The sequence below is a fragment of the Hyla sarda genome, chromosome 9 (assembly GCF_029499605.1).
Source record: "Hyla sarda isolate aHylSar1 chromosome 9, aHylSar1.hap1, whole genome shotgun sequence".
Classification (NCBI taxonomy): Eukaryota; Metazoa; Chordata; class Amphibia; order Anura; family Hylidae; genus Hyla; species Hyla sarda.
The window spans coordinates 154,590,403-154,734,581 of record NC_079197.1 but is presented as its reverse complement, the minus strand read 5'-3'; the positions used below and the strand labels follow the sequence as shown (position 1 = coordinate 154,734,581).

Here is a 144,179-nt window from a genome sequence, read left to right as displayed (position 1 = left end):
AAACCAAAAAAGGGAGGAAAAAAAGCAAATTGGACATAATGTCACCAAAGTCCAAAAATGGGCTGGACAAAATTATTGGCACCCTTTCAAAATTGTGGATAAATAAGATTGTTTCAAGCATGTGATGCTCCTTTAAACTCACCTGGGGCAAGTAACAGGTGTGGGCAATATAAAAATCACACCTGAAAGCAGATAAAAAGGAGAGAAGTTCACATAGTCTTTGCAGTGTGTGTCTGTGTGTGCCACACTAAGCATGGACAACAGAAAGAGGAGAAGAGAACTGTCTGAGGACTTTTTTTTGTGGGAAAAAAAATTGTGGGAAAAAATCAACAATCTCAAGATTACAAGTCTATCTCCAGAAATCTAGATTTGCCTTTGCGTAACATTATGGCACTGTAGCTAATCTCCCTGGGCGTGGACAGAAGAGAAAATTTGATGAAAGGTGTCAATGCAGGATAGTCGGGATGGTGGATAAGCAGCCCCAAACAAATTCCAAAGATATTCAAGCTGTCCTGCAGGCTCCGGTAGCATCAGTGTCAGCGCGAACTATCTGTCAACATTTAAATGAAATGAAACGCTATGGCAGGAGACCCAGGAGGACCCCACTATGGAGGAGACCCAGGAGGACCCCACTATGGAGGAGACCCAGGAGGACCCCACTGCTGACACAGAGACATAAAAAAGCAAGGCTACATTTTGCCAAAATGAACTTGAGTAAGCCAAAATCTTTCTGGGAAAACATCTTGCAGACAGATGAGACCAAGATAGAGCTTTTTGGTAAAGCACATTATTCTACTGTTTACTGAAAACGGAATGAGGCCTACAAAGAAAAGAACACAGTACCTACAGTGAAATATGGTGAAGGTTCAATGATGTTTTGGGATTGTTTTGCTGCCTCTGGCACTGGGGGCCTTGAATGTGTACAAGGCATCATGAAATCTGGGGATTACTAACGGATTTTGGGTCACATTGTACAGCCCAGTGTCAGAAAGCTGGGTTTGCGTCCGAGATCTTGGGAACTTCCAGCAGGACAATGACCCCAAACATACGTCAAAAAGCAGCTAGAAATGGATGGCAACAAAGTGGAGGAGAGTTCTGAAGTGGCAGCAATGAGTCCAGATCTAAATCTTATTAAAAGGATCTTAAAATTGCTGTTGGGAAAAGGCGCCTTCCCATAAGAGAGACCTGGAACAGTTTGCAAAGGAAGAGTGGTCTCGCATTCCGGCTGAGAGGTGTAAGAAGCTTATTGATAGTTATAGGAAGTGACAAATTTCAGTTATTTTTTCCAAAGGGTGTGCAACCAAATATTAAGTTAAGGGTGCCAATAATTTTGTCCAAAACCCCCCCCCCAAAAAAAAAAAAAGAATATTCATCATTACGTATATATATATATATATAATGTACAAACAAGAAAGTTGCAACAGCACTCTAGGTCAAAAAATGGAGGCTCTCAGCGCACTTTTATTATATATATTATATATATATATATCAATATGCGAAGTACTTTTCATTGGCGTACTTTATTTTATCATATATCATGTATTACAGAGCCAGAAAAAAGTATGTTGCAATTGTGCAATTTTGTGGGGCAATAATCGACATGCTAACTTTATTCTGTGGGTCAATACAATTCCAATGATATCAAACTTAGATAATTTTTATTACGTTGTATGGTAAAACAAAAAAATTTAAAACTTGAAAAAGAAAAAAAAAAGTTTATTCATTGCCATGTTCTCACCCCTATAACTTTTTTTTTCCACCTACAGAGCTGTGTTGGGTTTATTTTTTGCGCCATGTAGTACCTGTAGTTTTTAACTGTGCCACTTTTGCATATATATATGACTTTTTGATCACTTTTTATTACGTTTTTATTACATTTTTTCTGTGTTGTTTCATGTGATCAAAAATCTGCAATTTTAGCATTTGAAATTTTTTGGTGCTTACGCCGTTCACCTTGCATGATCACAAATATCATAATTTAACATTTCAGACATTTACGCACACGGCAATGCCAAATATGTTTTTTTTTTTAAACAGTGTTTTATTTGAAAAATGGGGAAAAAAATTTGGGGATTTTTTTTTCTATTTTTAAAAACATTTTTTTATCATTCTTTTCCCCCCTTCCTCTCCTCCTCTCCTCCTTCCTTAGGGCCTATTATAAGCCATTAGTAGATAGCTTACATAGATCAATGCAGGCCTCATATTCCCCTCCTCACCTGGCCCATGATGTACCAGTATGTCATGGATTGGGAGGGAATTACCGTATTTTTCGCCCTATAGGACGCACCGGCATATAAGACGCACCCAATTTTAAAGGTGCAAAATCTAGAAAAAAAAGATTCTGAACCCAACAGTGATCTTCAACCTGTGGACCTCCAGATGTTGCAAAACTACAACTCCCAGCATGCCCGGACAGCCGTTGGCTGTCCGGGCATGCTGGGAGTTGTAGTTTAGCAACATCTGGAGGTCCGCAGGTTGAAGACCGCCTCTCCGGACCCGTCACCGCTCATCACCGCTGCCCTGGATGTCGCCCTCCATCGCTGTCATCGTGTCCCCGACGCTCCAGACATCATCTTCCCCGGGATCCACGCTCTCCGTCGCCGTCATCACGTCGCTACGCACGCCGCTCCTATTGGATGACGGGGCGACGACGTGATGATGTCGAAGGAGAGCGCCGGCCATGCAGGGGATCCCGGCCCGGAGCAGACACCAAGGAGGCAGGTAAGGTCCCTCCCAGTGTCCTGTAAGCGGTTCGGGACGCCGCGATTTCACCGCGGAGGTCCCGAACAGCACGACTGAGCAGCTGGGTTAGTGTCACTTTCGCTTCAGACGCGGCGGTCACCTTTGATCGCCGCGTCTGAAGGGTTAATACAGGGCATCACCGCTATCAGTGATATCCTGTATTAGCCGCGGGTCCCAGCCGTTGATGGCCGCCGGGACCGACCCGATAGGGGTGTATTCGCCGTATAAGACGCACCGACTTTTCTCCCCCAGTTTTGGGGAAGAAAAAGTGCGTCTTATACGGCAAAAAATACGGTAATAAGAAAAAATTGGAAAAAATAATATTAACAAAAAAGTGGGGTGTAGGACGGGCAAACAGAAGACACTAGAATGACAGAAAAATTCTGTTGTTTCTGTTTCATAAAGTAAATTATTTATTTCTATTGTTTTCATTTTTCGAACGCTAAACTATTCATTTTGCCCATAGCAACCAATCAGATCGCTTTTTTTTTTTCATTTTTCAGAGGTCTTTCCAAAAATGAAAGAAGCGATCTGATTGGTTGCTATGGGCAATTCAGCAACTTTTTCCTCCGGACAGGTTATGATAAATCTCCTCCAAAGGGCTAAGCTGATTGGTCAAAGAAGATACATGTGACATAACCCGGCCCATCTGGAAAACTAATGGATTAACAAAAATATTCTAATGTATTCGTTATTAGGGTACGTTCCCACACAGCGTATTTTGCTGCGTATTTGCTGCGTATTTGGTGCTGCGTATTTTCCTACCCATTGACTTCAACAGAGAAAATAAAATACGCAGCAGCAAATACGCAGCAAATACGCAGCAAATACGCTGTGTGGGAATGTACCCTTAGACAGTTTTAGTTTCCATCACTTTAGGCTTCTGCATCATTCAGATCGTTGCCATTTCATTCTTCTTACCCATTTTGTCTATTCAGATTATCTGTTTTGGCCGAATATATGATTTTTTTTTTTACGTACTTTCGAATGGATCCGAATGTACGAAAACTCAGAAAATTTACGAAAAATCAGTTTGTTTCGAAACGCACATGTCCAGCAAACAGAATTGTACTAAAGGGCATACGTGTAACACGCCGCACATCTGTCAGGACAAAGTATACTTCTTAGGGTATGTTCACACTGAGCAAATCAAGAGTAATTCTCGCTGAAAAATTTACGGGCGGAAATTATAATTTTTTTTGTGTGAAATTTGCACGCAATTGTGCACGCAATTGCGCGCGGAATTGCGCACGGAAATGGGGGAGAAAGAAGTGAAGGGTTTTTCAGCCATTTCTGCGCGAATCCCACGCGAATTCCGTGCAAATTGAGCACAAATTCCGCACGAATTCTGTGCGAAAACGATGTCGGGCGGATTTTTTTTTTGTACCATTGACTTCTATTGGATTCTGCTTGCGGATTCTGCTTGAAGAATGAACATGCTCATTCTTCAAGCGGAATGGAATTCAGCGTTGTAATTGTGCTAGCAGAATTTCCGCAGTGTGAACAGGACAGCAGAAAAAACATTAAAGTCAATGGGCAGAGGAGATGTGCATTAATTTGGAGCGGAGAATTAAAGTGGAATTACTCGAGTAAATTCCTCTTGAATTCCTCCGCGTGAACGGGGCCTTATAGTTATTTTGGGCATGAGAAATAAAAATCACATCTGCGCATCCCATTTCCTGCATCACTTTTTCAAAAATACATGAATTCTTTTGCCGTTTGTCTTTCAACTCATGCACTGTCATATTTCAACCAGTAGATGTCAGTATAAACTGAAAATAAAAATGTAGTAAGCGAATGGTAAGCTGTAGATAGACCAAACATTGTGGTTAGATTTATAAGTGTCTCTTCTCTTCAAGAGCCAGAACTCTTATTTTGCTATCAACATAAGAAGAGCTGTATGAGGGCTTGTCTTTTTTGCATGACCAATTTGACTTTTTAACCCCTTAAAGGGTTTTTCCAAAAATAGAAAACCAGAGCTAATTTCTTCTAAAGACAGCACCACCCTTGTCTTCAGTTTGCGTGTGGCATTACAACTTGTCTCTATTCGCTTCAATGGAACTGAGCTGCAATACCATACACAACATGAAGACAGGGGTGGGGCTGTTTTTTGGAAGAAATTAGCTTTGGTTTTCTATTCCTGGGCAACCCCTTTAAGGACCAGGCATATTTTCACTTTTGCACTTTCATTTTTTCCTCCTTACCTTTTAATAGCCATAACTCTTAAATGTTTTTCATTTCCACACCCATATGATTTTTTTTTTTTTTTTTTTTGAGGGACCAATTATGCTTTGTAATGACTTCTATCATTTATCCAAAACATATACTCCGAAACTGCAAAAAACAAAACAATATATATATATCTGAGGTTAAGGGAAAAAAATTCAATTTTGGAAACTTGCGGGGGCTTCTTATTTTTTCTGTTCATCATGCGGTCAAACTGACATGTTACCTTGATTGTTAATGTTGGCACAGTTATAACAATATGCAATTTGTATTAGTTTCCTTCGTGTTTTACTACTTTAAAAAACATTCTGAACTTTTTAGAAAATAAAGTTTTTTAAATTGCCATTTTTTAACCCCTATAACTTTGGTACAGTGGGTACAGTGGGCCGGATCTCCTGACTGCGGTGCTATTGAAGCCAAGAGGTCTGTTCGCACTGCATTGATCTATGAAATCTGCAATAGCGCCATGACTTCGAGATCCAAACTACTGTAGCACAAACGATACTTGTAACTTGCATGTAAATTTCCACTTTGACAGCGGCATACAAAGGGTTTAAAGTGGTAATAGCACCCGCAGCTATCACCGCATGTCGGCTATTAGCAGCAGCCCCCAGCTACGGAAAACAACTGGGGGTCACCATGTATGGAGCTGAGGTGAGTCAGATGCCCACTCCATACACCCTTATCGGCATGATGGATTACAACTGTCATGGGTTACTAAAGGGGTTAACCCCTTAAGGACTCAGCGTTTTTCAATTTTTGCACTTTAGTTTTTTCCTCCTTACCTTTAAAAAATCATAACCCTATCTATTTTGCACCTAAAAATCCATATGATGGCTTATTTTTTTGCACAACCAATTCTACTTTGTAAAGACATCAGTCATTCTATGCAAAAAGTTACGGCGAAACAGGAAAAAAATTCATTGTGCAACAAAATTGAAGAAAAAAAGCCATTTTGTAACTTTTGGGGGCTTCCGTTTCTACGCAGTACATTTTTCAGCAAAAATGACACCTTATATTTATTCCGTAGGTCTATACAATTAAAATGATCCCCTACTTATATAGGTTTGATTTTGTCGTACTTCTGGAAAAAATCATAACTACATGCAGGAAAATGAATACGTTTAAAATTGTCATCTTCTGACCCCTATAACTTTTTTATTTTTCCACATATGGGGCGGTATTAGAGCTCATTTTTGGCGCCGTGATCTGAAGTTTTTATTGGTACCATTTTTGTATTAATCAAACTTTTTTTTATCGCTTTTTATTCTTTTTTTCATGATATAAAAGTGACCAAAAATACGCTATTTTGGACTTTGGAATTTTTTTGTGCTTACGCCATTGACTGTGCGGTTTAATTAATCATATATTTTTATAATTCAGACATTTCCGCATTAAACAATACCACATTTATTTATTTTTAGTTTTATTTACACAGTTTTTTTTTAAGGGAAGAGGGGGGGGGTGATTGAAACTTTTATTAGGGAAGGGGTTAAATGATCTTTATTCACTTTTTTTTCACTTTTTTTTTTGCAATGTTATAGCTCCCATAGGGACCTATAAGACTGCACACACTGATCTTTTACATTGTTCAATGGTTTCTCATAAGAAACCATTGATCAATGATTCTGCAGCTTGACTGCTCATGCCTGGATCTCAGGCACTGAGCAGTCATTCGGCGATCGGACACCAGGAGGCAAGGAGACAGCTGTCTTACAGCTGTTTGGGATGCCGCGATTTTGCCACGGCGATCCCGAACAGCCCCCTGAGCTGACCGGCAATGTTTTACTTTCACTTTAGACACAGCTGTGGCCCCGCGTTATAGAACGGGAGCGGCCCTGAGTCCTTAAGGAGTTAATGGTATCTTTCATTTTACCTAAATGTCTATCTTTCATTTGACCTAAATTTGTAAAGCTTTTTATATAATGTAGATAATAACATTATATATATATATATATATATATATATATATATATATATATATATATAATATACATTCCTTAAACAATTTGTATATTTGTGTCCCTGCAGCTATTGTTTGGTGAGGAGACCATATGCAGGAAGACAAGTAGGGCTCTGTGGACTGAGGACAACCAGGTCTCTGTACACCGAGGACAAGCAGGGCTCTGTACACCGAGGACAACCAGGGCTCTGTACACCGAGGACAAGCAGGGCTCTGTGCACCGAGGACAAGCAGGGCTCTGTGCACCGAGGACAAGCAGGGCTCTGTACACTGAGGACAAGCAGGGCTCTGTACACTGAGGACAAGCAGGGCTCTGTGCTCAGAGGACAAGCAGGGCTCTGTGAACCGAGGACAAGCAGGGCTCTGTACATTGAGGACAAGCAGGGCTCTGTACATTGAGGACAAGCAGGGCTCTGTACATTGAGGACAAGCAGGGCTCTGTGCACAGAGGACATGCAGGGCTCTGTACACAGAGGACAAGCAGGGTTCTGTACATTGAAGCTCTGTGACATGCTCCCGGCTCATACATCAAGATGATTGACAAGCCAGGAGACTGCACAGAGCCCTGGACTCCTCATAGAGACACACAGGCAATAGCCCAAAAATATACATATCTTTAATTAATGCATATTACAAATACACATATAATAGTAATATCTACACTATGTCAAAAGTTTTTGTTAACATCAGGTACACTTTACAATAACTTGTGGGAGGTGAAATTGAAAAAAATCTAAATAATTCTATAACTTTATTTATTTTTTTCATAGTATTATAATTGACACATTTGGAGAGATTTATCAAAAGGGCTCTGTACACTGAGGAAGTTTGGAAGTTTTCACTTGGCAGAGGAAAACTTGACCAGTTGCCCATAGCAACCAATCAGAATGCTCATTCTCTCCATTTCAGGTAGCAGGAGACGGGCTGAGCTGCTTGGTAGAAGTACATACACAGGCAATTACTCCCTTAGTTGCCTAGTCAATCACAGCACAAAATGCAGTCCTTACTTATATGACATAGTGCTGGTGAAAGTGCACTAAATAGGCTCACTCTCTAGTTTGGGGTGATTTATACAGAACTGTGCTATAGATGGCATGTAGAGGGTAGAAGAGATTACTGATGTTTGAAAGGTGCCACAAATGCAAAAACAGTAGCAATAAAGAGGCTCAACTTGCAGGCACTCAGCCTAAGGTTTCTCAGGCTCTCACAATCTCCTGCATGTAGCACATGCCCCCCCCCCCCAATTCCTGTGTTTTGTCCTCGGTCTCTCTGTTACTAGATACAGAAATACTGTGACAACAGGCAGTGGACAGATGATTGCAGAGAAGGGAGACATCTATTAGTCAGATTTTTTTTTTCCGGGGTAAAGAGTCTTTTTTGGGGGTAAATAAAAATATGATTTACTTATATGTTTGTAATCACACAGGCTATTGAATTGTGAACAACAAGTGCATTACCAGTATCTACCTTAAAAGCTTAGATTTTGTTCAGTCTGAACGTTTTCTTTCACTTTTATTGCCTTGAACTTATGTGATGTTTTTATAGGAAATTATATAATCTCCTGGACACCATCTGAATTAATGACTATGGATTTTCCCAAAAACAGTAATTCCAGAAGAGTAGACTAGAGATGAGTGAATTTTTAAAAAATACGATTTGGCCGATTCGGCGCATTTTGCAAAAAAAAATTTGTTTCGGACCGAATTTATTTACGCCAAATCGCCATTAAAAACGGCTCTTTCTGGGCTACAGAGAGCCTCAATAGGGGTGTAGAACACTTTGCCTTGTTGTAACACTCATAGGGAATGTGCTGTGAAATAATACTGTTATTCAGTATGACATGCAGATTATAGGTGTCGCTATTAGAATCACTGTCGCAGAGCAGCACAATAACAGAGCCTGGAGGTGGCATCAGTATGAGAAGACCAAATAGCAGTAGAATAACATAGCCCGGAGGTGGCGGCAGCATGAGGAGACCATATAATGGTTGAATGACACAGCCTGGAGGTGGCGGAAGCATGAGGAGACCATATAGTGGCTGAATGACACAGCCTGGAGGTGGAGGAAGCATGAGAAGACCATATTGTGGCTGAATCACACAGCGTGGAGGTGGGGACAGCATGAGGAGACCATATAGTGGCTGAATCACACAGCCTGGAGGTGGCGGAAGCAAGAGTAGAACATATAGAGGCAGAATAAGACAGCATGGAGCTGGCATCAGCTTGAGGAGAACATATGATGGCAGAATGAGACAGCCTGGAGGTGGCATCAGCATGAGGAGAACATATGGTGGCAGAATGACACAGCCTTGAGCTGGCATCAGCTTGAGGAGAACATATGGTGGCAGAATGAGATAGCCTGAAGCACCACCTTTTTTTTTATTTAACAAAAGGAAAGGTGTGCAGAAAACACCATGTGTTACCTACACCACCAAGTATTGATGTGATGCAAAGACCTCTAAAAGGTGGAAAGGAACAACGTATGGTCCATTGTAACCAGTGGGGGTAAAAACTTCCCCTGTAAGGCCCTACTCTCGCACTATTAATTCACTTCTTGGCAAGTGTTACTCATCCTAAAAAAAGGGCGGCCCCACACAGCAACCTCTCCCTATTTCCACCTGCAAACACTGCCATTTCCCAGGATGTTTAGTTGGAAATAGGAAGAGGTTCCTGTGTGGGGCCACTTTTTTTTAGGACGAGAAACACTTGCTTCCAAAAGGTAGAAGGGAACAACGTATTGTCCATTGTAGCAGGTGGGGGTACAAACTTCCCCTCAAAGACCCTACTCTCGCCCTATTAATTCCCTTCTTGGCAAGTGTTACTTGCCCTAAAAAGGGCGGCCCCACACAGGAACCTCTCCCTATTTCCAACTAAAAGCCCAGGGAAATGGCAGTGTTTTTAGGTGGAAATAGAGAGAGTTTCTTGTGTGGGGCCGACCTTTTTAGGGTGAGTAACACTTGCCAAGAAGAGAATTAATAGTGCAAGAGTTCTCTGAAAGGTGCAGAGTCCACCACTTGAAAGGCACCAGCACTTGGACAGGAGCACATTCAGCTTCTGAGACCTTGGATGAGTGGGCGCATACTGTTGTCTCTTGGACATGGCTTCGCCGATGGATTGCTGGCAATAGAAGTAGGAGGAGCAGGAGCATCTGGAGCGACAGAAGATAGGCATGACAGACAGCTCCCTTCGCCTGAGGTGGTTGACCTTGGCTGGCTTAAACAGGGAGCGGCGTGCCAGGCTGGACCACCTCATCGCGTAATGCAGCAGGCTGGACCACCGCATTGGAGCCACGGTTCTCCGCTTTATGGTAACGCTGCATATGTTGACACAGGGCTGTGATGCCAACATTGGGACCCTGGCCACGCTTCACCTTCTGCTGACACATCTTTCATGTGGCCAGGTTAACATCCTCCGGATGGTTAATGAAAAACTGCTGCACCACCGAGCAGCTGATTTTCCTCTCAACAGTACGCACTGATTGACTGCTACTGCCGCCAACTCCAGGAACCCCTGTTCCACTACCTCCCGGGATGGTAGGCTGCCGCAAAGCAGGTGGTCTACCCCGGGCAGGTTTGGCTCCAGACTTCCCACTTCTGCCACCATGCTGACTGCCAATCATGCTACCACCTTGCTGGCTCAGCTGCTGCCTCAAGGGCAACCTGCAACTCTCTTCTTCTGATGATGATGATGAAACCCCTTCTGCACCCGGCTCCCAATTGTGATCGGCTTCATAATCATCGAGTTATGTCTGCACATCACAGATGTCTTCCTCAGGTTCCTCAACAGTGTCTGCTTCAGGAGCCTGAACGCTCCCAACACCACCTCCCACGTCACTCTCCTCATCACTACTTGCCTGCCTAGCGGAGGAAGCGGCGGATGTCTCCTCCACTTCTCGGCTGGGCAGTAGCTGCTGACTGTCCTAAATAGTGGAGCTGAACCCACAGCATAAGATACTTCTGTGGGGAGGGAACAGCATAGGACAGAGGTAATGGGAGGACAGGGACTGCTCCTGGGCCAAGCCAAATGAGGGTTGTGTCTGAGGAACCCACCAAATGTTGACTGGGGGTGTTGGATGTCACTTGTGATGAAGTGCATTACCGAGTTAACCAATTGATGATGGCAGATGGGTTGCTGGTCGAGACACGACCGGTAGCTGATACAGGGAACTCAGGCCTCTCGCTGCGACTACTGCTGCCACTTGTCCCTAGTCTGCTGCGTCCTCTGCCTAATGAAATTTGGCCTCTGCCACTCCTCTGTGCACGTCCTGGCACTTCTCTGCCTGACATACTTATACACCCGCTGAGTGCGTATATGTTACAGGGGGGACAATACGCTCCACTACCCTTAAAACTGTATTAGACTACAGAAACAAGTGTGTAGCTTTGGCATACCTTTCACATTAACTAGGCCCAAATTAGTTTTTCAGGAAAAAAAAACAGACACCACGGAGGTGTAACTACAGTTTACACCTCCGTGGTGCAATACGCTCTGCTTAAAACTGTATAAGGCTACAAAAACAAGGGTGTAGCTTTGGCTGGCCTTTCACAGTAACTAGGCCAAAATTAGTTTTTCAGGATGGAAAAAAAAATGTGCACCACCTATGTACCAATTATACACAAACGGACAAATATGACCTGGGAAACAAATATTTAGTACATAAGTGACTAAGCGCTTTCAATTAACCCAGGTACTGGTAATGGCTGCATGTATGTGAACTCCAAACATAAATAGCAAGCACCAAAAGAGAAAAAAACGAAGTCACTTATAAAGCATACATAATTTTATTAATTCCGTAGAATGTAAATACATAAAGGTAATACAAATTGTTATATTTCAAAGAGGAATACGGCTAAAAAGGTGGTATATAGCTGTGGTGTATATAGTATATTATTTACTGGATCCACCACAATAGAATAACCAATGATACGGTAAACTGGCACACTAAATTGCACAATCCAGATAGTAGGCAGCATATAAAGAGTACAAATCTCACAGTGAGAGCAGAAATATTGCATACCAGGTAAAGTGCAGTGTGCATGTAAACAAAAATAACATTGCAGAGATACAGATCAATATAAAAGTATACCAAAGTATAACAGCAAATGGCAGAGACCGGGACAGCACCACTTAAAACGTTCGTTTCGGTACGCAACCTTCGTCTGGGAGTGACTCCTCTTTGAAATATAATTTTTTTTATTACCTTTATGTACCGTATTTTTCGCCCTATAGGACGCACCGGCGAATAAGACCCACCCAATTTATAGGTGCAAAATAAAAAAAAATAAAGATTTTGAACCCAATAGTGGTCTTCAACCTGCGGACCTCCAGATGTTGCAAAACTACAACTCCCAGCATGCCCGGACAGCCGTTGGCTGTCCGGGCATGCTGGGAGTTGTAGTTTTGCAACATCTGGAGGTCCGCAGATTGAAGACCACTGCAAAGGAGGTAATACTCACGTGTCCCCGCCGCTCTCGACCCATCACAGCTGCCCTGGATGTCACTCCATCGCTGTCGGCGTGTCCCCGTCGCTCCGGAACGTCTCTGCTGCCGGACGGGTATCCTCACTCTCCGTCGCCGCCATCACGTCGTTACGCACGCCAACGCACGTACGCGACGACGTGATGACGAGGAAGGAGAGCGCCCGCCATACAGGGATCCCTGAACGGAAAAGACACCGAGAGGGCAGGTAAGGTCCCCCCCCCCCCGGTGTCCTGAAGTGTTATTTTTGCTTCAGACGCGGTGGTCAGCTTTGATCGCTGCGTCTGAAGGGTTAATACAGGGCATCACCGCGATCGGTGATGTCCTGTATTAGCCGCGGGTCCCGGCCGTTGATGGCCGCAGGGACCGACCCGATAGGGGTGTATTCGCCGTATAAGACGCACCAACTTTTCCCCCCCCAGTTTTGGGGAAGAAAAAGTGCGTCTTATACGGCGAAAAATACGGTATTTACATTTTACGGAATTAATAAAATTATGTATGCTTTATAAGTGACTCAGTTTTTTTCTCTTTTGGTACCACCTATGTATGCACAGGTTACACTTACGCAACCTGTACTAGGCACTGTAATCGGGTGACTCTGGCTTTTCGTGCTCACCCTAACTGACCCCTGTTAGCTTTACAGTTTTTGTACACCCAACTGCAGCAGTACAGAATTGCTCTGTAGTAGAGCCCAGTACAGTATTTTAGGCACTAATAGCCGATGACAATGGCTTTTAGTACTCTGCCTAACTGGCCCCTTTGGGCTTTGAGTCACTGTGTATTACAGCCAAAAGTGTACTTTCTCTCTCTCTATGTCAGTACTTTTATTTAGTGATTTGGGCTTGTGCTGAATCACTGCTGTCAAGTGTTTTTTTCTGTGCAACGCACAAAATGCTCTATCTCTCCCTGCAATGAAACGTTCTCTCTGAAATAAAACGCTGAAGTGACTGGCCGCTGTCAGGATTCGGCAGGCTGGAGGTGGATCCTTTGTGTCAGAGAAGGATTGGCGTGGACCGTGCCGGCGGACCGGTTCTAAGTTGCTACTGGTATTTCCCAGAGCCCGCCGCAAAGCGGGATGGACTTGCAGCGGCGGTAGCAACCAGGTCGTATCCACCGGCAACGGCTCAACCTCTCTGACTGCTGAAGATAGGCGCGGTACAAGGGATTAGGCAAGAGCAAGGTCGGACGTAGCAGAAGGTCAGGGCAGGCAGCAAGGATCGTAGTCAGGGGCAACGGCAGGAGGTCTGGAACACTGGCTTGGGATACACAAGGAAAGGCTTTCACTGGCACAATGGCAACAAGATCCGGCAAGGAAGTGAAGGGGAAGTGAGGTAATATAGGGAAGTGCACAGGTGAACACACTAATTAAAACCAGGCGCCAATCAGTGGCGCACTGGCCCTTTAAATCGCCCTAGGGAGCGGGGCCGCGCGCGCCCCGGGACAGCACAGACGGGGAACAAGTCTGGTAAGCGGGCCGGGAGTCTGGTAAGCGGGCCAGCATCTGACTATGTCTTGTTCCATGCTCTGCGAGCTAAATGTCAGCACTTTGCAGGAGCTTTTCTCTTGCCGGAGACTAGATCCCCTGAGGCTTGACTAATCATTTGCAGATAGAAAAAGGAAAGAGACTGAATATTTTAGTCGACCCTCAACATCTTCCGGACATCCATATGCCAAGCAGTAGCGTTAACTACTAGGCTACTGGAATAGGCTTTTCATTTGAAGCTAAAAACAGGAGGCACACTGTAGGGTCCATCATCGGCGGATCAGCAGCGTAAAATACCCTGCTGATCCGGTCCGTGTGACCCTACCCTTACTCTGTTTTTATTATTTTTACCTCCTCATTGAGTATAATTGATTATAAAAAATAAAAATGCCCGGAAAAACATGTATTTAAAAATGTACACTGATCCCTCAACATACGATGGTAATCCGTTCCAAATGGACCATCGTTTGTTGAAACCATCGTATGTTGAGGGATCCGTGCAATGTACAGTATAGGAAGGTGGTCTACAACCTGCAGACCTCCAGATTTTGCAAAACTGCAACACCCAGCATGCCCGGACAGCCAACGGCTGTCCGGGCATGCTGGGAGTTGTAGTTTTGCAACATCTGGAGGTCTGCAGGTTGAAGACCACTGGTATTGGAGGTTATACTCACGTGTCCCCGTCGCTCCGGACCGTCACCGCTCATCACCGCTGTTCGGGATGTCGCCCTCCATCGCTGTCGCCGTGTCCCCGGGGTGTTCCCGACACTCTGCTTCCCCGACATCCTCGCTCTCCATCGCCACCATCACGTCGCTACGCATGCTGCTCCTATTGGATGATGGGACGGCATGCGCAGCAACGTGATGGCGACGATGGAGAGCGCCGACAATGCAGGGGATCCCAAAGAGGACGCGCCGGAGCCCCAAGGACAGGGCATGCTGGGAGTTGTAGTTTTGCAACATCTGGAGGTCAGCAGGTTGAAGACCACTGGTATTGGAGGTTATACTCACGTGTCCCCGCCGCTCCGGAACGTCACCGCTCGTCAACGCTGCCCTGGATGTCGCCCTCCATCGCTGTCACCGTGTCCCCGACGCTCCGGCAAGGCCTCTGCTTCCCCGGCATCCTCGCTCTCCATCGCCACCATCACGTCGCTACACACGCTGCTCCTATTGGATGACGGGACAGCGTGTGCAGCGACATGATGACGACGATGGAGAGTGCCGACGATGCAGGGGATCCCAAAGAGGACGCACTGGAGCTCTGAGGACAGGTAAGTGATCATCAGCGGACCACACGGGGCACCGTAAACGGCTATCCGGTGGCAGCTGAAGCAGTCTGCGCTGCCGGATAGCCGTTTATGCGATGGCCCCGACATACAAAAGCATCGTATGTTGATGCTGCCTTCAACATGCAATGGCCTCTGAGAGTGATCGTATGCTGAAATGATCGTATGTCGGGGCCATCGTAGGTCGGGGAGGGTCACTGTATTTTATTTCACAAACAGCTTTCTTTAGCATTATATTTTTTTAGCTTTTACATTTTTCTTTAGCCTAAGTCAGAAAGGGATCTAGCAGGAATGAGTATAAGTTCTTCTTTGATATTTCTCATTTGGCTCATAAAACTTAATAAAAAAGTGGCACAAAAACCATCAGAAAAAATAGCTGTGTGAAAACCCAACTATCATGTTCTAAATGCTTCCAAAAAGCTACAAATGTAGCGTCATCACTTCTATAATCTAGTTTTAATCTGGTGGTCTGTATGAGGTTAGTCATGAGATGTGTCACAGGATACCTGCCTCAGTAAATCATCAGAACATGTAAGGTGTTATCTATAAGACAGCAACAGTGCAAAAATATGCGCAGAAGAAAAGGAGCCTCACTTGTTCCGGCTATGGGGCAGGCGTGCACCATACAGTCCAGATGTGTGAAAATGGTTTACTGTGAGCTGGTCGCAGTGTGCTTCATCTATACTTGCCCCAAAAATGTTGCAATGCATGGTAAACCACATGTTGTTTTGCTGCACTGTTCTCAGCTGTGCTCCACCTGATCGTGGCCGCAGTCAGTGGTGTGTTTAGGTTTTGTGCTGCTCTATGACTGACTTAACTCCCCCCCCCCTCTCACGTAATATAAACTTGGTGACCACGCTTTTTCATGTCCACCATCTCTCTTAATGCACCAACCTTTCCTCTTTGCACATTAACCCCTTAAGGACTCAGGGTTTTTCCGTTTTTGCACTTTCATTTTTTCCTCCTTACCTTTTAAAAATCATAACCCTTTCAATTTTCCACCTAAAAATCCATATTATGGCTTATTTTTTGCGTCGCCAATTCTACTTTGCAGTGACATTAGTCATTTTACCCAAAAATGCACGGCGAAACGGAAAAAAAAATCATTGTGCGACAAAATCGAAAAAAAAACGCCATTTTGTAACTTTTGGGGGCTTTCGTTTCTACGCAGTGCATATTTCGGTAAAAATTACACCTTATCTTTATTCTGTAGGTCCATACGGTTAAAATGATACCCTACTTATATAGGTTTGATTTTGTCGCACTTCTGGAAAAAATCATAACTACATACAGGAAAATTTATACGTTTAAAAATGTCATCTTCCGACCCCTATAACTTTTTTATTTTTCCACGTACGGGGCGGTATGAGGACTCATTTTTTGCGCCGTGATCTGAAGTTTTTATCGGTATGATTTTTGTATTGATCGGACTTTTTGATCACTTTTTATTCATTTTTTAATGATATAAAAAGTGACCAAAATACGCTTTTTTGGACTTTGGAATTTTTTTGCGCGTACGCCATTGACCGTACAGCTTAATTAATGATATATTTTTATAGTTCGGACATTTACGCACGCGGCGATACCACATATGTTTATTTTTTATTTTTTTTACACTGTTTTATTTTTTTTATGGGAAAAGGGGGGTGATTCAAACTTTTATTAGGGAAGGGGTTAAATGACCTTTATTAACACTTTTTTTTTACATTTTTTTTGCAGTGTTATAGGTCCCATAGGGACCTATAACACTGCACACACTGATCTCTAATGCTGATCACTGGCGTGCATTAACACGCCTGTGATCAGCATTATCGGCGCTTGACTGCTCCTGCCTGGATCTCAGGCACGGAGCAGTCATTCGTCGATCGGACACCGGGGAGGCAGGTAAGAGCCCTCCCGGTGTCCGATCAGCTGTTCGGGACGCCGCGATTTCACCGCGGCGGTCCCGAACAGCCCGACTGAGCAGCCGGGTCACTTTCACTTTCACTTTAGAAGCGGCGGTCAGCTTTGACCGCCGCTTCTAAAGGGTTAATACCGCACATCGCCGCGATCGGCGATGTGTGGTATTAGCCGCGGGTCCCGGCCGTTGATTAGCGCTGGGACCGACGCGATATGATGCGGGATCGCGGCGCGATCCCGCTTCATATCGCGGGAGCCGGCGCAGGACGTAAATATACGTCCTGCGTCGTTAAGGGGTTAAATGTGGATACAGAGTGCCTATTTGCATATTTTGTGGAGGGGTCGTCTAAAATTGGTGGCAGCCACCAAAAATTTTAGAAGGATAAAAAAAATTCTCGCATCATTTCTTGGTGAAAAATTCACAAATTTGATGAAAAATTAGAAAATGTTGCATTTTTTTTTTACTTTGAAACTCTCTGCTTATAAGGAAAATGGATATCCCAAATAAATGTTATATTGATTCACATATACAATATGTCTACTTTATGTTTCCATCATAAAGTTGACATGTTTTTACTTTTGGAAGACACCAGAGGGCTTCAAAGTTCAGCAGCAATTTTCCAATTTTTCACAAAATTTTCAAAATCTGAATTTTTCAAGGACCAGTTCAGTTTTGAAGTGGATTTGAAGGATCTTCATATTAGAAATATCCCACAAATGACCCCATTATAAAAACTGCACCCCTCAAAGTATTCAAAATGGCATTCAGTAAGTGAGTTAACCCTTTAGGTGTTTCACAGGAATAGCAGCAAATTGAAGGAGAAAATTCAAAATCTTTTTTTCATTTTTTACACTCACATGTTCTTGTAGACCCAGTTTTTGAATTTTTACAAGGGGTAAAAGGAGAAAAATCTTCCTAAAATTTGTAACCCAATTTCTCTCGAGTAAGGAAATACCACATATGTGTATGTCAAGTGTTCGGCGGGCGCAGTAGAGGGCTCAGAAGGGAAGGAGAAACAATGGGATTTTGGAAAGTGAGTTTTTCTGAAATGGTTTTTGGAGGGCATGTCACATTTAGGAAGCCCCTATGGTGCCAGAACAGCAAAAAAACTCCCACATGAGATACTATTTTGGAAACTACACCCCTCAGGGAATGTAACAAAGGGTACAGTGAGCCTTAACACCCCACAGATTTTTGACGACTTTTCGTTAAAGTTGGACGTGTAAATAAAAAAAAATTTCCACTAAAATGCTGGTTTTACCCAAAATTGTACATTTCTACAAGGGGTAATAGGAGGAAATGCCCCTCAAAATTTGTAACTCCATTTCTTCTGAGTATGGAAATACCCCATGTGTGGACGTCAAGTGCTCTGCTGGTGAACTACAATGCTCAGAAGAGGAGGAGTTCCATTGAGATTATGGAGAGAGAATTTGGTTGGAATAGAAGTCGGGGGCCTTGTGCATTTACAAAGCCCCTTGTTGTGCCAGAACAGTGGACCCCCCCACATTTGACCCCATTTTGGAAACTACACCCCTCACGGAATTTAATAAGGGGTGCAGTGAGTATTTACACCCCACTGGCACTTGACAGATCGTTGGAACAGTGGGCTGTGCAAATGAAAAATTACATTTTTCATTTTCACAGACCACTGTCCTAAAAATCTGTCAGACACCTGTGGGGGGTAAATGCCGGGGAAGCAGCACCACCAGTACCTTGGTCTTGAGTGACCCATGCGCATATAGTTGTTGTGGCTCTCTCACAACAACACCAGGTGAGCAGTGTTCCTTTGAGTGTATTTTATTCAACGACCCTGCCCCCAATACCTGTAACGATACCGCCCTATGGGAAGCTCTGCCTCTCTTTTATTCTAGATATATTTACAAGCCCATGGAGACCTCAGAGCTAAGATGCATAAGGACCTCTGTAGCGGTGATACACACCACAGGGTTCCACAGGGGTCCTAGTGCGTTCGGTTTCCATCCTCCCCACTGAACTCTTGCGGCACACCTGTTGGCAATCACTGGTGTATACGTTTCTTGAACTTTCCAAACATACATGTAGTGTTATTGCTTTCCAATTAGTGTTTAGCACACTCGGGGATAGGGTTAGGGTTACAGTTAATAAAAACCCTGTTAACCTAATAGCTAATTGAGAGATAGACAGAGTCAAGTCAAGAGAAGATGGATGGAGATAGGTTGAGACTAGAGAAATCTAGGGTGGAATTAATCATTATTGTTTGTGGTAGACGTGTTTTACAGTCAACAATTTTTAGCTGTGAAAGTGCTGATGTGCGTCAAATTTATGAAATGGCGCACAGCATATCATACATTTGTCCGAGCAATAGACAGCTAGAGGAAAAACCTAAGCTCAGTCAATTTTCCTTTCAGTTTGAAATTAGCTGTGTTAAAGGGGTACTCTGCCCCTAGACATCTTATCCCCTAGCCAAAGGATAGGGGATAAGATGTTAGATCACTTCGGTCCCGCTGCTGGGGACCCCGGGGATCGCTGCTGCAGCACCCCGCTATCATTACTGCGCAGAGCGAGATCGCTCTGCACGTAATGACGGGCAATACAGGGGCCAGAGCATCGTTACATCACGGCTCCGCCCCTCGTCAATAAAAGTCTATGGGAAGGGGCGTGGGGGCGTGGCGAACTCGCTCTGTGCAGTAATGATGGCGGAGTGCCGCAGCGGCGATCCCCGGGGTCCCCAGCAGCGGGACCGCGGCGATCTAACATCTTATCCCCTATCCTTTGGATAGGGGATAAGATGCCAGCGGCGGAGTACCCCTTTAAGGGGTGTGTTGGTATTGCTGACCCTCTGCTGACCCCCTATAACTTTCCTCGATCTCAAGTGCTGAACACACAAATGAATAGAATAGAAAACTTTATTATCTATATTAAAAATAGAAGTACAATGTACATATGAAGCCCATATGAAAACAGTTACTGCATAATTAGATACCGTATGACATTTTTTTTGTGTGTGACGTGTGAAGATATGTATGTATTAGAATAATGTTTGTGGTTGACGTATATTCTCAAGGCTGATGTGATAAACAAATATCAAAAGTGCTAATAATAATTAAAAGGTTGGGGGAAGATAGAAAATAACAAAAGAAATAGATAAAAATAGAAAACAAGAAAAGAAATAGAAGAAACAAAAAAGAGAAAACAAAAAAGGAAAAGACAGAGAAAAAGAAAAAGAAAAAACATAAATCAATAATAGGCCGTAATTAAAACCAATAAAAACAATTAAAACCAACAGAAATAACCAAAGCCAGCCAGATCAGTATGCATAAAACTGCATTCAAACCACCAGATGTAGTAAATTATAAGGGCGCATACAGTAACTGTTGTTTCAATTAATTCCAAACGGGACCACCGTTTTCAGATAAAATATCCACCTGGTTTCTTTTTGCGTCAAAAACCTTTTTCCATCCAACACCAATGGTCCCATTGGGTTATGGGTTCAATAATAAATCTTTTTCCAATCCCCCCCTCTGAGTCCAACATTTACCCTGTCAATCCCTCTTACCTTCAATAGACTGCCATCACTGGAGTGAAGTGAGTTTTCAACTTCATCAGGTCCGTTTCATGGGCCGCTGCCTTGATCCCAAGTACATGTTCTTGAACTCTCCTTGTAGCTCTCTAGAAGTAAATCCCACATAAATCAAATTGCAGGGGCACAAGGCATAATAGATAACACCAAGGGCACAGCAATTTATAGTGTGGGTGATCTTGTTCCTTTTCCCTCCACTAAAGTCGTGAGCAATTTCAACATTGGCGCACGCAACACATCCCCCACAGAGCTTACACTCCTATTTTGGGCCCTTAGATCCAAAGATGTGCTTGTTGGTTATTGCCCTTGTGATGGCTGTATACTAAGAGATTCTTCAGATTTTTAGCTCGTCAGTAGTGATGCTCGCGAATATTCGCAATGCGAATTTAGCACTATATATTCGTAATTACGAATATTCGTTTTTTTTTTTTTTTTTTTCACAGTACACATCACAGTGATCATCCCTCTCTGCTTCCAGCTTGCGTGGTGTAAAGAAGGCTCTAATACTACTGTGTGTGCGAATTTTCGCATATACGAAAATTAACATATGCTAATATTCGCATATGCGAATTTTCGCTTATGCTAATTTTGTATATGCAAATTTTCGTATATGTTAAGTTTTCGCAATCGCGAATTTTCGCTTATGCGAAAATAAAACGAGAATATTACGAATATGCGAATATTCGCGAATATATGACGAATATTCGTCCAAATATTCGCGAATATTCACGAATTCGAAAATGGCCTATGCCGCTCAACACTACTCGTCAGTAGTAATAGATGTCCTAGTGGGAAGGTATTGTGTCAGTACAGGGTCAATCTGTAAAACGGGCCAGTATTTCTGTACAGCCCTTTGCATCTGTCACCACTGAGTGTTGTAAGTGGAAATAAATCTCACCTGATTCTTCTGGGGTTTTGATTGGGTAAGCAAGTTGGTCCTTGGGGTTTCTTTGGCTGGAAGATATCCTCTATTGATGGCTGAGTTCTTGTAGTGTTGAGCGGCATAGACCATATTCGAATTTGCGATATTTCGCGAATATATGGACGAATATTCGGCATATATTCGCTAAATTTGCATATTCGTAATATTCGCGTTTTATTTTCGCGTATGCGAAAATTAGCATAAACCTAAATTAGCATTAGCGAAAATTGGTATATGCCAAAATTCGCACGCCAGTCTCACACAGTAGTATTAGAGCCTTCTTTACACCACACAAGCTGGAAGCAGAGAGGGATGATCACTGTGATGTGTACTGTGAAAAAAAAAAAATAAATAAATAAAAAAAAAAATACGAATATTCATAATTACGAATATATAGTGCTATATTCGCAAATACAGTGGTCCCTCAAGTTACAATATTAATTGGTTCCAGGATGACCATTGTATGTTGAAACCATTGTATGTTGAGACCATAACTCTATGGAAACCTGGTAATTGGTTCTGAAGCCCCAAAATTTCATCCAAAAATAGGAAAAAAAGTGAAGATTAAACAAAAATAAGTAGATAAATAATATAGATAAAGCAAATCCCTACATATAAAAGTAAGAAAGATCTGCTGGGAGCTGTAAATCACTGTCTATTTCCGTGTTTCCCAACCAGAGTGTTTCCCAACCAGCTGTTGCAAAACTATAACTCCCAGCATGCCTGGACAGCCGAAGGCTGTCCGGGCATGCTGGGAGTTGTAGTTTTGAAAAAGCTGGAGGCACCCTCTTTGGGAAACACTGGTCTATGTAGAGGAAAGAAGCTTCTTCAGGGTCCTGTACAGTATATACAGTGTCCTAAAATAAAAGTAAAATGGAGCCGCCCTCACCTGATGTCCAAAGGAGCAGCTAACCCTGGCACAGGTAAAGAGTAAAGAACATGTAATACCTCCCTGTACTGTAGGGGGAGCTACCAGACACCAGTCAGGGCATGCACTTTAGGAATACAGGGGTTTTACCAGTGAAATGTCCATTCTGATTGGTCGGTTCTTCCAGCCCTTGACACATTTTGCAGATTCCATAGCATTGTATGTTGAGTCTGGTTTCAAGTTACAATGGTCCAGAAAAGACCATTGTATGTTGAAACTATTGTATGTTGAGGCCATTGTAAGTTGAGGGATCACTGTATGCGATATTCGCGAATAAAATTTGCATTGCGAATATTCGCGAGCAACACTAAGTTCTTGTAGCCCCTTTCTTTAAAGGATTGTTTCAAGTCAATGGCCTGTTTTTCAAAATAAGACGGAGTAAATTCTTTTCATCCTCAGGCACTGACCTACAGGTATGTTAGCAATAAGAGGTTTGGGATGAGAGGAAGTAGCATGCAACAGAGAGTTTGTAGAGGTCTTCTTGCGGTATACATCAGATTTTATGTATCCATCATTGTCAACATTTAATAGGACATCAAGAAAATCCATGTTGCGTCGCCCACTTTTATATGCCAACTTAATGTTGTGACCATTATTGTTTAGAATCGTCATGAATGATGTCAATTCTTCTGCAGTGCCATGCCAAATTGGATATTGTGGTGTCCCGGTACCGTATTTTATACGTTACCTGTATAGAGGTCCCCATAGTCAGTCCCTAGGACGTCGGGGTCCCTCTTTTATAGTTTAACCCTTGTCACCTCATACTTAGTCGATGACTATATAGTAGTTCTATTTAATATTAATATAAGTATAAGAATATATATGTATATATTTAGTTATCTACCTGTTCGGAGCGTAGCAGGACTTGCGGGTCACGTGATCAGGTTGAAACTCTATGGTTTTGCTACAGGACCTTTGGAGGTTGCCGTGACGTATTCACCCACAATGCACTGTTACGGTGAGTGACAGTCGTTACGGACCAATGCAAAACAGCCGGCCCCTGCCCATATAAGGGACCTGCGCCATCTTGATCCATCTCTTGGGTTGCTGACTCTGGAAGAGGTAGGACCTCCACAGCTTACAAGACAATTTACTAGGCCAAAGCCTTGCAGCCTCGGCCTCTAACATAGCGGATAGACTAAGCATTTCCCCGCTACTCACCGCAAGATCACTGGACCTAATTACTCCCCTAAATCCAGCGGATCTCTGCTATACAATCCTTCAGAAGCTAAATTGGGTGTTACGCCGAGCGCTCCGGGTCCCCGCTCCTCCCCGGAGCGCTCGCAGCATCCTCTCATTCGCAGCGCCCCGGTCAGACCTGCTGACCGGGTGCGCTGCGATATTACTCCCAGCCGGGATGCTATTCGCGACGCGGGACGCGCCCGCTCGCGATGCGCATCCCGGCTCCCCTACCTGACCCGTTCCCCGTCTGTGTTGTCCCGGTGCGCGCGGCCCCGCTCCTTAGGGCGCGCGCGCGCCGGGTCTCTGCGATTTAAAGGGCCACTGCGCCACTGATTGGCGCAGCAGTCCTAATCAGTATCCTCACCTGTGCACTCCCTACTTATACCTCACTTCCCCTGCACTCCCTCGCCGGATCTTGTTGCCATTGTGCCAGTGAAAGCGTTCCTTGTGTATCCCTAGCCAGTGTTCCAGACCTCCTGCCGTTGCCCCTGACTACGATCCTTGCTGCCTGCCCTGACCTTCTGCTACGTCCGACCTTGCTCTTGTCTACTCCCTTGTACCGTGCTTATCTCAGCAGTCAGAGAGGTTGAGCCATTGCCGGTGGATACGACCTGGTTGCTACCGCCGCTGCAAGACCATCCCGCTTTGCGGCGGGCTCTGGTGAATACCAGTAGCAACTTAGAACCGGTCCACCGACACGGTCCACGCCAATCCATCTCTGGCACAGAGGATCCACCTCCAGCCAGCCGAATCGTGACAGTGGGCTTATCTGATCCCAACCGACTGTCAATCGCTGCTAAAGCTGTATGTAAAGAGACTTTGTATTCTGGACTGTTACTATTATTACATGAACAGAAATTCCTCAGTAAAAGTTCCTGCAAGTTTTCAGTTAACAGCGGTTGTGGACAATCCTTTATTTCTGCATCACCTATTGCTCTTGGGAAGGGTGGCAATAGGCCTATCAAGAAACACAGCGACTGGGGTCAAGGTTCTTTCATAAAGATTGATTACCTTTCGAGTGGAGGTTGAATTCATACTCCTTGTATCCATGAGATCATTACTCCATTTTTGATACGTTTTGTTGCGCTGTTTCCTCCTATTTGGCACTTGTCTTGAATTATGCATAGACATTTGTGATGATACACTTGATTCTGCCCCAAGAAAGGTAGTTGATGAAATTGATGGCTGTCTCAGTCATCCCTCAGGTGCTGCTTGTTTTCATTTGTGCATTTTATTGCCTGCAAAGTCACTGGAATCCCTAATAAACTTCTTCAATTTTACTGCTTTGATTTGTTTCTTTCAAACCTTCAAAGGATCTTCCAAATCCTGTTTGTAGATCCGAAAATCCTCACTACTCAGAGTTCTTGAGATCACTTCCACTTTCTTATCAATTTGTACCGTCAGCTCACTCAGTCTGAGTATTGTATCCCGTTATTTTTTTTATTTTTTTTGTAATATATTTTTTATTGAACAGTTTTCAGTAAATAAAAAATATATTCATAAAATCAAAAGAAAAAATATAAGAAAAAAGGCAAATGACAATGCTTAACAGTCCCTTCATATAACTAGAACATGTAGGCAACAAAAGCATTGAGGTAACAGGCTCAACATAGACACTCCTGGATGTCACTAATGTCCCTGATTCTCTGAGGGAACATCTCCGCACACCTCCCACCCCCAGCCTGGCCCACAAAGTACAAAATGCAGGTATAGTGAAGTCCCACTCTGGAGCTGCCAACTTTGACTTCCAAGGGATCTAATAGGAAAACATGGAACCAAAACGTGCAAACGATTAGTCCTCCCAGAGTACCCTTCAGAGACTCAATGTTATACCACGTAGTGTGTTTGAAAGCACGAACAATGTCAGCAATCCCCTGAGAGTCGAAGTGAGCCACAATGAAAGAACGCCATTTCTGAAAGAATCTTTTTGTGCCTGTGTTTCTGTGCCATTTGGTGTCCAGTCTATCTACCCCCAGAAAAAAACTTCAATTGAGATACCAGCATTGGCAAATCTGGAGTCACTGCATCCAAGCATTCGCAAAGACACATCTCAACGCCACCAGAAGTAAAATATGTATGAATTTATGAATTTCGAAATTCTCCCCCCCCCCCCACACCTCAGTCTCATCCTCAGGTTGGCGCAATTGGTGAAACAGTAAGGATTGGGGTGTAAACAGCAGGAGCGTCTTCCAGTGATCTTGAATATAGGTTCGCACCAACCACCAGTAGGGATGTATTCCATTATTGTCCTTATGAACATTTGAGAGCAAGCATTACAAGCATCCTCCCATTTTTTTTTTTATAAATACCTCATTATCCAGGCTGAAAGATGGAAAAGTCTGTATTCTCAAACTTCTTGGTATCAGTTGTTTCTGCACATAGTTTTCCAATGATGTCTGTTCCATCAAGTCTTCATCTGGCGATGTAATAAATTCTTAAAGAGTAACTATTATATCACAGAAAAAAAAAAAAGTTATATGTTACTTAGTACCTTATCCTGATCATGTACATATAACTTTTATGTGTCTCGCTTCTGTATTTCTTTTAAAACCAGCTTATATCTGATTACACAAAATTTTCATCTTCTCACAGGCAGGAGGCATGACCCTTTCTTGCCCTTACTGTACATGACTAAACTTCCTTCCTCACTGTGTGTCTCTGAGCTGTCAGCTGTCCTCGTCATGTAATCTCCATAATACTGGGCTGGCACACTGTAACAAACCCCCTCCCCATCTCCTTACTACTGGGGTACATGCTGCTGTGTAAGGCTGAACATGCAGTCACACTTCTGCTCCTTCTCCTCTATGCTATGGACGGAGCTCTGCACTGAACTCTTCTCCTTCTCTCACTCGATGCTGCTGAGAGCTGGGGAGGTATGCGGGGGTGTGGCCTCCTCTCAGCCAATCACAGCAGCACACACACTGCCTGCACTCCTCTGCTCTCTGTGTTCTGAGATCTTCACACAGGGAGCGCACACAGACTTGTAAAGCCTCCCTCTCACTTCCTGTTTTCCGATTGAGACGCTGATGTTGCTAACGTCGGAAAGACCATAGTAACAGGTGTGGGACATTTTATGAGGCCCTCTAGTGGCCACTTTTATAGGAGTAGTTTTCTAAGGGAAACTGTGGAAAAAAATTATGAAATAGTATTAAAGATATACTTATATTCTATAGCTCCATGGTTTTTTACAATATAGTTTTGGTGATAGTGGCCATTTAAGGGAATTCTTCGGTTCCTTAATGTTGCACTGGTCCAGTTCCAAACTTGCTGTTGCTGGTCCAGAAAAAAGAACATTGGCCTGTTCCAGCCAAGAAGCCTCTCTGGCATGAAAATCCATTCTGTCCATAAATGGAAAAATTCTGTCTGTAAAGATACAGGAAATAACAAGATAAACCGATGGTAGGGCCGCTAACGTGTAGTAAGGAACAAATAGTGTCCAATGCGTATCCCAAATATATATCCTATCTCAAGAACTGAACACACAAATGAATAAAATAGACAACTTTATTGATAATCAAATATATCCATTAAAATATTATTATGGTATTAAAAGATCCAGCAGCAGAAATATGGTTTACAGTTCCAAAATCCAAAATGATTACATCATTATAAAGATACACAGGAATAAAATATATCAAATATCCCAAATTGTGGTCCACTTAAAGTGGTCGAACACATGCAACCGTATGCAGCATATATAAAACCGCACGGTCAATGGCGTACGCGCAAAAAACTTCCAAAGTCCAAAATAGCGTATTTTTGGTCACTTTTTATATAATGAAAAAATGAATAAAAAGCCATCAATACAAAAATGGTACCAATAAAAACATCAGATCATGGCGCAAAAAATGAGCCCTCATATCGGCCCGTACGCAGAAAAATAAAAAAGTTATAGAAAAAAGTTTCTATTACGTAGAAATTTTCCTGCATGTATTTATGATTTTTTTTTCAGAAGTATGACAAAATCAAACCTATATAAGTAGGGTATCATTTTAACCGTATGGACCTACAGAATAAAGATAAGGTGCGTTTACCAAAAAATGCACTGCGTAGAAACGGAAGCCCCAAAAAGTTTAAAAATTGCATTTTTTCTTCAATTTTGTCACACAATGATTTTTTTTTCCGTTTCGCCGTGGATTTTTGGGTAAAATAACTAATGACACTGCAAAGTAGAATTGGTGATGCAAAAAATAAGCCATCATATGCAGAGTGTTTGTTTATCGGGGCTGGTCAGCTGACCTTGTTGGTTAACCTGTGTGTTCCCTATTTAAGCCTGCAATCTGCTTTCAGGCCTTGCCTGTGAAAGAGCTCGCTCAAGTAACTAGCGTTTATTATCTGTATTCCTGATCTCCCGCTATTTGTGACTTTCTGGCTTGGCTTCCTGACACTTCTCTGTATTTGCGACTTTGCAACTTTGACAACTCCTGGTATTGACTCCTCTAGAGAACATTGACTCATTGTATGTGTGTAGTATTATTTTTGTTAGTCTGTGTGCTTCCTTACTGTATCCCGACCTGTGTCTGGCTTGTAGTTTACTTTGTTGACAGTGACTTCCATCACATATTCAGGGAGGGACTGTCACCGTGGTTGTGGATCCACTATTCAGGGTGGATAGGCAAGTAGGCAGGGATAGAGGGAGTGGGTGAGATCAGTACTTTACTCCTTCCCTGCCCATATCTGACACTTATTTTCCATTGTTTATATAGGTGGAGGCTATGGATTCTTCAAGCAATATAATTCCTCTATTTTCTCCTGAACCTTGGTATTCATATAAAATGTTTAGATTTTTTTTTTGTACTTGCCAACAATTTTATTATTTATAATCGCTAATGCAGATACTTTTAACACTATTATTTACACATTGGTGCAATCACAGTTCTTGTGGAATAATGCAACCTTTTAATTATTATTAGATCGTTTGATATTTGTTTATCACATTAGCCTTGACAATATATGTCACACATTATAACATTATACTAATACATACATTACCTCACATGTCAAACACAAAAAAATGTCATATCTTATTATGCAGTAACTGTTTTCATATGGGTTTTATATGTACATTGTACTTTTTTTTATTGATATATATCAGGGGTCCTCAACTGGCGAACCGCGGTCCAAAATCCGGACCCCAGAGGCCAGTAGTCCGGATGCCTTCCTGCATGACAGCGTCAGTCCACTCACCGTGAAGTGCCCGGGAGGCTGCAGCAATCAGGATGGGGAAGGTATGCTGCACTTCAAAATAGTTTTTGTGCACAGCAATCTACTATTAAAGAGGTCGGGCTGTCAGTGTGTCAGCCCGACCTTCCTGAAGTGCAGGGAGCTGAAACGATCCTTGTCACATAAATCACTAAACACAGAGCCCAATGTGACCCTGTGCTTAGTGCTGACGACCATATACAGGAGGCTTCCTTCCTGCATTCGGCTGATCACTGTTAGATTCCAGGAGAGCAGTCACCTGGAGAACAGGAGCAGGAGGGAGAACATGACTTGTACACATGTGAAGCAATTAGCAGTCGGCAATGAAAGTCTGTACCTTTTATATAGGAGTCTGGTCACACTGCTTAATTACTATCCTCCGCTGTTCTGTGTGGTGCTCACTCCTTACGGAACATAGATAAATCCATAGCGAGCAGAAAGACACTGGTAGATGGCACTCACAGGTAAAAACTTGCGGTTCCTTTATTGGGACAAGCTGGATACAAAGCAACGTGTAGTCAAGCGGCCGGTTTCGCACTGCACAGAGCGCTTAGACGTGACCTCAGAGAGGTCACGTCTAAGTGCTCTGTGCAGCGCGAAACCGGCCGCTTGACTACACGTTGCTTTGTATCCAGCTTGTCCCAATAAAGGAACCGCAAGTTTTTACCTGTGAGTGCCGTCTACCAGTGTCTTTCTGCTCGCTATAGAACATGACTTGTGTCCCCCCCCCAGCAATCCTCTGTACTGAAATCACTGCTAATAGTGCATTACATATTGTTACGCCTAGCGCTCCGGGTCCCCGCTCCTCCCCGGAGCGCTCACGGCGTCTTTCTCCCTGCAGCGCCCCGGTCAGTCCCGCTGACCGGGAGCGCTGCACTGTCATGGCCGTTGGGGATGCGATTCGCACAGCGGGACGCGCCCGCTCGCGAATCGCATCCCAGGTCACTTACCCGTCCCGGTCCCCTGCTGTCATGTGCTGGCGCGCGCGGCTCCGCTCTCTAGGGCGCGCGCGCGCCAGCTCTCTGAGACTTAAAGGGCCAGTGCACCAATGATTGGTGCCTGGCCCAATTAGCTTAATTGGCTTCCATCTGCTCCCTGCCTTTATCTGACCTCCTCCCATGCACTCCCTTGCCGGATCTTGTTGCCTTGTGCCAGTGAAAGCGTTTAGTGTGTCCAAAGCCTGTGTACCTGAACTTCTGCTATCCATCCTGACTACGAACCTTGCCGCCTGCCCCCGACCTTCTGCTACGTCTGACCTTGCCTCTGCCTAGTCCTTCTGTCCCACGCCTTCTCAGCAGTCAGCGAGGTAGAGCCGTTGCTAGTGGATACGACCTGGTTGCTACTGCCGCAGCAAGACCATCCCGCTTTGCGGCGGGCTCTGGTGAAAACCAGTAGCCTCTTAGAACCGGTCCACTAGCACGGTCCACGCCAATCCCTCGCTGACACAGAGGATCCACTACCTGGAAGCCGAATCGTGACACATATATATAACCTGTCATCTGCATACAGAGGGTTGCTGGGATAAGGCAGATCCCAGATTGCTTCTGCCCCAGGTTAATAAATGTGAAAGTGAGTGAATAAATCAGTTAAAAATAAAACTATATGAAAAAAGTAAATAAAGCAGTGAATGAATACCCCAAAATGAAAAGAAAAAAATGAAGTCAATTATTTCCTCTTTAGGCTAGATTCCCACAGCATTTTGTGTTTATGTTAGACTGGCTTCCATTTTATTATGTTTAACTCGTCCAGGACCAATGGCGTACCTGTACGCCCTGGTCCCGTTTACAGGGTTTAAACCTTTCTTATGAGCGGATAATGGTTTAAACCCGGTGTTTCCCGGTTGCCACGGGCAGCCAGGACCCATGGCTAATGCCCGGCATTAACCCTTTAGACGCAGCGATCAAAGTTGATTGCGGCATCTAAAGTGCTGGGTGAATGGTGCCAGTTTGCCCAGTGGAGCTGATCGAGACATCCGTGGTGAAATCGCGGGTCCCGATCAGCTGACTGGATGATGGGAGGGTCCTGACCTGCCTCCTCCTTGTCCGTTTGGCGATCAGCTGCTCCAAGCCTCAGATGCAGGCTAGAGCAGTAGAGCTCCGAGAACACTGATCAATGCTATGAAGCCCCCAAAAGTTATAAAAATTGCCTTTTTTTTTTTTTTTGGATAGGGGATAAGATTTATTAGGGCTTGAGTACCCCTTTAACCAGATTCCCCAGAACTCAATCTGAACCATAATCTGTGGGAGGTGCTGGAAAAACAAGTCTCATCCATCGACTGAACGTTCAGCAACTGAATGCCTTAGTGCCAAATACAGAGGACACCTTAAAGGGGTACTCCACTGCTAGACATCTTATCCCTTGTCCAAATGAAAGGGGATAAGATGTCTGATCGCAGGGGGCTGCTGCTGGGGCCCCCTGTGATCTCCCGCAGGACCCAGTGTTCTAAACAAATGCCGGGTTCCTGCGGCAAAGGTCGTGGCATAACAGCCACATCCCTCGTGACGTCAAACAGCGCCCCCTCCATTCATGTCTATGGGAGGGGGCGTGTCCCATAGACAGGAATAACGGGAGCATGGTGTGACATCACAAGGGGGCGTGGCCGTGACATCACAATCACGGCCTCCGGCTCTCAGCGTTCTGAGTAAAATGTTCAGAACACTGGAGCACCGGAGTACCCCTTTAAGAGGTCTTGTCCATGCCTCAATGGGCTAGAGCTGTCTTGGCCTCAAAATAGGGGGGGGGGGGGTGCACACAATAACAGGCTGTTTTCATGTTATGGCTCAGCGATGTATAAAAGCAAAGTATTACATTTTTTTTAAAGTTAATCATTAGTATTTTGTAACTGGGTTACTTCCTGGAGAGTGTTTATTTAAGAGGTGTAAGCACTTCGCTAGTATGTGTACGTCACGAGGATGACCACACAACGGAATCGCAAGATTTCTATGAAATGCTCCACTGTGGTTTCATATGTTTTATATAAAAATAAAAATAAAATATCCATTCAATACTACCAGAAAAAGGCATACTTTATTTCTTTATATTTATTCTTTGTTATCATTGTTATTATTATTAGCGTACTTGTTATTGTTATTAGTAGTAGTATTATTATAAGTATTATTTTGGCTCATTGGCTGAAACAGGAAACTGAATGATCAGTTAAATGAAACTGATTCAATAGTCAAGTTATAGTTTTAAAATATTTTTTAGTATCTCTGTTGTTTTTTTAAGTTTTGTATTAAATTCCCTTAAATAATTTTAAATTAAAAACTAAATAAATAAATAATCAGTTAAGTGTTTGTTTAAGTGAAAATAAAGGCAACTAAACCCCATGAAAACCTTACAAAAATGTATAAAGCACATTGGGGGAGATTTATCAAATCCTGTCCAGAGAAAAAGATGCTGAGTTGCCCATAGCAACCAATCAGATCGCTTCTTTAATTTTTGAAAAGGCCTCTGAAAAATGAAAGAAGCAATCTGATTGGTTACTTTGGGCAACTCAGCAACTTTTTCTCTGGACAGGATTTGATTAATCTCCCCCATCATGTGTGAACATACCCTATAATGGATGGCAAAAATCTCACAAAAATTTCCTTTCCTAACAAGCTGTTGCAAAACCACAATTCCCAGCAGTTGGCTGTCCGGGCATTCTGGGAGTTGTACTTTTGCAACAGCTGGAGGCACCCTGGTTGTAAAATACTGCTTTGTAGGGGATATTTATCATTGTTGTCTTTGGAAAGCGAGTTTATGTGGGACACATTTATCCTACCATAACTAAGTAGGCTTAGTAGTCATGTGACCTAAGGTCCTGAAGTACTATACATATATATGTAAATTATACAAATTATATACACCAAACACATTAAATTAAAGAAGGAAGAGGTGACCAGGGGTTATCCCACTAGGAGGATCCTACCGGTACGCTGGATCTCTGACTTTGGGGACTTACCACACAAGGTACGGTACAACGTACGGTACCGGGACACCACACATTTTTGTAAGCCAGGCTTTGACTTGTGCCTTTTTGGGGCAGTTTGGGACTTTTCTTTTTTTTTTCCATAATAAAATTTTTATTCAAGTTTTCAAGTTTTCAACATTGCGTTTCAGAAGAGCCATTGAAAAACAAAAATCAAGCAATATCAAAGCGGTGTCGTCAGATCAAGCAAGTTCTCACTTTGGGGGAGTCCCCTGACTGGGTCGGAAAGGCAAGGTACACATAATTCTACTGGAATCTAACTGGTAACGTGTAGTAAAAGTCGACACCCTGTAAGGGGAGTCAACATTCTATGGCGTAAAGGGCGCCAGCGTTAGACAGTGGTGCAGAGCAACGGTATGTGACTAATTCCATATGGGATTACAATATAGAGCGAAAGGGGAAGAAAAAAAGAGAAGGAGGTAAAGAAAGAAGGGTAAGAGGGGAAATGAAGAGAAGGGATACCGGAACAGAGGTAGAAAGAGAAGTTGTGGCTTTTTTATGTCTACGTGGGACATTTGTACTTCATATTTTCGTGACCACTGCAAAATGAAAACTGAAATTTGCTTAGGTAAGGCTGTTTGCTACTTTATGTGTACCCAGAAAAGTTGCAAAAAAGTGCATAGGCGCACGTGCAACATTTTGTGCACCCGGTGTCAGCAAAAAAAAAAAGCTTTAAATGCAATGATAAATACCCCCCTATATGTTTTATCACTTTTGTCTTTAATGATTTAATGGTGTTTGTTGGTAGTGTATTTAGTTTAATGCGTTCAAATTACAGATGGTAGTGAATGGGGCCTTAGAAATCTTTGTATATGCTGCAGAATCAGACCTATTGGGATGTATGAAACTGGACTAACATTTGTAGCAAATCTGCCTCATGTAAACACTCCCTTATTGTCAAGGTTGACTCCAGTTTTTGGGAGATCTTGGGTAACAGACCACTCTCTGGCTGAGGCTACATTAATCCCAGTTGATATCAAATGTGACACATTTAAATGGGTCCTCTGGTGCTCCATCGTTCTGATCACAAGTAAGAGGCCTTGATCGTGTTGTGACGGCCACACTCCCTCAAGCCGTCATGCCGCGCCCCCTCCATTTATGTCTACGGGGGCGGCGGGTCCAGAAGTGGGATCTTTGGACAAGGGATAAGATGTCTAGCAGTGAAGTACCTCTTTAATAGGATTTCACATTCATAGTTTTAGAACAAAGCAATAACTATATTGGATGCTGTACAAAGATCAACATACATATAATAACTAGATAATGCTGCACATAGCCTTTATGAGTAGTATAGATCAACCAGATAAAGTGTCATGCTGTGTCCAGATAGTACATAGCCAAATTGCAGTGTGTAAAAAAAAAAAAAAAAAGCCTGCATATCAGAGGAAAGTAAAAAAACTTATCAGATCTAGACGTATATTTTTCTAAAAAGTCTCAGTTTGTCAGCAGTTCCTGCAAGAGGAAGGCATTGATGCTATGGACTGGCCCGCCCATTCCCTAGACCTGAATCCGATTGAGCACATCTGGGACATCATGTCTCGCTCCATCCACCAACATTGCTGTCATGCACCTGTATGCGGGGCAGTCACTAAACTGGATGTGGATCTTCTACCTGTGTGGCTGATGACTCGGACCTTATCGGGGAGCGGAGTCTAAGGTGCTGCTGGTCTTCACCAGAGCCCGCCGCAAAGCAGGATGGATTTGCTGCGGCAGGCGACACCCAGGACGCTACCCCGACACGGCTTGACCACACAGGTAACTGGGCAAGGGGGGGTACTCGAGGATGAGACAGAGGCGTAGTCAACGTAGCAGAAGGTCTAGACAGGCGGCAAAGGTTCGGAGTCAAAAAATGTAGCAGGAAGGTCAGGAAATATGGGTAGGCAAAACAGGCAATGGGAACACTTTCTCTTAGGTAATAAGCACTGAAGATCCGGCAGAGGGGTGTGGGACATGCAAATAACTTATAACATGGTGACATGTGAATTCACTAATTATGGGCGCACTGGCCCTTTAAATCTTTTGAGAAGATCCGGATCCAGGATGTTATCTTGTGGCTCCCAAGACCTCTCTTCAGGACCGAATCCCTCCCAATCTACAAGAAAGAAACGTTTACCTCTGATGAACTTGGAGCCCAGAATTTCCTTGACAGAATATACATCAGTGGTACCAGAGATGGGAGTGGGATAAATGTCCTTTTAGTGAAGCGGTTATAGATGACTGGTTTCAGGAGGAAGATGTGGAAAGAATTTGGGATCTGGAGGGAGGAAGGCAGATGTAGCAAATAAGCCACTTGATTAAGTCTCGTGACATTGAAAGGCCCCAAATAGCGTGGTCCCAGTTTGTAGCAAGGTACTCTGAAGCGGATATATTTAGATGACAGCCATACCTTGTCCCTGGGTGAAAATTCAGGAGGAGGACGCCTTTTCTTGTCCGCTTGAGATTTCATATGGGTCATGGCACGAAGGAGGGAGTGACGAGTCTTCTTCAAAATGTCGGTGAAGTTCTGCACTAGTTCATCAGCCATAGGGATACCGGAGGGAGAAGGTAAAGGTAGAGGAGGACGAGGATGAAGTACATAGACTACATAGAAGGGTGAAGTTCCTGTGGATTCGGTATCCCTAAGGTTGTACAAAAACTCAGCCCAGGGTAGAAGATCAAACCAGTGGTCATGGCGGGCGGAGACAAAGTGGCGGAGATAATCCCCCAAACTCTGATTGATCTCAATTTGACCATTAGACTGGGGGTGATAGGCAGAGGAGAGATCCAAATTAACTTGAAGTTGTGGGCAGAGTGCCCTCCAAAATTTGGAGATGAACTGGACTCCCCGGTCAGAGACAATATGTGTTGACAATCCATGGAGACGGAAGATATGGGAAAGAACAGTTTGGCTGGTTGAGGTGCGGATTGTAACCCAGGCAAAGGCACAAAATGAGCCATCTTAGAAAATGGGTCCACAACAACCCAGATGACTGTATTGCCGCTAGAAGAAGGAAGGTCCGTAATAAAGTCCATTGCAATGTTAGACCAGGGAAGATCAGGAACAGGCAAAGGATATAATAGACCGGCAGGCTTGGTGCGTGGAGTTTTGTCCCGGGCACAAACAGAGCAAGAACAAACAAAGTCCATGACATCCCGTTTCAGAGTGGGCCACCAATACTGTCGAGAAATTAGTTGCAAGGATTTACGGATACCAGCATGACCTGCCAACAGAGAACAATGACCGCATTTCAAGATCCAGAGTCTCAAATGAGGAGAAACATAAGTCTTCCCAGGGGGACAGATGCTGAAGACTTGCCGATGCTGCGGAAATAAGATGATCCGGAGGGACAATATGTTGCAGATGGGGTTCCAGGTCTTGTACCTCAGAAGATCTAGATAGAGCATCAGCCCAAAGATTCTTCTCTGCTGGATGAAAATGAATAAAAAAGTTAAATCTTGAGAAAAACAGGGACCAGCGAGCCTGATGAGGATTGAGACGATGGGCTGACTGAAGATAAAGCAAGTTCTTGTGATCCGTATAGATGGTTATGGGATTCACAGAGCCCTCTAAGAGATGACGCCATTCTTTCAAGGCCAACTTAATAGCCAGGAGCTCGCGATCTCCGCTGGAGAGAAGGTCTTCAAGAAGAATCTGCAAGTCACAGTCTTACCCTTGAAAGATCTTTGTGTCAAGACTGCTTCTGCACCGACAGAAGACGCATCCACCTCTAAGGTAAATGGCGTGTCTGGATCAGGTCTTGACAACACCGGAGCAGATGCAAAGGCAGACTTTAACTTTTTGAAGACTTCTTCAGCCTCTGGAGTCCAGACCTTAGGATTGTCAGCTTTTTTTGATTAGAGATACGATGGGGGCAACCAGGGTTGAGTAGTGGGGAATAAACTGTCGATAATAATTGGCAAAGCCAAGGAAGCACTGAATCGCTTTCAGTCCAGTTGGTGGAGGCCACTCCAGTACAGCATATAACTTGCTAGGATCCATTTGTAGTCCTTGACTGGTAACATTATATCCCAGAAACGGAAGTCTGGTCTTTCCAAAGGTACACTTTTCTAGTTTTGCGTAGAGTTGGTTGTCTCAGAGACGCTGCAAAACTTTTCAGAGATGGAGACGATGAGTGTGGAGATTGGGTGAATAGATGAGGATGTCATCCAAATAGACAACGACACAGAAGTAGAGAAGGTCCCGAAAAATGTAATTGACAAGCTCCTGGAAGACTGCATGAGCATTACATAGTCCGAACGTCATAGCAAGATATTCGAAATGTCCATCTCGAGAATTGAACATGGTCTCCCACTCGTTCCCTTCTCTTATACGAATTAAGTTGTAGGCACCTCGAAGATCCAATTTGGAGAAAATCCTGAAACCTCGCAGACGGTCAAACAACTCTGAGATTAAAGGAAGGGGACAACGGATTTTAACTAATTTTATTCAGTCCCCGGTAGTCGATGCAAGGACGCAATGACCCATCTTTCTTTTCCACGAAGAAGAATCCAGCTCCGGCAGGGGAAGAGGACTTCCTGATTAATCCTTTCTGTAGGTTCTCCTGGACATAGGTGGACATGGTCTGGGTTTCTGGAACAGACAAGGGATAGATACGGCCCCTGGGAGGTGTGGTGCCAGGCAGCAAGTGAATAGGACAATCGTATGGACGAAGTGGAGGCAAAACTTCAGCTTGCTTTTAGCTGAAGACGTTAGCAAAATCCTGGAGAAATGCAGGGAAACCGGGTAGAGGTCTAGACGAAGGGTCCAACTTGGTCACACGTATATAAATGCAGCGATTGTTGCAGTGCGGCCCCAGCAAAGGACTTCACCGGTTTTCAAATCCAGCTGTGGGGCATGGAGCTGGACCAAGGTAGACCAAGCAAGAGTGGTGTACAGTGTGGGAGTACGTAGAAGGACAAGTTCTCCCTATGGGAGACTCTGACCTGCATCAACAGGGGTTCTGTGCGGTATAGCACGGTACAGTCCAGTTTTTCTCCATTGACCGTAGAGATGAACAGACGTTTCAGGAGGCGGAAAACTGGCAGTTGATACTTATGCACTAGAGAGGCATCAATAAAGTTTCCCACAGAGCCAGAGTCCAGGAAGGCCTGAGATGTTCTCTTTGGAGGGAAGAAGAAGCTGAACCATCAAATTTAAGCGTGGAGAGGAGGAATTCACACCTAGGGAGGCCTCTCCAACAAACCCTAGGTGTGAGTGTTTCCCTGTGGCAGAGGACTCAGAGGACAGTCCTTAAGGAAGTGGTCTGCACTGGCACAGTATAGACAAAGATTTTCGGTTCATCTGCGAATCCTTTCCTGCAGGGTCAGGAGAGACGGATCCACTTGCATAGCCTCCACTGCAGGGGGGAAACGTAGAAAATTGCAGTGGCTTCTGGAAGACTGGCGCCAGCCGAGGAAAGAGCCGAGGTCATGCAGATTCCCTTTCTTGTCGTAGTTCCTCTTGTCGCTCGGGCTGTCACGAAACTTGATGGCGATCCTCTACCTGTGTGGCTGATGACTCGGAGTCTAAGGTGCCGCTGGTCTTCACCAGAGCCTGCCGCAAAGCAGGATGCATTTGCTTCGGCGGGCGACACCCAGGTCGCTACCCCTGACAAGGCAGAGGCGTAGTCAACGTAGCAGAAGGTCTAGACAGGCGGCAAAGGTTCGGAGTCAAAAAACGTAGCAGGAAGGTCAGGAAACGTGGGTAGGCAAAACAGGCAATGGGAACACTTTCTCTTAGGCAATAAGCACTGAAGATCCGGCAGAGGGGTGTGGGAGATGCAAATAACTTATAACATGGTGACAGGTGAATTCACTAATTATGGGTGCACTGGCCCTTTAAATTTCAAAGCTCTAGCACGCACGCCCTAAGGGACAGGGACGTGCGCACCAGGGCTGAGAGGAAGCTGCTGCAGGAGTCGGGTGAGGTAAGAGATGGGCCGGTATTTGCATGCGGGCACGTCCCACGATGCGAATCCCGGCCCCGCCTGTGGTCGGGGGCAAGGGGTCGCTGCGCTCACGGCCAGTATCTGTGGCCGGAGCGCAGTATGTAACAATTGCCACGTTGCACCACAGACTGTCCAGGAGTTGGCGGATGCTTTAGTCCAGGTCTGGGAGGACATCCCTCAGGAGACCATCCTCCACCTCATCAGGAGCATGCCCAGGCATTGTAGGGAGGTCATACGGGCACGTGGAGGCCGCACACACTACTGAGCCTAATTTTGACTTTTCTTAAGGACATTACATCGAAGTTGGATCAGCCTGTAGTGTGGTTTTCCAATTTGATTTTGAGTATGACTCCATATCCAGACCTCCATGGGTTGATAAATTTGATTTCCATTGATAATTTTTGTGTGGTTTTGTTGTCAGCAAATTAAACTGTGTAAAGACGAAAGTATTTCATATGATTAGTTCATTCATTCAGATCTAGGATGTGTTATCTTAGTGTTCCCTTTATTTTATTTTTTTTGAGCAGTGTATACTTACAGACCATTACCTCTTATACCACTTTCTCAGCCAGGGAACCCCACATACTATATGGCCAGACCATTACCACCTATACCACAAGGGAACCCCACATAGTATGAGGCTAGATCATTACCACCTATGTCACTTGCCCACCAAGGGAACCCCACATACTATGAGGCCACACCATCACCACCTATACCACTTGCCCAGCAGGGGGACCCTACATACTAAAAGGATAGCTTATTACCACCTATACCACTTGCCCAGCCCCCCTTTCACTGTTCCATCTGGTGGAGCATGAGGGAGCCCTTTGGAAGCCCTTGTGGCAGTGTGACAACAACCATGATCACCTTCAGATCACCTTGTTCTCCACACCACGATCTAGGCTGCTGCATGGTTACCATTTATCTCTTACTAGCTGAGTACCCGGCGTTGTCCTGTTTTTCCTTCCTTATCCTTGCTGGGGAGGAAAATTTACAAAGAATTGTTGTCACATCCCAACCCCATATCCCGTCCTCATATCTCGACCTCATATCCCAACCTCATATCCCGACCTCATATTCCGTCCTCATATCCCGTCCTCATATCTCAACCTCACATCCCGTTCTCATATGCTGTCCTTTTTTCCCATCCTCATATCCTGTCCTCAGGTGGAACTGATTTATGATGAAGATATTGTGAGCTGAAAATAGAAGTGGACGTGGCTTTGTGGGACTGGGCATGATTTGCAAGCCAGACCAATGCACAAAAAGGGTGGATAATAAAGGGGATGGGGCTTTAACAGCGGGTGTGTCTTTTGTGAGATGGGGTGTGACTTGCAAGCCGGACTGACACATTCACCAGGAGATTCAGAGCGGAGCTTGTGGAGTAAGGTACTGGAAATACTTGCATGGGACTTGAAACAAAAGCCATCTTTTATATAAGGGTATAGGTAAGGGTGAATTTAACTATCATATATTTTTATTTGACATTTAAATAATATGTGTATTATTGAAATATCTCTAGCCGTACTGAAGTTATGTGCATGGGACTTTAAACAAAAAGCCCGACCCTCACAAATGGGGGTAGTTAACGGTTAAATTAACTATCCTATATTTTTAGTGGACATATAAGTAACATGTGACCAAGTATTATCGAAATATCTCCAGTCGTTTGGAAGTTATGAATGAAGTTATTTCCCATAGATTTGTATGGGACTTTAAACCATCCTGGCAAATGGGGGTGAGTAAGGGTTAAATTATCTATTGTATGTTTGTTGTAGACATATTCGAAAGGCCCCTTTCACACTGTGAAGTTGCCCCGTTAAAAGATCCGTTATAAACTTCTGTTAGAAAAGCCTTAAAACGGATGTTAAACAACCGTTACAAAATCCCATTCAACTCTATGGGATTTTTTGATTATCCGTTATGACCTGTTATACCCTGTCATGAATAACGGACGTTATGTGTGACGGAAGAAAAAACGGGACATGAAACAGTCAAAAGAAACAGTTAAATTAACGGCCGTATTTTTAACATTGAAGTCTATGGCAAACGGATGAGCCTTTATGTCATCCGCTTGCACCTGGTTTATAATATTCGTTGTTACTTCTGAGCATGCTTAGAAGAGGTGACATCAGTAGACTCCTGCTGAGGGACTACTATCACTCCCATCATGGAACAGACTTATTTCCATGATGGGAGTAGTAAACCCCCGGCTGCAGGAGTCTGCCGGTGGCTGGGGAGGCTACATTAGTGTTTGTACTACAACCCCCATCATGGAACAGACCCTGTTCCATGATGGGGGTTATAGTACAGAGGCCGAGGGATTGATTGCACCAGCTATCACTTCTGAGACCCGATGCGATTAGAAGTTAATAAACAGGGGAGCGGGCGGGATGCTCCACTCCCCTGCGATGTACGATGTATGTTATGGAGGAGCCATTCAGGGCTTCCGGCAGGGTTTTTAAACTTCAGTGTTCCTTACTAGTGATGAGCGGCATAGGCCATATTCGAATTTGCGATATTTCGCAAATATATGTACGAATATTCGTCATTTATTCGGGAAATTCTCATATTCGTTATATTCGCATTTTTTTGCGCATATGCGAAAATATATGCGCATATTCGCAAATATTGAGCCCTCCCTTCTTTAATGCTATAGGGAACTAATGGGCTAGTGCAGTGGTCTCCAATCTGCTGACCTCCAGATGTTGCAAAACTGCAACCCCCAGCATGCCCGGACAGCCGTTGGCTGTCCGTGCACGCTGGAGTTGTAGTTTTGCAACATCTGGGGGTCCGCAGGTTGGAGACCATTGCACTAGTGCATTAACTCTGTGACTTTTTGCCCATTGAAACCAATAGGACCATTGTGGTCTATGGGGATCTCACGGAATGTGAAACTTTAAGATAAGCAGGAGGGTCCTGGCAGTACAAGGGATGGGAGACCCTGGTGGTGGTTCAAGTCCTGGACTGGGACACAGTGTTGTGGTGTAACCTTACTTTCCTGGAAAAGCTGCTGAGTTGCCCATAGCAAACAATCAGATCGCTTCTTTCATTTTTCACAAGGCCTCTGCAAAATGAAAGAAGCGATCTGATTGGTTGCTATGGGCAACTGGACAACTTTTCCTCTGGACAGGTTTTGATAAATCTCCCTCTATGGGGGAGATTCATCAAAACCAGTGTAGAGGAAGAGTGGTGCATTTGCCCATAGCAACCAATCAGATTGCTTCTTTCATTTTTAACAAGGCCTTGAAAAATGAAAGAAGCAATCTGATTGGTTGCTATGGGCAACTGCACCACTCTTCCTCTACAATGGTTTTGATGAATCTCCCCTTATGTTCCTTAACCTCCCATTCATTCATTCATACCCAGCCTTACACATTACATCCAGTTTCAATTAACCCCAATACCCATATTTGGTATCCCATTAACCTAGTTCCCATGGTTCAAACACTCAGTTAATTGCCAATTGACCTAGTTCCCACGGTTCAAAGGCTTTCTTAATTACCAATTGACCTACATTTGTCAATCACGATTAAAAAAGTTAAACCACTGTTACATACGGAACTCAAACCACCACCAGGGTCCCCCATCCACTGTCCTGCCAGGACCTTCCTGCCTATCTTACAGTTTTATATACTGTGAGATCCCCATAGACCACAATGGGCCTATTGGTCTCCATAGGCAAAAAAAAATCACAGAGTTAATGCACTAGTGTAATGGTCTCCAGCCTGCGGACCTCCAAATGTTGCAAAACTACAACTCCCAGCATGCACGGACAGCCAACGGCTGGGAGTTGTAGTTTTGCAACATCTGGAGGTCGTCAGGTTGGAGACCACTGCACTAGCCCTTTAGTTCCCTATACCATTAAAGAAGGGAGGGCTCAATATTCGCGAATATGCACATATGCAAAGAGCAGAGAGGGATGATCGGTGATCACAGTGATGTGTACTGTGAAAAAGAAAAAGCAAATATTCGTAATTGCATGGGATATTCGCAATTAAAATTCGAATTGCGAATATTCGTGAGCAACACTATTCCTTACTGTATTATCACATTCCCATCTTCTAGCGCTGTAACAGCACAAAGCAGGGACATGCCATTACATTCCCTATCTGACAGAGAGGAGCAGCAGAGAATGGAGGGACCTGTCTCCTCTGTGCGCTGTTATAGCGCTCCATTCCCCGCCACGGCCGGTACCTGACCTGTACCCCTAAAATTCCTGCCTCATCCATATATTCCCCACCGCCTCCCGACATGTCCCCGCTGCTGCCCTGTTCCAAGCGCAATCAGAGCGCACAGCGGGGACATGTCAGTCTATTCCCCACTGCTCATCTCTGTACCCGACGGAGATGAGCAGAGGGGAATAGACTGATATGTCCCCGCTGTGCGCTCTGATTGCTCTTGGAGCAGGGCAGCAGCGGGGACATGTTGGGAGGCGGTGGGGAATATATGGATGAGGCAGGAATTTCAGGGGGTACAGGTCAGGTACCGGCGGTGGCGGGGAATAGAGCGCTATAACAGCGCACAGAGGAGACAGGTCCCTCCATTCTCTGCTGCTCCTCTCTGTCAGATACGGGGATGAGCAGCAGGGAATGGAATGGCATGTCCCGACTGTGCGCTTTGACAGCGCTAGAAGATAAGAAGATGGGAATGTGGGGATAGGAATGGCTCATCCGTACCGGCCATCTAGGGCTCCCGGCGGGGAATTTAAAATGAAAGTAACTTCTAATCGCATCGGGTCCCAGAAGTGAGACCCGATGCGATCAATCCCTCAGCCCCTATACTACAACCCCTATCATGGAACAAAGTCTGTTCCATGATGGGGGTAGTAGTACAAACACTAATGTAGCCTCCTCAGCCACCGGCAGACTCCCGCAGCCGGGGAACTACTACTCCCATCATGGAAACAAGTCTGTTCCATGATGGGAGTAGACGTAGTCCCGGCTGTGGAAGTCTGTAGGCAGAGGTGTTAAAACAGCCATACACGTCTGATGTTATAACCTGTCTTAATGGATGAATATGCCCGCTATTTTGACGAATGTTATTCAGCCATTAGCACCCGTTATTTCATCCGTTATTATATATCCTTTTTTACACAGAAAACTGATGTTTAATAACGCATGAATACTCATAGTGTGAAAGTAGCCGAACATGTGTGCCAAGTTTTATGTTAAAGGGGTTATCCAGGGAAAAACGTTTTTTATATATATATCAACTGGCTCCAGAAAGTTAAACAGATTTGTAAATGATCAATAAGTTAGACGAAGAAGAAAGAAGAAGAAGCAGTTGGTGGTGTGCCCCGTGTGTGACCGTATTTTACCTTTCCACTCTGCCGGTGTGAATAAAGGACAAGACTTTTTATACTGCTTCCAGTGGTGAGTGCGACTTCTTTCTTCTTCGTCTAACTTATTGATCTGAATTACCTGCCTGTTTGGTCTGCACCTCCACGTAGCCAGGAAGGTCCGCCTTTAAAGGAGTAGTCCAGTGGTGACTCAGTGGTGAGCAACTTATCCCCTATCCTAAGGATAGGGGATAAGTTGCAGATCACGGAGGGTCCGACCGCTGGGGCCCCCTGTGATCTCCTGTACGGAGCCCCGACAGCCCGCGGGAAGGGGGCGTGTCGACCTCCGCACGAGGCGGCGGCCGACAAGCCCCCTCAATACAACTCTATGGCAGAGCCGAAGCGCTGCCTTCGGCAATCTCCGGCTCTGCCATTGAGATGTTTTGAGGGGGCGTGTCGGCCGCCGCCTCGTGCGGGGGTCGACACCCGCTATCTCGGCGGAGAGCCGGGGCCCCGCACAGAGAGATCGCAGGGGGCCCCAGCGGTCGGACCCCCCGCGATCTCAAACTTATCCCCTATCCTTAGGATAGGGGATACGTTTTTCACCACTGGACTACCCCTTTAAGGTCACAGCAGCGCTTTTCACCCCATGCATTGAGGCTGATATATTGGATTAGCAGTGCCTGGTGCTGTATCTGTTCTTGCAAACTTCACAGACTTGTAAATGACTTCCATTAAAAATCTTAATCCTTTCAGTACTTATGAGCTGCTGAAGTTGAGTTGTTCTTTTCTGTCTAAGTGCTCTTTCATGACACGTGTCTCCGGAACCGCCCAGTTTAGAAGAAAATCCCCAAAGCAAACCTCTTCTACTCTGTGCAGTTCCAGAGACAAGCAGAGCTGTCAGCAGAGAACACTTTTGCCAGACAGAAAACAACAACTCAACTGAAGCAGCTGATAATTATTGAAAGGAATAAGATTTTTTAATAGAAGTAATTTACAAATCTGTTTAACTTTCTGGAGCCAGTTGATATAAAAAAAAAAGTTTTTTCCTGGATAACTCCTTTAATATCTTTAGCCGTTTGGACGTGATGCTGGAACAAACACACACACACACACAAACACACATCCATACATACACATTGAGTTTTATATATATAGATTCCCAAGGAAAATGAGGTGGAAGTGGGGGAAACAATAAGAAACATTAAATGCTTCTACTTTCAAGTGAAAGAACAGGATAAATGACGCCATCTGGCAGAGGAATAAAGACAGTCATGGGATCCTGAGGAAGTGGAAAACAACGGGTGAGATATCGGGGTGTTCGTTCTATTTAATTACAATAGCTTTGAAGAGGTTTCCTTTCTTTGTTTGCTGGGTTTTACATATGTTTTGTCACTTCACCTTGTCAGTTCACTTTCCCGGCATTGGATGGGCTGATCACTTGTATTGAAATAATAAGTTGGTATCAGACTGGACACGGACAGAGGAAATATTGTCATGAGTCGCGCTGCGGCTGCGGTCGTACTCAGTTAGCCAGCTGTTACTTACCTCACCGCGCTCCTGGCTCCTCTGCTTCATCTGACTGCCGGCGTGGGCATACCCGTTTCCTAAGGTGCGCGCTGGCTCTCTGAAATTTAAAGGGCCAGTGCACCGGTAATTGGTCCTTCCTTGCCGGACCCCATAAAGTGTCTGCACTTCCTCTTGACCCCTGCCAGATCTTGGTGCCTTGTAGCCATTGAGAAAGCGTACCTTGCAGTGTCCTGTCTATACGGTGTACCAGTACTGTTTTTCTACATTTCCTTACCACGTACCTTGCTGCCAGCCAAAACCTTCCTGCCAGTCCCTGTCTCTGAATTTCCTTATTTATTGTATCACGCCTCAATGTGAAAAAAAAAAAGAAAAAATCTTTTTAAAAACATAAAAAATAATAAGATAAATTATATAGGTGTATAATACACCCCCCAAAATAGTCCCCCGAAATACATCAACATGTCCCGCAAAAAAAGAGTCCTCACACAATTGTGACAGTGAAAAAATAAAAAAGTTACAGCTCACAGAATGCCGTGATTTAAAAAATAAATAGTTTTTATGCCAGAAATGAACTAAAATGTAAAAAAAAAAAGTACCGTATTTATTGGGGTATACCACGCACCGGCCTATAACACGCACCCTCATTTTTCCAAGGATATTTGGGTAAAAAAATTTTTTTTACACAAATATCCTTGGTAAAATGAGGGTGCGTGTGTGTGCATGTGTATACCCTGATAGACTGTTCTGACCCCGTAGAAGCGCGGCTTTTGCGGGGTCAGAGACCGCCGTCACTGCCCGCTTCTCTCCCCCTTCCTTTCCTGGGGTCTAGAGTCCTGCTGCCGCTGCTTCTCTCCCCCTGGCTATCCAGATACTGCCGCCGCCGCTGCCCCATTACCTCCCCCATCCCTGGTTTTATAATTACCTGTTCCCGGGGTCCACGCTGCTTCTGGCTCGGGAGGCGTCCTTAGCTGTCACTGTGTGCCGGGACACTGACTGTGACGTCACGTTGAAAACGTCACTCGTCATTGCGCAGCGCATAGCAACAATGCAGGACACCGCCAGAGCCAGAAGCAGCGTGGAACAGGTACCGTAATTATAAAACCGGGATGGGGTAGACAATGGGGCAGTGGCGGCGGCGGTCTCTGGACCCCAGGATAGGCAGGGGCAGAGAAGCGGGCAGCGACGGCAGGTCTCTGGCCCCGCAAAAGCCACTGCAGTTCATTGATTTAAAGCGCCCGGTTTAAATAATTGAACTGCAGCGGCTTATCGGCGTATAACACACAGATAGACTTTAGGCTAAAAATTTTAGCCTAAAAAATGCGTGTTATACGCCGATAAATACGGTATGTAAATTTGGTATCGCCATAATCTTATCAATTAACATGTCATTTATACCGCATGAACAACCTAAAACATAAAAATAAAATACAACCGCAGAATAGATTTTTTTTTAATGTATAACGCCTCATAAAAAATTTAATAAAAAACGATCAGTGTCACATGTACTCCAGTATGGTACCAATGAAAGCGTCAACTTGTCTCCCAAAAATATTTTTGCACCCCAAGGCCCCTGTAATTTTATATGATGCCAACAAAATATCCTAAACTAAAAGGATGCCCCAAAATCCACACAGCACACCTTCAGGTCTGATGCCTTTGTGAGAGACACGTAGCCCACAAAAGCCACATATGGGATATTTCTAAGTATTAATTCAGGGAATAAATCTTGAGTTTTATTTCTTTGTCAGCACCTACTGTGTTACAGAAAAAAAAATTGATTAAAATGAAAATTAAAAAATTTCGCGTCCACTTTGTTTTTAAAACGCCTAAATGTGAAACTGTGAAACGCCTAAAGGGTTAATAAACTTCTTTAATGTCATTCTGACTATTTAAAGGGGTACAGTTTATAAAATGGGGTGATTTATGGGGGTATTTAACATACAGGCCCCTCAATTTAACTTCGGAACTGAACTGGTCCCTGAAAAATATGATTTAGCAATTTTATTGAAAATCGGGAAAATTGCTACTAAATTTATAAACCCTCTAACATTCTAAAAAAGTAAAAGAATGTTTATCAAATAATTGGAATGTATAGTAGACATATTGTTGATGTGAATTAATCATTAATTTGGTGCCGCATGACTATTTTTCGTACGAGCAGAAAATATCAAATCTAGAAAAATGCTAATTTTTTATTTTTTTTTGCTAAAATTTTGGTTTATTTCTTTAAAAAAATCGCTAAATATAGCAATCAAAATTTACCACTAATGTAAAGTACAATATGTCACGAAAAAACTATCTCAGAATCGCTTTCATAAGTGAAAGAGTTCCAAAGTTATTACAAAATAAGTGGACGAATGTCAGATTTTGAAATTGGGCTTGGTCATTAAAGGGGTACTCCCGTGGAAATTTTTTTTTTTAAATCAACTGGGGCCAGAAAGTTAAACAGATTTGTAAATCACTTCTATTAAAAAATCTTAATCCTTCCAGTACTTTTTAGGGGCTGTATACTAAAGAGAAATCCAAAAAAGAAATGCATTTCCTCTGATGTCATGACCACAGTGCTCTCTGCTGACCTCTGCTGGCCATTTCAGGAACTGTCCAGAGCAGCATAGGTTTCCTATGGGAATTTTCTCCAGCTCTGGACAGTTCCTAAAATGGACAGCAGAGGTCAGCAGAGAGCACTGTGGTCATGACATCAGAGGAAATGCATTTCTTTTTTGGATCTCTCTTTAGTATACAGCCCCTAAAAAGTACTGGAAGGATTAAGATTTTTTAATAGAAGTGATTTACAAATCTGTTTAACTTTCTGGCACCAGTTGATTTAAAAGTTTTCCATAGGAGTACCCCTTTAATGCATCCATAGAGCTAACAGTATGCATTCTTATAATGAAAATTTTCTTGGCCACAGAAATATCAGTGAGTATGGTGTTTATATAAATAATGAAATACTGAATAATCCAGTTATTAGCATGAACAGCTTTAATAAACAGTAAAAACACTTACATACGTTTCCCCTCATAGTAGATAAAATCAAATTAATTCATTTTGGGCTTTTTTTTTATGCTTCCCATGAATTAGCTTTATCTTAGACTTTAATGTGAGTCCGGTCCTATGGCAGCCTCTACAACATTATCACTACATAGTGCTTTCCCGTCCCTCACCACTGATCCATACGCTTAGGCTGGGTTCACACTACGTTTTGTCCCATACGGGAGCGCATACGGCAGGGGGGAGCTAAAAGCTCGCGCTCCCGTATGTGACCGTATGCGCTCCCGTATGTCATTCATTTCAATGAGCCGACCGGAGTGAAACGTTCGGTCCGGTCGGCTCATTTTTGCGCCGTATGCGCTTTTACAACCGGACCTAAAACCGTGGTTGACCACAGTTTTAGGTCCGGTTGTAAAAGCGCATACGGCGCAAAAATGAGCCAACCGGACCGAACGTTTCACTCCGGTCGGCTCATTGAAATGAATGACATACGGGAGCGCATACGGTCACATACGGGAGCGCGAGCTTTTAGCTCCCCCCTGCCGTATGCGCTCCCGTATGGGACAAAACGTAGTGTGAACCCAGCCTTACATAGTAATTTTACATTAAGTTTAGTACATATTAAAGAACTCTGACTCTGAATGACTGGTTTTAAATTTATAACAAAAATAATTTAACTCTTCAACTCAGTATTGGTGACCAATACAAATTCATAAATTAGATAATGTTTAATGATTTTTAGTCGAAAATTAAATGATACAATACAGTTATGCTGCAAATTATGTCACAAAAATATCACAACCCGCAACATCGATTCAAGCAACGATTCTGTTCAACAATGGTTTAAAACAGGTAAATTCATGATGACGGTTCAGTCTTAGCAGGACATTGGCATAGTCAAGACTTTTGTGTGATACCCCTTCAATGATGGGATGAATAATATACAAAATAATAATATACAAATAATAAAATACACAAAGTTTCCCATTAACTTGATGTAGCCAGCACACCTGTAATACTTTCCCTCACCTGCACAGATAGGTGGGGACATTATCCACCATACTCCAACAAGCAAAAGGAAAAGGTCCAACGGAAGGATTCTTTAGAAAAAAAATAATATTTTATTTCTTCAAGTAAAAGAAGTTACATAAATAACATCCAGTACAGCAATAGCCTGACACATTTTGCTAGATACAGGTGCTTAATCATAGGCAGCCTATGACTAAGCTCCTGTAGCAAGCAAAATGCATCAAGCTATTAAAGAACAATGGGGCTGCCCCAGAATTTCTGAGCCTAATTTCAGAGTGTAATTCCACTTGGAAATTCCGTAGCGTGAACCCCCCCCTTGAAAAAGTCCCCCCCCCTATGAACCAGAAATTCACAACTGATAGGTGAGAACTAACTGAACAGTAGAGGTCTATTGAGATCCACACTAATCATGTGAATGAAGATCTATAGCATTTATAGTAATATTTTTCTGACAAACAAGATAGTGCAAGTCCTTAAAGTATTCTGGGATCTAAGCTTTTATCCTAGAATACCCCTTTTATCACGTAACTTCACGCCCCCTCCGTGACATCCCACCACGCTCCCACCATTCATGTTTATGGGAGGGGGCGTGATGGCCGTTACGCCCCCTCCCATAGGCATGAATGGAGGGGACATGGCGTGACGTTTCCGACACTGAAGATGCAGTTCCGCATACAATGCGGGTGCTGCAGGGAGATCCCAGGGGGGGTCCCAGCAGAGGGACCCCCGCGATCAGACATTTTATATAAAAGCTTAGATCCTGAAATAGCCCTTTAAGGGGTTTTCTAGTCAGAACATATTTTATGGCCAAGTTTTAGGAAATTCATAAATATTCAATGTGGTTCCAATACCCAGTACAACACCCAGTACCACACCAATAACTGCTGGGGTTGTTTGCCCCAGCAGCGGCTGCAGAATACACTGGGAAACAGGGAAACAGAGGGTAACAAGCGTGTTTGGTTCTGGCAATATCTCAAACCCGTAGTCTGTTGATCTGCTGCATCGCTTGAGCCAATCAGGAGGTGTATATTATGTGCCAATGGTATCAGGCCTTGATATCACCGCCTCCTAGGGTGGGCTGTTTAAGTCATAGGCTAGCTTCATTTTATTGCACTAGATCCTTATACCTGCATTAGTTATACTGTCTTCTTGTACGCCTGATCATTTGACTTGTAACCTGACTACCCATTTGCTCATTGATTTGGTACTGCATGACTTGGTTCTAACTTGGCCTGTCTGACCTTGCTCTTTCTGTCTGCTCATCTGGTTACTGTTCACTTGTCTTAGCTCCCTGGTCTGTTCCTTGGCTTACCCTTTGTTTTCTGGCTTCCCCCCTGACCTAACTGATGGTGTGTTTTTGTGTTTGACCTCACTATGCCCTGCACTTGTTCAGAGCAGGGGCCGTCACCCAGTTAGGAGTCCGACGCATAGGGTGGATGCTCAAGCATGCAGCAAAAGGGGTTGTGGGTGAGCTCAGGGCTGCACTTCTCCTTGTTCTATGTAACAGAGGGCTCAAAGTAGCTGCTCTCTGTATACTGGCCTTTCTGGATTGCTGGATCTTAATTCCAATAAATTTCATTAATAGCTGAGCTCCATCTCTGTTTCTCTGTATATCCATGGCTCAGGCAAATAACTGTGTAAGCACCCCATTGATCAGTAATTGATGACCTATCCTAAAAATCAGCCAAGAATATATTGGGATTGAAAAACTTCTTTAAGTTAAATTTATCTGTTTATTTCCAAGGAACCTTTCTGTATCCTATTAGGATACAGAAGGGGGTCCCCTTTTAGGGCCCCGTCTATGTACCAAAGAGTAGAACTGTGGACAGCTCCCACTCTAGCAGACTCGACTCCTCCAACTATTCACCTGGCTGACCACTATGAAATACTATATTTCTACTACAGTGATGATTCTCTGATGAACAGAGTTTGTGGTGAGTCGACTACTTTAACCTCTTCATGCAAAATAATGTACATAATGAGGCCTTAAAGGATGTAAGGAGAGGTCTCAGGATATGGCTATATAAAATGAGTGCTGATCAAGCATAACATTCATCAGTATAAGCAATCCAGTGAGTGCTTAAAATAATCCCCTATGAGGACTTTAAAAGTGTAAACAAATAAATACATTTTAACAATACAAAAAGCACCCTCTTTCCCATTTTTTGTTTTAATATAAAAAATTTAAACAAAAAATCAAACAAACAAACATATTTGGTATCATGGCATGCGACACAGACCTTAAAGTGTCGCTGTCACTCGTGATATGTCACAGAAACATGTAAAAAATTTTTGCTCAGTCTGGGTCTCAGTGCTCAGACTCATACCGATCAGGAGAACAAACACAGAAAAGTATGTGGCAATGTTGTTCACTCTTCATCTCTTAGCCGTCTTTGTCTCACTGCTCCATAGACTTATAATGGAGCAACAAGACAAAGATAGCTACAAGACGGTGAAATAAACAGCAATGCAACACATTTCTCTGAGCAGGTTCTTTTGATTGGTATGAGTCTCAGCCCTGAAACCAAGACTAATCAAAACTTTTGAAATGTCAAAGTTTTTCTAAGTGACAGAGAATTCCCCCCAATAAGTATTCACTTCCTATGTAGTACCACCACAAGGAAAATACATTTTTACAGCTTACAAACAGGGATCTGTACACTGAGGACAAGCAGGGCTCTGTACACTGAGGACAAGCAGGGCTCTGTACACTGAGGACAAGCAGGGTTCTGTACACTGAGGACAAGCAGGGCTCTGTACACTGAGGACAAGCAGGGCTCTGTACACTGAGGACAAGCAGGGCTCTGTACACTGAGGACAAGCAGGGCTCTGTAGACTGAGGACAAGCAGGGCTCTGTACACTGAGGACAAGCAGGGCTCTGTACACTGAGGACAAGCAGGGCTCTGTGCACTGAGGACAAGCAGGGCTCTTTGCACTGAGGACAATCAGGGCTCTGTAAACTGAGGACAAGCAGGGCTCTGTACACTGAGGACAAGCAGGGCTCTGTGACATGCTCCCGACTCACACAGCAGGATGATTGACAAGCCAGGAGCCTGCACAAAGCCCTGCTTGTCCTGCCCTCACTTCCTGTATTTGGACTTTTCCTAGAGACACACAGGGAGTAGCTGCAGGGACAGCATTTTTTCACTTAAAAATATAAAAAAAATTGAAATCAATGTATATTACAATTATACATATACAGTGACCCCCCGACTTATGATGGCCCCGACATATGATCATTTCAACATATGATGGCCTCTCAGAGCCCATCGTATGTTGAAGGCAGCATCAACATATGATGCTGCTATGTGTCGGGGCCATCGTTCAAACAGCTATCTGACAGCGCTGACAACTTCACCAACTGACAGATAGTTGTTTAATGTCCCTGTGTGCCCCGTTCTGCCTCCTGTTACTCACATGCTGTCCTGCTACCTCATACAGGCTTCCACTGTGAGCTCTGTGTAAGCCCCGCCCCCCAGTGCAGCTATAGCCAATAGCCTGCAGCATCTTGCTGCAGGCATCCAATGAGCTGCTGGCGCCCTCCCCTTCCTTTCCTATAGAGCTGTAGTCGGCAGGATGGTAATGGAGGACATTCTGTCCCCCCTGAAGGTATTTAAAGAACTGTACAGTACTGTATGTGATGTCACACATCACATACAATACATATACACACAATACAACCCATACATCAATGTTTTCCCTATCAGTGTGCCTCCAGCTGTTGCAAATCTATAACTCCCAGCATGCCCAGATAGTCAATGGCTGTACATGCATGCTGGGAGTTGTAGTTGTGCAACAGCTGGAGGCACCCTGGTTTGTTAAACACTCCCCATACACTCCACATACAATGGTCATCCCAGAACCAATTAGCAGTTTCCCATAGAGATATGTATTCAACATACAATGGTTCCGAGGCCCCAGAACCAATTACCATTTTTACATAGACATATGTACTCGACATATGATGGTTTCAACATATGATGGTTCTCCTGGAACCAATTAATATCATATGTTGAGGGACCACTGTAATGGCATTATCTACATTAGTAGATTTAGTTTGGTCCATATTTATCAATGTTGATGTCCTCATTTTATAACATGTTTTTACAACTAGGCTGCAGTATTTACATTGACAGCTATGCGAACTGGATTCACATCACTACAGCAAAAAATTGCGCTTGTGTGGTATAGCCAAGATATGCAAATATTTACAATCTTTTCACTTTCCATTATAAACATAAAAAATGACAGCAACAATACCAAAGATGTTTGACAGTTTCTCAAAGTCCGTTGTTTCTTTGAAGTTCTTTCAAGATTCCCGAAAATCAACTCTTAACACTTAACGGAGAGACATTCCACAGGAAATGCATAGTTACTTATCCCAAATGTCTCCACCAAACAAAGACACAATGCAATGCTACTGTAAGACTTTACAATTGGTCCAGTGGTCAAACTGAGGCCGTTGGCTGTCCGGGCATGCTGGGAGTTAAAGTTTCACAACTTCTGGAGGGCCACAGTTTGAGACCCCTGATCTAAGCGATCCATTGCAACATCTGAATATTGCACCTGAGTAACGTTTAAAATAGAATGGCTTAAAGGGGTACTTCAGTGGAAAACAATTTCTTTTAGATCAACTGGTGCCAGAAAGTTAAACAGATTTATAAATTACTTCTATTTAAAAATCTTAACCCTTCCAGTACTTTTCAGCTGCTGTGTGCAGGAAGTTCTTTTCTTTCTCAATTTATTTTCTGTCTGACCACAGCGCTCTCTGCTGACACCTCTGTCCATGTCAGGAACTGTCCAGAGCAGGAACAAATCCCAATAGCCAACCTCTCCAGCTCTCTCAAGACAGTTCCTGACATGGATATAGGTGTCAGCAGAGAGCACTGTGGTCAGACAGAAAAGAAATTCAAAAAGAAAAGAACTTCCCGTGGAGCATACAGCAGCTGAGAAGTACTGGAACTGTAACTTTCTGGCACCGGTCGATTTAAAATTTATTTTTTTCTACTGGAGTACCCCTTTAATTTGAAACCTTCAATATAATCCAATGGAGAAGAAGATCTTGGAGAAGTTAGTGGCATACGTCATCCACAAATGTAGCTTATTGAGCTTATTCTTAAGGTAGTAGTCTACCAGAAAATGCTTTTGTTCTTTAACAACAGGAGGATACTCTATGGCATGCATCTAGAAAAGCTTGAGGCATAGAAGGTTCCTTCTCACGGCCAGGACATGCTCCAGTCTTCTCATGGATGAAGCTACGCATGACTCTTTAGGCATGCACCATGACCCCATTTATCTCAATTGTTGCGTCATTGACATAGGGGTGGTCAGATGTTCAAATGTAAATCTGAAGAAAGGATCTAACTTTCATCACTGTCCTGCTTCTCCGAATTAGCAAAGATCTCAGACCTGTCATGTAGGCCATCTGACTTTTTTCTTTTATTGTCCACTGCCATACTTGTGACAGAGTGCTTCCTGAAGGTCGAAAGTCTCCTTCGAAAGTTTTCACCAGAGAAAAAGTAAAGCATAGGATCAAAACAGCAATTGGAGGCTGCAAGGGCCAAGGTTATCACCACCTTCTTCTGTTCCCATAAGGTCTCTTTACTGCAGTTCTTGTTTTGGTGAAGGTGAATTGCCCGTTGGATATGATACGGCATAAAGCTTAGGAAGAACACAGTCATGACAATGATAATCATTCGAATAGCCTTCTTTCTTGAAGACTGCTGTTTGGTCATTGGGTTCTTGAGCAAAGTCTTTATGATCATGGTGTAGCACACCAATATTACAATAAATGGAATAAGGAAACCAATGACGAAGGAAATGTAGTTGAGAGTGAGCACCATTTTTTTCTTACCGGCAGATGGCGGTGGCTCGAAACATTTGGGCATTTGGGTTTGGGAGTCTAAATATGACCCACTCATTAGAAACGGGGAACTTGTCAGTGTGACAAAGAGCCATATTACAACACAAGCCCACTTTGCTCTCCTTTCAGACACCAGTTTGAGATTTTTAACTGGGTACACTATTGCCAGAAAGCGAGTGACGCTCATTGCCGTCAAAATGAAAATGCTGCAATACAAGTTCACGTAGAAGACGTAGGAAGTAATTCGACATAGGAAATCTCCAAAGTACCAGTGTCCTTTGCTGACGTAATAGACCACTCTCAATGGAAGGGTGCAGACGAACAGCAGATCGGAGATGGCAAGGTTGAGCATGTAGATGTGGAAAGCTGTTCTCTGGCTGTAGGTCTTTATCAGGACAACTAAAGCAAAGATATTACCGATAAGACCAAATACTGTAAACATTGAGTAGGCAGTAGAGTAAACCTTGTTACGGAAATCATCAATGCTGCAGGATACATTATAATATGGGATTGTAGCATTCAGGTCAGGAATCTAGAAAATAAATGAAATGTGTTACACAAAACACAATTACACACAGTTGTTATGAATACTTATCACCTCCATGTTTTATTGTGTAACACTGAATCACATTGGATTAAATTACTTAATATCACTGGTCACTACCGAAAATTTCTTATGTAGATCTCAGTCGGATCTCCTTAGTATCTGTAAAATAGGATGCCGACATCACCGAGATTTGCCTAACATCTAAGTTGGTCTAAGTTGGTCAGAAAGCTTATTTTACAACTTATAAAACTATAGAGGTATCGGGAAAAGTCCTCAATTTCTAGGACGTTATCTAGGAACAACCTTTAACCATACAGTATTAATAGGTGTAGTATAATTTGGTTATCAATTTACAGTATAATGTGGGAACTATAGGAGTTTACAGCAGGCTCAGGAGCTTAGCCAGCTACATATATGGAAGGTTTCAGCTGTTTGGCAATAGCTCAGATTGTTGATGTTTAGCCCTTTTGATGCTGCAGGCAATAGACTGTGGCATCTAAGCAGTTATACAGTGGGTAATAGTCCTTTCTGATGTCAGATGTATTGAGCAGTTAAGGAGGACCAATGGGCAACCTCCAGAAAATGAGATTGCATTTTCATTAAAAAGCTTAGGGCACACCCTGACCACACAATGTTTTTGCAGTTTCTTACTGTTTCTTACTCCCATTATTAAAATTAAGTTTACGCCCATCTGGCCGATTCTCTGAATTGTTAGAGAAATCCTTCCAGTACTTATCAGCTGCTGTATATTACAGAGGAAGTTCTTTTCTTTTTTTAATTTCCTTTCTGCCTGACCACAGTGCTCTCTGCTGACACCTCTGTTCATTTTAGGAACTGTCCAGAGTAGGTGCAAATCCACACAACAAACCTCTCTTACTCTGGACAGTTCCTAAAATGGACAGAGGTGTCAGCAGGGGGCACTGTGGTTAGGCAGAAAGGACATTGTCACGATGCCGGCTGGCAGGAGGTGGATCCTCTGTGCCAGAGAGGGATTGGCGTGGACCGTGCTAGTGGACCGGTTCTAAGTCACTACTGGTTTTCACCAGAGCCCGCCGCAAAGCGGGATGGTCTTGCTGCGGCGGTAGTGACCAGGTCGTATCCACTAGCAACGGCTCAACCTCTCTGACTGCTGAAGATAGGCGCGGTACAAGGGAGTAGACAGAAGCAAGGTCGGACGTAGCAGAAGGTCGGGGCAGGCAGCAAGGATCGTAGTCAGGGGCAACGGCAGGAGGTCTGGAACACAGGCTAGGAACAAACAAGGGAACGCTTTCACTGGCACAATGGCAACAAGATCCGGCGAGGGAGTGCAGGGGAAGTGAGGTATACATAGGGAGTGCACAGGTGAACACACTGATTAGAACCACTGCGCCAATCAGCGGCGCAGTGGCCCTTTAAATCGCAGAGACCCGGCGCGCGCGCGCCCTAGGGAGCGGGGCCGCGCGCGCCGGGACAGGACCGACGGAGAGCGAGTCAGGTACGGGAGCCGGGGTGCGCATCGCGAGCGGGCGCCACCCGCATCGCGAATCGCACCCCGGCTGGAGGCGGTATCGCAGCGCACCCGGTCAGTGGATCTGACCGGGGCGCTGCGGGAGCGAGAGTGTAGCGAGCGCTCCGGGGAGGAGCGGGAACCCGGAGCGCTCGGCGTAACAGTACCCCCCCCCCTTGGGTCTCCCCCTCTTCTTGGAGCCTGAGAACCTGAGGACCAGATTTTTATCTAAGATATTGTCCTCAGGTTCCCAGGATCTCTCTTCAGGACCACAGCCCTCCCAGTCAACCAAAAAGAAGGTTTTTCCTCTGACCTTTTTGGAGGCCAGTATCTCCTTTACAGGAAAGATGTCTGAAGAACCGGAGACAGGAGTGGGAGAGATAAGTTTAGGAGAGAAACGGTTGATGATGAGTGGTTTAAGAAGAGAAACGTGAAAGGCATTAGGAATACGAAGAGAAGGAGGGAGAAGAAGTTTATAAGAGACAGGATTAATCTGGCACAAAATTTTGAAAGGACCAAGATAGCGTGGTCCCAATTTGTAGCTGGGAACACGGAAGCGGACATATTTAGCGGAGAGCCATACCTTGTCTCCGGGAGAAAAAATGGGGGGAGCTCTTCTTTTCTTATCAGCAAACTTCTTCATGCGTGATGAAGCCTGTAAGAGAGAATTTTGGGTCTCTTTCCATATGGTGGAAAGATCACGAGATATTTCATCCACAGCGGGTACACCAGAGGGCAAGGGAGTAGGGAGGGGGGGAAGAGGGTGACGGCCGTACACCACGAAAAATGGGGATTTGGAAGAAGATTCAGAAACTCTGAAGTTATACGAGAATTCGGCCCATGGTAGAAGATCTGCCCAGTCATCCTGGCGGGAGGAAACAAAATGCCGTAAATAATCACCCAGGACCTGGTTAATTCTTTCTACTTGCCCATTGGATTGAGGATGATAAGCAGAAGAAAAGTTTAATTTAATCTTGAGTTGTTTACAGAGAGCCCTCCAGAATTTAGACACGAATTGGACGCCTCTATCCGAGACGATCTGCGTGGGCAACCCGTGAAGACGAAAAATGTGTACAAAAAATTGTTTTGCCAACTGAGGCGCAGAAGGAAGACCAGGAAGAGGGATGAAATGTGCCATCTTGGAGAATCGATCAACGACCACCCAAACAACAGTGTTGCCACGGGATGAGGGTAAGTCTGTAATAAAGTCCATACCAATCAGAGACCAAGGCTGTTCGGGAACAGGCAGAGGATGAAGAAGACCAGCGGGCTTCTGGCGAGGAGTCTTATCCCGGGCACAGACAGTGCAGGCTCGCACAAAATCCACAACATCCGTCTCCAGAGTCGGCCACCAATAGAAACGAGAGATGAGTTGCACGGATTTCTTGATGCCTGCATGACCTGCGAGATGGGAGGAGTGACCCCATTTGAGGATTCCGAGGCGTTGGCGTGGGGAGACGAAGGTCTTCCCTGGAGGAGTTTGCCTGATGGAGGCTGGAGAAGTGGAGATCAGGCAGTCAGGAGGAATGATGTGTTGCGGAGAGAGCTCTACTTCCGAGGCATCCGAGGAACGAGAGAGAGCATCGGCCCTAATGTTCTTATCGGCAGGCCGAAAGTGAATTTCAAAATTAAATCGGGCAAAGAACAGAGACCACCTGGCCTGGCGAGGATTCAGCCGTTGGGCAGACTGGAGATAGGAGAGGTTCTTGTGATCGGTGTAAATAATAACTGGAAATCTTGATCCCTCCAGCAGATGCCTCCATTCCTCAAGTGCTAATTTAATGGCTATAAGTTCTCGATCCCCGATGGAGTAGTTCCTCTCCGCCGGAGAGAAGGTCTTAGAAAAAAACCACAAGTAACAGCATGCCCGGAAGAATTTTTTTGTAGAAAGACTGCTCCAGCTCCTACTGAGGAGGCATCAACCTCCAATAGGAAGGGTTTAGATGGGTCAGGTCTGGAGAGCACAGGAGCTGAAGAAAAGGCAGACTTGAGCTGTTTAAAGGCGTCTTCCGCTTGAGGAGGCCATGACTTAGGATTGGCATTCTTTTTGGTTAAAGCCACGATAGGAGCCACAATGGTGGAAAAATGTGGAATAAATTGTCTGTAATAATTGGCGAACCCCAAAAAACGTTGGATAGCACGGAGTCCGGAGGGGCGTGGCCAATCTAAGACGGCAGAGAGTTTGTCTGGATCCATTTGTAGTCCCTGGCCAGAGACCAAGTATCCTAGGAAAGGAAGAGATTGACATTCAAACAGACATTTCTCCATTTTGGCATAAAGTTGATTGTCACAAAGTCTCTGAAGAACCATGCGGACATGCTGGCGGTGTTCTTCTAGGTTGGCAGAAAAAATCAGGATATCGTCCAGATACACAACAACACAGGAATATAAGAGATCATGAAAAATTTCATTAACAAAGTCTTGGAAGACGGCAGGGGCGTTGCACAGGCCAAAGGGCATGACCAGATACTCAAAGTGTCCATCTCTAGTGTTAAATGCCGTTTTCCATTCATCCCCCTCTCTGATGCGGATGAGATTATAAGCACCTCTTAAGTCCAGTTTGGTAAAGATGTGGGCACCTTGGAGGTGATCAAAGAGTTCAGAGATGAGAGGTAGAGGGTAGCGGTTCTTTACCGTGATTTTATTAAGACCGCGGTAGTCAATGCAAGGACGTAGGGAGCCATCTTTTTTGGACACAAAGAAAAATCCGGCTCCGGCAGGAGAGGAGGATTTGCGGATAAAGCCCTTTTTTAAATTTTCCTGGATGTACTCAGACATAGCAAGAGTCTCTGGGGCAGAGAGAGGATAAATTCTGCCCCGGGGTGGAGTAGTACCCGGGAGGAGGTCAATAGGACAGTCATAAGGCCTGTGAGGAGGTAGAGTCTCAGCTTGTTTTTTGCAAAAAACATCCGCAAAGTCCATATAGGCCTTAGGGAGACCGGTTACAGGGGGAACCACAGGGTCACGGCAAGGAGTACTGGTAACCGGTTTAAGGCAGTCCTTGAAACAAGAGGGACCCCAACTCTTGATCTCCCCTGTGGACCAATCCAGGGTTGGGGAATGGTGTTGAAGCCAGGGTAGTCCAAGGAGAATTTCGGAAGTGCAATTGGAGAGGACCAAAAACTCAATTTTTTCGTGGTGAGGTCCGATGCACATTAGGAGGGGTTCCGTGCTGTAACGCACGGCACAGTCCAATCTTTCATTGTTAACGCAATTGATGTAGAGAGGTCTGGCGAGACTGGTCACTGGGATGTTGAACCTGTTGATGAGAGAGGCCAAAATAAAGTTTCCTGCAGATCCGGAGTCCAAGAAGGCCTTAGTGGAGAAGGAGAAGGTAGAGGCAGATATCCGCACAGGCACAGTAAGACGTGGAGAAGCAGAGTTGACATCAAGGACTGTTTCACCTTTGTGCGGAGTCAGCGTACGTCTTTCCAGGCGGGGAGGACGGATAGGACAATCCTTCAGGAAGTGTTCGGTACCGGCACAGTACAGGCAGAGATTCTCCATGCGGCGTCGTGTCCTCTCTTGAGGTGTCAGGCGAGACCGGTCAACTTGCATAGCCTCCACGGCGGAAGCCACAGGAACGGATTGCAGAGGACCAGAGGAGAGAGGAGCCGGGGAGAAAAAACGCCTCGTGCGAACAAAGTCCATATCCTGGCGGAGCTCCTGACGCCTTTCGGAAAAACGCATGTCAATGCGAGTGGCTAGATGAATGAGTTCATGTAGGTTAGCAGGAATTTCTCGTGCGGCCAGAACATCTTTAATGTTGCTGGATAGGCCTTTTTTAAAGGTCGCGCAGAGAGCCTCATTATTCCAGGAAAGTTCTGAAGCAAGAGTACGGAATTGCACGGCGTACTCGCCAACGGAAGAATTACCCTGGACCAGGTTCAGCAGGGCAGTCTCAGCAGAAGAGGCTCGGGCAGGTTCCTCAAAGACACTTCGAATTTCCGAGAAGAAGGAGTGTACAGAGGCAGTGACGGGGTCATTGCGGTCCCAGAGCGGTGTGGCCCATGACAGAGCTTTTCCAGACAGAAGGCTGACTACGAAAGCCACCTTAGACCTTTCAGTAGGAAACTGGTCCGACATCATCTCCAAGTGCAGGGAACATTGTGAAAGGAAGCCACGGCAAAACTTAGAGTCCCCATCAAATTTATCCGGCAAGGATAGTCGTAGGCCTGAGGCGGCCACTCGCTGCGGAGGAGGTGCAGGAGCTGGCGGAGGAGATGATTGCTGAAGCTGTGGTAGTAGCTGCTGTAGCATCACGGTCAGTTGAGACAGCTGGTGGCCTTGTTGCGCTATCTGTTGTGACTGCTGGGCGACCACCGTGGTGAGGTCGGCGACAACTGGCAGAGGAACTTCAGCGGGATCCATGGCCGGATCTACTGTCACGATGCCGGCTGGCAGGAGGTGGATCCTCTGTGCCAGAGAGGGATTGGCGTGGACCGTGCTAGTGGACCGGTTCTAAGTCACTACTGGTTTTCACCAGAGCCCGCCGCAAAGCGGGATGGTCTTGCTGCGGCGGTAGTGACCAGGTCGTATCCACTAGCAACGGCTCAACCTCTCTGACTGCTGAAGATAGGCGCGGTACAAGGGAGTAGACAGAAGCAAGGTCGGACGTAGCAGAAGGTCGGGGCAGGCAGCAAGGATCGTAGTCAGGGGCAACGGCAGGAGGTCTGGAACACAGGCTAGGAACAAACAAGGGAACGCTTTCACTGGCACAATGGCAACAAGATCCGGCGAGGGAGTGCAGGGGAAGTGAGGTATACATAGGGAGTGCACAGGTGAACACACTGATTAGAACCACTGCGCCAATCAGCGGCGCAGTGGCCCTTTAAATCGCAGAGACCCGGCGCGCGCGCGCCCTAGGGAGCGGGGCCGCGCGCGCCGGGACAGGACCGACGGAGAGCGAGTCAGGTACGGGAGCCGGGGTGCGCATCGCGAGCGGGCGCCACCCGCATCGCGAATCGCATCCCGGCTGGAGGCGGTATCGCAGCGCACCCGGTCAGTGGATCTGACCGGGGCGCTGCGGGAGCGAGAGTGTAGCGAGCGCTCCGGGGAGGAGCAGGAACCCGGAGCGCGCGGCGTAACAGACATTCAAAAATAAAAGAACTTCCTCCGTAGTATACAGCAGCTGATAAGAACTGGAAGGATTAAGATTTTTTTAACAGAAGTAATTAAAATCTGTTTAACTTTCTGGCACCAGTTGTTTTAAAAAGAAAATGTTTCCCAGTGGAATATCCCTTTACATATGTTTTTATATTTAATAAAGAAAATGGCTCCTGAATATCCCACCACTAGGGGTCCCCATACCTACTGGGACACTCACCAGTCCTGCAGCAGCATCAGCTTCTCCATGAGTCATGGACAAGAGATGCCTCCTGTTCAAGGCTACATGAACAGACACACCAATCAAATTCCACCACCACAAGGAAGGGACACGCCCCCTTCCACCACACACCAATCACCTCCCACCACCACAAAGAGGGACACGCCCCCTTCCCCTGAGAGGATTTCTAACACAGTAAGTTAATGAAAAGAGAGATTTTTATAGTAAATGTCACGATGCCGGCTGGCAGGTAGTGGATCCTCTGTGCCAGAGAGGGATTGGCGTGGACCGTGCTAGTGGATCGGTTCTAAGTCACTACTGGTTTTCACCAGAGCCCGCCGCAAAGCGGGATGGTCTTGCTGCGGCGGTCGTGACCAGGTCGTATCCACTAGCAACGGCTCACCTCTCTGGCTGCTGAAGATAGGCGCGGTACAAGGGAGTAGACAGAAGCAAGGTCGGACGTAGCAGAAGGTCGGGGCAGGCAGCAAGGATCGTAGTCAGGGGCAACGGCAGGAGGTCTGGAACACAGGCTAGGAACACACAAGGAACGCTTTCACTGGCACAATGGCAACAAGATCCGGCAAGGAAGTGCAGGGGAAGTGAGGTGATATAGGGAAGTGCACAGGTGAAGACACTAATTGGAATCACTGCGCCAATCAGCGGCGCAGTGGCCCTTTAAATCGCAAAGACCCGGTGCGCGCGCGCCCTAGGGAGCGGGGCCGCGCGCGCCGGGACAGGACCGAGGGAGAGCGAGTCAGGTACGGGAGCCGGGGTGCGCATCGCGAGCGGGCGCTACCCGCATCGCGAATCGCATCCCGGCTGGAAGCGGAATCGCAGCGCCCCGGGTCAGTGGATCTGACCGGAGCGCTGCAGCGGGGAGAGTGAAGAGAGCGCTCCGGGGAGGAGCGGGGACCCGGAGCGCTCGGCGTAACAGTACCCCCCCCCTTGGGTCTCCCCCTCTTCTTAGAGCCTGAGAACCTGAGGAGCAGACTTTTGTCTAGGATGTTGTCCTCAGGTTCCCAGGATCTCTCTTCAGGACCACAACCCTCCCAGTCCACTAAAAAAAAAGTTTTCCCTCTGACCTTTTTGGAAGCTAAGATCTCTTTGACAGAGAAGATGTCCGAGGAGCCGGAAACAGGAGTGGGAGGAACAGATTTGGGAGAGAAACGGTTGAGGATGAGTGGTTTAAGAAGAGAGACGTGAAAGGCATTAGGGATACGAAGAGAAGGAGGAAGAAGAAGTTTGTAAGAGACAGGATTAATTTGACACAAAATTTTGAAAGGACCAAGATAGCGTGGTCCCAACTTGTAGCTAGGGACACGGAAGCGGACATATTTAGCGGAGAGCCATACCTTGTCCCCAGGGGAAAAAACGGGAGGAGCTCTTCTTTTCTTATCCGCGAACCTCTTCATGCGTGATGAAGCCTGTAAGAGAGAATTTTGAGTCTCTCTCCATATGATGGAAAGGTCACGAGAAATTTCATCTACAGCGGGCAGACCAGAGGGCAAGGGGGTAGGGAGGGGGGGAAGAGGGTGACGGCCGTACACCACGAAAAATGGGGATTTGGAGGAAGATTCAGAGACTCTGAAGTTATACGAGAATTCGGCCCATGGAAGGAGATCTGCCCAGTCATCCTGGCGGGAGGAAACAAAATGTCGCAAATAATCACCCAAGACCTGGTTAATTCTTTCTACTTGTCCATTGGACTGGGGGTGATATGCAGAAGAAAAATTTAATTTAATCTTGAGTTGTTTACAGAGAGCCCTCCAGAATTTAGACACGAATTGGACGCCTCTATCCGAGACGATCTGCGTAGGCAACCCGTGAAGACGAAAAATGTGTACAAAAAATTGTTTAGCCAACTGAGGCGCTGAAGGAAGACCAGGAAGAGGGATGAAATGTGCCATTTTGGAGAATCGATCAACGACCACCCAAATAACAGTGTTGCCACGGGAAGGGGGTAAATCAGTAATAAAATCCATTCCAATCAGAGACCAAGGCTGTTCGGGGACAGGCAGGGGATGAAGAAAACCAGCGGGCTTCTGGCGAGGAGTCTTATCCCGGGCACAGATAGTGCAGGCTCGCACAAAGTCCACAACATCCGTCTCCAGAGTCGGCCACCAATAGAAGCGGGAGATGAGTTGCACAGATTTCTTGATGCCCACATGACCTGCGAGATGGGAGGAGTGACCCCATTTGAGGATTCCGAGGCGTTGGCGTGGAGAAACAAAGGTCTTTCCTGGAGGAGTTTGCCTGATGGAGGCAGGAGAAGTGGAGATCAGGCAGTCAGGTGGAATGATGTGTTGCGGAGAGAGTTCAACCTCTGAGGCATCCGAGGAACGAGAGAGAGCATCGGCCCTAATGTTCTTATCGGCAGGACGAAAGTGAATCTCAAAATTAAATCGGGCAAAGAACAAAGACCACCGGGCCTGGCGAGGATTCAGCCGTTGGGCAGACTGGAGGTAGGAGAGGTTCTTGTGGTCGGTGTAAATAATAACTGGAAATCTTGATCCCTCCAGCAGATGCCTCCATTCCTCAAGTGCTAATTTAATGGCTAGAAGCTCTCGATCCCCGATGGAGTAGTTCCTCTCCGCCGGAGAGAAGATCCTAGAAAAAAAACCACAAGTGACAGCATGCCCGGAAGAATTTTTTTGTAGAAGAACAGCTCCAGCTCCCACTGAGGAGGCATCAACCTCCAATAGGAAGGGTTTGGAAGGGTCAGGTCTGGAGAGCACGGGAGCCGAAGAAAAGGCAGACTTGAGTCGTTTAAAGGCGTCTTCCGCTTGAGGAGGCCAAGACTTGGGATCGGCATTTTTTTTGGTTAAAGCCACGATAGGAGCCACAACGGTAGAAAAATGTGGAATAAATTGCCTGTAATAATTGGCGAACCCCAAAAAGCGTTGGATAGCACGGAGTCCGGAGGGGCGTGGCCAATCTAAGACGGCAGAGAGTTTGTCTGGATCCATTTGTAGTCCCTGGCCAGAGACCAAATATCCTAGAAAAGGAAGAGATTGGCATTCAAACAGACATTTCTCAATTTTGGCATAGAGTTGATTGTCACGAAGTCTCTGAAGAACCATACGGACATGCTGGCGGTGTTCTTCAAGATTGGCAGAAAAAATTAGGATATCGTCCAGATATACAACAACACAGGAGTATAACAGATCACGAAAAATTTCATTAACAAAGTCTTGGAAGACAGCAGGGGCGTTGCACAGGCCAAAGGGCATGACCAGATACTCAAAGTGTCCATCTCTGGTGTTAAATGCCGTTTTCCACTCATCCCCCTCTCTGATGCGGATGAGGTTATAGGCGCCTCTTAAGTCCAATTTAGTAAAGATGTGGGCACCTTGGAGGCGATCAAAGAGTTCAGAGATGAGGGGTAGGGGGTAGCGGTTCTTAACCGTGATTTTATTAAGTCCGCGGTAGTCAATGCAAGGACGTAGGGAGCCATCTTTTTTGGACACAAAGAAAAATCCGGCTCCGGCAGGAGAGGAGGATTTACGGATAAAGCCCTTTTTTAAATTTTCCTGGACGTATTCAGACATGGCAAGAGTCTCTGGGGCAGAGAGAGGATAAATTCTGCCCCGGGGTGGAGTAGTGCCCGGGAGGAGGTCGATAGGACAATCATAAGGCCTGTGAGGAGGTAGAGTCTCAGCTTGTTTTTTGCAGAAAACATCCGCGAAGTCCATATAGGCCTTAGGGAGACCGGTTACTGGAGGAACCACAGAGTCACGGCAAGGGTTACTGGGAACCGGTTTTAGACAGTCCTTGGAACAAGAGGGCCCCCAACTCTTGATCTCCCCAGTGGACCAATCCAGGGTTGGGGAATGAAGTTGAAGCCAGGGAAGTCCAAGGAGAATTTCCGAGGTGCAATTGGGGAGGACCAAAAGTTCAATCCTCTCGTGATGAGATCCGATGCTCATTAGAAGGGGCTCCGTGCGGAAACGTATGGTACAGTCCAATCTTTCATTGTTTACACAATTGATGTAAAGGGGTCTGGCGAGACTGGTCACTGGGATGTTGAACCTGTTGACGAGAGAGGCCAAAATAAAATTTCCTGCAGATCCGGAGTCCAAGAAGGCCACAGTAGAGAAGGAGAAGGCAGAGGCAGACATCCGCACAGGCACAGTAAGACGTGGAGAAGCAGAGTAGACATCAAGGACTGTCTCACCTTTGTGCGGAGTCAGCGTACGTTTTTCCAGGCGGGGAGGACGGATAGGACAATCCCTCAGGAAGTGTTCGGTACTAGCACAGTACAGGCAGAGGTTCTCCATGCGGCGTCGTGTCCTCTCTTGAGGTGTCAGGCGAGACCGGTCGACCTGCATAGCCTCCACGGCGGGAGGCACAGGAACAGATTGCAGGGGACCAGAGGAGAGAGGAGCCGAGGAGAAGAAACGCCTCGTGCGAACAGAGTCCATATCTTGGCGGAGCTCCTGACGCCTTTTTTAAAGGTCGCGCAGAGGGCCTCATTATTCCAGGATAATTCTGAAGCAAGAGTACGGAATTGTACGGCATACTCGCCAACGGAAGAATTACCCTGGACCAGGTTCAACAGGGCAGTCTCAGCAGAAGAGGCTCGGGCAGGTTCCTCAAAGACACTTCGGATTTCCGAGAAGAAGGAGTGTACAGAGGCAGTGACGGTGTCATTGCGGTCCCAGAGCGGTGTGGCCCAAGACAGAGCTTTTCCAGACAGAAGGCTGACTACGAAAGCCACCTTAGACCTTTCAGTGGGAAACAGGTCCGACATCATCTCCAGATGCAGGGAACATTGGGAAAGAAAGCCACGGCAAAACTTAGAGTCCCCATCAAATTTATCCGGCAAGGATAGGCGTAGACCAGGAGCGGCCACTCGCTGCGGAGGAGGTGCAGGAGCTGGCGGAGGAGATGACTGCTGAAGCTGTGGTAGTAACTGCTGTAGCATAACGGTCAGTTGAGACAGCTGTTGGCCTTGTTGCGCTATCTGTTGTGACTGCTGGGCGACCACCGTGGTAAGGTCAGCGACAACTGGCAGAGGAACTTCAGCGGGATCCATGGCCGGATCTACTGTCACGATGCCGGCTGGCAGGTAGTGGATCCTCTGTGCCAGAGAGGGATTGGCGTGGACCGTGCTAGTGGATCGGTTCTAAGTCACTACTGGTTTTCACCAGAGCCCGCCGCAAAGCGGGATGGTCTTGCTGCGGCGGTCGTGACCAGGTCGTATCCACTAGCAACGGCTCACCTCTCTGGCTGCTGAAGATAGGCGCGGTACAAGGGAGTAGACAGAAGCAAGGTCGGACGTAGCAGAAGGTCGGGGCAGGCAGCAAGGATCGTAGTCAGGGGCAACGGCAGGAGGTCTGGAACACAGGCTAGGAACACACAAGGAACGCTTTCACTGGCACAATGGCAACAAGATCCGGCAAGGAAGTGCAGGGGAAGTGAGGTGATATAGGGAAGTGCACAGGTGAAGACACTAATTGGAATCACTGCGCCAATCAGCGGCGCAGTGGCCCTTTAAATCGCAAAGACCCGGCGCGCGCGCGCCCTAGGGAGCGGGGCCGCGCGCGCCGGGACAGGACCGAGGGAGAGCGAGTCAGGTACGGGAGCCGGGGTGCGCATCGCGAGCGGGCGCTACCCGCATCGCGAATCGCATCCCGGCTGGAAGCGGAATCGCAGCGCCCCGGGTCAGTGGATCTGACCGGAGCGCTGCAGCGGGGAGAGTGAAGCGAGCGCTCCGGGGAGGAGCGGGGACCCGGAGCGCTCGGCGTAACAGTAAATATAGGTGATAGAGGCATAAAAATTAGATGTGCATGGTCAGGATTAGGTACTGAGTAACATAATATTTTTATTTTTTGTGCGATCTGACAGGTATTCTTTAAGGGGTTAAGATGTTTGGCTAAGAACACTTATTTATAATGAGAGGAAGCAAACCTAGCCCCCTTTCAATAAATACAATTACATCCAGTCCAGGCAATGCTCTGTGAGCAAAAGAATCCCGACTCCAGATTGATACATTGTAGCGAATGATCATAGAGATCCGGTTAGCTTAATCCCTTGTCGCAGAACGCTGGGTTTTTACGGCGCTGCGACATAGGAGGGTTATGAAGCAAGCTCTGGAGCTGAGCTTGCATCATACCCGCACGGTCCTGGCTGCTATCAGCAGCCAGGACCCAGTGGCTAATGCCGGACATCGCCGTTCCGGCAGATGTCCGGCATTAACTCTTTAGACGCGGCGATCAAAGTTGATCACCGCGTCTAAAAGTAAAAGTAAAAGCATCCCGGCAGCTCAGTCGGGCTGATCGGGACATTGCGATTTTAGCGATGTCCCGATCAGCTGGGATGCAGCAGGAGGGTGTCTTACCTGCCTCCTGCGCTTCCGAACGGCGATTGATTGCTGCAAGCCTGAAATCCAGGCTTGAGCAATCAACCGCCAATGACACTGATCAATGAAAAACTATGGCTTTGCAGTGATCTGTGTAAAAGATCAGTGTGTGCGGTGTTATAGACCCTATGGGAGCCATAACACTGCAAAAATCAAAATGAACAAAAAAAGTTACTAAAGATCATTTAACCCCTTCCCTAGTAAAAGTTTGAATCACCCCCCTTTTCCCATAAAAAAAACGGTGTAAATAAAAACATATGTGGTATAGCCGTGTGCGTAAATGTTCGAACTATAAAAAAATATTGTTAATTAAACTGCATGGTCAATGGCGTATGCGCAAAAAAATTCAAAAGTCCAAAATAACGTAAAAAATTAGCCCTCATACCGGCCCGTTCATGGAACAATAAAAAAGTTATAGGGGTCAGAAGAGGACAATTTTAAACTTATACATTTTCCTGCATGTAGTTATGATTTTTTTTCCAAAGTAATAAAAAAAATCAAACCTATATAAGTTGGGTATCATTTTAATCGTATGGACCTACAGAATAAAGATAAGGTGTCATTTTTAATGAAAAATGTACTGTGTAGAAACAGAAGCCCCCAAAATTTACAAAATGGCGTTTTTTCTTCCATTTTGTCGCACGATTATTATTCTTTCCGTTTCGCCGTCGATTTTTGGGTAAAATGACTGTTGTCATTACAAAGTAGAATTGGTGGCGCAAAAAATAAGCCATCATATGGATTTTTAGCTGCAAAATTTAAAGAGTTAGGATTTTTAAAAGGTAAGGAGGGAGGAAAAAACGAAAGAGCAAAAACGGAAAAACGCTATGTCCTTAAGGGGTTAAAGGGGTACTCTGGTGGAAAACTTTTTTTTTTTTTTTTTTTAAATCAACTGGTGCCAGAAAGTTAAACAGATTTGTAAATTACTTCTATTAAAAAAAATGTTAATCCTTCCAGTACTTATTAGCTGCTGAATACTACAGAGGAAATTATTTTCCTTTTCGAACACCGAGCTCTCTGCTGACATCACGAGCACAGTGCTCTCTGCTGACATCTCTGTCCATTTTAAGAACTGACAATCCCCATAGCAAACATAGGCTGCTCTGGACAGTTCCTAAAATGGACAGAGAGGTCAGCAGAGAGCACTGTGCTCATGATATCAGCAGAGAGCTCTGTGTTCCAAAAAGAAAAGAATTTCCTCTGTAGTATTCAGTAGCTAATAAGTACTGGAAGGATTAAGATTTTTTTAATAGAAGTCATTTACAAATCTATTTAATTTTCTGGCACCGGTTGATTTAAAAATAAAAAAATAAATAAATAAAGTTTTCCACCGGGGAGTACCCCTTTAAAGTATTGCCTAGCCTGGTTACAGTTGTGTATCCTCTGACAGCAGGATGGATCTTCAGTTTCTGCTAAGTCAGTGGTCTCAAACTGTGGCCCTCCAGATGTGGCAAAACTTCAACACCCAGCATGCCCGGACAGCCGTTGGCTGTCCGGGCATGCTGGGTGTTGAAGCTTTGCCACATCTGGAGGGCCACAGTTTGAGACCACTGTGCTAAGTCTTTCGCTTCTGACAGATTTTTTTTAGATAAATGTTACACTAAAGGTAATGAACGGCTTCTCCAAAAATAAATGGCCTTATATACCTGACTGGTGAGTGGCAACATCTTAATTCTTACAGAAGGGGTTCCGGAACGGATGCTTGTTCTTGTGAAATTTATGTTCTGTTTTCCTTGACCCTTGAACCTTCTTTAGTCTAGACTCTTGGCTTGCTGGATGATCCTAAAATGAAAAGTAACATGGTTATAATTTATAATATCCTTGGAGCATTGTATCTTAGAGTCAAGTTTTAATATATTGCCATTTTTGGCTTAAAAAAAAAAAAAAAAAAAAAAACTCTTTTCAGCAGGACTTCACAGTCATACTTACTGTACCATATCAGCAGTTCCTTATGTGTGTTGCCAAAAAGCTCTTCTTTATAAATAGACCCGTGTGAGATCAGTAAAGCCCCCGTAGTGCAGGAGATCTGAAGCAATGTAAATCTGTGATGCATGTTACCTAAAGGGGTACTCAGGTGGAAAATAAATGTTTTCCTATCAACTGGTACCAGACAGTTAAACAGATTTGTAAATTATTTCTATTTAGAAACCTTAACGCTTCAAGTACTTATTAGCTGCTTTATACTGCAGAAGTAGTTTTATATTTCTTTCCAGTCTGACCACAGTGCTCTCTGCTGCAACCTCTGTCCATGTCAGGAACTATTTGTTAATGGGATTTGCTCTTTTTCTGGGCAGTTCCTGACACAGACAGAGGTGTCAGCAGAGAGCACTGTGGTCAGGCTGGAAAGAACTACATAACTTCCTCTGTAGTATACAGCAGCTGATAAGTACTGGAAGGATTAAGAATTCTAAATAGAAGTAATTTACAGATCTGTATAACTAAATGGTACCAGTTGAAATGAAAACATTTATTTTCTGCCGGAGTGTACCCCTTTAAAGTTAAGGATACAGAAAGTTAAAGGGGTACTCCAGCCCTAAGACATCTTATCCCCTACCCAGAGGGTGCTGCATGAAAGATTGTGGGGGTCCCCAGAGGCGGGACCCCCGCGATCAGGCCTTTGGACTGTATACGTTTTGTGATCTAAAACTTATGCCCTAGCCTGTGGATAGGGGACAAGTTTTTGTGTATTTGTGTATGCTTCCCTTTCCTCTCTGTCCACCCAAAAAGTTCTGGGCAGCTGTCTCTTGTGTAGCTAGCCATCATAATAATCATCAGCATTATCAGTAGTTCACTGCTTAGACCAGGACTGCTTTTGGGATGTAAAAACATGCACTCATGTGGTAACACATTTTGGATCCACACAGTGCAAACCCTTGAATCAAAAGCAGGGCACAAGTCCAGCAAGAACACATGGGAACTGAGTTCCTGCACTTTTTCGACAGCAGAAACACTGTTCCCATTAGCAGGAGTCCTGCTGAACCAGCCATAGAGTGTAAATCTTGGGTAAGTTCCCATACTTTTTCCCAAGACTTTATCCCTAATGAAAAGGGTTAAATAGAGTGCATGCTCATGTGTCCTCGTAATAAATATACAGTAAGGATCAAAAGTTTGGGCACCCCAGGTAAAAATGAGTATTAATGTGCATAAAGAAGCCAAGGAAAGATGGAAAAATCTCCAAAAGGCATCAAATTACAGATTAGACATTTTTATAATATGTCAACAAAAGTTAGATTTTATTTCACTCATTTTCACTTTCAAAATAACAGAAAACAAAAAAATTGCGTCTCTTTAAGTTTGGGCACCCTGCAGAGTTAATATCTTGTACTGCCCCCTTTGGCAAGTATCACAGCTTGTAAAGGCTTTTTGTAGCCAGCCAAGAGTCTTTCAATTCTTATTTGAGGTATCTTTGCCCATTCTTCCTTATAAAAGTCTTCCAGTTCTTTGAGATTTCTGGGCTGTCTGTCACGCACTGCTCTTTTAAGGTCTTTCCATAGATTTTCAATTATGTTGAGGTCAGGAGATTGTGAAGGCCATGGCAAAACCTTCAGTTTACGCCTCTTGATGTAATCCCCCGTGGATTTCGAGGTGTGTTTAGGATTATTATCCATTTGTAGAAGCCATCCTCTCTTTAACTTCAGCTTTTTCACTGACGGCATCAAGTCAGCATCCAAATTTAGCTGAAATTTTATTGAATCCATTTTTCCTTCTACTCATGAGATGTTCCCTGTGCCACTGGCTGCAATACAACCCCAAAGCATGATTGATGCACCCCCATGTTTAACAGTTGAACAGAGGTTCTTTTCATTCAATTCTGTTCCCCTTCTTCTCCAAACGTATCTTTGCTCATTCCGACCAAAAAGTTCAATTTTAACCTCATCGGTCCACAGAACTTGTTTCCAAAATACATCAGGCTTGTCTATATGTTCATTTGCAAATTTCAAACGCTGATTTTTGTGGTGAGGACGTAGAAGAGGTTTTCTTCTGATGATTCTTCCATGAAGACCATATTTGTACAAGTATCTCTTTATAGTGGAATAGTGTACCACAACTCCAGTGTCTGCCAGATCTTTCTAGAGAGATTGTGCAGTTAAATGTGGGTTTTGAATTGTTTTTCTCACAATTCTGCGAGCTGTTCTGTCTGATATTTTTCTTGGTCTTCCAGATCTTGCTTTAACTTCCACTGTTCCTGATGACTGCCATTTCTTAATTACATTCCAAACAGAGGATATTGACATCTGAAAACGTTTTTCTATCTTCTTATAGCCTTCTCCAGCTTTGTGAGCGTCAACTATTTTTAGTTTCAGATTTCTAGACAACTGCTTAGAAGAACCCATGGTGCTGATTGTTGGGGCAAGGTCAGATGAGTCTGAGCATTTAAAACCTTTGAGATTGACATCACCTGGTCTTCCCAGATGATGATTGAGAACAATCCATGACACTGGCAGGTCTCAGCTTTGCAAAGGGGGCAGTGCATGCTATACATTCTGCAGGGTGCCCAAAGTTTTGCAGACGCCATTTTTTTGTTTTCTGTTATTTTGAAAGTGTAAATGATGGAAATAAAATCTAACTTTTGTTGACATATTATAAGAATGTCTAACCTGTAATTTGATGCCTTTTGGAGATTTTTCCATCTTTCCTTGGCTTCTTTATGCACATTAATACACATTTTTACCTGCGGTGCCCAAACTTTTGATCCCCACTGTAGATCCTTGGTGGCAGAACCAATTCAATTGTTGTTATATCAATAATTGTCACTGTGCGTTACACTGTGTAGTTATAATGTTGTTATTGATTTTATTTTAATTTTAACAATGATTTTTAAACATGTTTATTCATATTTATAAAAATTTATGAACCTCCTGTTTTACTATTTACTGTGCTAAAAATTATACCGTATATGTGATGTTGTTTTCACGGATTGGATATCATCAATAGTTATCCTGGGACTAAAAAAGGGACAGGATGGGGTGAAAGGTTAAAGGGGTATTCTGGGCAAAAACATTTTATCCCCTATCCAAAGAATAGGGGATAAGATGTCTGATCGCAGGGGGCCCGCTGCCGAGATCCTCCGCAATCTGCCTGCAGCACCCGCATTCTATGCAGGTGCTGAATCACCAGTTTCGGAAACCTCCGGGTTTCCGGGACTGGGGACGTGACGTCACGCCACGCCCCCTCCATTCATGTCTATGGGAGGGGGCGTGACAAAATTCAAGCCTTATTGTCTTTAATGGGATTGCTCCGTGGAATTATGCAAAATATAAGACTGAACTTATATTTCTGCGGAATGCGAAAAACGGAATTTCCAGAGCGGACAACAGAATCCCATTGAAAGTAATTGGCAGTAAATTCTAGTGGAATTTCTGGTCTTTATGAGAAATAATATTAACAAATCTGATCTAAGAAGCTCAGGGAAAATTGAAATTTAGAGATTAATACTGCAGAGGGGAAAACTGGTGAAAAAGTTATACAAATGGCCAGATGTTGTATGCACACACACATAACAGCTGTTATGAAAAGTTACCTGAAATAGCAGGGACGCTTTAAAGGGGTTATCTAGGAATCGAAAAACAGAACTAATTTCTTTTAGACAGCTCCACGTCTGTCTCCAGGTTGAGTGCGGGATTACAACTTTGCTCCATTCACTTCAATGGAACTGAGCTGTAGAACCCCACCCAACCTAGAGACAGACGGGGAGTTGTCTTTTAAAGAAATTAGGTCTGTTTTTCGACTCCTGGATAACCCCTTTAAGGGTGCGTTCACACGCTAGTAGCGAGTTTCCCACTACGGGAAACCCCTGCGAGTTACGCTACCATTGATTTAAGTGGGTCCGCGGACAGTCCGCAAAACTGACACTATTGCAGACTGTCTGTGGACCCCTTTAGATCAATGGTAGTGTAACTCGCAGCAGGTTTCCCGCAGCATGAAACGCACCCTAAAGAGGTTATCCACCATAAGGTGATTTTAGTATGTAGCTGTCAGACAGTAATGGACATGCTTAGGCCGGATTCACATGGCAGAATTTCTGCGCTGAATTCTGCATGAAAATTTTGCATGAATTTATAGCCCATTCACTTCAATGGAATTCCTGCAGCAGACATTCTGCTGTGTGAATGGGACAGCAGAATCCCACTGAAGTGTATTGGCTATAAATTCAAGCAGAATTTCCCTGCTGAATTCAGTGCCGAAATTCTGCCTTGTGAATCCGACCTTAGGAAGGATCTGCGCTTGTCTTGGGGCTAAATGGCTATTTTGTGAGAATACCATAACACTATGGCTAGCTTTTTGTGAACTGGCTATTTCCTATTGGAGTTTGTTCCCTCAAACTTCAAATCCCATGATTTCTTGTTTGTAAGTGTGACGTCACTTTTCTCCCTCCCCTTCAACGCAATAGACCAGTTTTTTCTAACAAGTGTGCCTCCAGCAGTTGCAAAAACTACAATTCTTGCAGATTGATTTCCCCCCACCCCCACCCAGTGGTCTCTCCACCCATTGAAGCACAGACAGGCTCCCTCTGAACACCTGACTACTGATGTAATGTCTTGAGCCGTACTGCAACCAGAGAAAACCTGAGACGACACTCATTTTGAATGCTGTTAAAAATAAACATTGGGGCAAAAACCACAGAAGAATTGTGAGAAGACTGTCACACACAGGTACAGACACTATATTATGATCTACACTAACTTTACAGCCCCTGTAGAATAGTCACATAAAATTCCTGGAATACCCCTTTAATATATTATTAGATACCGTATATACTCGAGTATAAGCCGACCCGAATATAAGCCGAGGCCCCTAATTTCACCCCCAAATCCCAGGAAAAGTTATTGACTCGAGTATAAGCCTAGGGTGGGAAATACATCATCCCCCCCCATGTCATCATCCAGACCCCCGTCATTAACACCCTCATCATCATCACCCTGTCATCATCACCCTGTCATCATCCCCCCTTCATCATCATCCCCTTGTCATCATCCCACACCCCCCCCTTCATCATCCCATTGTTTCAAAACTACAACTCGGCTGAAGAGGCCTCCCGGTGAAGATGGCAGCCCGGAACCATTATCCCACCGGACGACCTCCTCACCGGACAGTCCTGCAGTACGGACCAGCGCCGAGCGGAGGTGAGTACAGAACTAAAGGGGGTGAGAGGGGGCTGGATGATGTCAAAGGCCGCAGTGGTCTTCAACCTGCGGACCTCCAGAGGTTTCAAAACTACAACTCCCAGCAAGCCCGGACAGCCGATGGCTGTCCGGGCTTGCTGGGAGTTGTAGTTTTGAAACCTCTGGAGGTCCGCAGGTTGAAGACCACTGAGGGCGGAGAGTTCACTCGAGTATAAGCCGAGGGGGGTGTTTTCAGCACGAAAAATCGTGCTGAAAAACTCGGCTTATACTCGAGTATATACGGTAACTGAATATCAGTATGTTAGAAAATTGCTACATTTTCAACTCTCCAATATTTAGGCAAAGGTTAACATAAGGAAACCAAAAGAGGAACTTATAAGTTTATATAAACTAAAGAAAGACAAACAATGATTATTTATATGATATATGAAACTGAAAGCTACGATACCAGTGCAGAGAACCAAAGCAGAGAGATATGGAAGAGGGGTAAATATTTGGCTGGCTTGTTAACCTGACAGACATGATACTATTACAGAGGGGCTGGACATTGTCGAACATTTCTTGTATTCGCAGACATAAACAGAATACAATGGGGGATTTTTTAGTTTGTATTAGATGAGCCAAGGTAATGACTGATCTTCAACAGCACCATCTTTTATTATGTGCTAAAATGATAAGAAAGGAAGATGGCCGAATTCTGCTTAACTATATTAGATGAAATATAACCAAACGTCTGCTCTTTACAACAACCCTCTGCTCTATATCAGTGCGCATTGCTATAGCAGTGACCAGTGTTTTCCAATTGGTGTGCCTCTAGCTGTTGCAAAACTACAACTCTCAGCATGCCCGGACAGCCTTTGGCAAGGATCAGTGTTATCGGCGGTCGATTACTCAAGTCTGGATTTCAGGCTTGGAGCAATCAACCACCGATCAGACATGACGGAGGCAGGTAAAGGGATCTCTGTTCGCGTTCTAGCTGATCAGGACATCAGAATTTCACCGCGATGATCCCGATCAGCCCGAATGAGCTGCCGGGAAGCTTTCATTTTCATTTTAGAGGCACCGATCAACTTTGAACGCAGCGTCTAAAGGGTTAATAGCACGCGGCACAACGATCGGTGACGCACGGTATTAGCCCAGGGTCACGGCTTTCATAAGCTGCCGTGGCCGACCCGGTATGACGTGGGGTCACGGCGTGACCCCGCGTTATATATCGAGACCGGGCACCTCCTTAAGGGGTACTCATTTCATTGGAAATCATTTTTTTTTTTAAATCAACAGATTTGTAAATTAATCCTTCCAGTACTCATCAGCTGCTGTATGATCCACAGGAAGTTCTTTTCTTTTTGAATTTCCTTTCTTCCTGACCACAGTGCTCTCTGCTGACACCTCTGTCCATATCAGAAACTGTCCGGAGTAGGATATGTTTGCTATGGGGATTTGCTCCTACTCTGGACAGTTCCTAAAATAGACAGAGGTTTCAGCAGAGAGCACTGTGGTCAGGTAGAAAGGAAATTCAAAACTTCAAAGCATACAACCGCTGATAAGTACTGAAAGGGTTAAGATTTTTTAATAGAAGTAATTTACAAATCTGTTTAACTTTCTGGCACCAGCTGATTTAAAGGGGTACTCCAGCACTAAGACATCTTATCCCCTATCCAAAGCATAGGGGAATCAGATGCCTGAACGCGGGGGTCCCGCCGCTGGGGACCCCCGTGATCTTCCACGCCGCACCCCGTTAGAATCAGTCCCCCGAGCGTGTTCGCTCCGGGTCTAAATACTGGCGATCACAGGGACGGAGCATAGTGACGTCACGGCTCCGCCACCGTGTGACAGCTGTCACGCCCCTCCAATAGACTTGCATTGAGGTGGAGGAGCATGACGTCACACGGGGGCGGAGCAGTGACGTCACTATGCTCCGTCCTCGTGGTCGAGATGGACTCAGCCTGAGGACCTCCAGTGGTTCCGGAATCCACTAAAGGTGGGTGCTGCATGGTAGATCCCGGGGGTCCCCAGCAGCGGGACCTCGGCAATCTGACATCTTATCCCTTATCCTTTGGATACGGGATAAGATGTCTAGGGACGGAGTACCCCTTTAAAAATTAAATATGTTTTCCTGTGGAGTTCCCCTTTAAGGTCTGATTGAGCAGAATGACGGACTTTAGTGAGAGTTACTATTTGGGGCTATTAAAGTTGTTGCTTTTGTTGGTTGTCACCCTGGTATTGTGCCCTGGGATCTTGCATGGGAGACCCGCTAGATTGATTGACATTTGCCCTTCTATTCTAATGGCCAGAATTATAAAAACTTATAAAATCTAATACAAATTTAAAAAAATATGTATAAAACAGCAGCATCTACATTACTGGAATACATATGCAATCGCTGTTTTTTTTCCAATGACGTCAGGTATATGTGGGTTTGGTTTGGCAATAGAGATTGAGGTTAGGATTCTTGCTACAGGTTTTAAGATATCATCCTATGAATCAATTGTAGTATCAGCAGTTTTAATTTGTAATCTGGAACAAATCTATAAAAGGTGTCTCTGTATATAAAAAACACTTATTGAATATAAATAATAAATAAATAAAGAAATAAATAAAATCTTATTGAATATAAATAATAAATAAATAAATAAATAAAATCAATAAAGCAAATCTGCGGTCCGGAAATTAACTATAAAACCTCCAACGCTGATAGAATTTAATAAAAGGATGCACATGATACCTCTAAGGCAGTGTTACCCAACCAGGGTGCCTCCAGCTGTTGCAAAACTACAACTCCCAGCATGCTCGGACAGCCGTTGGCTGTCCGGGCATGCTGGAAGTTGTAGTTTTGCAACAGCTGGAGGCACCCTGGTTGGGAAACCCTGCTCTAAGGCCCCTTTCACACTGCCATTGTGACCCGGCAGGCAGCGGACGTCAGGAAAGGAGGGGAGAATAGCATTACCTCATTATCATCAATGGAATCCATTGGGACTTGTTGCTGCCCATTTAGCTCTGTCCCGATAACGGACGTTAAAAGGGGTACTCCGGTGGAAAACCTTTTCTTTTTAAATCAACTGGTGCCAGAAAGTTAAACAGATTTGTAAATGACTTCTATAAAAAAAAAATCGTAATCCTTCCAGTACTTATTAGCTGCTGAATACTACAAAGGAAATTCTTTTCTTTTTGGAACGCAGAGCTCTCTGCTGACATCATGACCACAGCGTTCTCTGTTGACACCTCTGTCCATTTTTGGAACTGTCCAGAGCAGCATATGTTTGCTATGGGGATTTTCTCCTACTCTGGACAGTTCTTAAAATGGACAGAGATGTCAGCAGAGAGCACTGTGTTCCAAAAAGAAAAGAATTTCCTCTGTAGTATTCAGCAGCTAATAAGTACTGGAAGGATTAAGATTTTTTTTAATAGAAGCAATTTACAAATCGGTTTAACTTTCTGGTACCAGTTGTTAAAAAAAAAAAATAAAAAAAAGTTTTCCACTGGAGTACACCTTTAACCCCTTAAGGACCAAGCCCATTTTCACCTCAAGAACCAGAGCATTTTTCTGACCACTGTCACTTTAAAGGAGTAGTCCAGTGGTGACCCAGTGGTGAACAACTTATCCCCTATCCTAAGGATAGGGGATAAGTTTGAGATCGCAGGGGGTCTGACCGCTGGGGCCCCCTGTGATCTCCTGTACGGAGCCCCGACAGCCCGCTGGAAGGGGGCGTGTCGACCTCCGAAAGGAAAGGGCCGGCCGACAAACCCCCTTAATACAACTCTATGGCAGAGCCAAAGCGCTGCCTTCGGCAATCTCCGGCTCTGCCATTGAGCTGTATTGAGGGGGTGTGTCGGCCGCCGCTTCGTGCGGGGGTCGACACACGCTATCTGGCCGGAGAGCCATGAGATTGCATCATAAAGTTGACATGTTTTTACTTTTGGAAGACATCAGAGGGCTTCAAAGTATAGCAGCAATCTGTAAAAGGACAGAAATTTTCCTAAAATTTGTAACCCAATTTTTCTTGAGTAAGGAAATACCTCATATGTGTATGTGAAGTGTTCGGCGGGTGCAGTAGAGGGCTCAGAAGGGAAGGAGCGACAATGGGGTTTTGGAGAGTGAGTTTTTCTGAAATGTTTTTTTGGGGGCATGTCGCATTTAGGAAGCCACTATGGTGCCATAAAAGCAAAAAAAAAAAAATACATATGGCATACCATTTTGGAAACTACACCCCTCAAGAAACGTAACAAGGGGTACAGTGAGCCTTAACACCCTACAGGTGTTTGATGATTTTTGTTAAAATTGGATGTGTAAATGACATTTTTTTTTCACTAAAATGCTGGTTTTCCCCCAAATTTTACATTTTTACTAGGGGAAATAGGAGAAAATGCCACCCCAAATTTGTATCCCCATCTCTTCTGAGTATGGAAATACCCCATGTGTGGACGTCAAGTGCACTGCAGGTGCACTACAATGCTCAGAAGAGAAGGAGTCACATTTGGCTTTTGGAAAGAAAATTTTGCTGAAATGGTTTTTGGGGGGCATGTCCCATATAGGAAGCCCCTATGGTGCCAGGACAGCAAAAAAAAAAACCACATGGCATACTATTTTTGAAACTGCACGCCTCAAGGAACGTAACGAGGGGTACAGTGAGCCTTAACACCCCCACAGGTGTTTGACGACTTTTCGTTAAAGTTGGATGTGTAAATTATTATTTTTTTCACTAAAATGCTGCTTTTCCCCCAAATTTTACATTTTTCCTTGGGAAGTCCTGCCTGCTCTTTCCCGGTCGCCAAAGATCAGGACCTTTAGGACTTCTTCTTGGAACTGGAGGTATGTCCCTGTGTTGCCAGCGTTCTGGGACAGTACAAAAGAGTTGTACATGGCAACCTGTACCATGTAGACCGCAACTTTTTTGTACCATGCCCGTGTTTTCCGCATGGCCATGTATGGCTTGAGGACTTGATCAGAAAGATCAACTTCCCCCATATACCGATTGTAGTCCAGAATACAATCGGCTTGAGGACCGTTGTTGTGGTATCTCGCACAGGGACAGGTGAGCTGCCGTTACCATGAATAGTGGTCAGCATAAGGGCATCCCTCTTATCCTTGACCAGCAACAGGATTTCATGGGTAAGGGCACGGGGCTCACCCTTGGGCATAGGTGTCTTCACAAAATTTAGAGGGAGGCCTCTCTGGTTCTTCCGCACGGTCCCACATGCGGATGTGGATCTGGCGGCAAGGGATGTGAAAAGAGGGATGCTGATATAAAAGTTGTCCACGTACACATGGTAACCCTTATCCAGCAATGGGTGCACAAGCTCCCAAACGATTTCCCGCTAACACCCAGAGTGGGGGAATAATCTGAGGGTTCAATAAAGGAATTTCATCCCTCATATACTCTAAACTTGTAAGTGTACCCAGAGGTACTCTCACAAAGTTTATAGAGCTTCACGCCATACCGCGCCCGCTTCGAGGGAATATACTGGCGGAAGATGAGTCTCCCCTTAAAACTGATAAGAAACTCATTAATCGAGAGGTCCCTGAAGGGTACGTAGGCCTCCAAAAATTTGGCCCCGAAGTGAAGCCGGTCATAGGCTGGATCACTTCAGGGTTGACATGCCACATTATCAGTGTAATGGAGGCATTTCCGAATGGCCTCGAACCGCCTCCGTGCCATGACCCTACTGTAAAGCAGGGTCTGGTATGGGGCGTCCCCGCTCCAGTACTGCCTGACACTGGGCTTTTTGATCAGGCCCATATGCAGCACGAGGCCCCAAAATGTCCTCATTTCTGCTGCATCAATGGCGTACCATTCATTCTGCCTGGCCAAAAAAGAATCAGGGTGGTGGACGATGAACTGCCTGGCGTACAGATTCGTCTGCTCCACCATGTGATTGACAAAACTGTCACTGAAAAAATAACTGAAATAGTCAATTTCAGTGCATCCAGCTGTGTCAATCCGGATTCCGGAGTCGCAAACAAACTCTGGAATCCGTGGCTGATAAGCCTCTGGGAGTCTCCAGACAGGTTCACCGGAAGGGGGCTCCGGTACACTTGTCTGGGGGTTCAGACTCCTATTACGAGCGGCATTGTCGCTCGTACTAGTGCTGGCCACTGGGCCACTTTCTTGGGGGGGGGTGCGTGGCCTCGCTTGGTGGCGTCTCCACCGCCTTCTCGGGCACTCATCATCAGTGGTAGATGATGAGGAGGACGAGGAAGAACACAGGAATGTAGGATCTTCCTCATCCTCACTGACAGATTCGGAGTCGAAGGCAAGAAAAGCATATGCCTCCACTACCGAAAATGCCTGGCGAGCCATCGCCTTTTTTCTTTTTGACTTTTTTACACTTTTTTTTTACTTTTAACCCTACCTGTCCCTAGGCTGTATTCTGTCCCTGCTATAATAAGTGGTCTTCTGTCCTGAGGGGGCTACGATCTTCACAGAGGGGGGGGGGGGGGGGGTCCCTGGCTCCTTCTCGCAGCTCTGCCCGCCGTTAACCCCTCCCCTGCCAGCTGCTATTGGCCAATGATCGTCCAGCCAATAGTAGCGATCCTGGGGGGGGGGTGACGAAATCGCCACCTGCCCATAGATACAGTGGGTGATTGGGGGTGTATCCTACACCCCCCGATCACCATGTATCTCTGGGTCAGCGGGGCATTTGAGCGGGGTGACTGCTGATCGATATCAGTAGTCGCCCCGGTCCATACAGGTACCCCCGTGGTGCAAAAGTACCAGGGAGCGAAGGCGTACCTTTACGCCCATGGTCCCTAAATGGTTAAGTAATGTAGGGGAGAGGTGTCAAGTTAGTTGGAGCTGAGGTAGCAGTGTGGAGTGGTAGTGAGAGGAATACAAGGGAGGCCTGAGAAAATCTTAACATGAGCAACAATACCATTCTGGAGGTGTCACAGAAGGAGTCAGTAATGTCGTGACTTGATGAGCCACATAGTGCTAGTCAAGGATAACATCAGTAGCAGCTGAGATCCGGGGGTTTAGTTTATATACCAGTGGTGAAAGCTTAAATGGATATTATGCAGAACCAAAGTTGTCTCAAGTAACCAGTAACTACAAGTCTACTACAAGTCCCAATAAGGCTTAAGAATTCCTTGGGTTCCTCTGCATTCCCCCTGCTCTGCACTGTTAAGCACTGTAACATCTGTCCGTGATCCTCAGTAAAGGCAGTTTTCGGTAACTCTGCATCTGGAGTATTCTTTGCACCAGTGCTCGGCCCAGGAGGACTGCTACACCTTGGAGCGTGGGGAGTTATGCTACCCTGGCGTTACGAGCTGTGTCAATTTGTCACCCACAATCACTGCCAGCACACTTAACACCGGTGGTCACCACTTTATTAATGCTCAATATAGACTATAGGGCTGTACAGGTATGTAATATTGTGCTGGGGCATGAAAGAATCATAAAAAGATGAGTGCCTACCTAGACCCAGTTCCCCCATAGATCTGCCGCAGATCTCGTTCTCCTCCGTGCTGTCCCAGTGTCTTCTCTGTGCTTATTTATTCAGAGACAAGCAGCTGGTGTGGGACCTTACCGCTCAGCCAGTCACTGGTCACAACGGTCTGCTTTCTCCTAGTGTCCTGAGTGAGATGGTCCTGCAACCAGTCCTACGAGCGACCGGGGCTAGGTAAGCATCAGGTTTTTATCTTACCCCAGTACTATATTAAGTGAGATGGACATAAAATTAGGGGGATAGACATAAAATGGGGGGATGTGAAATGAGGGATATTGACATAAAATGGAGGGGGGTGTAGACATGAAATGAGGGGTGAAAGGGGGGGGGGGGAAATGTTACCATTTGTTTATAATATTGAAATCGCAATATTTACATTCATAAAATATGACATTTTCCATAAATCGTGCAGCCCTAATAGACAATATGGGAAATAAGTCATAACAAGTAAACGTTGTCCACACATTATACAATAAAGATATTCTGGGGAAGCTTCATAGATTCTTTTGGCAGGGAATTATACCTGAGCCCAGCCAAATATGTATAGGAAATGGGGGCCATATGCTGTATGTCTGGTTACTGCTATACTCAAGGGAAACATTTAAGAAAATAAACAAAGGCAAACTAATTATAACCTAAGAACATCCGCTTGACATGGCATTACTGTACACTGCTGGCATATTGTGGCAAATAGTATTCTGGGATCTGCCAAAAAGCATCGAAAATGAGCAAGAAATCGCAGTAAACACTCATGAAGATGTAGTATTAAATATGTCGCTCAGCAATGAAAGGTCAAAAAGTGCAACAATCCAAAACCTCAACAATCCAAAGAGAGAACATATTTAAAGGGTAGCTCCCACCAAGTACTATATAATCTAATATGTCCCTACCTAGTAGTAATCTAGCCCTAACCCCCTACCTGGCTTCAATTTTTTTTTTTTATCGCTTTAATAGAGCACATTTAATCTAATTCTAAATCTGCTCTATAAAGCAGGGCAGGAAGCAGCGCTTCCCAACAGGCGCGACGTCACTGACACCTTGCTGGGCGCTTGCTTCCGCCCTCACATCGTCTATGAATGAGTGTTATTTATCTAATAGGGTGCCTCCAGCTGTTCCCCAATTACAACTCCCAGCATGCCATGATTGCTATTAGCTGTCAGGCCATGCTGAGAATTGTAGTTGTGAAACAGCTGGAGGCACCCTATTGTCTAGTGTCATAAGAATGCCTCCCGCGAGCACGATCGCTACCATCACCGCTAGCAAGGTCCCTGTGCCCACTAGCGGTGTCAAAAGAATGCCGAGCGCGGCTCTGTTCCCCGTCCCTGTCAGCTCTCAGGGTACGGGAACAGATTTGAAAGCCTCGCGCGCGGCTAACGTAGTACTGCGCAGGCGCAGCACTACACAAATAGCGTAGGGCTAACGTAGGCAGCGCTAGGAGCCTGGCATTAGCCCTACGCTATTTGTGTAGTACTGCGCATGCGCAGTACTAAGTTAGCTGCGCGCAAGGCTTTTAAATCTGTTCCCGTACCCTGAGAGCTGACAGGGACGGGGAACAGAGCCGCGCTCGGCATTCTTGTGACACCGCTAGTGGGCACAGGGATCCCGCTAGCGGTGATGGTAGTGATCGCGCTCGTGGGCACAGGGACAGGGTAATGGGGGCGGGCGGGCGGGGCCGTGCGCGAGGCCAGTGAAGCTGGCCAATGCGCGCAGCCCCAGCTATCAGCGTGCTCACTCTCGCCTGTTTGATTGACAGGCGGGAGCGAGCACCGCAGGGCCTGAATTTCGACTCACTGCCAGGCTTAAATGAGTCGAAATTCAGTAGTGACGTCACTGCCGAATGCATTCGGCCACTAGGAGGATGACCCCTAGTGGCCGAATTTAAAAGTGATTTTAAACGTGTTTAAAATCACTTTTTTTTAATTAAAGTATATTAGAGATATGTTGTAGTACTTAAGTACTACAACATATCAATTTTTGTACTTCATGACAGTGCCCATTTAAGCAACAACTTATAAAAGGAGTACTCTAGGACTGGAAAACGTATCCCCTATCCTAAGGATAGGGGATAAGTTTCAGATCCTGGGGGTCCGACTGATGGGACCCCCCGTAATCTCCCGTACAGGGCCCAGGCAGTCCGTGGGAAGGGGGCGTGTCATCCACTGCACGAAGCGGCGGCTGACACGCCACCTCAATACAACTTTATGGGAGAGCCGGAGCGATGCCTTCGGCAATCACCAGCTCTGCCATAGCGCTGTATTGAAGGGGCATGTCAGCCACCACTTCAGCCAATGGCTGTCCAGGCATGCTGGGAGTTGTAGTTTTGCAACAGCTGGAGGTCCACCGTTTGGAGACCACAACTGTTACCTAGAGATTTTGATTCATATTGGAACAGCTGCACATGTTATCACAGAGAATGTAAATGTGAACCAGGCCTGCGTCTTATGACATCAATGTTCTAGGGTTTGCCGTACTCAGATTTCATTCCTTAACCCTAACAGCGGTGCCCTGAGCTGCATGTGACGGTGATATGGGGGATGCATCCATGGAAACGTATAAATATGTCCATTGCGAACACCAGTATGAATACGAGCAATAAACTGCACATCAGCGTTCCCCTCCATGTCATGGCCCTCGATTTCCGCTCTCAGTAGATTTGTATAGACAGTAAACAGTTTACTCTGAAGTAATCCAGATGAAGACTATTAAGGGATGGGAACAGCTTGTTATTCCACCAAGTCTTCATACCCTTTCCATCACCTTCACATCAAGACAGCCTGGTCTTGTGAGACAAACTGGTTGCTAGGGGGCACGTTGCCCATACCTCCCAACTTTTGCAGAGAGCAAAGAGGGACAAGCCACGCCCACTAATCTCACCCTCAGCCACACCCCTAGCCACGCCCTCCCTGTCACCTAAGTTATGGAGGACGTCCTATTCATGTGACAGACTGACAACAACCCGCATCTTTACCACTACAGACCATATAAGAGATTACATACAGTTATATCGGGTGACTGACCACAACCCCCATCATTACCACTACAGACCATATAAGAGATTACATACAGTTATATCGGGTGACTGACCACAACCCCCATCATTACCACTACAGACCATATAAGAGATTACATACAGTTATATCAGATTATTGACAACAACCCCCATCATTACACTACAGACCATATAAGAGATTACATATAGTTATAACAGGTGATGGACAACAACCCCCATCATTACCACTACAGACCATATAAGTGATTACATACAGTTATATCGGGTTATTGACAACAACCCCCATCATTACACTACAGACCATATAAGTGATTACATACAGTTATATCAGTTGACGTCTTCTCTGATTGGAATTGGTCCCTTTCATTTTTCTTCTCCATCTGGCCCAGACCGTCATGATGAGCCAGGTGTCAGGGGATTCCTTATCATCTACAGTTACATAGCATGGTGGAAATGTCAGTCCTAGAAGGTCTGTTCCATTTTCTCTGTCTTTGCTACCTCCCAGTGCTATACAGACCGATAGTATTAGCCATGAGGAGGAGTTTTGTGAGGAGACTCAACATTTGGAGTGTGTTGCAGAAGTAATGGAGGTGGAAGCATTGGTCGTGCCTTGCACTAGTGGTGGTAGGTGTGGTGGGAATGCTGTAAGGCATCATGATGGATATGCTGAGGGGGAGCAAAAAGCCTATGATCAGAAGTTCCTACTGAGAGGAGTGGTGGGGGCGATGAGATGGAGTTTGATGATGAGGATGTCAGCAGGGTTGTTGCTCTGATCATAGCAGGTGACGGCAATGCTGATGCATCTGCGAGCTTGAGAAAAGAACCTTCCAGAGGGGGGGCACAGTTGGGTGGTGATGTAAATATCTCTTTGGTATCCTGCAGTGTGGACATTCTTTACTATCTTAAGAAAGTAAGACATAGCCAGGGTCCAACTTTAGGAATTGGGGCTCTTTATAAGCACATGGGGGGAGATTATGTTTGCTTATGTATTCCTTTTTTTTAGTTTATTTTTTCTTACAATGTTTTTACTTATGTGCGACTCATTTATCAATCGGTTTCAGCCTGTCGATAAATTTCTTTCACATAAGCAATTTCTCTTTTTTTTGCTTTGGTAGTGGCTTTTTCTGCTCCATGTCTGAGCTGGAGTAAATTTAATAGGTTTTTTCATGCCATGCGACTTTTTGCGACTTCTGCACTTGATAAATCTGTGACCACTGCAAGTCAAGAATCACTTTTTGCTTTGGTAAGCAAGATTTTTATTTTTTGCTTAGGAAACTGCACAATCAAAAAGTCGCAGAAAGAGAGTAGTCGCACTTGAGACTTTTTTGCGACAATTTTAAGCAAAAAAAAAAATCTACTAAATATTTTGATAAATGTCCCCCATGGAGAGGCATCACATGACCTAGCTACAAGTATCAGCAATCCACCACTACCTGCTGTCCACTGGCTACAGTTACTATTAGTCTTCAATCTTCATCATACTCCATGTAGTTGTCAGCGTGCAGCACAGTGCATGCCACAGTAAATACTTGAAATAGTAGCTATGGCCAGGGCCAGCAATACATTGATTCAAAATTTCAAAAAGCAAAAGTCTATGTTTTTCAAAATTTCAAAAAGCTTATATCTCTAGTGTGTACAGACGTTGCAACTTTCAACAAGGCCGAAATTTGTCTATTTTTTATTTTCAAAAAGTGATTTCTGTAGTGTATACAGACCTGTTGCAATATGTAAAAGGTGAGAATTTTGTCTACTTTTTTTCAGAATTTCAATTTGATATAATTCTTTCAAATGTTAAAATGTATAAAAAATATATATATATATATATATTTGACTGTGTACAGGTTCCTGTTGCAACTCCCAGAAGGAGAATTCTGTATAATTTTTAATTTTTTAACATTTTTAAAATTCACAAAAGGGATTTATTCACTGTTGTCAGGTTCTTTACTATTTTGAGACTCTGTCACCAATCCTGTTGCAACTCACATAAAGGGATAATTTTTGGAACACTTGAAAAAAGTCACTGCGTCTTCCAATACCTTAATGTGAATTTTAACACTGGCAGGCATCTACCAACAATCAGGGATACTTTATCCACCCTCCAATGTAGCATGAGGGAGAGCGTTAAGAGTGGTAGGCATTGTCGTCACCCTTAAGCAAATAAGATTGTCTACCAGTAATGTGGAAAAACTCACTTTTGTTAAAATGAATCAGGAATTTAAACCTCCTGTGTCAGACACTACCTCCTGGCTACTACTGCTCCCACCAGTCTGCCACCTCCTGCTGTCCACTGGCTACTTTCACTTCCACCAGTCTGCCACTTCCTGCTGTATGTTGGCTACTGAAGCTCCAACAAGTCCACTACTGCCTACTTTCTGCTGGCTAATACAACCCCCCCCAGTCCATCCCCTCCAGCTGTCCACTACCGCTACTACCCACCAGGCCAACACGTACACACCTCATGATCCCCAAAAAAGGGATCATTTCTTTTTAGATTTTTCATACAAAAGCTATTCCTTTTTCACCATTTTGGGACACCAATCCTGTTGCTACTCCCAAAACGGGATAATTTTTTGGAATCCATGCCACCTTCTGATATCTCATTTTAAACACACAGCAGGCATCTGCCAAGAACAAGGGATACTTTATGCAGCTTTATAATAATGTTTTCAATGTAACAATTGTATGTTAATAATAGTGTTGCTCGCGAATATTCGCAATTCGAATTTTATTTGCGAATATCGCATATTTGAGAATTCGCGAATATTCGCGAATTCGCGAATATTCGCGAATATAGCGCTATATATTCGTAATTACGAATATTCGTTTTTTTTTTTTTTTTCACAGTGCACATCACAGTGATCATCCCTCTCTGCTTCCAGCTTATGTGGTGTAAGAAGGCTCTAATACTACTGTGTGAGACCGGTGTGCGAATGTTCGCATATGCGAAAATTTGAATGCGCAAATTTTCGCATGTGCGAATTTTCGTTTATGCTAATTTTCGCACACACGAATATTCGCATATGCGGAAATAAAACGGGGATATTACGAATATGCAAATATTCGCGAATATGACGAATATTCGTCCATATATTCGCGAATATTCGCGAATTCGAATATGGCCTATGCCGCTCAACACTAGTTAATAAGCTTCTGTATTCTCTAATGCAGAATTCGTGGCTTTTTGAAAAAAAAAGTGCAAATGTAGCCTCAAAAAGTCTCCATTTGCATTAACCTCTTCAGGACACAGGGCATATGGATACGCCCTGCATTCAGAGTCCTTAAGGACCGAGGGTGTATCCATACGCCCGTGGGAAATCCGGTCCCCACCGCTAGCCAGTTGGGGACCGGAGCCGGATGCCTGCTGAAATCATTCAGCAGGCACCCCGCCACATCGCCCAGGGGGGGGGGGGGGGGGGGGGTCCTGAGACCTCCCCATGTCGGCGATCGGAGAAAATCGTATGTCAATTCAGACAAGCAATTTTCTCCAATTCCGGTCTGATCAGGTCTCTGGGGACCTGATCACCCGGAAAATAGGACTGATCGGAGTTGTCAGCAATAGCCCCGATCAGCCTAAGGGATAGGAGTGAGGTCGCAGAGCTGTGATCTCCTCCTATCCCCTGCCATTAGTCAGAACGGAGTTCTGACCAATGGCAGCGCAGGACAGGGGGTTGCCATGGCAACCCCCTGTTCTGCCCGCCCCTGGATGTCGAGGGGATCTGGGAAGAAGATGGAGGTCGTACCTGCAGGAGAAGATGCCTGGGGACCCGGGATCTTCGCTGGAGCCTGCTGGATACTTGCTCAGGTAGGGAATCGATTTTCCTTACAAGTAGAGGGCTTCAAAGTTAGAAAAATGCAAAATTTTCTAAATTTTCATGAAATTTGGGGATTTTTCACCAAAAAAGGATGCAAGTAACGGCGAAAATTTACCACCAAAATAAAGTAGAATATGTCACGAAACAACAATCTAAGAATCAGATTATTCGGTAAAAGCGTTTTTGTGTTATTAATTCGTAAAGTGACGGTGGTCAGAATTGTGAAAAAGGGCTCAGTCCTTAAGGTGAAAAAGGGCTGCGTCCTTAAGGGGTTAAATGAAATCCCTTGGACAATTGAAATGTCAATATTTTCTTTCTGGCAGCAGAACAGCCACTTTGGCCACTTCTGGGTGGCAGTTCGGTTAGTATTTTGCATCAAGTATAAGACAACACTAGGCTTTTAAAGGGGTACTCCAGTGGATTTTTTTTTTAATCAACTGGTGCCAGAAAGTTAAACACATTTGTAAATTACCTTTATTCAAACATCTTAATCCTTCCAGTACTTATCAGCTGCTGTATGCTCCACAGGAAGTTATTTTCTTTTTTAATTTCCTTTCTGTCTTACCACAGTGCTCTCTGCTGACACCTCTGTCCATGTCAGGAACTGTCCAGAGCAGGATAGGTTTGATGTCCTACTCTGAGCAGTTCCTAAAAATGGACAGAGGTGTCAGCAGAGAGCACTGTGGTCAGACAGAAAATAAATTAAAAAAGAAAATAACTTCCTCTGTAGTATACAGCAGCTGATAAGTACTGGTAGGATTAAGATTTTTACATATAAGTAATTCACAAATCTGTTTAACTTTCTGGCACCAGTTGATATAAAGAAATTTGTTTTCCACTGGAGTACCCCTTTAAACAAAAGAGGTGCCCATCTTCGAATGATTGTTTTTCTCTGTGTGTGTTCCACTCCTGGCTTTTGGCTTACAAATACCAATGTAAAATGCCAACCAAATTACACCCCAGTGTGGAAATGGTCTTAGTTATTTCCTATTGCTTCACATTAGCCATCAATAAGGCTCACAATCAAAGTTCCCGATCTGAGGCACAGACATTTTGGAACTATTTGATTCCTATAAAATTGCCCCAATTAGTATGCTTTTGCAGTATGGGACAAAACAGTGCAGACGTGAGGGGAACATACAAAATCTATGCAGATGTTTCTCTTGGTTAGATATAAAATTGTGTTTAAATAAAACAATCACCCTAAGACTTGAGCTTAACTGTACTGTCAATTTGACAGGCAGAGGAGCAGTCAGGAAATACATAGCAGGTGCTGCAGCCTCACTGATTGTGCAATAGTCTGCTGTGAAATGTGAGATGTTCTGCAATAGCTCCAGACAGGCAACTGGCAGGAGTGCTTTGGGAGGACTTTGAGAAAGAGCTGAGGTAAAGCAGTACATTCTGGGAATTGTAGTACCAAGCAACAGCTCAGACCCAAAACAAATGGATTTTGGGTGGTTTATGAACTGGGGCAGACGGTAAGCAATATTATATACCTTTGCAGCATTTTTTTACCTGATGTTGGAGTGCCCCTTTAAACCCAGGTCCCAAATGTTTCAAGGAAATTGAAGGAAACACTGGCAATTGAGGCCCCATGCTGTCCGTACGTCACTTACAGTAAGAAACCTAAACTTTGGGTTCATGACTAATGCTTGAGCCCAGGATCACCACTGGAATGATCAATCACTGTGAGTAGTAATATGGCAGCGCAATGTCCCCTCCATGCCTCTGTGTAACATGCAGAACCATTACATAACCCAGGCTTGGCACAGTACTGTTTTTCCACATATTTTGTTGTCTTTAGGATATAATTAGATTATGTTACAAGGAGAGAACTATGTTGTAAGTAGAACCCCGCTGTACAGTGCTAGCCGTATTCTGTGGTTTGATGCAACACATGCTGGAATATCCTAATACAGAGTGTGATCAAATAAAGGGTCATTCTTAGGCCATGTTCACAGCTCAGAATTTCCATGCCGGATTCCGCATTCCACGGAACTCTGGTTTGGGAAAATGTATCCCCTATACTGTGGATAGTGGATAAGTTGCTGATCGCAAGTCATCGACCACTCGATCTCCAGAACAGGGTTGACTTACTTCCCTGAGCGCTCCGACCCTCACCTTCCAAGAAAAACTGGTGTCGGGAATGACAGCCGCTCAGCCAATCCCCATCTGAGGCTGGACAACACTGCGGCCGGTGATTGACTGAGTGACCCGTCACTCCCAATACCAGTCTTGAAATGTGGAGGCCGAAGTGATCAGAGCGGTAAGTCAGTGGTCGGACCCCTCCGTGATTGGCACCTTATCACCCATCCACAGGATAGGGGATAAGTTTTACAAACTGGAGTTCCCCTTAAAAAATGTATATATCGGGCTATGAAGTTGGGGTTTAAGTTAATAAAGGTAACGTTCCTCATACAGTAAAGTGTGCAATACATGTATCATAGTGGTCTATAAAACCTGATATTAAAGGGGTTATCCATGAAAAAACTTTTTTTTTATATATATTAATTGGCTCTAGAAAGTTAAATAGAGTTGTAAATTACTTCTATTAAAAAAAATCTTAATCCTTTCAGTACTTATGAGCTGCTGAAGTGGAGTTGTTCTTTTCTGTCTAAGTGCTCTCTGATGACACGTGTCTCGGGAACTGTCCAGAGGAGAAGCAAATCCCCATAGCAAACCTCTTCTACTCTGTGCAGTTCCAGAGACAAGCAGAGATGTCAGCAGAGAGCACTGTTGCCACACAGAAAAGAACAACTCAACTTCAGCAGCTGATAATTATTGGAAGGATTAAGATTTTTTTAATAGAAGTAATTTACAAATCTGTTTAACTTTCTGGAGCCAGTTGATATAAAAAAGAAACACATTTTTTTTTAGAGATGAGCAAACTTACAGTAAATTCGATTCGCCACAAACTTCTCGGCTCGGCAGTTGATGACTTTTCCTGCATAAATTAGTTCAGCTTTCAGGTGCTCCCGTGGGATGGAAAAGGTGGATACAGTCCTAGGAGACTCTTTCCTAGGACTGTATCCATCTTTTCCAGCCCTCCGGAGCACCTGAAAGCTGAACTAATTTATGCAGGATAAGTCATCAACTGCTGAGCTGAGAAGTTCGTGACGAATCAAATTAACTGTAAGTTCGCTCATCTCTAATTTTTTTCCTGGAATTCCCCTTTAAATTAAGTTCCCCTTTACCATATGTTCTTCAGTACTTTTTCATTTATACATATAAAAATGAAAATACCACAACATCAAACTACATAAAAACACAAGCAATAATGGTACTAATAATAATACAAATAATAATAACAACAACAACATATATATGCAGTTAGGCACCAGGTTGAAATGCCTCCAATGCCACATATTAGATAAATATATATTCAATATCTCAGCAAATGAATTACCCATTCAGTAGTTTTTTGGGATCATAAAAAGTGGGATGAATTCATGGAGACCAGTAAATACACCAACATTACTTTCCAGAGGACCATAGTTCTACCCACATGAAAAATGGCATGTAAATCAATATCCCCCTCCCCTTGCAGCCGGAGTACCCAGGTTTGGCTCCGAAGTACCCAGGTTTGGCTCTAAGATTAGGCTCCCACGCAGTATTTCGGTCTGTATTTTTATTTATTTTTCTAGCCAAAACCAGCAGTGGATCCAAAACACAAATAAGGTGCAAATCTGTCCATTAAAGTTTTTAGCAAAGAAGTGGAGAAAAAAAGACCTTTATATCACAAAAGAAAATTATATCTCAATCAGGAGTATTTTTCAAATCCAGCGTATACTTATTTTTTCACTACAAAACAATTAGCAGCTAGTACATGAAACCAAAGACGCGTTTCGGGGCCTTTTTTTCCCCCTTCCTCAGACTGATCATTACAGTTTTTCTCTATGTTGGTTCCAGTCCTGTTTTTGGCTAAAAATACTTTGCAAATACTATGGGGGAGAAGAATCTTCTACCTTTTATTTATTTTTTTGCTGTCTTTTTTTAATTTATTTTTATTAACAATAACTGTTTATTAATAGAAGTTTTACAACATTTTAGCCATACATAACAAGGAAAGGAAGAGCATAAGTATAACAAAACAAATATGGTATCAGCCAGTATGTCAAGAAAAAGAAACAGGGAAGTATAATAAAAGTACAATAAAAACCAAGTTAAGGTCATGTGACACACCTATTTTTTTCACTTTTTTTTTTTTTACTGCTGTTACGCATACAATAAAAAATGTGCAAGCTTCTTCATATGTTTTTCCCGAAAAAATGCAACCCTCAATCTTTGGATTTAAGGACTACTCTGCCCCTAGACATCTTATCCCCGTTCCAAGGGATAAGATGCTTGAGCACGGGTGGGGGGGGGGGGGGGGTTGATCCGGCCGGTGTGACCCCTCGCGATCGGCGGCCCGGCACACTGCCACCCGTCAAAGTTTGCTTTGTGCCGGTTTCGAACTATCACAGCCGTCACGCCGCAGATCACGAGGCGTCCCAGCAGCCGGACCCCCCCCCCCTGCGATCAGACATCTTATCCTTTGGATAGGGGATAAGATGTCTAGGAGCGGAGTACCCCTTTAAGCGTGTCTATACTTCAACCTGGTCATAGGTGGAGTACAGATGCGAAAAATTATGCGCAAATCACTTGAATACACATGCTACTGAGAAACCACGCCCCTAAGAGGTGATACATCCACACTGTGGCGTACAGGAAAAATACAATTTGCCAGCTAATACAAATTCTACGCAGACCATTTAGACTAGGGGACTCCAAATAGAGGACCTCCAGGTGTTGCAACACTACAACTCTCAGCATGCTGGGAGTTGTAGTTTTGCAACATCCGGAGGTCCACAGTTTAGAGACTACTGATTTAGACCATCAATTAGCAATTTTTTTTACACCAAATAGTCCAAATAGTCGCAATTTTGCCCTTGATAGATCTCCCCCTATTCATAAACTCCGCGTATTGACCACAATTTAACAACATTCTAAGAAAAGATCATATCACTTAGTGCCGTCAGCAAGTTTTAACCCCTTCTTCTGAATAATTCACATTTTACAAGTGCATGTTCCTTATCGAAATTAGACATTTCATGAACTTACCCATTGGGTTCTTGGAAAACAGGTCCCGATGGTCAGAGATCAGTGGAGGCTGCAGAAGAGAAGTGAAATGCTGAAGTGGAAGTTACACAAGAAGACAGAGCAACATCTGTGCTTGGCAGAAGTGAAATGATGTGAGCTGCGGGAACTGGAGACTAAATAATGTGCCTGCACCTCCCCACCTAACACACCCACCCACTATATTACTGGAGATCACACAGAAGCCCAGAAATCTGCAGCCAAGAAGCCCTCGCTCTTAAAGAAAAAGTACACCTGACATGGAATTTATTATTTGTAAACATAAAAAAAATAGATTTTTCCATACTTGCACACTGCTAACAATGAAAAATATATTAATAAAAACGAATAAATAATAATACAAATTATATATATATATATATATATATATATATATATATATATATGTAATTAAAATGTAAAATGTAAAAAATATATAATAATAATAATGATTAAAAATATATAAAATATAAAATAAAGAAATAAAAATATATAATAATAATAATAAAAAATAATATATATATATATATATATATATATGTGTGTATGCAATTCAAATGCATAATTAAAAAATATATAACAATAATAATGATTACAAATGTATAAAAAATAAAATAAATAAATAAAAAATTAGATAGTAATAAAAAATATATATATGAATATATATATATATATATACATACACACACACACATATATATATATATGTGGTGTCCCAGTACAGGTGCATGTTCCTGTGCTACCTGTAGGCCCTGTCAGGTTGAGTCCCTCAGTGACCTGGGGGCTCCACTGCAGGGACTCCCCTTGTTCTCCTGTTAATTAATTAAATGTGGAGGGCTCAAGGACCTGTGTGAGTAAGCCTGTCACATGTTATGTTATGCAGTTATATGATTTGTTGCAACATGTACTCCCAGAGAGCACCAGCTTTAACCTATGACCCACAGCTTGACCAATGGGCTATAGTCCAGCCCCCTCACTATATAAAGGGGTGGCCATCTTAAAGGAGATGTCCGCCACAGACTATTTCTATTCCGTCCTGCCCGGGCTGCAAAAAAAGACAAAACAAACTTTCACTTACCTCCATATGTTGCCCCGGAGCTCCGCAACAGCTGATCGGTCGACTGGGCTGTTTACTTCATACTTCCTTTAGCCCGGTACGTCACATGGTGCTTCAGCCTATCACTGGCCGAGGCGGGACATCGCTGCAGCCGGTGATAGGCTGAAGCTCCGTGTGACGTACCGGGCTAAAGGAAGTAGGAAGCAGACAGCCCGGCTGACCGATCAGTTGTTGCGGAGCTTGGGGGCAACATATGGAGGTAAGTAAAAGTTTGTTTTGTCTTTTTTTGCAGCCCGAGCTGGATGGAATAGAAAAAGTCTGTGCTGGACATCTCTTTTAATTCTGACTATTTGTGTTATGTGCTCATAGCTGTAACATCCAAGTATTTGCTGAAGCAGCTACCAGAGGCCTTAGAGACAAGTATTCAGCATCCAGAGTGCCACAAAGCTAAAGTCTATGTCTGCTGTCATTACATCTAGTCAAGACCTGCACATAGTATAAGTCAAGTCTAATTACAAGTACAAGTCCAAATACAAGTCAAGTCTAATTGCAAGTCAAGTTTATTACAAGTATTGGTCCAGCAGCTGCGAGGTCCTCTGGGTCCTGGCCACCTCTCTGGGAATTCTGGCCATAGCTGTGAAGATAATTACACCTGTCTTCTACTCAGTAAAGCCTCCGTTTACCCTCAACTGGTTGTGGACTCTTTATTCACTACTAGCCCGTGGGATAGCGGAGAATCCGAGTGTGTGGTGTTCCCGGAACCTGAAAACCACACTGGCGTCACGAACACATAGGGGTTAATACCATCCGACCCCCGGGGTTAATATAACATCTGATCCCACCACTTACACTGCAACACCCGTGGTTGCGCCATTCACAGCAGTGGTGCACTATTTATATATATATATATATATATATATATATATATATATATATATGTGTGTGTGTGTGTGTGTAATTCAAATGCATAATTAAAAAAATATATAATAGTAATAATTACAAATATCTAAAAAAATTTAATAAAGAAATAAATAAAAAAATATATTATTATAATAAAAATATATATATCTATATAGAGAGAGAGATAAATATATCTGTGTATGTAATTCAAATGCATAATTAAAAAAAATATATAATAATAATGACAAATATATTAATTAAAAACTAAAATAAAAAATTGATAATAATATAAAATATTATTATATATATATAAATATATATATATATATATATATATATATATATATATATATATATATATATGTATATACAGGCAATTAAAATGTATAATTAAACAATATAATAATAACAAAATAAATACATAGTTAATAATTATAAATATGATATATATATATATATATATATATATATATATATATATATATATATATATATACTCGAGTATAAGCCGAGTTTTACAGCACGATTTTTCGTGCTGAAAACACCCCCCTCGGCTTATACTCGAGTGAACTCTCCACCCTCAGTGGTCTTCAACCTGCGGACCTCCAGAGGTTTCAAAAGTACAACTCCCAGCAAGCCCTGGCAGCCATCGGCTGTCCGGGCTTGCTAGGAGTTGTAGTTTTGAAACCTCTGGAGGTCCGCAGGTTGAAGACCACTGCGGCCTTCGACATCATCCAGCCCCCTCTCACCCCCTTTAGTTCTGTACAGTACTCGCCTCCGCTCGGCGCTGGTACGGTGCTGCAGGACTGTCCGGTGGGGAGGTCGTCCGGTGTGATAGTGGTTCCGGGCTGCTATCTTCACCGGGGAGGCCTCTTCTCTGCGCTTCGGGCCCGGCCCCAGAATAGTTACGTTGCCTTGACGACGACGCAGAGGTAAGTTCATTACCAACGTCCTTCTGCGTCATCATCAAGGCTACGCCTTTATTCTGGGCCCGAAGCGTGGAGAAGAGGTGCCCCCGGTGAAGATAGCAGCCCGGAACCACTATCCCACCGGACGACCTCCTCACCACACAGTCCTGCAGCACCGGACCAGCGCCGAGCAGAGGCGAGTACTGTACAGAACTAAAGGGGGTGAGAGGGGGCTGGATGATGTTGAAGGCCGCAGTGGTCTACAACCTGCGGACCTCCAGAGGTTTTAAAACTACAACTCCCAGCAAGCCCGGACAGCCGATGGCTGACCAGGCTTGCTGGGAGTTGTAGATTTGAAACCTCTGGAGGTCCGCAGGTTGAAGACCACTGAGGGCGGATAGTTCACAAGAGAATGATGACAAGAGGATGATGACAAGGGGATGATGAAGGGGGGGGGGGGGTGGGATGATGACAAGGAGATGATGAAGGGGGTGGGGATGATGACAGGGGGATGATGACAAGGGGATGATGAAGAGGGGGGGGTGTGTGGGATGATGACAGGGGGATGATGAAGGGGGGGTGTGGGATGATGACAAGGGGATGATAAAGGGGGATGGGGATGATGACAGGGGGATGATGACAAGGGGATGATGAAGGGGGGGGTGTGGGATGATGACAAGGGGATGATGAAGGGGGGGTGTGGGATGATGACAAGGGGATGATGAAAGGGGGATGATGAAAGGGGGATGATGACAGGGTGATGAGGATGAGGGTCTGGATGATGACAGGGGGGAATGATGTATTTCCCACCCTAGGCTTATACTCGAGTCAATAACTTTTCCTGGGATTTTGGGATGAAATTAGGGGCCTCGGCTTATATTCGGGTCGGCTTATACTCGAGTATATACGGTAGTTCATATGTAGTGGTGTAGCAGAAGAATAAAATAATGTGTTCAGATTGTAACTAACGTGTAAAATATCGTAATGTTTTGAGTTTTGCCTTTTGTTTTTTTGCTCTGGTTTTGTTAGTAAAAAAAATAAACCTGGAACTGCCCCTAGTCAAAGCACGTCATGGTCACTTTCACTTGCTTTTCACAGAGTTTATACTAAACTAAGGTAAGAGAAGGGTTTCTGGGGTAATTTGGAGTAAAATGGAGAAGGGAAATCTTTTTAATTACATTGGATTCAAATGTTGCCAAATATGGTAAATACAAAAAAATTATTATGGAAATATTCAACTCATTCCTCTACCATGCCATTCAAGTACAGTCAGGGCCGGCATAAGGGTGGGGCCACCTGGGCTATTGCCTTGCCTGGTGCCCTGGCTACTCAGACTTTACACCACTGCTGTAAAGCATGCCATTAGGAACACATACAGCTTCTAGCCATGACAGAGGTAAAAGCTGTAGGCTCTTTGCTCTGTCACTTAATATCCCAAGCCGCAGGCCTGAAGTATAATTTTTTTTAAATTTTGGTGCACAGGTGAATATTGTTAATGGGGAGGGAGTAATATGGGGGCATTTACTACCGGGTACCAATACTGCCAATACTGGGGCCACCAATATATCATGGGTCTTACTTGCTGAGAGGGGTCTTACCTAGTGGTTGGGATCTACTATGGGCTCTACCTACATAATTGGGAGAACCTACCTATCAGGGGCCTTAAATACCTACTGGAAGGGAGGGGTGGGGGCAGGAAGCCAAAAACAGTGTAGCTTGTGATGCTCCCACAATCACTTAAATCAATTAGACTAACAACATGTGCACAAGCAGGCTGCAAGGAGCTAGGGATCCTTAGTACAGAGATGGGAATACCCCTTTAATGGGGGGTAAACTTTATGAGGTAACTTTATTGTGGGGACCTTCCTACATATCCAGTCTCCCTACATATTTATTTGCTCCTACTGGTGTTATCCGAATCTCCCTTCACAGCAGAAAGGTAATCCAAAGTAGACAATTACAGTTAACATGTTTCGGTCCAAGGCACCGGGCCCTTTATTAGGCATAACTGATATGTGCCAGATACCTAATGAAGATCCCAGTAGAGTGGACCAAAACGAATTATCTGTAACTTTAACTCACTATTAAAGAATTATGCTAATCAGATGTGACTGATACTCTTTCCCTATATGTGGGTATTGTAAAATATGATCTGTGATCCACAAGCACCCCCCAAGGTTTAAAGCTTCTCTTAAACCCGGTCCTGGTTGTAGTCAGTTGGATATTTAATAGATGGGGGAATTTACCTACCTTCTTAGTGGAGGAGCTAATTGCCCTTCCACCCCCCTCCCCACTGAACATAACATAGCCACCTACACACTCACTGTGTGAGGCACAAAAGAGGGGCACTATTACGTATAGGACATCAATGAGGACATTATATTTTGGGCTTCATGGATTGGAGGCTTGTAGAAAGGTGGAATGGCTGCTGAAAAAGTAAGTAGCTTAACATGTTTGGCAGATTCTGACCGGATGGAGTTATTATAGCGGTCTAGCCTGGATGGAAAAGAAGGGAAAAGAGAACTACTCTGATCAAAAAAGATGTCACCTGTAAGTCGCTGAAGGTACCTGCACTGTAGTCATGTATGTGGTCTGCAGAGCCTGCGTGGACCTGGTATCTGTATGGTCATTTTATGGGGGAAATACTTCTGTGTACATAATAGGATTATTTAATCACAATTTAGTGGTAATGGTAGTGTTCCTGGTGTGGCGGTATGATTTGGGCCCTATATAATGGTATTACTTATCATAGTATATAATATGTTAGTATGTTGTTGAATTGAAATTTCAGTATTTGGGTCCAACATTTATTCTAATACCAGCCCTGTGTGCGGCGCATCCGGCCCCAGTTGTGACGGCCATAATCAGAGATAGTCCTTTAAATGTCAATAGTGACCACAGCATTTGAGGAAACTTGGTAAACCTATTGGTGGGCTCTTCCCCTGTGATTGCAGGGTAGGCATGTATACAGCATGTGTTCCATGTACAAATAGTGCAGGGGCTTTAAAGGGGTACTCCGGCCCTAAGATATCTTATCCCCTATCCAAAGGATAGGGGATAAGATGTCTGAACATGGGGGTCCAACCGCTTGGGACCCCTGCAATCTAGCATGCAGTACTCTTATGCCCCCGAACACAGGGATGGAGTATCCGCCCCGTGTGACATCATGCCCCGCCCATTCAATGCAAGTCTATGGGAGGGGGTGTGGCGGCCATGACGGCTGTCACGCCCACTCCCGTAGACTTGCATTGAGGGGGCAGGGCATGACATCACATGGGGGCGCAGTCGTGACATCACAATACTCTGTCCCCGTGGACGGGAGGCATAAGACTTGGAGCCTCCAGCGCTTCCTGCAGTGCTCACAGGTGGGTGCTGCATGCTAGATTGCAGGGGTCCCCAGCGGCAAGACCCCCGCGATCAGACATCTTATCCCCTATCCTTTGGATAGGGGATAAGATGTCTTAGGGCCGGAGTACCCCTTTAAACACCCACTCTCTGCAGTCAGAGTTTGCTACAGCTGTAATATATTAATATAATTTAATGGCTGTAAAAATACACATGTACATTTACTTATAGACATGTCCCCGTTATCTGGAGAGTTCACATATTGTGTGTTTGCGCAGCAATGATGTGGCCAACATCAGTGCTGCACATGCACAATGTGAGATATAAAAGCGATCGATATGATCCCTGAAAATATTTTACAGCAGGAAACATGTTGAACCAGAAACGAGCGACTTCAGGAGGAAAGGTTCTATTGAATATATGTTCTGAGTGATTGGATTTGCTGCACAACAATATAACCAGTATAATGCAATCTATGATGAATGATGTTATGATCGTGAACATGGTGAGCACTGTGAATACTGGCACCGCATTATAAATCATTATGTGCAAACAACAGGTACTGACCACTGACAGGCTAATGACTATGCTCTAAGTATAAGTGGGAAACAAATAAAGTTAAATTTGCACATTATTGTGAAAATCTGTGGTACAGACCTAACTATTAGCAGTGTTCTCTGAGTGCAAATAGGAAACCATCTGCCAGAGAATTCCTAATCCTATTTGAGTTTTTTATCAAATCGAGTTAGCTTTGGGTTGGTCTTGGTAAACCACTGCACCATGTGGTGTTTAGGAGGTGTATTGCTCACAAACTGTCTCCAGTCCATGCTGAAAGAGGGTATCTTTTTCTACATTCCAAGATGTGAGAGGGAAAATTGTTTCAAAAGCTAGAAGAGATAGAAGCTGTACAAGTGCTCTTCTGCTGTCACTGGACTCTTTGTGGGCTTCTGGCTGAAGTCAGTGCTGCGTAGCTTACAATTCAATTTTTTTGCCTTATTCCCTGTGATAAAGAATACTTATGCATGTGCAAAAGTCTTTTACCTATTCACTACAGTGAACTAAGCTGTAAACAACCTCCTCAGTAAAGCATACCTTAACTGGACTGTGTATCTTCACTAGCAACACTTCAAGTGCTTACACATCACATCCTGGTAGGGAGAAGTGCAACCTGGATCTTGCCCCAACCCTGTCCTTACCTAATTGGACAATCCACCCTAAATGGTGGCCCTCAACTGGATGATGGTCCCTATGCTTAGCTACGTGTGGGAGGGTCAGAGTAGTCAGAAAAGTCAGGCAAACTAGGTCAGCAACACATAAGTACAAACTGTGCAAAATCAGCATACAAAGAGTTAAACAGGAAAAAGTCAGAAATCAGAAACTAGGAGGGCAACGTATTACAAAATCACAAGCAATGGAAACATCAGGACAGGCAATGGGTCAAATCTAAATAGCAGCAAAGTCCAAAAATAGGTAAGCAAAGGGTTGTCAGGTCAGAAGCAGAGGTCTGGATACACAAGATAGGTCACAGGATAAATAGGCACATGGAATATGGAAAAGTGATGGGGTAGACCTCATAAAGAAGTGGGAAATGTGAGTGCCAGCACTGCATCTGATTGGCCAGAACTCCCACCGACTGTTAGGCCGACACTTCACTCACTGACAAGTGGCCCTGCGACATGCTGGGCCATTGTCAGGATGACAAAGGAAGCTGCCGGCTGCACCAAGAGGAAGATCAACGTGGGGCTGGAGCCGGCCAGGTACATAAGTAACAGCTCATAACCTTATTAGAGACTTTTCTTCAGTATTCCTGGTACTAAAGCTATTTAACAGGATTGTTTCCAAATGTTATGCATCTAACCTAAAAAATGTGCAATCTTACTACACAGTAACATAGTTTGTAAGATTGAAAAAAGACAAAAGTCTATCGAGTTCAACCTAAATAAAACCCTACTTTGTTGATCCAGAGGAAGTAAAAAAAACAAAAAACATGAGGCTGATACCAACTGCCCCATGATCAACGTTGTATCCCCATAAAACCTGTAATATTACCGTATTTATCGGCGTATAACACGCACTTTTTAGGCTAAAATTTTTAGCCTAAAGTCTGTGTGCGTGTTATACGCCGATACACCCCCAGGAAAGGCAGGGGGAGAGAGGCCGTCGCTGCCCGCTTCTCTCCCCCTGCCTTTCCTGGGGTCTAGAGCGCTGCTGTCGGCCCTTTTCACCCCCTGGTTATCGGTGCCGCTGCCCGTTCTGTCCCCCTGACTATCGGTGCCGGCGCCGATAGCCAGGGAGAGAGAAGCGGCGCCACCAGCCAGGGGGAGAGAAGGGGCAGCGGCACCCATTGCCGGCGCCGCTGCCCCGTTGCCTCCCCCCATCCCCGGTGGCATAATTACCTGAGTCGAGTCCGCGCTGCTCCAGGCCTCCGTCGTGCGTCCCCGGCGTCTTTGCTATGCGCTGAACGGCGCGGCACGTGACGTCAGAGCGCCGCGCCGTGCATAGCAACGACGCTGGGAACGCACGACGGAGGCCTAGAGCAGCACAGACCCGACTCAGGTAATTATGCCACCGGGGATGGGGGGAGGCAACGGGGCAGCGGCGCTGGCAATGGGTGCCGCTGCCCCTTCTCTCCCCCTGGCTGCCGGCGCCGCTTCTCTCCCCCTGGCTATCGGCACCGATAGTCAGGGGGACAGAACGGGCAGCGGCGCCGATAACCAGGGGGTGAAAAGGGCCGACAGCAGCGCTCTAGACCCCAGGAAAGGCAGGGGGAGAGAAGCGGGCAGCGACGGCCTCTCTCCCCCTGCCTTTCCTGGGGGTATATCGGGGTATACACGCGCACACACGCACCCTCATTTTATCATGGATATTTGGGTAAAAAACTTTTTTTACCCAAATATCCTTGGTAAAATGAGGGTGCGTGTTATAGGCTGGTGCGTGGTATACCCCGATAAATACGGTATATTTTTCCCAAAAAAAAATCCAGGCCCCCCTTGAAGTTGTTTATTTAGTCAGACATCACAACAGCATGTGGCAGAGAGTTCCATAGTCTCACTGCTCTTACAGTAAAGAATCTCTGTCTGTGATGATGGTAAAACCTTCTTTCCTCTAGATGTAGAGGATGCCCCCTTGTCATGGTTATCGGCCTAGGTATAAAAAGATCACTAAAAAGATCTCTGTACTGTGCTGTAAGGAGAGTGTATGTATCAGTGTGCACAGGGGATTTCAAGTAAAGCTGTTCCTGTTTTTTAGGTTAACAACGTGTCTAGATCAAGTTTTTAGCACATACCATCGACGGTACACCAGCAACAAGACAATACATCGTAATGAACCCCGGGGTCACAGACTTTCATAACTTTGCAAACCCTTAATTACAAAAGTTGCAGGGGCCCCGGAAGGACATACAGGGTCCAGCCAGATCACAAAGCTGTTGTGGATACATAAACTTTGTTAAAGGGGTACTCCGCCACTAGTAATTTTATTCCCTATCCAAAGGATAGAGGATAACATGTGTGATAGCGGGGGGCACCTGCTGTTCATTAAGAATGCTGGGTGCGGGCGGTGGGGGTTGTGATGTCAAGGCCACGCTGTTTGTGAAGTCACACCACGCCCCCTCAATGCAAGTCTATGGGAGGGGGCGTGGCGTGACCTCACAATCAGCGTGGCCATGATCTCATGACCCCTGCTGCCCGCTCCAAGCGTTTGAACAAAATGTTTAAAGATACTACTGTTCCTCGCTGCCCTGAACTGCTATTCCCATCATCTCAGGGGCACCACAAATGTGGTCAAAAGGCCAGGAATGGGGTCATTTAGACAGCAAGACAGGTGGTTCTAGGCAACTATAAGTAGCACAGCTTCGATATTGGGAAATTACATATATAAAATACATTTCTTCACAGAGGGAGCTGGTACGTGAAGGTTATACATCTGTTTTCCCTGAGTACGTCAGCTGCACAACATTTCGGAATTATCCGTCCTTTGAGCTGGAAGACCGGTCAAAAACACAAACAACCCATCTGACCCCAATGAAACAACAAGAGCCACCAATCCAGCCGGGACTAAATCCTTGTCAGGGGCAGAAACTAGTTCCAGAAATAACACTTGTCAGTCCTGCAAGGGAAATATAAATATAGAACCAATACATTTCAAACACACCTGGTGTTCTTAACTCCTTAAGGACTGAGCCCTTTTTCACCTTAAGGACTGAGCCCTTTTTTTGCAATTCTGATCACTGTCACTTTAAGCATTAATAACTCTAAGATGCTTTTACCGATTATTCTGAGATAGTTTTTTCGTGACATATTCTACTTTATTTTGGTGGTAAATTTTTGTCGCTACGTGCATCCTTTCTTGGAGAAAAATCCCCAAATTTAGAAAATTTTGCATTTTTCTAAATTTGAAGCTCTCTACTTGTAAGGTAAATTGATATTCCACATAATTTATATATTGATTCACATATACAATATGTCTGCTTTATGTTTGCATCATAAAATGGACATATTTGTACTTTTTGAAAAAATTAGAGGGCTTCAAAGTATAGCAGCAATTTTCTAAATTTTCATGAAAATTGCAAAATCTGAAGGGACAGATGTTACAGAACTACAACTCCCGGCATGCCTGGGCAGTCTAGCATGCTGAGAGTTGTAGTTTGGCAACATCTGGAGGGCTACCCTTTGGGCCCCACTGTAATAGTTGTAGTAGCCTGGGGGATGTAGGGTATGGGGAGTGTAGCTGTGTGGTGATTAAAGGGTGCTTGTTAACCCTTGCTATTCGTGACGCCAGGGTGCGGGCTCCTCAGTAATGCTTGTCCTACCACCACCCTTCCCAAGAGCGATAGGGAGGTAGATAATAATAGAATGTCCACAACCGTAGAGTTTTCTGAAACAGGTATAACTTTTACTGAAGATCTTCTGCAAGCTTCATAAACTGAACAGTCTCTATGCATACAACTGCTTTCTCTGGAGATTGACAAAGGTTGGGACTTTAGCAATTTAGAGTCTTTAGGTATTAGGCGCTGTTCCACTGGATTTAGGGGATTTAGTTGCGGTCCAGTAGTCACGCTAGCATTAGCGGGGGTAATTTAGAACTCACGGTTTAGTTCAGCTGAGGCCGGTAGGTTTTGAGGCCTAGCTCGTCTTTGAAAGTTGCGCAGATCCGTCCTGCTAGTCCGGCATCCACGAGAGCAGCAACCCAAGAGAGCGATAATTGGCTACAGTTCCCTTATATGGGCAGGGGCTGGACTAGTGTTAATTGGTCCATACTTGTGTCAATCACCATTACAAAGATTTGTGGGTAACACGTGACTCAAGGACCTCCTAAGGTCCTCCAACATACCATAGAGGTTACTAACATGGTTACATGACCGAAGGTCCTGCGACACTAAACAAGGTAAGTACTATACATTACACAAGATATATACTATTATTAAATATAGACATGTACTGGCATTAGAGAATTAGTCTTAAGGAGAGCTGACTAGGGGCTATCCCACCTGAGGGACTCTACCTGAGCGTAGTTACTTGGCTGTCTGGGCATGCTGGGAGTTGCAGTTTGGCAACCACTGGAAGGTCAGCAGTAAATATCGCTTTACTGCCACCTTCCTTTACACCCCCCCCCCACCGCCGCCTCCCTACCTGCACCGCTGATCTCTGCTGCTGTCACTGATGATCGGCGGTCCCCACGGCATCTTCTCCTCAGGTACCGGCCGCCATCTTCTTCCCCTGCTCTGCCCGACATACAGGGGTGGGCAGAGCAGGGGGGGGGGTTTCCATGGCAACCCCCCCCCCCCCCCGTCTTATACTGCCATTGGTCAGCACTCATTGCTGACCTAATGGCAGGGGATAGGAGGAGATCGCAGCACTGCAACCTCGCTCCTATCCCTCAGGATGATCGGGGCTGTCACTGACAGCTCCGATCATCCCTATTTTCCGGGCGATCGGGTCACCAGAGACCCAATCAGCCCGGAAATAGCAGAAAATCGCATGTCTGAATTGACATGTGATTTCCTGCGATCGACAGAATGATTTCAGCAGGCATCCCAACCGGCTAGTGGCGGGGACCGGAATTCCCACGGGCGTATTCATAAGCCCTCAGTCCTTAGGGACTTTAAAACAGGGGTGTATGGATACGCCCGCCGTCCTTAAGAGGTTAAAGGAGTACTCCGGTGGCAAACATTTTTATTTTTAAATCAACTGGTGCCAGAAAGTTAAGCCGATTTGTATATTACTTCTATTAAAAAATCTTTATTCTTCCAGTACTTTTTAGCAGCTGTATTCTACGGAGGAAATTCTTTTCTTTTTGAATTTATTTTTTGTATGTCCACAGTGCTCTCTGCTGACACCTGATGCCCGTCTCAGGAACCGTCCTGCTCTGAACAGTTCCTGACACGGACAGAGGTGTCAGCAGAGAGCACTGTGGACAAGACAAAAAAAAGAAATAATAAAAAAAAAATAATAAAAATTTCCTCTGTAGCATACAGCCGCTAAAAAGTACTGGAAGGGTAAAGATTTTTTTTAATAGAAGTAATTTACAAATCTGTTTAACTTTCTGGCACCAGTTCATTAAAAAAAAAGTTTCCCATCGGAACACCCCTTTAATCATGGTTACTCATCCATTGGACCTCATTTAAAGGGAAACATACCAGATTTCCACATCTGCCTCTTCCTTCTGAGAAGATTTAGCATAAGGATGTTCATACAATAGAAAAAACAATAACAAATTATATAAAATAAATTTCATAAAAAAACTTGCTGATTTGTTGCTTTGATAAAGTTGCTGATAATTATATAATTAACTTTATATTAATCTAATATAAAATGCCATTACTTATAAGAACCCATCCATTACCATATTACCCATATCCTGATACAGAATCTCTGCAGCACACGTCTCTGATCCAACGTAACTTTACTGACAGCAAAGTTCAGTGCACAGGAAAGAAATGTTCCGCTTATACAGCTTCTTCACAGCCTCAGTCTAACAATACTCCCCACCCCCTTAAAAAGATGCTAACAATATATCAAACAGTAACATATTGCAAAAGGCCTCCAGATATTAGCATAGCCATTACTTGAATATATTAATATCTTTGCGCTCATTTAAGCCGGCTAAACCTAGCGCGCCCGTTTTCAAGATCAGCGCAGTCCCACACAGTAATAGCATTTGATGGCGATCACCTCCATTTTAGGCAGCATTAACCCTTCTTAGTCCTAAAAAGCGCATACATTTTGGGTTGGCATTATGAAATTGACAAATATGCTGAATTAAACGCGGTGACCCTACTTTGGTCCTAATAATAAATGTCCAATAAATCGTTTGAATAAAGATCTGATGGTTTTACCTATATATAATCTTTGGCAATCACATATCACATATACAATAAATGTCGTCCTGCAAGTGATACAGTCCCTAATAGTCAATTCAGTTTGGCCTAAACGGATATGTGGTGGCCCAGTACAGAATGTGCCATTCTGTACCCTTGTCAGTCCTATTAGGCGGACTCAGTCCATGTCCCTTGGCCCCACACTCCTAAGGACTCTTTTACCATATAAAGTATATTTGAGTTAATATAATGCTGTGTGTTACAATAATATGTTTTTGTGCCTTTAAATACTGTTGCTAAGAGTTATGTTACCAAGGAAGGTGTAAGGTGAACAGGTGACTTGTCGGTGACCAATTGAACATCTGTAAATTTCTCCCTTATATACCAGGGAGGAGCTGAGGTACAGGGGAGTGAAGACCTGAGAAGTTGTCTGGTGTACCTGAGGGAGGCCTAAGGCCTAGTCAAACAGCCACACATCTACTACCAGTTAACCCCTACAGCTGAAAGTCAAAGCCTGGCGGTAAGCAGAAATACAGGGCACAAGTCTAGTCAAGATAGTCAAGTCTGTCAAATTACTAAATTCAGCGTGGGTTGCACAAGTCAGTCCAAGTCCACTACAAGTCCCAGCAAGTCGATAAGCTTCCTTAAGTTCACCGTGCATCTCCTTGGGCCTGAACTGAGCTGTAAAGACTTTAACACCTTGTCTGCCACAGTAAAGAGCCGTTGTTCCGTAGGCTTGCATCGGAGTGATTATTTGCCCCACGCCTGGCCCGGGAATCATCGGCTATACCTCGGGTCGTGTAGAGGATAAGCAAGCCCTGGTGTCACGAACACAAAGGGTAAATGCCATCTGCCCTAGGGGTTAACAACATCTGCCCTTCCAACACCCTCACTACAGATAAACTGTGTCTCCAGAAAACTGCTACAGCACCGGCAACTATCATATTTGTTGTTGCCTCTGGGAACCGCATCGCGCAGTAAATTTCTAGGGACACAGGTATCCATTCTACCCCGGACTAACAGATCCTTCAAGTTCTTCCAGCGATGGAATGGCACTAAGGGGTTACAGAAAAACAATCTTTTTTCACTTGCCTGTTAGAATTATACAACAATTGATGTCTCATTGTCATTGATCTCCATATATAAGCTCATAAAAACCTTAAAAGGTATATAAGTCTCCGATGCTAATATATAAATATTGTCCTTTGCGCAATAGAGGTGGGAACCGGCATACCCAGCATCCCTGCCTCTGTCTCTCTGCTCACATATTCCTACCAACCTCATGAATATTCATGGACCCCTTCGCCCATGTAAGTGCACTGTGGGTGGGCATATGGGAGGGGAATTGATGGAGGCAGGGATGCTGGGTATGACGAGTCCAACCTCTATTGCCCAACGGACAACATTTACATATCAACAAAGGCCAATACATCTTGTATCTCCAGAACATTGGTGCCGATCTGGGTAAGTTAAACCTCATTTTATTCTGGTTTTCCTGCACTATAACCCTGTCTATTGGGTTTAATGCGGTTGAATCAGCTCTCAATTTCTCTTAAATTAAAGGGGTATTCCGCCCCTAGACATCTTATCCCCTATCCTGCCGCTCCCTGCTGCACCCAGCATTCACTTAGAGAGGCCGTCACACCCCCTCTTATAGACTTGCATTGAGGGGGCATGGCCGTCATTTCAAAAGCGGAGCCTCCGCCCCACATCTCCAGTCATCTTATCCCCTTTAGATAGGGGATAAGATGTCTAGGGGCGAAGTACCCCTTTAACAACTAGCTTAGTAGCCTAAGTGTTCTCTGATGACACCTGTCTATGGAACCGCCCAGTTTAGAAGCAAATCCCCATAGCAAACTTCTTCTACTCTGTGCAGTTCCCAAGATAAGCAGAGATGTCAGCAGAGAGCACTGTTGCCAGACAGAAAACAGCAACTCAACTTCAACAACTGATAATTATTGGAAGGATTAAGATTTTTTAATAGAAGTAATTTACAAATCTGTTTAACTTTGTGGAGCCAGTTGATATAAAAAAAAAAAAAGTTTTTTCCTGGATAACTCCTTTAAGGCTACTAAGCTAGTTGTTAAAGGGGTACTCCGCCCCTAGACATCTTATCCCCTATCTAAAGGGGATAAGATGACTGGAGATGTGGGGAGGAGGCTCCGCTTTTGAAATGATGCAAGTGATAAATCGAGAAAGCCTCCTGGTCCAGGAGCATGGGCAAGAGGGCATACATGGGATATTTCTTATGCAGTAAAACTGAGGACAGGAGCTTGATACTGGATGCTGCTGGTACATTGTGGTAAGATGCTACAAAATACAAATCTTTAAATTTGCGATAAGTGCAGCCTATCTACATTTTGTAGTGGTACATTTTGTAGTGTTATGACACAAATGACATGACCCGAATCTATCTATTCTGCAAGTCATGAAAAACCTTTTATGAAGTAACAAACCTGCAGGCCTGGGCTGTGAATCACACAGGTAAAATCCAGAATGCTGCAACAGCGGATTCCATGGCTGCAACTTCCTGTACATTCCTGAGGAAATGAAATTACCTAAAGTCGAGGCTTCTTGAGATACATTTCTACATCATCAAACAGACAGCAATTCTTCCAGCTTGTTATGTGACCTGGAATCTGGACCTTGGCATCAATCCTCAATTCCAGTGGATTAAAATACAATCTTAATCTGTTTCTAATTCCACTAGTGGGAACAACAACACAAGTCTAGTTTCGTAAACCTATTCTTGCCACCAAAATCCCCATGTAGGTGAAAAACTAAAAGGGGGTACTCCCCCCCCCTAGACATATTATCCCCTATCCAAGGGATAGGGGATAAGATGTCTAATCGCCTCTTGGCCATCCCACCTCTTGGCCATCCCACCTCTTGGCCATCCCACCATATGACTGGTAATGCGGACGGAGGCTCGTGACGTCATGGTCACACCCAGCTCATGACGTCGCCGCCATGCCCCTCAATGCAAGTCTCTGGGAGGGGGCGTGACATGCCCCTCAATGCAAGTCTCTGGGAGGGGGCGTGACATGCCCCTCAATGCAAGTCTCTGGGAGGGGGCGTGACATGCCCCTCAATGCAAGTCTCTGGGAGGGGGTGTGACATGCCCCTCAATGCAAGTCTCTGGGAGGGGGCGTGACGGCCGTCACGCCCCCTCCCATAGACTTGCATTGAGGGCGTGTGACCGCGACATCACGAACGGGGCATGCCCCTGACATCACGAGCCTCTGGCGCTGCACTTGAAGCTCTAAACAAACGCCGGGTGCAGCAGGGAGATCGCGGAGGTCCCCAGCGGCAGGACCCCCGCGATCAGACATAATATCCTTTATGGTCAGTATATAAGATGATAAATCAAGCAAATCCATCGTACCCCAGTCATATAGGAGCTCTTCTGGTGTCTGGCTGACATTGCTCTTGTTCTGTAAGTGTTTCCTTGATCATACGGTAGTTGTAAAGATCTAATAATATATAAGATACAGTATAATGTCCTCTGATTCATTGAGTCTGTCCTGCATCTCTTTGTACTGAACATCATAATCAGAAATAGACTCAAAAGAATTTAAAGGGAATCTGACAGCAAGTTAGGGTATCTTAAAGGGGTACTCCCCTGGAAAGCATTTTTTAATCAACTGGTGCCAGAAAGTTAAACAGATTTGTGAATTGCTTGTATTAAAAAAATCTTAACCCTTCCAGTACTTATCAGCTGCTGTATGTTCCAGAGGAAGTTCTTTTGTTTTTTGAATTTCCTTTCTGTCTGACCACAGTGCTCTCTGCTGACACCTCTGTCCATTTTAGGAACTGTCCAGAGCAGGATAGGTTTGCTTTGGGGATTTGCTTCTACTCTGGACAATTCCTAAAATGGACAGAGGTGTCAGCAGAGAGCACTGTGGTCAGGCAGAAAGCAAATTCAAAAGGAAAAGAACTTCCTCTGTAACATACAGCAGCTGATAAGTACTGGAATGGTTAAGATTTTACAAAGTACTTAACAAATCTGTTTAACTTTCTGGCACCAGATGATTTAAAAAAAAAAAATGTTTTCCAGTGGAGTACCCTTTTAACCTTCTAATAGACGCTTATGTGACCATTACCATGAGCATTATGGTACCTTCGATATTGCGGTCTGGCGTGCCGTTCATCGGTAATAACAGTTATATTGATATAAAGCTGTTCTGTGCACTGGGGGGATTTCTTTACTCCTCAGTGCCCCGATACGGCCGGCCACCCGCTCCTCTAATAACACCTCCTCATGAGTACTGAGTTGCCCCTCTACAGTGGCCTTAAGTTACTTTACTGCCGAGGGGTAGCTTAGTGCTCATGAGGGGGCATTGTTAGAGAAGCGGGTGGGCAGCCATAGCAAAACCAGGGACTTGCCGTAGTATTCAGAATATTGGGCAGACTAGATGGGCCCAATGTTTCTTATCTGCCAACACATTCTCTGTTTCTATGATACCTACTGACAGATTAAGGCCAATTTAGACTTGTTGATTTGTTGCCGTAATTCTTGTAACATATGATCTTAATGTTTAATATTTACCGTATTTTTCGCCCTATAGGACGCACCGGCATATAAGACGCACCCAATTTTAAAGGTGCAAAATCTAGAAAAAAAAAGATTCTGCACCCAACAGTGATCTTCAACCTGTGGACCTCCAGATGTTGCAAAACTACAACTCCCAGCATGCCCGGACAGCCGTTGGCTGTCCGGGCATGCTGGTAGTTGTAGTTTTGCAACATCTGGAGGTCCGCAGGTTGAAGACCCCTGGATAGGAGGTAATACTCACGTGACCCCGCCGCTCCGGACGTGTCACCGCTGCCCTGGATGTCGCTCTATCGCTGTCACCGCGTCCCCGTGGTGTTCACGACGCTCCGGACGTCTTCTTCCCGGGATCCACGCTCTCCGTCGCCGTCATCACGTTGCTACGCATGCCGCTCCTATTGGATGACGGGACGACGTGATGACGACGAAGGAGAGCGCCGCCATGCAGGGGATCCCGGCACGGAGCAGACACCGAGGAGGCATGTAAGGTCCCTCCCGGTGTCCTGTAAGCTGTTCGTGACGCCGCGATTTCACTGCGGCGGTCCCGAACAGCCCGACTGAGCAGCCGGGTTAGTGTCACTTTCCCTTCAGACGTGGCGGTCAGCTTTGATCACCGCGTCTTAAGGGTTAATACAGGACATCACCGCGATCGGTGATGTCCTGTATTAGCCGCGGGTCCCGGCCGTTGATGGCCGCAGGGACCGATCCGATAGGTGTGTATTCGCCGTATAAGACGCAGCAACTTTTCCCCCCCAGTTTTGGGGAAGAAAAAGTGCGTCTTATACAGTGAAAAATACGGTAATGAACATTTTGAAAGTATTTCTATTCCGCTGCTTCATCAGAACATACTGTGGCTGGGACTGTCTTAATCCTGAGCCCACAATGCCCAATATTCTTGAATATGTTGTTCTTTAGAAGTAAATCCGACCAGATGCAGATTTCACTTACGCTTCACTCCTTCAGTTCATGCAGCTTTTCTTTCAAGGGGTACTCCTGTGGAAAATTGAGATTATTATTATTTTTTTTTTTTTAAATCAACTGGTGCCAGAAAGTTACAGATTTGTAAATTACTTCTATTAAAAAATCTTAATCCTTCCAGTACTTAAGGATTAGATTTCTGATCGGGGGGGATATTGGGCGCCACCGCTATGTCCCCTTGCGATCTCCGTGCACCACCCAGCATTCTGTGCCGGGCTGCTGCTCCAGTCTGTATTTACGGGACTGGAGACATGACATCATGCCATGCCCCTTCCATTGAATACGAATGTAAAGCTCCTTTGTATTAAGAGCTTTTAGTATTTCAATATCAGTAGGGTGTACACAGAATAACCAGCCAGGAGGATAGATGCTTTACTAAAACCGAGGATCTACAGAATTATATGATATGGGTCAGTATATTTTTTGATGACTCAAACATTTTGTATTTCATTAGAACTATTATTTGCAACGTGGAGAATCAATAGTAGCAAAATACTCCCATTAGCAACTTAAAGAGTACCTGTCACCAAACTAAACTTTTAATTTATTGTTCCTTATGTAATTATAAGACACTTTGCTATTTACTTGTTGTTAAAATTCCTAACATTTATATGTTTTTAATGTGATTGAAAAAAATGGCCACTAGGTGGCTCTTTTCTGTTCCCTGCGCAAGTCAAACAGTTAGTTTGGTCTCCTCCCAGCCTGGCAGGAGACCAAACTCAGGGGTATGGCAAGGCACAGCTCTCGCAGGCTTCAGTAACGTCGCGCCTGGTGGGGAACGCCCAATTTCTCCTGCCAGGAGCTCACACAATGTGAGCAAGGGGGAAGGTATGAAACACAGCTTTTTAATGCTCCAAAACATTTTTTTAAGGGCAGGAGGGGTGTTAGGAGTATTTAGGGAATATAATCTGAGTTAGCTTAGAAAATATGGTTTGATGACAGGTACTCTTTAAGTTATGTATTTATGGAGGGAGAATTATAATTTTATTGTGGATAAGTCTTTTGTGAATGAGGTGCACTGTTATTGCAGATATGTCTGGAAGGGACATATCTGCCCTAGCTCCTCAAGAACATTCTTGGACTTGCAGTTGACAGGGAATGTTGTGCAGCTCATATATACACAGTCATACCACGTTGGGTAACAATCTTGCATGGGAATATACCAGATTCAAGAGGAATTGTACTAATAAAGACACAAAAAAGACTTTGGGCCAGAGGTTATCCACAATAATTGCTTGATCAACCACAAGGGTTATCAACAAAGAAAGAGAGGCTCTTATTTCATTATTGAACATTGAGACCGCTAAACTAGTTCTCAAGTAGAGTTTTCTTTCCAGCTTATATATGCAGATCAGGGATACACATATGGTGGCGCAGGACAGTATCTCTAGCTGCTACCCATTGGAATTGTCAGGTGACTGATTAAATGAAGGGGTGCTGGATGAATAAGGTGTATATTAAGTACTGGATAGTATTGCCAAAGTCTTTTTTTGCATTGCATTTCTGTGTTTTACTGCAATTTTATGCACTAAGCTTCATGGCATGCAGAGGGTTATATTTTTTACATTGCCTTGAATTGCATGTACAGCTGAATGGATGATTTGGTCACATGTTTTCTCCTAGCCAATTGCTGCAGTAGAGTCCTAAGTCCAACCCTTCTCTGCTGAGAAAAGAGGTGATCTAAACCTGATCTAGAGATATTAGTCTAGGCCTGGCTTTTGTAGGACACACATGTACTTTAGTTATCTCTAGTCAGTACCACATGAACTCTCCATAAATCTAGTTCCAGTCCCGCTTTGAAGATACATTTTTAAAGGGGTACTCCTCCCCTAGACATCTTATCCCCTATTGAAAGGATAGAGGATAAGATGTCTGATCCAGTGCATGGAGCGAACTTTGCTCCGTGCCGGATGACTGGTTGGGCGGAGACTCGTGACATCACAGTCACACCCCGCTTGTGACGACACAGCCTACTCCCCCTCAATGAAAGTCTATGGGAGGGGGCGTGACGGCCGCCACGCCACCTCCCATAGACTTACATTGAGGGGGCATGGCCATGATGTCACAAGCGGGGGTGTGACCGTGACGTCACTAGTCCCCGATGCTCTAAACAAACGCTGGGTGCAGCAGGGAGATGGTGGGGGTCCCCAGTGGCGGGACCCCCGGGATCAGACATCTTATCCCCTATCCTTTGGATAGGGGATAAGATGTCTAGAGGCAGAGTACCCCTTTAAGCCTCCAAGAGGAGAATATTTTGCAAAAAGAAGAAGTTGTAGAAAGACCTAGTTTATTTTTTTGTGCCTCTGGTCAGACCAGTACCAGTCAGTCTGCCATGTCAGGAAAGTCTTTTCTGAGTATCGTGTCATATATGGTAACCAAGAAAGCGTATAAAGTGGAGTTCTTTAGGTCGCTTCTTACACCACAGTTCACTCCCCATAAAGAGCCCTGTCCTGTAGTTTTAGTAATTTGAACTTGAAACTATAAAGTTAGAAAGTCTTTCAACCCTGCACCCATATTTCTGCAGAGGATATTTTCACATACATGTGCTACTGTTAACAAAGCACAAAAGATTTAATTCTTCAGTATATCTGCTAAAGAAACATTTAGTGAAAGGGATAGTGACCAAATCTACATTCTCCTGTCCAATGTGTACATAGTATTTTTGGGAAATACGAAATGTGTTTAGTAAAGCTGCAAGCTGTCTACTGGGATCATGACATTCCCAGTCATGTTCTAAGACTTAAACATTAAAGGGGTATTCCAGGAATTTTTTTATTTGACTACCGTTGTAGGGGCTGTAAAGTTAGTGTAGTTCATAATATAGTGTCTGTACCTGTGTGACGGTTTTCTCACAATTCTTCTGTGATTTTCACCCCAATATTTATTTTTAACAGCATACAAAATAAATGACTGTTGTCTCGGATTTTTCCCAGCTTGCAATACGGCCGAGACCTGACTCACTAGTCAGCTGATTGCAGGGAGCCTGTCTGCTTCAATGGGTGGAGGGATCGCTTGGTGGGAGAGAGATCAATCTGCAACTAATGCAACAGCTGTAGGCACCCTGATTGAAAACCACAGGTCTTTTGAATGGATGCAGCTCATTTCTGTTTCAATGGGTGGGGTGACTGATGTGTGGGAGGGAAGAAAATGGAATTATGGGATTTGTAGTCAAAAAAGAAAAACTCAAACAGGAAATACCAGTTCACAAAAAGCTAGCCACAGTATTATGGTAATCTCACAACATAGCCATTTAGCCTCAAGACAAGCGCAGATCCTTCGTAAGCATGTCCATTACTGCCTGCCAGGTACGTTCTAAAATCACCATATGGTGAATAACCCCTTTAACTTTAAGAAAAAGCTATCTCGTAAAGATGGAGTGAAAGAGCTACTTTGCATATCCTTTCTTTCCAGAGTTCCCAGTGAAGCATGAATGGCCTATAAAAATTCACATGTCTTCATGATGCTCTCCTCAAGTAAAAACATAACCCCTATGGTCCCACAATCATAGGCCTCTGAACAGCTAGCCAGTATCCTGGACTTTACTCATGGGGGCAATAACTCTGAAACAGCTATCTACAGATGAATACTGTACTCTTTTCCTCTGGAGAGATTTTCGATTTGGCATAAATTCCCAGTCAAGTTCTAAAACTCAATCAGAGTTAAACACTGACTTTAACCCCTGAAGGACCAAGGGCGTACAGGTACGCCCTTGGTCCTGCTCTCCTGATATAACGCGGGGTTACACAGTAACCCCGCGTCATATCACGGCGGGCCCGGCGTCATAGTGAATCCGGGACCCGTCTCTAATAGCGCGCAGCGCCGATCGCGGCACCACGCGCTATTAACCCTTTAGCCGCGCGCTCAGAGCTGAGCCGCGCGGCTAAAAGCGAAACCGAAAGTGGCTGGCTAGCTCAGTGGGCTGTTCGGGATAGCCGTGGCTAATCACGGCATCCCGAACAGCTTACAGGACAGCGGGAGGGTCCCTACGCCTCCTCGCTGTCCGATCGCCGAATGACTGCTCAGTGCCTGAGATCCAGGCATGAGCAGTCATGCGGCAGAATCGTTGATCACTGATTTCTTATGAGAAACCAGTGATCAATGATGAAGATCTGTGTATGCAGTGTTATAGGTCCCTATGGGACCTATAACACTGCAAAAAAATAGTGCACCCCCCTTTTCCACTAAAAAAAAAACACAGTGTAAATAAAAATAAAAATAAACATATATGGTATCACCGCGTGCGGAAATGTCCAAATTATAAAAATATATAATTAATTAAACCGTTCGGTCAATGGCGTGCGCGCAAAAAAAATCCAAAGTCCAAAATAGTGCATTTTTGGTCACTTTTTATATAATTTAAAAATGAATAAAAAGCGATCAATAAGTCCTATCAATACAAAAATGGTACCGTTAAAAACTACAGATCACGGCGCAAAAGTTGAGCCCTCATACCGCCCCATACACGGAAAAATAAAAAAGTTATAGGGGTCAGAAGATGACAATTTTAAACGTATTAATTTTCCTGCATGTAGTTATGATTTTTTCCAGAAGTCCGACAAAATCAAACCTATATAAGTAGGGTATAATTTTAATTGTATGGACCTACAGAATAAAAATAAGGTGTCTTTTTTACCGAAAAATGTACTACGTAGAAACGGAAGTCCCCAAAATTTACAAAACGGCGTTTTTTTTTCAATTTTGTCGCACAATGATTTTTTTTCTGTTTCACCGTAGATTTTTGGGCAAAATGAGTGCGTCATTACAAAGTAGAATTGGTGGCGCAAAAGATAAGCCATCATATGGATTTTTAGGTGCAAAATTGAAAGAATTATGATTTTTTAAAGGCAAGGAGCTAGGGAAAGCTACCAAAAAAAAAAAGGTTGACATGAGAGAGCTGCTGTGTATATATCTTTTCTTCTCTTGGCTTTATAATTTACTCATGGAACAAGTGTTTAGAAAGTTACACAGTTACATATTTAACATTGTGCCCCCCTACCATTCAAGGGGTTCTGGTCTTTTTTTTTGTTAGGCAAATATATGATATGCCCTATTAATAGGTCAAGAAGGCAGAAAGTTAAACAAATTACAATAAGAGGTTTCCACACATTGCCCATTCTTGGATTGGACCTAGAACAATAGCGGTGTCCAGATGTGCTCTCCAACCTAGCTGGGATATATTGTTATGACACTTTGTTGATGATGATTTTTTTGTTTAATTGTTTTTTTAATCAAAGACTTGTTAACAGGAGAACAAAATACAACAATATCTCAATAACCTTTCCAGAACAAATGCATTAAACAAGCATTGAGTAAACAACAAAGATAAAGGGTTTCTATTGTACAACAGATTCGTCTTGGTACATAGGATGCCAACATTTGTAGAGACACAACGTCAGTGTAGATAAGGTAACCGCACAAACCACAGACTTTTTTCACAAGTCAAAAAAAAAAAAAAAAAAAAAAAACGAAATAGAAACATAGAAACACAACAAGATGGACACAAAAGGATCAGTAAGGGCAATTGGCTTGTTGCTCAAAGGTGTCTTTCTGAACCCCAAAGGTGTTCCACATTGTCCAAATTGAGTAAAAGAGGGGTATATAGTGGTATATGTAGGGGCATTTAACGTATAACCAGTTAAAGGGGTACTCCGGTGCTTACACATCTTATCCTCTATCCAAAGGATTGGGGATAAGATGCCTGATCGCTGGAGTCCCGTCGCTGGGGACGCCCGTGATCTTGCACACGGCACCCCGTTTGTAATCAGTCCCCGGAGCGTGTTCGCTCCGGGTCTGATTAGGGACGACCACCGGGCCGGCGGCGTGTGACGTCACGCCTCCTCCCTGTGTAATGTCACGCTCCGCCCCTCAATGCAAGCCTACGGGAGGGGGCGTGACAGCTATCATGCCCCCTCCCGTAGGCTTGCATTGAGGGGCGGAGCATGACGTCACACGGGGTGGAGGCGTGACATCACACACCGCCGGCCATGTGGTCGCCGGTAATCAGACCCGGTGCGAACACGCTCCGGGGACTGATTACAAACGGGGTGCCGCGTGCAAGATCCCGGGGGTCCCCAGCAGCGGGACTCCCGCGATCAGGCATCTTATCCCCTTTCCTTTGGATAGGGGATAAGATGTCTAAGCACCGGAGAACCCCTTTAAATGTTGCATACTTCTTACATCTTTTATATATCAGTATAGTTCCAGAATTGTTGGGTGGATGTTGTTTCCACTCTCTAGAGTATCAACATCTGCCCTCATCACACCCCGCTAACACAGAACATTGTTCAAGGACGACAACACATTCAAAGACTGAGGAAATCCCATGTTCTGTATGTGTAAAACCGCTTTGACACAGGATGCAATTTAGCATAGAAACTTAATACAAAGAAAAACACATAAGGTGTTAAAATTGGTTTTACAGAAAAATACAGAAAGATGATTTCTGGCTGCTGGAAAATGCTACGTAGTTTAAAAACTGAAAGGAGTAGTGAAACTCTTATGTTTATTTAGAGTTACATGAATTGCCAAATGCAAAAATTGTGTAATAGTATCTGTCAGTGCTGAGCACTTCTATAACTGGGGTACTCAACTGGAGGTTCTTTTCCTTTTGAATATCTTTTCTTTTGTCTGCAACTGGGGATAGACTTCAAAAGAGTGGCAGGTTTCCATGGCGCTGACCAAGAACGGACACGTCAGGTAAGTAGAAAGGTGATTTTATTGTGGTAATCCAACGCGTTTCACCGCAAGCGGTGAAACGCGTTGCATTATCACAATAAAATCACCTTTCTACTCACCTGACGTGTCCGTTCCTGGTCAGCGCCGTGGAGACCCGCCACTCTTTGGAAGTCTATCCCCAGTTGCTGTCTACTTAGTTGGGAGGCTGCAGACCGGACCTTACTCAACCACCTGGGGTAAGAGGCTTGCATAATCATTCCTTTTGCCACATCGACCCGGGTGGTTTACGCTATGGAGCGCTCTCTTTTGTCTTTATAGACAAAAGGTTTGTAAATTACTTCTAGTTAATAATCTTAATCCTTCCAGTACTTATCAGCTGCTGTTTACTACAGAGGAAGTTGAGTTGTTGTTTTCTGTCTGGCCACAGTGCTTTCTGCTGACACCTCTGTCCATATCAGGAACTGTCCAGAGCAGGAGAGGTTTGCTATGGGGACTTGCTTCTGATCTGGACAGTTCCTGACATGGACAGAGGTGTCAGCAGAGAGCACTGTGGTCAGACAGAAAACAACAACTCAACTTCCTCTGTAGTAAACAGCAGCTGATAAGTACTGGAAGGGTTAAGATTATTAACTAGAAGTAATTTTCAAATCTAATTTGAATAATGGTGTATAATTGGAATTATACAGAAAACCAGTCCTCAAAAGGTATGTAGAAAAAGTAGTGGAAAGAAAGTGATATGTCTAAATAGCGTTAAAACTATTTATTATAGATAAATGCAGAAATGTATATAATCAAGGTCTAACGCAGGGTCCTTGCGCAGACTCAACGGCAACAATAAATAAAATAAATTAATAAATGAAATAAAACAAATAGCTGGTATAAAAATCGATACTAAAAATAATCCCCACAAATGAGAATGTCCGTATGTTCCATAAATATCAGATGGCCATGTAGCAGATGGTTTAAACAGAGATCCGCAATTTGGTAAAAGCAGTACGTGATAAAGTGCATGAAATTGCTATAGCAGTATAAGCCAAATAGTGTGGTGCTTTGCACTGCTCACCGGGTCCACGTTCTTTTAGGGCTTCAGCCTCTGTTTATGGCTGCAGTATACCAGCCGTCCTGAGATGCGAGGCAAGCCGACAGTGTTCGGAAGATTACAGTGGGAGCGCGCGCTGGCAGCGCGTGTAGTTTTCAACGGAGTCGCGCTCCTTCAGCATAGGTGATTGACACAGTTGAGGCGCGTGCATTCAGCGCAGTGTTCCGGCTTCTAGGATGTCCGCATTAGCAGCGGATTGGAGTACTGGATGGATGCTCAGCTGCAACGAGCGTGAGCTCCTTGCTTAGTAGCAGCTGGCTCAATCTGTAAGGTGGTACAAAATGTATGTACAAGTCCCAAATGGACAAATTGTTGAGAAATATTGCACAAGTCCCAATATTATCTTCGGGGTGGGTATAGTTGTTTAACCATATAAAGTTGAAAGTATGGAACAATTCTCAATAGGGGTATAAACAAGCAGAGGACTAGACGCGTTTCAAGGCCACAGGCCTTTTCTTCAGTAGTCTTGTATGGATGTGAGACTATGAGACAGTCCGGTTTATATAGCCCATAGGATAAGGAAAGGGGAGGGGGAAAGGGATGGAAAAAGGGTAGTAAATAAAACATGAAATGGATCTGGTGATCCTACTAAAAGGCATATTGTCTATCAGCAAAAAAAATTCCCATGCGTGACTGATCCACGCCCTGGAAGAAGCCTTGAGCACAACATCGGGTGGTGGAAGTATACTGTTTGTACCCGCTCCACTTGGTAATGATTGTTATTACTTGTATTGTTTCAATATTCTCTATATTCTTGTGATTAGCAACTCCTGTTTCCCACTCTCTGCGATGCATTTTTTGGCACTTTTTGCCTTTACTATTTTTTAGCATGTAGAGTGTGTTTGGGGTACAGAATTCCGGCTCTCTACATTACTGCCAACATTGTGGTCACGTTTTCCATGTATGCTTCCATTTCTGTTTGGTTTTCCACCAGACTCATTCTCCTTATATATGCATTTTAATGAATTTTAAATGTATGTCTTCTTTTCACCATTATATTTAATTAAGTGCTGTACCATTGATGTGTGGTGTCCCGGTACAGGACCTGGTCCTGTCCCTGTCTAAAGTCTCCTCAGCCAGAGTCCTTTCATTCCCATAGGGCTCTACTGCAGGGCTCATATAAATTGTGTATTATTTAATGTATATGCATAGGTATTATAAATGTATAGGAACTTAACAGGTCATGTGACTATAATTATGGTTGTACTATTGCTCAAGGACCTTCCAGGGTCATGTGATATACCCAGAGTTCACTGGGTTCAGGACTTACAGGTTTGCTGACCAATGAGCTTAGTCCAGCCCTTTATTATATAAAGGGCTGTAGCCACTAAATTCGCCCTCTTAGGACCTGTATATGGAAGCAAGCACAAATATCTCAGCAAAAATCTCAATTCATCTAGGCCAAAGCCTGAAAGAACCAGCAGCCACTTAACCGTGAGTTACCAAGCTCAATCTATCAAATCCTGTGTGACTACTACCAGCTAGAATATTATAATTAGTATCACAGTGGCCTGCATCTAAGCTCATTCCTTCAAAGTCCCAGCAAACCTGTGAGGAACCTGCATTCCGGTTACCTCTTAAGAGAGAGACTGTTATGTATAAAGACTGTTGCAGAAAATCTTCAAGTAAAGTTCTTCAGTTTATTCATAAAATGTGCTATGGACATTCCATTATTTTCCCTGCCGTTTCTGGGACGGTTGGCGGTAGGACCATTAAAGGGCTACTCCCGTGGAAAACTTTTTTTTTTTAACTGGTGCCAGAAAGTTAAACAAATTAGTAAATTACTTCTATAGCTGAGCACTTCTATAACTGGGGTACTCAACTGGAGGTTCTTTTCCTTTTGAATATCTTTTCTTTTGTCTGCAACTGGGGATAGACTTCAAAAGAGTGGCAGGTTTCCATGGCGCTGACCAAGAACGGACACGTCAGGTAAGTAGAAAGGTGATTTTATTGTGGTAATCCAACGCGTTTCACCGCAAGCGGTGAAACGCGTTGCATTATCACAATAAAATCACCTTTCTACTCACCTGACGTGTCCGTTCCTGGTCAGCGCCGTGGAGACCCGCCACTCTTTGGAAGTCTATCCCCAGTTGCTGTCTACTTAGTTGGGAGGCTGCAGACCGGACCTTACACAACCACCTGGGGTAAGAGGCTTGCATAATCATTCCTTTTGCCACATCGACCCGGGTGGTTTAAGCTATGGAGTGCTCTCTTTTGTCTTTATAGACAAAAGATTTGTAAATTACTTCTAGTTAATAATCTTAATCCTTCCAGTACTTATCAGCTGCTGTTTACTACAGAGGAAGTTGAGTTGTTGTTTTCTGTCTGGCCACAGTGCTTTCTGCTGACACCTCAGTCCATATCAGGAACTGTCCAGAGCAGAAGAGGTTTGCTATGGGGATTTGCTCCTGATCTGGACAGTTCCTGACATGGACAGAGGTGTCAGCAGAGAGCACTGTGGTCAGACAGAAAACAACAACTCAACTTCCTCTGTAGTAAACAGCAGCTGATAAGTACTGGAAGGGTTAAGATTATTAACTAGAAGTAATTTTCAAATCTAATTTGAATAATGGTGTATAATTGGAATTATACAGAAAACCAGTCCTCAAAAGGTATGTAGAAAAAGTAGTGGAAAGAAAGTGATATGTCTAAATAGCGTTAAAACTATTTATTATAGATAAATGCAGAAATGTATATAATCAAGGTCTAACGCAGGGTCCTTGCGCAGACTCAACGGCAACAATAAATAAAATAAATTAATAAATGAAATAAAACAAATAGCTGGTATAAAAATCGATACTAAAAATAATCCCCACAAATGAGAATGTCCGTATGTTCCATAAATATCAGATGGCCATGTAGCAGATGGTTTAAACAGAGATCCGCAATTTGGTAAAAGCAGTACGTGATAAAGTGCATGAAATTGCTATAGCAGTATAAGCCAAATAGTGTGGTGCTTTGCACTGCTCACCGGGTCCACGTTCTTTTAGGGCTTCAGCCTCTGTTTATGGCTGCAGTATACCAGCCGTCCTGAGATGCGAGGCAAGCCGACAGTGTTCGGAAGATTACAGTGGGAGCGCGCGCTGGCAGCGCGTGTAGTTTTCAACGGAGTCGCGCTCCTTCAGCATAGGTGATTGACACAGTTGAGGCTTGTGCATTCAGCGCAGTGTTCCGGCTCCTAGGATGTCCGCATTAGCAGCGGATTGGAGTCCTGGATGGATGCTCAGCTGCGACGAGCGTGAGCTCCTTGCTTAGTAGCAGCTGGCTCAATCTGTAAGGTGGTACAAAATGTATGTATAAGTCCCAAATGGACAAATTGTTGAGAAATATTGCACAAGTCCCAATATTATCTTCGGGGTGGGAATAGTTGTTTGACCATATAAAATTGAAAGTACGGAACAATTCTCAATAGGGGTATAAACAAGCAGAGGACTAGACGCGTTTCAAGGCCACAGGCCTTTTCTTCAGTAGTCTTGTATGGATGTGAGACTATGAGACAGTCCGGTTTATATAGCCCATAGGATAAGGAAAGGGGAGGGGGAAAGGGATGGAAAAAGGGTAGTAAATAAAACATGAAATGGATCTGGTGATCCTACTAAAAGGCATATTGTCTATCAGCAAAAAAAATTCCCATGCGTGACTGATCCACGCCCTGGAAGAAGCCTTGAGCACAACATCGGGTGGTGGAAGTATACTGTTTGTACCCGCTCCACTTGGTAATGATTGTTATTACTTGTATTGTTTCAATATTCTCTATATTCTTGTGATTAGCAACTCCTGTTTCCCACTCTCTGCGATGCATTTTTTGGCACTTTTTGCCTTTACTATTTTTTAGCATGTAGAGTGTGTTTGGGGTACAGAATTCCGGCTCTCTACATTACTGCCAACATTGTGGTCACGTTTTCCATGTATGCTTCCATTTCTGTTTGGTTTTCCACCAGACTCATTCTCCTTATATATGCATTTTAATGAATTTTAAATGTATGTCTTCTTTTCACCATTATATTTAATTAAGTGCTGTACCATTGATGTGTGGTGTCCCGGTACAGGACCTGGTCCTGTCCCTGTCTAAAGTCTCCTCAGCCAGAGTCCTTTCATTCCCATAGGGCTCTACTGCAGGGCTCATATAAATTGTGTATTATTTAATGTATATGCATAGGTATTATAAATGTATAGGAACTTAACAGGTCATGTGACTATAATTATGGTTGTACTATTGCTCAAGGACCTTCCAGGGTCATGTGATATACCCAGAGTTCACTGGGTTCAGGACTTACAGGTTTGCTGACCAATGAGCTTAGTCCAGCCCTTTATTATATAAAGGGCTGTAGCCACTAAATTCGCCCTCTTAGGACCTGTATATGGAAGCAAGCACAAATATCTCAGCAAAAATCTCAATTCATCTAGGCCAAAGCCTGAAAGAACCAGCAGCCACTTAACCGTGAGTTACCAAGCTCAATCTATCAAATCCTGTGTGACTACTACCAGCTAGAATATTATAATTAGTATCACAGTGGCCTGCATCTAAGCTCATTCCTTCAAAGTCCCAGCAAACCTGTGAGGAACCTGCATTCCGGTTACCTCTTAAGAGAGAGACTGTTATGTATAAAGACTGTTGCAGAAAATCTTCAAGTAAAGTTCTTCAGTTTATTCATAAAATGTGCTATGGACATTCCATTATTTTCCCTGCCGTTTCTGGGACGGTTGGCGGTAGGACCATTAAAGGGCTACTCCCGTGGAAAACTTTTTTTTTTTAACTGGTGCCAGAAAGTTAAACAAATTAGTAAATTACTTCTATTAAAAAATCTTAATCCTTCCAATACATTTTATGGGCTGTATACTACAGAGGAAATGCTTTTCTTTTTGGATTTCTCTGATGTCACGACCACAGTGCTCTCTACTGACCTCTGCTGTCCATTTTAGGAACTGTCCAGAGCAGTATATGTTTGCTATGGGGATTTTCTCCTGTTCTGGCCAGTTCCAAAATTGGACAGCGAAGGTCAGCAGAGAGCACTGTGGTAGTGACAGAGAAATCCAAAAAGAAAAGCATTTCTTCTGAAGTATACAGCCCCTAAAAAGTACTGGAAGGATTTAGCTTTTTATTTTATTTATTTTTTTATAGAATTTACAAATCTGTTTAACTTTCTGGCACCAGTTGATTTAAAAAAAAAAAATTATGTTTTCCACAGGAGTACCCCTTTAACACTAAGGAAACCACACCCTGGCGTCACATCTAATGTTTAATACCACCAGATCCTGCACTTACATCACCGCAACACCCCAGACCCCACAACTCTCCTGGTTTTCACAAACGCCTTTTTCTCTTTCTGTTGCTTTATAAAAGGCATATTGTGAAAACATATTAATAGTTACAGTCCAACAGTGAGTGATAGAAAGCTGCAGGCACTGCAGGTAAACCTTCTGTGTTCATATGCGGTTCAGACTTGACGGAGAAAATATTCAGTGCACCTTGTATGGTGGTGCTCATTCATGAAAACTGACAAGGTGCAGACAAGTTCATATCGAAATAATACGAAGGCACTCACCAACTGTATTGTGTCTTCTTCTTTATTACCAGTGCAAATTCATACAGGTTACGGCAGCTGCATGCCGCTACGAATGAGTAGACGCCAGTGCGCTGTAAGTGGTTACAGCTGTTTCTTTCCTTGCGGAACTTCAACAGACCATCGACTATATACATTTCTGTATTGATCTATAATAAAGTGTTTTAATAAATAAAAGGAGAAGAAACTCTAAGGAGAAGAAACTCTCAAATCTGTTGCCATGCCAATCTCAGAACGACTAAAGTGCAAGAGCATAAAATTCTGTGGAAAAACGTTCTCTTCAGTCAGTCAGTCATCCTAAAATCTTCAAGTCAGCGCTGGCTTCTATTTCATTTCAAGTCTCAGCAACTACAAATCCTAGAAAGGGGAAAGGCTATCTAACTCTGCACTTCCCTCTGCACCAAAGTCTGTACTATGATGGATTTAACAATCCATGCCTTAGTAAAGATAGTTATCTGTAACCTTGCATTAGTGTCATCTTGGCCAAGGAGAAGCAATTTCAACCTCGGACTGTGTAGGTTAACGGAGCCCTGGCGTGACAAATTGATCTATACACTCTGCACACAGTTAGTAGTCACCAGAACTATATATATATATATATATATATATATATATATACACTGGAAACAATCCTCAGAGATTTTGATCCACATAGATATGATGGCATCACACAGTTGTTGCAGATTTGTCGACTGCACACTCATGATGGAAATCTACAGTTCCACCACATCCCAGCGGTAATCTTTTGGATAAGATTTGGTGACTGTGGAGGCCATTGAAGGTCAGATGATGTGATGTGACATGGTTCTGTGGTAACCAAGAGTGAAACCCGCGACCGTCACTACGCTGGGGTTAGCTACTTGGTTCTTGGGGGGGTTATGAACCCAGGGTCGGATGGTATTAACCCTTACTGTCACATGACGCCACTGTAGTCTTGGTAGCTCCCGGGGTACTACAGGTCCGGGAAACTCCGTCTCCCCACAGGCTAGCAAGGAAAGAATTAACTCCACACTAGGTTGCAGTTTAACGGAGGATTTACTAACCTGAAAATAGGTGGTACAATCTCCACAGCGCTCAACCAAAGTCTCCCAAAGGTTTAACAGACAGTCTCTAGAGGACCACACAGCTTGCAGTGCTTGGACTTGATATCGCATATATGCTTGGCTCTTATGGCCGGACTAGCAGTTTTAGGTCTGCGCTATATTAGGCTTGAGATTAAAGTCACTTACTGAAGTGTCGGTAGATTTGTGGCTTTTCGCCAGAAAATAATGAATTGTCCTTTAGGATTTATCTAATCAAGGCTGAAGTAAAGGCTTGCTATTAGTTGGGGTTACTTCATGCTTTTCTTATCTCCCTCTCATCGTTGCTCTCACTCCTCTGCAGATTCTCTCTGCTACTCCTCTGCTACTCCTCGGACCTCCACTCTGTACTCTGAACTCCACACCACTCTTCTCAATTCCTCTCCTCCTCTACTCTCCTACTCACAGGAAATGCCACCCCTTATAAGGGAAGGCTAAACTAAAGCCCATTGGCCAGGCAGCTGTGGATCATAGAGTTGTCTGTATCCCCTTTAGGATTTACAATAAAGTTACATACAAGTAGTACCATAATATAACACCTTACACAAAAGTTTAGTCTAGCCCTCAGTCCTCCACTCTCACATACCCTTACTAAGCATGAGGTTGCTAGGTAACATACTTAAAGCTAAAGACACCTAATAACGGATTGCTAAGTTATAACAGTGCAAATACACATTAGAAATGGTTGAGTCCCTGCAGGGGAGCCCCCAGGACACTGGAGGTCTCAATCTGACAGGGCCTAAAATACCTTGACACAATGTACCTGTACTGGGACACCACAAACCCCACCACTAAACAGAAGTCGTCCTCGACGATAAAGGTACTGTCGGATTGAAGAGCGAAGTGGCCTTGGGGCCATAAGAAGTCCTGAGGCATTTTATGCACAAACGTCCATTTCAGGCTTTGGAGAAATAAACACATAACAAGTCCTGAGGCATTTTACACACAAACGTCCATGTCAGGCTTTTAGAGGTAGGATACCAAACATTATTGGTGTAGGATACGTGGTTATTTGGGTCCCAGACAGAATATATACCTATTATATCTGATCAAAGTGCTTCGAACAGGATATTTTTTTTCTTTAGTTGACCTCTAACATAACCTTCAGCCTATACCTATGTGTACAAACTATTTATATTTATAGTTAGAACTAGGATATTATTGTCATTATATGCTTTGCTATGTCACCTGTATAATAAGTAGGTGTAAATGGGATAGCATTTATCTAAGTATACTAACAGACTGGTTTAGTAGACTGATTATCCAGAGTATTGAAGGGTTCTTATTAATAAGATTTAGCTATTTTACTATTTATAACCTGTACACATGTATATACATTTGTAAAGACCTTTCTATGTGCTTTCTATAAGTGGACTATGCATATGATACACTATACACAATTGACATGTCTAACTAGACAATTTTGTAGCTGAATATACAGACTTATGTAACTTTACTGTACATTATATCACCTTATATTATGTAACATTAGATACATTTCTTATACTAATAGGTGCGGATTGGGCTGCCGGAGGCTCTCTACTCAATGCCTTGGCTACTGGGGCCCTTGGGCGATCAAGCACTTCTCCCCAGAACACATTTTATTTTATGCTAGACATTTTTGAGTATACATGTAATACAAAGCTAGACATTTTTTATGTAACCCTTTTTCTTTACTGTAGTGCTTATGTTAGGGACAGGATACTTACTGGCCAGGTAGGTTCCTGTGCACAAACAAAGTTAAGAGGCTTTGAGCTGATAATGGTTTACCCATTAGATACACTTGTAGGGAATTATCAATGAAGTATACTTGAGGTGTGTAGTTTATCTACATATGTTTATGTACATGTTTTTAGACTAATCCCTATATCTTGCTGGGGGTTGTCCAAAATTAGAACGTGTGGATCTACGCAACACCATCTCTGAATTTTCTGGAACAACAATTTCTTCTAGAGGGTGGAGTCGGCGTAGGGGGCAGTGTAAGGAAATCCTGACTATATCTGGATAGACCCCTATAGAAAACAGCCAACCACCACGCAAGATTTTGCACCATGAATTTGGAGCATAATACCTTTATACATATTCTCCAATACGGGAGTCTCTCGGCTAGGCCGGGCACAAAACTTACAATTCCAGTTCCCTTACTGCGACCTCTTCTTGACACCATGTGTCAGGCACTAGACTTGAACCGTTGCTGAACCTGGAACAGAAAACAGTTAATCCTACGACTATAAGTAATAAGAGGAACTTTTTCAGTTAGCATCACTCTGGTGCTCTCTTCTTCTTCCTCAATGTGGGTAGAACGGGATATCCTCTTTCTTCCCAATCCCGCCTACTAGGAGGAGCCCTCGGCTGACTAATGAAGAGAGGATTTCGGGACTGGGCCCCCTGCAAGGGGTCGACGTGGGTGTCCCAGGACACATGGGACAAGGTAGAATTTGAGATGGTAGGTTGGACATTCACTACCACCTGGACTGCAGCAGCTTGTGCCACAGAAGGATGATCAGTTGGTGCCGGCTCTTCGGGCCAAACCTCCGCCACTGCAGGAGGGGGCCCTGGCACTTTCGTGGGTACCCATGTTGGGGGCCGGCCCTCCGGTGGTGTAGGCCCGGGTACATCGGTGCACTGTAGATGACTTGTAGCTGGGTGATGACTTGCAGCTGTGTGATGCCTTGGAACTGGGTGATGTCTTGCAGCTGTGTCAAATGCTCCTCTCGGACAACGGTCCCCTTGATACTTGGAGTAAAACGTCCATTCCCTTGCGGGTGATAAGTAGTGGTTCTGAGTTTCTTACACGCATGGAACTGGCACAATTCCTGGAATAGTTGGGCCTCAAAGGCCAGTTTTTGGCACAGGCTTTGCCACAGGCTAACAAGGAAAGAATTAACTCCACACTAGGTTGCAGTTTAAAGGAGGCTTTACTAACTTGAAGATAGGTGGTACAATCTACACAGCACTCAACCAAAGTCTCCCAAAGGTTTAACAGACAGTCTCTAGAGGACCACACAGCTTGCAGTGCTTGGACTTGATATTGCATATATGCTTGGCTCTTACGGCAGGACTAGGAGTTTTAGGTCTGCGCTATATTAGGCTTGAGATTAAAGTCACTTACTGAAGTGTCGGTAGATTTGTGGCTTTTCGCTGGAAGATAATGAATTGTCCTTTATAAATTCTCTGATCAAGGCTGAAGTAAAGGCTTGCTATTAGTTGGGGTTACTTCATGCTTTTCTTATCTCCCTCTCATCGTTGCTCTCACTCATCTGCGGATTCTCTCTGCTACTCCGGAGCTTCACCTCCTATGAACTTGCTCGGACCTCCACTCTGTACTCTGAACTCCACATCACTCTTCTCAATTCCTCTCCTCCTCTACTCTCCTACTCTCCTTCACACAGGAAATGCCACCCCTTATAAGGGAAGGCTAAACTAAAGCCCATTGGCTAGGCAGCTGTGGATCATAGAGTTGTCTGTATCCCCTTTAGGATTTACAATAAAGTTACATACAAGTGATAACATAATATAAAAGTTTAGTCTAGCCCTCAGTCCTCCACTCTCACATACCCTGACTAAGCATGAGGTTGCTAGGTAACATACTTAACCCCTTAACGACGCGATCCCGCATCATATCGCGTGGGTCCCGGCGCTAATCAACGGCCGGGACCCGCGGCTAATACCACACATCGCCGATCGCGGCGATGTGCGGTATTAACCCTTTAGAAGCGGCGGTCAAAGCTGACCGCCGCTTCTAAAGTGAAACTGAAAGTATCCCGGCTGCTCAGTCGGGCTGTTCGGGACCGCCGCGGTGAAATCGCAGTGTCCCGAACAGCTGATCGGACACCGGGAGGGCTCTTACCTGCCTCCTCGGTGTCCGATCGACGAATGACTGCTCCGTGCCTGAGATCCAGGCAGGAGCAGTCAAGCGCCGATAATGCTGATCACAGGCGTGTTAATACACGCCTGTGATCAGGATGAAAGATCAGTGTGTGCAGTGTTATAGGTCCCTATGGGACCTATAACACTGCAAAAAAAAAGTTAAAAAAAAGTGTTAATAAAGGTCATTTAACCCCTTCCCTAATAAAAGTTTGAATCACCCCCCTTTTCCCATAAGAAAAATAAAACAGTGTAAAAAAAAAATAAAATAAACATATGTGGTATCGCCGCGTGCGTAAATGTCCGAACTATAAAAATATATCATTAATTAAGCCGTACGGTCAATGGCGTACGCGCAAAAAAATTCCAAAGTCCAAAAAAGCGTATTTTGGTAACTTTTTATAACATTAAAAAATGAATAAAAAGTGATCAAAAAGTCAGATCAAAACAAAAATCATACCAATAAAAACTTCAGATCACGGCGCAAAAAATGAGTCCTCATACCGCCCCGTACGTGGAAAAATAAAAAGTTATAGGGGTCAGAAGATTACATTTTTAAACGTATAAATTTTCCTGCATGTAGTTATGATTTTTTCCAGAAGTGCGACAAAATCAAACCTATATAAGTAGGGTATCATTTTAACCGTATGGACCTACAGAATAATGATAAGGTGTAATTTTTACCGAAATATGCACTGCGTAGAAACGGAAGCCCCCAAAAGTTACAAAATGGCGTTTTTTTAAATTTTGTCGCACAATGATTTTTTTTTCCGTTTCGCCGTGCATTTTTGGGTAAAATGACTAATGTCACTGCAAAGTAGAATTGGCGACGCAAAAAATAAGCCATAATATGGATTTTTAGGTGGAAAATTGAAAGGGTTATGATTTTTTAAAGGTAAGGAGGAAAAAACGAAAGTGCAAAAACGGAAAAACCCTGAGTCCTTAAGGGGTTAAAGCTACAGACACCTAATAACGGATTGCTAAGTTATAACAGTGCAAATACACATTAGAAATGGTTGAGTCCCTGCAGGGGAACCCCCAGGACACTGGAGGTCTCAATCTGACAGGGCCTAAAATACCTTGACACAATGTACCTGTACTGGGACACCACAGTTCATTATCTTGCTGGATGTATCATCAGTAGATGGGTCTGCTGTGGTCATAAAGGGACGGACATGGTCAGTAACAATACTCAGGTAGGCTGTGGTGTTTATAACATGCTCAATTGGTACTAAGGGGCCAGTTCCTGTGAACTACAAGATGACATCATCACCTACTAGCTCATAGGCCGCTCCTCACCCCTCCCAACTCCATCTGTTATATCTATGGGATCAGGAAAAAATTGTAGTTACACACCTCCGAAGAGACTGTGACAAAATGAAGACTATAAAAATGGCGACTGTAACAGCTAATATTCTGTTTTTTTTTTATAACAGCTAACTTTTAGTTTTCCCAGTCCTTTGTACCTGCTGGAGAAATACTGTTCCCTAGGACATGTCAAATATTTTTTTAAGGTACAGTTACACTTTAAAGTGTAAATAAATGCATAAGTGTTTAGTCAGCAGGGATAGGGGATTGTAGCAGGTATGTTTTTTTTACCCACAGTATCCATAATTTAAAAAAACTAAAATTGTCCCCTGAAAACCCATTTAAGTTCATCTTGATTTTACTAGTTTGGTGTGGTCATGCAACATAGAGAGAGTCACACAGAAACATAGGGGGAGATTTATCAAAACCTGTGTGAGGAAGAGTGGTGCAGTTGCCCACAGCAACCAATCAGATCGCTTCTTTCATTTTTAACTAGTCCTGTGAAAAATGAAAGAAGCGATCTGATTGGTTGCTATGGGCAAATGGTCAACTTTTCCTCTCACAGGTTTTGATAAATTAAATAGACTTAAAGGGGTACTCCGGTACTGAACAACATATCCCCTATCCACAATCCAGCACCCTGGCTCTCCCCATGCACGAAACACTGTATCTCCCATAGAAATGCATGGATGGGGCATGTCGGCCAGCGTTCCATGCAGTGGTCGACATAGCTCTGTGCATGGAGTGGTGGCTGCTCTGTGCATAGGGAGAGATGAAGCCAGACAGTGGGTACCAGCCCTCGAACCCCCCTCTATCCACAGGATAAGTTGTTAGAAAAATGGAGTTCCCCTTTAAAGTGAGCAAAGAACAGATGTGACAATGGACATGGAGATCGGAAAGGATAACAATACAATTAAAGGGCTATTACAGCCCCAAGACATCTTATCCCCTATCCAAAGGACCCCCGCAATCTAGCATGCAGCACCCACCTGTAAGCACTGCAGGAAGTGCTGATGGCTCTCAGTGTTGTGCCTCCTGACCACAGGGACAGAGTATCGTGACCTCATGCCCCACCCCCTCAACGTCACACGGGGACAGAGTAATGACGTCAAGCCCCACACCCTCAATGCAAGTCACGACAGGGGATAAGATGTCTTGGGGCCGGAGTACCCCTTTAAGATACAATAAAACTGAAGTATCATTCACTTGAATATGTTGAGCCGCATGCCCGACCCAGCTGTCCATACAGATAAGTCATTGTACTAGTGTAAACAAAGAAGTGGAGCCTGCATCTACCGCAATGCTGTGGGCACTACACTATGTCTGGGTTCCAGAGAATTATTTTAATGTACACGATCAGCAACAACTAAGGAGTTACTGCAAGTGTCTGATGGGAGTAGAGGGGTGAGGGTTGTTGGGAATCCAACTACTGGGACTCCTGGCCCGCTCAGCCAATCATCAAACATTTAGCCCCTATGCTGATTTGTTTCCTCTTCAGCTGGTGATTGACTGAGGGCCGTGGCTTAGTCAAGCGGTGGGCCTAACAATCCTTTTGTCCTACTGCAAACAATGCATTGAGGGGAGGCTCCTGCTGCAGCCAGCTGTCTTACAGTAAGACACAGGGCAGTGAGAACATAGAAGGGGACATGGCTGATCTCACGTGACACAAAGAGTTTTCTTCACTTCTCAGTTTTAAAAGAGTACTTCGGTGGAAAACTTTTTTTTTTTTTAACTCAACTGGTGCCAGAAAGTTAAACAGAAAATCTTAATCCTTCCAGTACTTATTAGTGACTGTATCCTACAGAGAAAATGCTTTTCTTTTTGGATTTCTCTTCTGTCACGACCACAGTTCTCTCTGCTGACCTCTGCTGTCCATTTTAGGAACTGTCCAGAGCAGGAGAAAATCCCCATAGCAAACATATGCTGATCTGGACAGTTCCTAAAATGGACAGCAGAGGTCAGTAGAGAGCACTGTGGTCGTGACAGAAGAGAAATCCAAAAAGAAAAGCATTTTCTCTGTAGTATACAGTCTCTGTAGTATACAGCCCCTAAAAAGTACTGGAAGGATTAAGATTTTTTTTTAATAGAAGTAATTTATGAATCTGTTTAACTTTCTGGCACCAGTTGATAAAAAAAAGAAAATGGTTTCCACGGGAGTACCCCTTTAAGTGTAAGAAGACATAATAGGATCAAAGGGACATAAAGGAAGGAAGAGCTGGAATACTTTTTGTGCATTGAATGTGTTTAGTGATCCTTTAGTCAGGGTTAGTCAGGGTGCCTGGAATTCTCTTTTAAGCAATATGAATCATCAGGCTTCCTTTAGTGACGTTTTCTAGAAGTTCAAGAGAAAACAAAATATTGCAGAGTGATGAATAGTTCCCAGCAGTAACAGAATATGCAGCACCCAACACTTCCATAAAAGCACTTCTTTATTCAGGCAGTTCACACATTGTATAATGAAAAGAGGAAAAAAAGCAGTAAAATAAAAGTATGTAATAAAAATAAAAGGTATAAAATAAAAATAAAAAATAAATCTAATAATGGGTTCTAATAAAGCCTATGGCAGTGTTTCCGAGCCAGTGTGCCTCCAGCTGTTGCAAAACTACAATTCCCAGCATGCCCAGACAGCCTTCAGCTGTCTGGGCATGCTAGGAATTGTAGTTTTGCAACAGCTGGAGGCAGCTACAATTGTTCTTTGTAATAACACCTTTCATTTTACCATAAAATGTATGGAACAACCAAAAACATTTTTTTTTAACATGCTTACATGTTGTTTTTTTTTATTTTTTATTATTGTACTGCTTTATTATTGTACTGCTTTAATATTGTACTGCTTTATTATTGTACTGCTTTATTATTGTACTGCTTTATTATTGTACTGCTTTATTATTGTACTGCTTTATTATTGTACTGCTTTAACCTCTTAAGGACCCATGACGTACAACGACACATGACCTCTAACAACGGCTGCGACCCGTAACTAATAGCACGTGGCATTGATCGCGTTGCCGCACGCTATTAACCCTTTAGACACGGCGTTCAAAGTTGAACGCCGTGTCTAAAGTGAAAGTAAAACCATGCCGGTTAGCTTAGGGGGCTGTTCGGGATCACCGCGGTGAAATTGCGGCATCCCGAACATCTTACAGGACAGCCGGAGGGTCCCTACCTGCCTCCTCGCTGTCCGATCGCCGAATGACTGCTCAGTGCCTGAGATCCAGGCATGAGCAGTCAAGCGACAGAATCATCGATCAGTGGTTTCTTATGAGAAACCAGTGATCAATGTAAGAGATCAGTGTGTGCAGTGTTATAGGTCCCTATGGGAGCTATAACACTGCAAAAAAAAAAGTGAACAAAAAAAAAAGTGAATAAAGATCATTTAACCCCTTCACTATTAAAAGTTTGAATCAACCCCCTTTTCCCATAAAAAAAACAGTGTAAATAAAAATAAACATATGTGGTATCGCCGCGTGTGGAAATGTCCGAATTATAAAAATATATCATTAATTAAACCGCACGGTCAATGGCGTACGCGCCAAAAAATTTCAAAGTCCAAAATAGTGCATTTTTGGTCACTTTTTTATATCATGAAAAAATTAATAAAAAGCGATCAATAAGTCCTATCAATCCAAAAATGGTACCGATAAAAACTTCAGATCACGGCGCAAAAAATGAGCCCTCATACCGCCCCATACACGGAAAAATAAAAATGTTATAGGGGTCAGAAGATGATGATTTTAAACGTATACATTTTCCTGCATGTAGTTATGATTTTTTTGCCATAGATTTTTGGGTAAAATGACTGATGTCATTACAAAGTAGAATTGGTGGCACAAAAAATAAGCCATCAATTACATTTTTAGGTGCAAAATTGAAAGAGTTATGATTTTTAAAGGTAAGGAGGAAAAAACAAAAATGCAAAAATGGAAAAACCCCGGGTCCTTAAGGGGTTAAAAAGCCTAACTTACATTTTTTTTTTTAAATTAAAGTCTGTTTAAAATTGCCCTTTTCTGACCTCCATAACGTTATTATTTTTCCGTATACACAGCAGTATAAGGGCTGATGTTTTGAACTATCATCTTTAGTTTTTAGCGGTACTGGTTGCATAGCATAGTGTTAGCAGTGATTGTCACGATGCCGGCTGGCAGGTAGTGGATCCTCTGTGCCAGAGAGGGATTGGCGTGGACCGTGCTAGTGGACCGGTTCTAAGCCACTACTGGTTTTCACCAGAGCCCGCCGCAAAGCGGGATGGTCTTGCTGCGGCGGTAGTGACCAGGTCGTATCCACTAGCAACGGCTCACCTCTCTGGCTGCTGAAGATAGGCGCGGTACAAGGGAGTAGGCAAAAGCAAGGTCGGACGTAGCAGAAGGTCGGGGCAGGCAGCAAGGATCGTAGTCAGGGGCAACGGCAGAAGGTCTGGAAACACAGGCAAGGAACACACAAGGAACGCTTTCACTGGCACTAAGGCAACAAGATCCGGCAAGGGAGTGCAGGGGAAGTGAGGTGATATAGGGAAGTGCACAGGTGAACACACTAATTGGAACCACTGCGCCAATCAGCGGCGCAGTGGCCCTTTAAATCGCAGAGACCCGGCGCGCGCGCGCCCTAGGGAGCGGGGCCGCGCGCGCCGGGACAGAACAGACGGAGAGCGAGTCAGGTAGGGGAGCCGGGGTGCGCATCGCGAGCGGGCGCTACCCGCATCGCGAATCGCATCCCGGCTGGCAGCGGAATCGCAGCGCCCCGGGTCAGAGGACGTGACCGGAGCGCTGCCGCGGGGAGAGTGAAGCGAGCGCTCCGGGGAGGAGCGGGGACCCGGAGCGCTCGGCGTAACAGTACCCCCCCCCTTGGGTCTCCCCCTCTTCTTAGAGCCTGAGAACCTGAGGAGCAGACTTTTGTCTAGGATGTTGTCCTCAGGTTCCCAGGATCTCTCTTCAGGACCACAACCCTCCCAGTCCACTAAAAAAAAATTTTTCCCTCTGACCTTTTTGGCAGCTAAAATTTCTTTGACCGAGAAGATGTCCGAGGAGCCGGAAACAGGAGTGGGAGGAACAGATTTGGGAGAAAAACGGTTGAGGATGAGTGGTTTGAGAAGAGAGACGTGAAAGGCATTAGGGATACGAAGAGAGGGAGGAAGAAGAAGTTTATAAGAGACAGGATTAATTTGACACAAAATTTTGAAAGGACCAAGATAGCGTGGTCCCAACTTGTAGCTAGGGACACGGAAGCGGACATATTTAGCGGAGAGCCATACCTTGTCTCCAGGGGAAAAAACGGGGGGAGCTCTTCTTTTCTTATCCGCGAACTTCTTCATGCGTGATGAAGCCTGTAAGAGAGAATTTTGGGTCTCTCTCCATATGATGGAAAGGTCACGAGAAATTTCATCCACAGCGGGCAGACCAGAGGGCAAGGGAGTAGGGAGGGGGGGAAGAGGGTGACGGCCGTACACCACGAAAAATGGGGATTTGGAGGAAGACTCAGAGACCCTGAAGTTATACGAGAATTCGGCCCATGGGAGGAGATCTGCCCAGTCATCCTGGCGGGAGGAAACAAAATGTCGCAAATAATCACCCAAGATCTGGTTAATCCTTTCTACTTGTCCATTGGACTGGGGATGATATGCAGAAGAAAAATTTAATTTAATCTTGAGTTGTTTACAGAGAGCCCTCCAGAATTTAGACACGAATTGGACGCCTCTATCCGAGACAATCTGCGTAGGCAACCCGTGAAGACGAAAAATGTGTACAAAAAATTGTTTAGCCAACTGAGGCGCAGAAGGAAGACCAGGAAGAGGGATGAAATGTGCCATTTTGGAGAATCGATCAACGACCACCCAAATAACAGTGTTGCCACGGGAAGGGGGTAAATCAGTAATAAAATCCATACCAATCAGAGACCAAGGCTGTTCGGGGACAGGCAGAGGATGAAGAAAACCAGCGGGCTTCTGGCGAGGAGTCTTATCCCGGGCACAGATAGTGCAGGCTCGCACAAAGTCCACAACATCCGTCTCCAGAGTCGGCCACCAATAGAAGCGGGAGATGAGTTGCACAGATTTCTTGATACCCGCATGACCTGCGAGATGGGAGGAGTGACCCCATTTGAGGATTCCGAGGCGTTGGCGAGGAGAAACAAAGGTCTTTCCTGGAGGAGTCTGCCTGATGGAGGCAGGAGAAGTGGAGATCAGGCAGTCAGGTGGAATGATGTGTTGCGGAGAGAGTTCAACTTCTGAGGCATCCGAGGAACGAGAGAGAGCATCGGCCCTAATGTTCTTATCGGCAGGACGAAAGTGAATCTCAAAATTAAATCGGGCAAAGAACAGAGACCACCGGGCCTGGCGAGGATTCAGCCGTTGGGCAGACTGGAGGTAGGAGAGGTTCTTGTGGTCGGTGTAGATAATAACAGGAGAACTTGATCCCTCCAGCAGATGCCTCCATTCCTCAAGTGCTAATTTAATGGCTAGAAGCTCTCGATCCCCGATGGAGTAGTTCCTCTCCGCTGGAGAGAAGGTCCTAGAGAAAAAACCACAAGTGACAGCATGCCCGGAAGAATTTTTTTGTAGAAGAACAGCTCCAGCTCCCACTGAGGAGGCATCAACCTCCAATAGGAAGGGTTTGGAAGGGTCAGGTCTGGAGAGGACGGGAGCCGAAGAAAAGGCAGACTTGAGTCGTTTAAAGGCGTCTTCTGCTTGAGGAGGCCAGGACTTGGGATCAGCATTTTTTTTGGTTAAAGCCACGATAGGAGCCACAATGGTAGAAAAATGTGGAATAAATTGCCTGTAATAATTGGCGAACCCCAAAAAGCGTTGGATAGCACGGAGTCCGGAGGGGCGTGGCCAATCTAAGACGGCAGAGAGTTTGTCTGGATCCATCTGTAGTCCCTGGCCAGAGACCAAATATCCTAGAAAAGGAAGAGATTGGCATTCAAACAGACATTTCTCAATTTTGGCATAGAGTTGGTTGTCACGAAGTCTCTGAAGAACCATACGGACATGCTGGCGGTGTTCTTCTAGATTGGCAGAAAAAATTAGGATATCGTCCAGATATACAACAACACAGGAGTATAACAGATCACGAAAAATTTCATTGACAAAGTCTTGGAAGACGGCAGGGGCGTTGCACAGTCCAAAGGGCATGACCAGATACTCAAAGTGTCCATCTCTGGTGTTAAATGCCGTTTTCCACTCGTCCCCCTCTCTGATGCGGATGAGGTTATAGGCGCCTCTTAAGTCCAATTTAGTGAAGATGTGGGCACCTTGGAGGCGATCAAAGAGTTCAGAGATGAGGGGTAAGGGGTAGCGGTTCTTAACCGTGATTTTATTAAGACCGCGGTAGTCAATGCAAGGACGTAGGGAGCCATCTTTTTTGGACACAAAGAAAAATCCGGCTCCGGCAGGAGAGGAGGATTTACGGATAAAGCCCTTTTTTAGATTCTCCTGGACGTATTCGGACATGGCAAGAGTCTCTGGGGCAGAGAGAGGATAAATTCTGCCCCGGGGTGGAGTAGTGCCCGGGAGGAGGTCGATAGGGCAATCATAAGGCCTGTGAGGAGGTAGAGTCTCAGCTTGTTTTTTGCAGAAAACATCCGCGAAGTCCATATAGGCCTTAGGGAGACCGGTTACTGGAGGAACCACAGAGTTACGGCAAGGGTTACTGGGAACCGGTTTTAGACAGTTCTTGGAACAAGAGGACCCCCAACTCTTGATCTCCCCAGTGGACCAATCCAGGGTAGGGGAATGAAGTTGAAGCCAGGGAAGTCCAAGGAGAATTTCCGAGGTGCAATTGGGGAGGACCAAAAGTTCAATCCTCTCATGATGAGATCCGATGCTCATAAGAAGGGGCTCCGTGCGGAAACGTATGGTACAGTCCAATCTTTCATTATTTACACAATTGATGTAGAGGGGTCTGGCGAGACTGGTCACCGGGATGTTGAACCTGTTGACGAGAGAGGCCAAAATAAAATTTCCTGCAGATCCAGAGTCCAAGAAGGCCACTGTAGAGAAGGAGAAGGCAGAGGCAGACATCCGCACAGGCACAGTAAGACGTGGAGAAGCAGAGTAGACATCAAGGACTGTCTCACCTTTGTGCGGAGTCAGCGTACGTCTTTCCAGGCGGGGAGGACGGATAGGACAATCTCTCAGGAAGTGTTCGGTACTAGCACAGTACAGGCAGAGGTTCTCCATACGGCGTCGTGTCCTCTCTTGAGGTGTCAGGCGAGACCGGTCGACCTGCATAGCCTCCACGGCGGGAGGCACAGGAACAGATTGCAGGGGACCAGAGGAGAGAGGAGCCGAGGAGAAGAAACGCCTCGTGCGAACAGAGTCCATATCTTGGCGGAGTTCCTGACGCCTTTCGGAAAAACGCATGTCAATGCGAGTGGCTAGGTGAATAAGTTCATGTAGATTAGCAGGAATTTCTCGTGCGGCCAGAACATCTTTAATGTTGCTGGATAGGCCTTTTTTGAAGGTCGCGCAGAGGGCCTCATTATTCCAGGACAATTCTGAAGCAAGAGTACGGAATTGTACGGCATACTCGCCAACGGAAGAATTACCCTGGACCAGGTTCAACAGGGCAGTCTCAGCAGAAGAGGCTCGGGCAGGTTCCTCAAAGACACTTCGGATTTCCGAGAAGAAGGAGTGTACAGAGGCAGTGACGGGGTCATTGCGGTCCCAGAGCGGTGTGGCCCATGACAGGGCTTTTCCGGACAGAAGGCTGACTACGAAAGCCACCTTAGACCTTTCAGTGGGAAACAGGTCCGACATCATCTCCAGATGCAGGGAACATTGGGAAAGAAAGCCACGGCAAAACTTAGAGTCCCCATCAAATTTATCCGGCAAGGATAAGCGTATCCCAGGAGCGGCCACTCGCTGCGGAGGAGGTGCAGGAGCTGGCGGAGGAGATGACTGCTGAAGCTGTGGTAGTAACTGTTGTAGCATAACGGTCAGTTGAGACAGCTGTTGGCCTTGTTGCGCTATCTGTTGTGACTGCTGGGCGACCACCGTGGTGAGGTCAGCGACAACTGGCAGAGGAACTTCAGCGGGATCCATGGCCGGATCTACTGTCACGATGCCGGCTGGCAGGTAGTGGATCCTCTGTGCCAGAGAGGGATTGGCGTGGACCGTGCTAGTGGACCGGTTCTAAGCCACTACTGGTTTTCACCAGAGCCCGCCGCAAAGCGGGATGGTCTTGCTGCGGCGGTAGTGACCAGGTCGTATCCACTAGCAACGGCTCACCTCTCTGGCTGCTGAAGATAGGCGCGGTACAAGGGAGTAGGCAAAAGCAAGGTCGGACGTAGCAGAAGGTCGGGGCAGGCAGCAAGGATCGTAGTCAGGGGCAACGGCAGAAGGTCTGGAAACACAGGCAAGGAACACACAAGGAACGCTTTCACTGGCACTAAGGCAACAAGATCCGGCAAGGGAGTGCAGGGGAAGTGAGGTGATATAGGGAAGTGCACAGGTGAACACACTAATTGGAACCACTGCGCCAATCAGCGGCGCAGTGGCCCTTTAAATCGCAGAGACCCGGCGCGCGCGCGCCCTAGGGAGCGGGGCCGCGCGCGCCGGGACAGAACAGACGGAGAGCGAGTCAGGTAGGGGAGCCGGGGTGCGCATCGCGAGCGGGCGCTACCCGCATCGCGAATCGCATCCCGGCTGGCAGCGGAATCGCAGCGCCCCGGGTCAGAGGACGTGACCGGAGCGCTGCCGCGGGGAGAGTGAAGCGAGCGCTCCGGGGAGGAGCGGGGACCCGGAGCGCTCGGCGTAACAGTGATCTACTGAACACCGGACTGGAACCGGGAACTGACCTATGACCCACACATGGTAGGTGAGCAGATCGGACAAAGGAGTGA

The 144,179-nt window shown here is 44.5% G+C and overlaps 1 protein-coding gene across 6 annotated transcripts; it reads right to left on the bottom strand.

Annotated features, from left to right (window-relative positions):
• Positions 1-54,401: 54,401 nt before the first annotated feature.
• CYSLTR1 (cysteinyl leukotriene receptor 1) lies at positions 54,402-134,170 on the bottom strand. Of its 6 annotated transcripts, XM_056538899.1 has the most exons (4): positions 96,771-96,858; positions 95,678-95,726; positions 70,835-70,970; positions 54,402-56,000 (listed from the first exon to the last, which is right to left on the bottom strand). In XM_056538899.1, exons 3-4 carry the CDS (start codon positions 70,853-70,855, stop codon positions 54,966-54,968), a joined length of 1,056 nt encoding a protein of 351 aa, XP_056394874.1. In that variant the 5' UTR covers positions 70,856-70,970; positions 95,678-95,726; positions 96,771-96,858; the 3' UTR covers positions 54,402-54,965. The 6 variants fall into 6 exon arrangements, with proteins under 6 accessions (XP_056394874.1, XP_056394878.1, XP_056394873.1 ...); XM_056538903.1 differs by lacking the exons at positions 95,678-95,726; positions 96,771-96,858 and adding an exon at positions 134,129-134,170; XM_056538898.1 differs by lacking the exon at positions 96,771-96,858 and having other exon boundaries at positions 95,678-95,885.
• Positions 134,171-144,179: the final 10,009 nt, after the last annotated feature.

Excerpts from the sequence above, each read along its gene's own strand:
- CYSLTR1 (XM_056538903.1), bottom strand. The coding sequence starts at position 70,855 with ATGTTGCCACTCACCAGTCAG. Across the intron at positions 56,001-70,834 it reads TGTTGCCACTCACCAGTCAG|ATTCCTGACCTGAATGCTAC; the intron begins GTATATAAGGCC and ends TTTATTTTCTAG.